We start from the raw sequence: 144,179 nt of genomic DNA on the forward strand, positions 1-144,179 counted from the left end.
CACTTGTGAACGGTTATTGACTGTGTTTATTCCTCAGAATCAGAATAAGAGCAAATAATTATAAAATTTCGTTTGGTGTGCTTTCATCTGAGCCTTTGAAAACGGCTTATTGTTCGTCTGCATCAAAGTATCTTCACCACTGGCCAACTAAGTATTTCTAATGCTACTCCTGTCTTACAACAAAATTGATTCAAATATACAGTTTAACTTTCAACACATTACTTTAAATAGTTGAATAAGTGTTTGGGTGGCACAAGCTTGCTTGCTCGTAAAATGTACTTGGTTGTGTTTATTGCTCAAAAGCTAAATAGGAGCAAATAGTTCTCAAGATTTTGTTTCGTGTGCTTTCATCTGAACCTTTGAAAACTTCTTGTTGTACGCATTCATATATCACATCATTCCAACTCAACAGCTAATGGTCACGATACTCATGTCTTGCAAACAAGAGTTGCTCAAGTTGTTGTTTTGAGCTTCCATGCATTACTTCAAAAGGTTGGCAAGAGTGTTTAGTGGCACAAGTTTTCCTCTTCGTGATACTTGGCTGGGCTATCACATAGAAGGTGTACATTAGCAAATATTTCTCCACGATTTGTTTTGTGCACTTTTGACTGAACCTTTCAAAGCGGCTTGTTGTATGCTTGCATGTATAGCATCATCCCCATTGGTCAGCTATTTGTAATAGTACTCTTGTCTTGCAAATAAAAGGGGCTCAATTTTTCATTTTGAGTTTCCACGTATTGTTTTAAATGGTTCATGAGAGTGTTTTTGTGGCACAAGAATGCTTGTCTGTGATACTTGGCTGTGTTTATCACTCAGAAGGTGGACAAGAGAAAATAATTCTTCACGCTTTGTTTTGTGCGCTTCTATCTGAACCTTTCAAGACGGCTTGTTGTATGCTTGCATATACAGCATCATGCCGATTGGACAGCTATTTGCAACGGTACTCGTGTCTTCCAAACAAAAGGGGCTCAATTTTTCATTTTGAGTTTTCATGTATTGCTTTAAATGGTTGATGAGAATGTTATTGTGGCACAAGAATTCTTGTCTGTGATACTTGGCAGTGTTTATCACTCAGAAGGTGGACAAGAGGAAATAATTCTCCACGCTTTGTTTTGTGCGCTTCTATCTGAACCTTTCAAAACGGCTTGTTGAATGCTTGCATGTACAGCATCATGCCGATTGGACAGCTATTTGCAACGGTACTCATGTCTTGCAAATAAAATGGGCTCAATTTTTCATTTTGAGTTTCCAGGTATTGCTTGAAATGGTTCATGAGAGTGTTTTTGTGGCACAAGAATGCTTGTCTGTGATAGTTGGCTGTGTTTATCACTCAGAAGGTGGACAAGAAGAAATAATTCTCCACGCTTTGTTTTGTGCGCTTCCATCTGAACCTTTCAAAACAATACGTGGAAATGGTTCATGAGAGTGTTTTTGTGGCACAAGAATGCTTGTCTGTGATACTTGGCTGTGTTTATCACTCAGAAGGTGGACAAGAGGAAATAATTCTCCACGCTTTGTTTTGTGCACTTCCATCTGAACCTTTCGAAACGTCTTGTTATATGCTCGCATGTACAGCATCATGCCCATTGGACAGCTATTCGCAATGGTACTCATGTCTTGCAAACAAAAGGGGCTCAATTTTTCATTTTGAGTTTCCACGTATTGTTTTAAATGGTTCATGAGAGTGTTTTTGTGGCACAAGAATGCTTGTCTGTGATACTTGGCTGTGTTTATCACTCAGAAGGTGGACAAGAGAAAATAATTCTTCACGCTTTGTTTTGTGCGCTTCCATCTGAACCTTTCGAAACGTCTTGTTATATGCTTGCATGTAAAGCATCATGCCCATCGGACAGCTATTCGCAATGGTACTCCTGTCTTGCAAACAAAAGGGGCTCAATTTTTCATTTTGAGTTTCCACGTATTGCTTTAAATGGTTCATGAGAATGTTATTGTGGCACAAGGATTCTTGTCTGTGATACTTGGCTGCGTCTATCACTGAGAAGGTGGACAAGAGGAAATAATTTTCCACACTTTGTTTTGTGTGCTTCTATCTGAACCCTTGAAAACAGCTTGTTGTACGGATTCATGTACCGCATCATCCCAACTGAACAGCTAATGGTCACGGTACTTATGTCTTGCAAAGAAGAGTGGCTCAAGTTGTTGTTTTGAGCTTCCACTCATTGCTTAAAATAGTTGACAAGAGTGTTTAGTGGCACAAACTTTCTTGTTCCTGACGCATGGCCGTGCTATCACATAGAAGGTGCACAATAGCAAATAATGCTCCACGCTTTGCTTTGTGCACAAGATGCTCATGTGCTGTGACATGAGTATTGTTACAAATAGCTGTCCAATGGGGATGATGCTGTACACGTAAGCTTGCAACAAGCCATTTTCAATGGTTCAGATGGAAGTGCACAAAACATAGCGTGGAGAATCATATGCTATTGTGCGCCTTCTCTGTGATAGCCCAGCCAAGTATCAGGAGGAAGAAAGCTTGTGCCACCAAGCACTCTCATAAACCATTCAAAGCAATGCATGGAAGCTCAAAACAGCGACTTGAGCCACTTTTGTTTGCAAGACATGAGTATTTTGACCATTAGCTCTTCAGTTCGAATGATGTGGTGCACGAATTTGCATTGTTTGAAATATGTTATCTGAGTAATTGTGTGACACAAACTTGCGCATTTTCTGCTTGCCTGTTTTGAGTTTTCTTTAAAGACCTAGAAAACATCATTTGAAGACATCTCTCTAATTTTATTGAGGGACGTAATCTTGCAGTGCCATGCAAGCATGGTTTAAAGAAAACGTTGGTGTAGTGTAACTGCAGAGAGAATTCATTCTTCAAAGAATTGAAGAGAAGTGTCTAGTGTTAGCCCTTTTTATTTACTTTAAGGAAGTATTACACTCATAAAACAAAACCAAGAAATACCTTGTGTCAAGCTTGAATTTCCGTAATATGATGGCAATTGAGTCTTATAACTTGTGAATTCTTATGCGTCACTTTGACATCAGCATGTTAATATTGATTAGCACTCATGAGAAACACTGGATCCTACGCCAGCTAGGAGTCACATAGAGAAGCATACTGGTTTGTTTCTTGTTTAACTTATTATTAACATGACTGTTAGTATATATTACTCATTTTGTTTTGCACACTTATGCATGGGTGTCAGTAAGGGGAAAAAATTGGGGTAGTTGTCCCCCTCAAGCCTCACTAGCACTTGCACCCACCCAAGCTATGGCTGTGCTTTCGCCCTACACCAGCCATTTTCACCCCTCAAGAGAGAATCCTGCCGATGACCATGCACTTATGGCACCGATAATACAGTTGTGTGAGAGAGCTGATCTCAAGGTGTGTGCTCCTCGGTCATGCGGCTTCGCTGTCTGCGTTGGAGGGGTAACCGATAGATCGAAGACGAGAGAGTAAGCGCGGAGTCTGTAGATATCAAGAGCGACTGCAGCCTCGTTTGCTTCCTCAGTCACACAGGCTGTCTCCCCACTCCTCGCTTTCGTTCCTTATGAATGAAGTTTGTGCGCATGCAGTGTGGCAGGCTTCGATTGTCCTAAAGTGGCTGTAGGCGTTCCGCTTAGTTCGCGGCTCCTTGAATGCACATAGTGGTGTGCGTGAAGCTTGAGCACTGGCAGTTTTAGTGGCAACATGTAGCGAATTAATGTTATGTTTCTACAACTGCGGAGTGCATGTGGCTGCAGTTAGCATTGCTTCAACAAGAAGCTGCGCGTTGAATGTGCGTTAAGTAATATCGTAATCTTCGTAGAATTTTTGGTTAGTAAAAATGGAGCGTGACTGGAAAAAGTACACTAGAAATTGTCGTGGCTAATACGAGAGGGATCACTTTTTGGCCACGGGGTGAAGCATGCGCTATGACAGGAATCAGTGACTTGCAGCTCTAGAAACATAAAAAATGTGCTAGCCATGTAAAATTCTAGGAGTTTGGTTAACATAAAAGTTGCTGAGGGATGTGCAGGCCAGTCTCGTGCGTTAAGCTGTCTCACGTTCTAATTGTTCTTCCTACTAGCAGCACTTTAAGGAAGCTCCACCTTATTCAAAACAGAGCTTTACGCATAATTTACAACTTAGCCAAAGATAATTCTCCACAGCTCAGCTGTTTTTACACTATTACTTATGCTGAATTCTGGCATATGCATATACAAGATAAAGAATATATTAATGCTTACAGATACAGTAAGGTCAGCTGAATACTCATCTATGTAACACTTACGGTTCGTGAAAAATTTCTAAACAACACCACACACTAATTACAGGGCCCAGACGAGAATATCTCTACCATTACTCTGTGTATTGAACAAAAAATAGTCAACATCTCGCAGATCTGCGCTTTATGCTTTCGTCGTTAATCTAGATTAACACGGACGAATTTTATTTTTTATGTGTTTTTTTTCTGTTGGTCTCCTCGAACTTGGGTGTACTGGTCGCGTTCTTTTGGCGATTATGTATGCTTATGTACGCCAGTTAACGTATGCCGTCACGGCATGCTGCTGAACAATAATCAGCTGGGAAGCTTAGTGAAGTTCAAAAAAGCTTTTTTTTTTCCACATGCTCTCCACTGTAGGTAGGTCCAGTTCGTTACTGCGTCGATGAGATTCAACGAGATCATCGCAGAATGCTTAACTGCCATTTGCATTTTTGCGCGACCGGATGTTTACGAGCCATAAGTCAACACCACCTGACAGCCGCACTACGGAAGCCAAAATACAAATTTTTGGTAGCGTGAAAAAAAAATCTATTGAGACCAATCAAACTTACTACATGCTTTTTTATGTGCGCAAAAAAAACGTGAGTTTATGAATTTGAAATTGTGTCAATGAGTTTTCTCTTTCTCGCCAGCTTCGAGTTTTTTTTTTTTTTTTTTCATTGTAACTGCGGGAGAGTTGGTTAACGACAAGCGGCCAAGACAAGCCCATTTCGGAGTCATTCGTCGTCAATATGGCGCTTGCAGGTTGTGCGAAGGGGTTTGTTGCTTGTCTTGTGCTACCGGATTTAAACGTTTCCTGTGTGCAGCCTCTATGCCTCTTCGAACTGTGCGGCAGGTGTGAAACAGATGTGGTTCAGTAAAACCGTGAGAAGTCATTTGAAATGCGGGGTGCACCAAAAGTCACGTTCGTCATTTGCGGAGACGGTTACCGCGCCGTTGTGGACAACCTCGAGAAGTGCTTCATATCGCTGAGCGTTGCCGATATGGCAAAAAAGGCCATTATCGGCAAAGTGAGCCGGGTAAGGACATCAAGAAGAGCTGCTATTACAGGGATGTCCACCTTCTTTGAGGTGAGTGTCATTTTATTTTCCATGACGTTTTCGCTGGCGTGCGTTTAGGCGAACAAAGGAGGGCACAACGAAAACATGTTTGAGCGCGTGTGTGTTTTATTTTTTTATGTGGCACATTTTATCCGTGTGTTGTGTATGTTGGCATGCTGCACCTGATACCGCGCGCTCGTGTCCAGGGGATCTTTCGATCGCAATCATGACCGATCTGGATCAAAATGTGGCAAGGTTCCATTTGGCGTTGCATAAGTGGTTGCCAGACTGGAAGGGTGGTTGTTGCCAGACTGCCCAAAATGTATTATGTGCGGCTGCACAGTGACCTAAGTTGTAGCTGGCACTGTTGATCGCGATCAAAAACCGCATTCGGGTCGGCCCTGATGGGGCTGGAAATGTCCGGTGTGACACTGGTAGAGTTAATAATATATGAACAAGTCGACGTCGCTATTCCTGATGGCAAACCTGCACTACATTGCATTTATTTATTGTTCGCATGTAATAGTCACACATTCTACGTTTTCATTTGTGTGGTTATTTATAGTAGCCTGCTCTCCAACTTTATGTGTTCTCTGATTAAACTATTTTTACTGACCTCGTGCAGATGGAGAAAAAAAACGACTCGCCGTGCAACACAATCTTTTCTACCAGAGTGACTGTGAAAAGAACGTCAGAACTTGGAAGGTAAATGTGGTTTAATAGTATAACTTATTTTAACAACATATACAAAATGCTAACTTCCAATGTCCTGGTTGCTTTCACAAGCCGCACGTCTATACAATAGTCGCTCATTCATGTACATTTGTGCTAATTGGCTAGGCAAGGGTCACTCATTGTATGTTGCAATTTTTTTTTTTTTCAAGTTCTGTTCGGTCGTGAAGTAGTAACCAGAGCGAAAATGAAGACTGCTTAATTTGAAACGTTTAGTACATATACCAGCTACATCTGTACATATTTGCCATTTTGATTCAGACATTTGACAGTGTGTAGCACCAACTCATTAATTTATTTATTCACAATACTGCAGCCTAGCATAGCCCAAGCTGTAGTGGAATTGCAAGAAAGGAGAATGGTACAGAAATAATTAGTAACAATACTGGCACCACACGTAAATACGTCAGTTTTGCCGGGACGATTCTTACAAAGAAAAAGAACAGCACTAATAAATAGCAACCACACTTTTGACTTAGTAATGTAAGAGTCTCAGTGATTTAGTATTCAGCACAACAAATGTTGATCAAGGGCTTCATCAGAACTGTCTGCCTTGCAACTTCCTTTACTCTCCGCCTAGAAGTTCAGTAAGCGAGTCTGCATCAAGCAGCAGAGCGAAGAACAGGACTGGGTGAAAGCACAGGCCTCCTAGCCAGCATTTCATGTTAGCAAAAATATGGCAATCAGAGATAGCTAAGTTGAGTCTGTATGGTGTTGGGCGACTGAACTTCCCGCTGCTTCCTCTGTGGCCCCTTGTTGTCATGAAAAAAAAAAAGACAGTGTCTTATGTCTCTCTTTGCTTATTCTTAATTGCGCTCTGTAGACATTTGAGAGTTAGACCTACAATACTGCAGTGAGGGTCATGCCATATCCCATGAATAAGTGAGGCATAAACTTGCAAAGGCTCATGGGATTCATGCCATCTGCACCAGCTACCATTTAAATGGTTCTCTGTGTGCTGCATCACTCCTTGAGTATTGGCGTTTATCCGTGTCACTCGCTTTCTTCATGGTAACCCGACGCATATGCTGCAAATTTCTAGCACACAATAGCATGGCCGCACCTACGACTGACCACAAAAGAGAAGCATGTGCTGTGATTGCCAAATAATATTTTCATTTGAAGTGGCAAACAACCGACTGTATGTGCTATCACAATTATGTGTTTTCTTTTAAGTGGCGTGGCCTTGGTTGTCACGTCTTTCAACTAATTTTACACTTGCATAATAATGCACATCACTGACTAATGTGCTTATTTTTGCGTGTTTGCCTCAGTGAGGGCGCTCAGCTGTTTTTGCATTTGCAATTGAAACACTCTGTCGCTGTCTCAGATTGTTGGATATATAGTATCTTGTATCAACGTTCACCATGTGCAATGAGTATCATATGTTACTAAAACTACGTGTTCAGCGGTGACGGCCTGGTAAAATGTTCAAATGTTCATGAATGACATCGACTTTTATTTAGTAAAGTCGAGCTTCTTAGGCGTTTCGACATTGCATCGTTTTTGTGAACAAGCTGGTATAGGCGATGCTCCCCTCACAGTCAGGCACCGTGTTTGTTAAGCCTTGTTACCTGTCCTGCTCGCATGTGCACCAGATCAGGTATGAATAAATTTACTACGTAATGAATGCTTGGAGGAACAGTTGAAATCACTAGCAACACATTGTATACCTGTTCTATATATAGAATAGTGGAGCGCCCTTTCTTGTCTACATAGCATTACTGACACATCATTTTTTCCAACTGGTACGAAGTCGTCGCCTTCTTAACCACTACTAATTGTGTATACATCACTGCAATTGGTGCCGTGGATTCCACGGTGTCACCCCTGGCATGATATCGTGCGGCTGTTGGCTGCTCTGTCTTGCTGTTTTCTGTATCAAGCTCAGAGCTGGCTGCACGTTGCATAGCGGCCGTGCATTTTAAAACAAATGCCGTATGCTTGTCGTAGCTGTGTAGATAGTGATTGTGGTTGTGCTGATGAAAACTACACATCCAAACGACTTTTGTACTTCAGTCTTGGCGCCCTAGATTCTCTTTCGACGTGCCAATATGTTGATGGCACGTAGTCAACCTGCCTTTGCTTGGAGCGCCTGTACGTAAATACCGAATGTGTCAAACGAAACCATCCATGCAGGATTGTCGATAAATATTACTCACCTTACGCTAGACATATACCACTCACCATGTCTCTCCACAAAATTTTCTTCAATTTTCTATCTTTGTTCCAAGGGAATCTGAACATTTTTTCCCGTTTGGCACTATTTTCGACAGCTGCACAGCCGACTATGATTGTGCAAATGACTAGATTTCAACACAATTGAAAGAAAAGCCCTGTCTACGTCTCCAAAAGCGTGGCCAGCGAAACAGCGGGTCACGAATATCTTTAACTAGGAGCCGATGCAGATGGCAAATCTCATGAGTCTTTGTGGGTTTAAGCCTCACCTATTTTATCAAGGAAACACCACCATTTATCTCCCCAAACACAGCAGCCATGCACTTTTCTTGGAGAAGGTTCACTTGAATTTCTTTGCGCTCATCGGAATGCTTCTGTTTGTATTGCACCTTCAGTTCTGGAGTACATCATGGTAGTGCCAGAGAAATGTCAAAATGGCACCCGTTTATCGTTTTGTTTTCATGACCAGTCAGCATTTTAGGAACTGACTGCACGCAGTTTGCAGCACTAGAGTCTCACTCTGTGTCCAACCATGGTATACCATCTGTGCTGTATTGAGCTGACTGTAATATTTTGGGAAATGAATTACTCAGCCCAAAAATTCTGACCCCATGATTTTACCGAATTATCTGATCCGTTCAGTCAACAAAATCATAGTTTTACACTTGCTTCATTCCGAGTCAGTTTGCATTGTAAATATTGTACATCATGCTTCTAATTTCCTACACTATTGCAGTGCCTTGCTGTCATGTATTGAAAGTGGTGCTGTACACATTGCTCAATATTCGATGAATTTCAGCTGCACTGCACTGCTCAGCACCCTGAAATTGAATTCTAGCACACATTTCACACTTATCCGAGGCATGCTTACATGGGTTTTGCGTCAAGAACTGAAAGCTGTGACCTCATAAGATAGACAGGCACACTAAAGAAATCGTACAACACATATGCGTTGCATCATGAAATTTTAATTGCTTTTTATTCGGAGGCCAGTTTGATTTTGAAAAATATAGGCATTGTATTTTATGAGCTGAAATGTAGCTCCGGAGTGTCAACATGCCAAAGCAAGCTTCTGAAGTTATACTCATGCTGACTGTATGTTTGTTACGTTCATGAAGCAGTTAATTTTGTAATGATTTGCATAAATTCATGTGGCTAAATCACTGCATAAACATCAGTCTGCAAATATGATGTGCAATTATTGCATAGTTATAAATTAAGGAGCACATGCAGCTGTTGCGGTCAGCAACACAGCAGACAGTATGATATTCAAGTGAATATTCATGGCTACCTATGAAGTAATATATGACTTAGTAAGGTAGTTACTGCAACTCTAGTCTTGAGGTACGTGTAACTGGAAAGTACAGACTTTGTAGTATGTTGTGTTTATCGAAAAATTCTCAGCAAGTGCTCCTGGAGAGTGAATGATAATTCGACAAGGTTTGAAGAGTAGGCTCTTGCTCAGTCATCGGTCAATATTTAACGTGGAAGTGGAAGAATCACTGAGAATAAAAAATGCACATCTGTGCGTCTACTTAAGCACTTTCTTGAATGCCCATGCATACAGGGCTTTATTTCGCATTCACTCGGCAAATGAAAACAGTGAAGATGGTGGTAGAGGAGAAGAGGCTACTTATTTAGCACCTCTATTTAGCAAGAAAGTAGGGAGGTGCTTGCTCTGTTAGGAGAGCTTACTCTGGATTTTATGGCATTTAGAGCGTCTCTACTGAGTGGTAATATTTTGGGTTTTATATACACTCCCAAGACCCCCCCACCCCACCCCTCCAAAAAAAAAAAGTCGCAGAAGGCAGCGATTCAAGAAAGAAAAAGAGCCCTGTAGGATGGCTCTGGCAATTAGAAGCTTGTTTGATTGAGCCTCATCCAGAAAGAGAAAATTTTTACAATGGAACGAGTGGATTGAGCAACAAATAGAGGCTTTGGGGGAAAGGAATGGCAGACTTCAGAACCCCTCTCAGTCATAGGTCGGCAAACTCCCTCACAAGCCGAGTCACTCAAACTCGGATTGGGCCATAAATGGGAATCTGAATGAGCCATATGTGCAAATACATTTTGCGATTGAGTGAGCTTCACTTTTTTTTTTTTGGTCGGCCTGTGCTTTCAACACACCTTCGACAATTTAAAGATAGAATTTTCGGTGAGCCTGTAGTTCGCGCTCACTTCTTTTTCATTCATCTATAGTTAACACTGGCCCATCTTCCCTATGTAGGTATGGCCGAAGCTAAAAGGAACATGTTACTTTACGCCTGTATGGTAATCAACAAAATTTTTGATGTGTTTACGAAACAAATGTGAGTCCAGCTTCTTGTCCCCTCTCGATGTTTTTCAGCATGACATTATATCTCGCCTATTACCTAGTCTATTGGTGGCCATAATGCATTTATGTTGTATCTGTTTATCACTCTCTTTAGCCCCTGAGCTATGTTGTGAATGTAGGTAGTACCCACGACACACCCTTTACATGCTACGCTTCTCGCTTATTATGTTCACAGAAGTCCAACATAAATCTCTACCAACAAGCTCAGCTGTCCATTACTCTAAGTTGCAAATTTCTATAATGTAGTGAACATTCTTTTTCATGATTTCTTAATGTCTATTATCTGTCACCCCTTAGGTTTCAGTGATATCCTCCAGGTCAGGCACCTTCGGCAGAAACACTGCAGCTGCTGCTACCACCACCACGACCTATACTTCACTTCAGCCATTGCTGCATCACAACCAGTATTACAACTTCTGAGCCGCTACCACAGTCCTTCCCAATGATGCCTCACCTTGACAGGGCTTCACATGCTTCAAGAAGAAGCTGTCAGGCAAGTGTGCACTGTTAAGAAATTTAGCTTTCAATAGCACTGATGTTTTCAATGGGCAGAATAATTGACAAGTCTGCCAACTTCATGCTTCTTGAACAGGGTTGAAACTACGTGTGTCTGTCAGTGTAGGGAACCAAGTTTATGTGAATTTCAAAGTAGCTTATTTTTATTTTATTTTACAATATTGCAGGCCCCTTCTCAGGCCAATGCAGGAATGGGTTGAACTTGAATACACAAAAATGTGAGGAAAATAAATCGAACTTATGTACAAAGCAAGTAAGAGCAAGAAATATGCACATTGTATAGTATACAGGTGTTCACATAAGTTCTGAATTCTGTTCATAAATTTGACAGAAGAGCAGTTCACTATATTAGCGGGCAGCATATTCCCTTGCTACAGAACTAAATAATATTTGTAAGGGTTATGTTATTAATTTTGTGTATGAAGGAAGCAGGGTAAGCAAACGTTAGAAGAAAGTACTTTTTCATTCTTTACTAGATATGAAAGCAGATTCTTTTTCTACAATTTTCGTGTACCGTGCAATCCTGAGCGAGTGCTCCCACTATGGTGAAGGTGACGAGAACTGGAGGGGGGGGGGGGGGGGGGGTTCTTGCTCGGTCTTGCATCAAAAAATCAAGATTATAGTGAAAAAGTCGCATGTGCTTCCAACGAAACTGATACACTTTAATAAGTATGCATGAATTCACTATGATTCTGCAACCTCGTTGCGCTTCTAAATAAAGGAAGTGAAGGAAACTACAGAAATGGCAAAAAGGCGGGGGGGGGGGGGGGGGGAGTGCTTGCTCAGTTGTTCGTACATGTTTTAAATATCTTGAAAGAGAGAGGATGGAACTTGCTTATGTGGGGGTGCTTGCTTGAGATATTACAGTATTGTTCTCATCCTGCGTATCTTTTTTTAATCAACTGAAAAAAGCGACCTGAAAGCAAATGGCCCTTTTATATATGGTATATTTGTAGCTTATTTTCTTTCTAAATTGACGAAAAGCATGAAGTTTAGCATTTTTTAGCAAAAAGAAAAGGCTGTCGAACTAGTGTTGTTTAAGCATTTACCGAAGTCAGACACAGTGAAATAGATCAGGTGGCACAGTAAACAAAATAAGTCAGCACAGAAAAAAAAATGTGCAATTTTTATTGCATAAGTAGAACTCCATCTTCTCGAAATGGCATTTTTTGTTATGTCAGTATGATAATTTTAAAATGGCAAAAGATGTCATGCTGATTGTTTGTGCACGTACTCAAGCAACACATGGTGGTGTACTGAACTGAACTTGATCCTTTAGAATAACTTTCATTTGATCTTAAAGAAAGTGTGCAAAATGTCCAAAATTATGTACAGGAGCAAAAAAATGCAATTTTTTAAATAAAGTAAACCATAATTTGGTTCGGTCAATAGAACGCAAGGCTCTGAACAAATTAGTATAAACTTCTGGTTGCTATCATTACATGCTCAAAAATGATTACAATAGGGTAAAAAATACGTGGAAGTCTGGGACTTGCCGGTCTTCTCTAATCAACACAGTGCTCAGAAGTAAGGCAGTGTTTACATACACCCGCAGAGCTGTCATATTCAATAATGGCAAAGTAGATACATAGAGCAGAAATGTTATTGTCGCTACCCCTTAATTGGAGGCAGTGACCGGGTAGACTCCAATGGCTGACTTAACATCCCCCAAAATGCACTGCTAAAGCTTGAACAGTTTAACATCAGGCCCTTTTAGCAGGGGTGCAGCAGCTGTGCCAATCGCGCCAATTTGATACAATTCCCGATTGTTGCACCGAGCTGGGCCAAACCCGTGAAATTGTTAAAATTGCACCACGCTGCGCCAAAATACCCAGCCAGCCTCAATTTTTTTTCAGGTGTACTAATTGCGGTGAGCAATGCAGACCATGTTGGCCACCTGCAGCTTTGCACCATCACTAAAAGCGTGCAAACCCGAAGTAAACTGCCTAGAATATACCTAAAATAATCTAGCCACCCACACTATGCTCGTGAGACGTGATCGACCTGATAAAGTAACAACACTGCATGTCTATCGGTCCGCTGACCACAACAGATACGTATCGGCGGGATGGCAGAACTTTAAAACAAAAATGTGTTGCACCAACCCTTCGCGGAAAATGTAAGTTCTCTTGCCAGAAACGCGGATATGGCTTAATAAGGCTTCGACGTGCTGTAAATGCCGGTGTTGATTACCTTAGCAGTGGCAAATAACAAATTTTGGCTGGAAGCTGCGTCCTTGCCACGGTCTTGGCGATAGATATCTAGTACCGTCGCCGGGGCAACGGGGGTGTGCCGTTGTTACTTTATCTGGTCAAACTCGTCTTGCAAGATAGCCGAAGCGGCACATAGCCCCATGCTGAAAAGGGTGGGTGGGAGGGGGGTGGTGAGCGGTAAGAAAATTTGTTGACTTTCGTTCTAAAGCTGCTTGAGTCACCTTTGCCGCACTAGACCGGTGCCTGCGAAAAAGCGTGTTGAGATTTACAAGGGGTTGTTCGCGATACTGGGACACTTCACATCTTGCTCAGTTACTCATGCGTTTGTACACCATTAAATTCTGAGTACCAGTATAATTACTGACGTATAAATAAGCTACTGTCAGTCATTTGAAGCAGTGTGTGACATTTATGCTTCTCTACAGAAATAAACTAAATTGTGCGCCAATTTTTTTTTTTTCACCACCTCTACTTCTCGTTTTTACGAATCTTCCAAATTTCAAGCTCACAATATCGGCAGATTGATATTGAAATTCTCAGAGTTTGTCAATTGATTTAAGAGGTGCAGTAAACGCTAATATGGACTTTATCATTGGTTCCTTAGCGAGGTGGTTCAAAATACTATCTTCATTGAAATAGTAGTAAATAGTATGCTCACACTACATAATTTAGGTTATGTTGAATTGTTTATACATGTTTTTTCTCTAAATGTAAGCCACCTTTTTTTATAGTGCTCCAAATTCGCTATGTCATGATAAAAATGCATGTGCTTTTTTTCCATAACCAGCTCCGAACTTGGAATTTAGTGCTCCAAAAGTAACATTTTGCTGCTCCAAAAATTGCTCCAAATGCTATTTCGGCTGTTGTACCCCTGTTTTAGCACGCCAGGAAATGCTGGTTGGTGTCCTAAGATAAAGTCTTAGCTCAGAGTTTTGTTACAAGCACGAAGCAATGAAGGAAATAGGAGCAAATGGGAATACTACACAAAGATTAGCACTTAACTCTTCAGATTCCATTTCACAAAACGAAACACTGGTTAAAGTCAATGTCAGTGCTGCTGAGAGTGAGTGGGTTTTTGTGCTGTCGGTAGTCTCAACGAATAGAAAGTGCTGAGAGCACACCACGTAAACAAGCCGTGTAGTGATATTTATCCAAATAGCACGCACCAGCACTCATAACTGCGCCCTTATGTTCAATGGTAGCAGCTGTTGAAAGTGTTCATATAATTGCCATTGCAATATTTTATTCTAAATGAATGGCTAGTTAAATCACTGGACAACTCAAGTGGGTTTAACAATGATGGTGAGACAATCATCAAGTATTACTCATCGCAAGCATGAAACTCAGGCACTCCAGAATATTCAATCCTTCAAGCAATGATTTCATCACCAGCCCGACTAGTCCCTCCATGTAGACTGCAGTATTGACCAGGAGCTCCCCTGCTGCAGTCGGTGAATACTTGTTACTCCTCAGTGTCGAGACTCTCTTTCAAAACACCTCCTCAGTAACTGCACAGCATCATCTATAAAATCTTCATCATAGACAGACTGACTGATGCCCTATTAAGGTGCTATTAGGAGCTGTTTTGTATGCAAAACATCACACTACATTGTTTCAAATTTTTTCTGGTCAGTGTTTTTCTTGGCAGCGATGTAAGATGATCGATGGTACTACTTAATAATGTAACACTTCTCTGGACAACCGAAGAACTCTTCTATATCATAACACATTGCCTTACCAGCTGAACCACTTCTGCATTTACCCCGTCTCTGCGTGCTTATATTGAGCAGCACCCTGCATAGGTTAAAAAGAAATCTGCGAATCATTCACACTCACTCATGAAATATATTTTTTCCTTAGGCCTTACTAGTGGACTCAGACTCGCTGCTCATTGCAAGTCTGACAAGTCTGGTGAGTAGACTTCCGAGTCCGTTAAAAATATGATGATCTTTTCCACACATGATTTCAATGCTCCTTAACAGCAATGTGTTGCATAATTGGTGCTCCAGTTGATGATCTTTTCCACACATGGTTTCAATGCTCCTTAACAGCAATGTGTTGCATAATTGGTGCTCCAGTTACAACCTTTCAATCTCAGACCTCTATATAGTGACTGCAACCCAGTAAGGTAATCTCTATTCAAAGAGATGGCACCTCAGATATTTTATGAGAATGTCCCGGGAAGAAATTCACAGGAGGGCATGTCAAGGAACCTCGACTCCCCCCCCCTCTTGTAGTTCTGGCGTCTCAGCTATAAATATTGAGTCGGTGCACAAATGCTTGTGCATTGAGATATGTGTGAGCTGTGAAAACTGAGAGCTCAAGGCGCGATTTCATGTGGAGGGAGGCCGCTACACTGCCACGAGACACTGCAAGGTGCCAGCTGGAGCACCTATTATGCAATATATTGCTTTTATGGAGCACTGAAACTATAGGTAAAAAAGATAATCATATTTTAACGGACTCGTAAGTTGACTTACCAGACTTGGTCATTGGTCACTAACAGCACAAAAACCCTTCACTCTTGGGAGCACTCACATTTGCTTTAACCAGCATTTTGTTTTGTAGAGTTAAGTGAGATTGAATCCAAAAGAGGTTACTGCTAATCTCGATTCTCAATTGCTATGATTCTTGAACAAGGGTGCCAATAGTTGCCATTCGCACCCTGGTTCGAGGAATATTGACATAACTCATCCATGCATAGCAAAACAAAGGCAAAGCCTTGAAATGAATAAGTTTCTTGCATGCTTTTTTCATAGCACTGTAGCAGCTTCTACATGACATTGTGTCCTGAGTTCTCATTTTTTTGGGGGGCTTTTGCACCAGCATTTGGTGTGAAGCATGCTGGCTATTGCGCGGTGCCTTCTTTCAGAGGAGGGGGCAGGAGCATGCATGCTTCAGAGAAACAGCTGTTGATAGCTCGTGTAGCTGCAAAGGGCTCATTAGGGGCTATGCTTGGGGGCTTCTTTTTTAATGCTGTTTAAGTGCTCATTTGTGTCAGCTGTGGTTGCATGCTTGTGTGGAAGCACCTTATTTTATGGCTGGCTTAACTATCCACTTTTTTTGCTTTTTGGGGGGCAGCACCCAGGGGGGGACTGCCGCTTACAGTTCTGGCCCTCATAAATAACAAAGTGGGCAGCTTTGCTTTTTTTTTTAATTTTTGTTTGCTGTTGATGCATTAATACTCATCTCTACCAGTTCCACGACATTCCTCATACAGCCTGAATATGCCATTTACACTCCTGCAGCTTGCACTTATCTTTTTTATATCCATGTACTGTATTTGCTCACATAATAATTGTATTTTCTTCATTTTTGGACAATTTACTGATATAAAGGTGTGGTTTGTACAGTGGGTAAAGTTTTGGAACAGGTCGACTAAATTTAAAACTGGAAGCTGGAATTGTAATGACTACGTTGTGCCATAACAAAACCATATCAGGTTGAAGAGTTCCTACCATCAAGTTACAGGCACATGTTCGCATTGCCTTGTAATGAAGAAGCCCTGAAAAGCCTTTCCAAGTAATCATCAAATGTCTTCATTAGAGAAACTTAATTCATCTCAAATCGACTGTTGCAAAAAATTTTGCAATCTGCGAAATACTAGTGGAGCTACAGGAATTCGTCACATACTTTACGTGCTTTCCTTCACCTTTCGTTCGAGTGAGCTCACTCAAAGCCACGCGGGAGGGTATGACTGGGGGACAAGAAGCTATGCCTATTTATCAACGTGCGTCCTGAAGTTGAGCTCTTTTATCCTCCCCCCAGTTTTTTTTCCTTCAAACATGGGGCTTCTTCTCAGTGTAATCACGAACATGTGCACGGGCATAAGGCAGCCTCCGGTTGCGGTTGTACACATTGCACTTGAAGCGCAGTCAGTTGAATTTGGAGCCTTATTTGTTTTGGGGAAACAGCGTTTTTCAGGTGACTGATAATAAATTATGAATTAAAGGCTGCGTGTTGCCCCATCATGTCTGTCTCACATGCTCTCAGGTGCCTCGACTACCCTCGGCAGCATTTTCTGACCATGCTCGAAAAGGGTTGCTGGGCCACTTAAACTGCTTCATGGAGAGTGTTGTGTATACTATACTGAATTTGTGAAAGAAATGCCCATTTTAGCATGCCTAATTCCTGTATATCTGCCATCTGCTACACTTTATAAGAACAATTTGAAAAAGATTTAAGTGATGACAGTAGATGATCGAGGCCCTTAAATTGCTGGACATTAAATGTTACCGTCAAGGCACTCAAAGAACAGGAGGAAAAGGTCGCTCTGGTGCAAGTGTGCCCTTAATTGGCTATGCTTTATATGGTTTTGCCTGCTTCAACATCATCAAAGTGCTTGAAGAACAAGAAGAATAATTCTCTGTGGCAGGAGTGTGCAATAAAATGCTCAACTATTTCTGGTTTTCCCACTTCTCTTGAACTTTATAGTATGTGTGCCAAAGTAAATTCTAATATTGAAGTGTGTGTGCAAATTGAATATTTTTCTGAAATTTCTCGAATACTTCTAGAATTTTTTCAAATACTTCATGTGAAATTCTAGAAAAAGTTGGAGAGGCTTCCAAAGTTTATTCTTATGAGATGAAAGTCTTCCTTTTCGCAAAATTGATAAGTGTTGGTAGGGTAGCGTTTCCTAGTTGCCTTTTAAAGAATAAGGCAATGCACAATTGAATTTATATATGCACAGATGTGTTCATATGCATGATTTCATGCAGCCAAAGAGTTGATCAAATTTCAGGTCAAAAAGCAGTATAAGTAAGCCCTTGTCTCTGCCACACCTATCTTCTCCTTGTTAGAATCAGCCTTTTCTAGAGTCAGTACATTTGCGACCGTAGCAGAGCCAGAAATTCAGCTTTCATGCAATACGAGTGTGATGAGGTGAAACATATTAAAAATTTGGAGGGTCCCTTTCAGTCAGACATTGACTCTATTTTTTGTCTCTGGTAAGTTATAATAGTTCAAATAGCAAAATTTGTCGTACGAATTGAATCAAATAGCAAATATTATTCAAAAGATATTCAAAAATATGAATATTTGCGTACCCCTACTTATTGTTTACTTCAAATTTTTACCCCATTTTTCGTTCTCAGTAGAAAAGACATGTGCCCTTCTAAATGCTGTGCTAAGGCCACAGATCACAACTCATGCACGTGCCTAGAGCTCCACGCATATTCTTCTGTGAGACCTTCTATTTAGCTGTTTGAATTCAAAATTGTGAAACCTCGTGGATCAATTTTCACTATTGAAACTTCATTTTTTGAAGTAGTTATGCTAGTAAGTTTTAAGTGTTAAAGCAACAATTTGAGGGTGAGTGTAACGATGTTAACTCCCACACACAAGAAAGAAGGATAACAGAGACATTTTTCCCCTGCAGGTTCATTTGAGAGGCAGAAGAAGGAGCAGTGGGCTTGGCTGCGGTCGTAATGCAAGGAGGCTACAAAGCTCCTGTGGAGTGTCCTTCAGCTTCAGAACAAGAGCCTCATAGTAGCCCCGCATTGGAGTATTTGTGCATCAAGAGGACAAACAAGTGCCCCTGAACGGGGCTCTGACAGCGAGAAATTTGGAGGTTGTGGCTAGTGATTATTGCTTAAAGAGGTACTGACGCAAATTTTTGTCTTGCAATATTAAGGGGAGATGCGGGTCGAAAAATCGCGTTTTTTGCGAAAATTTCCACTTTTGAGATATTGCTGCTAAAATCACTTTTGATCATTCAACTATCATTTCCCCAAAGGTCACAGCTGAATTCAAATGAGAAAGTGGTAAAAAATCGATCTGCGCTAGTGAAGGTAGCTGCCGAAGTCGCGAATTCACGCATCCGACGGCTATTTTTGAAAATCCGCCACTCGGCAACACGATGACGTCCGCCATCGGGGTTTGTTCGGTGGTGTAGATCAAGGCTCCTTCTAGTGTACAGGCGTCCCCCTAGTTTCGTATTTTAGTGAGGAATTTCACAAAACAGTCGTTTCCAAGTCGGTTTGCAGCCAAGCTGCAGCCGCTTCGCGCATCTCTACCGGTCACATGGTACGCTACCGAGGCCGCCATTGGCTACATCTGATCGGCCTCGCTCGCTGAGCGCTTGCGACGATCGGCACTTGCCGTGCGTTTCTATGTTTTTCCGAGTTCACCATGGATAACTCGAAGAAGCGAGACTTCCGAGCACGAAAGTTTGCAAGCAAGAACAAGTACCAAGGGCGTCGACGTAAACCGAAGCGCAAAGCAGCGGTAGAAGAATGCGAGCCGCGGGCCACTAGGCCTAATCAAGGCAGCGGGGATACGGCGGCTTGCGGGAACTTTGACGAAATCGACGCCGCGATCAAGTTCATCAGCGCATCAGAAAAAAAGATTGAACAGTTCGAAAGCGAAAGAACGAAGAGTGTTTGTGGCTCTGTGAGCGGAGTATTTTGTGACATCGGCGCACTGACATCGATGGTAAGCCGTGCTGTTTGTCCAACATGCCACACCGCTGGACTCGTCGTTCGCGACACCGCAAGTAAACGTAAGGGCCTCTCTTCGTTCCTCGAGCTGCACTGTGATAACAGTGAGTGTCCTGAGTCAGTGGTTTCTGCCGCGCATAGTTCGCGGCGTGTTCTGCCGGAAAGACAGCCCACCGATGCCGGTGATGACTGGAGCTACCGAAGCGGCAGCTCGCGCGACAGCTTCGCTGTCAATGTGAAGGTACTTGTGGCTGCGCGTGCAATAGGCATTGGGCATGAACAGCTGTCGCGTTTTTGCGCTATTCTTGGACTGCCAATACCTATGCATCATAAGACTTTTATTGCAATCGACAAAAAAGTTCATGCTGCAGCTACCAAAGCTGTGCAAGAAAACATGGCAAAAGCGCGGATGATAACTAAAGAGAAAGTGGATGGGGCTGATGTTGCTGTCATGTATGATGGCACATGGCAAAAAAGAGGGCACAAGAGCCACAATGGCATCGGCACTGCTGTGTCTGTGGACACTGGTTTGTGCCTAGATTTTGAAGTGCTATCGAATTACTGCCTTGCCTGTAGCCGGCACCAGGACTTGGGTGATGAGGAAGAAATATGGCAAGCATTCCACACACCTGTCTGCGAAAAAAATACAGAGTGCTCCTCTCATGCCATGGAGACTGAGGCAGCTTTGCGCATATGGGGCAGGACATCCTCATACACAACACCATTGCGCTTCACCAAGTTCCTCAGTGATGGGGACAGCAAAGCTTATACCGCTGTCGCTGAGGCCAAGGTATATGGTGAAGCTGTTGTGGACAAGGAGGAGTGCACAAACCATGTGGCCAAGCGTCTAGGCACTGCACTTCGGAAACTGCCAACAAGACTTCCACGAGGGGAAAAGCTGACAGATGGCACAATTCAGAAGCTGCAGAACTATTACCGTATTGCAATCACAAACAACAGAGGTGATATTCTGAAAATGCATCGTGCCATCTGGGCCTCATATTTCCATTCATCATCGAGCAACACAGCAGGCAGCCACCGATACTGTCCAGAAGGGGCGACTTCCTGGTGCAAGCATAGGCGAGCTGAAGCGCTTGGGGAGGCCCCACCCGACCACACACCAATCTTGACCAAGGCTCAAGGATTGGCTGTGCTTCCCATTTACAAGCGGCTCACAGATGAAAAGTTGCTGGTGCGTTGTATCCAAGGGAAGACCCAAAACGCTGCAGAATCTTTGAACAGCAAAATCTGGTTGTTGTGTCCGAAGACTAAGTTTGCCTCCCGGACAACAGTGGAAACTGCAGCTGCTATGGCCGTGTTGTGGTTCAATAAAGGACATTCAAGCTTTGAACACGTGCTAGAGGAGCTTGGTGTAGTCCCACCAGATCAACTGATCACCCTGGGCCGATCCCGCGACCAGAGGAGAATTGAAAGAATGTCTGCGTGTGAAACAGCCGAGGCAAGGGCCCATCGGCGGAACGTGGCAAAGAAAGCGCGCCTTGATGACTCCCTTCTCAAGCGGCGAGAAGGATCCACATATGGAGCAGGACAATTTTAGGTGCTCTAGCTGTGTCCCTTCTATGATATCACCAAGTTTTGTGCAAATCGCACTGTGTAATCATGAGTAAACATATTTACAACTTTCAAATGCATTTTTCTCGATTTCCATTTTGAGGTAATTCTCTCATCTTGTGCACAATCTTTTTTAGGCATAAAATAGTCCTATCTTGATGAAATTTTGCACAGAGCTTAATCAGCCACTCTAGAATACAAGTATCTACTTTAGGTTGCATTATACATCACAGATTTTTTGTTACACAACTTGATACACTGATAGAGAGATGTAAAATATGCATTTAGTACTTTTAATTTTTTTTTTTAATGTAGCAAATAAATTTTCTGTTTGAGGTACTTTTCTGTATTGTACTGCTCAAGTGCAGCAAAATGAGCCATTTTGCAATTCTGTGTGAAAATTTTTAGTAAGCTTTATTATGTGCACAAAAAACACTATATTTTGATATCAAAGTTGTAGTAACTCCGGAACTACTATAGCTATCAAACAAATAATTGCAGTTATGAAATCAGCACTGCAAGCTTTACTAACACCTAAAATTTCAAGGAGCTGGGTTATGAAATAAAAAAAAACCTTTTTCGAGTAGCATCTCCCCTTAACATTGTTGACAGCCTATTAGTCACAATGTGGTGGATTGCTTGCTGCAGCATGGGACAGATGGACAATTGCTGTCTGTTTATTACAGACTAGTTTTAGCTTGGCACAGCTCTGAGAACACGAGCCAGGGAATGCAACAAATTCCAACTAGTGTGCTAAATGGTACACATAAAACGGGGCTTCCAGGTGTAAGTAGCACTTGCACAGCAGACTATCAATATTGAAAGTGGACGGTGACAACCGACACAGTAATCAAGGCGCTGGGGCAAACAGCTCCCGCTCGGCGCTTCTGGCTTAAGAGATGGCCCACCATGGCGTATTGTTCTTCTTCCTTCTTACACACAGAACACTGACGCACTTCTGTGCTGCCTGCGTTATGTGCTCACATTGTTTTGCTGCTGCATATGCAGCACAATGTCGTTGTCGTCAAGTTGATCGTTCTCGTTCGGGTGCAAAGATTTTCTTGAGGCATCCTCACGTTCCACATGTTTACATTAGGCATGAACACAGCAGTCGCTGAATAGTAGCCTGCTAGCACAAGTGTGGCCAAAAGCAATAACGACTATGATGTCAATAATGTAGCTGTGCCAACTCTGAGCTCAGCAACAATGGTGGCACCTGGAAGTTGGGACTCAGCTTCAGGTCACTTTCAGTGATTCAATGATGCGAGATGTGGCATATGGCACTGGATCAGGCACGCAAACTTTAATATTCATATAATTGGCCGTCTGAGCTATAATTGTTCATCCAATTTGTAGATATATGTACGTTCAAGAGAATGTCGCAGGCTATATTAGCCACAAAATTTTGTGTCAGTACTCTTTATGGTATTTTGCTTTATGTTTTAACTTACAGTTAAACAAATAAGTAAAGAATTTAGTAAGTTATAGTAATCATATAAATAAATTCGAGGATGCAAAAATATTTGTCTTGTTTTTCTCAAATGTCCCGACACTACACTACATACAACACTTCCACCCGTTTAGTCTACTGTACTTTCGAAGCACCATTAAGTTGCCTATTGTGGCATATTCATATTTTTTACACTATAAACTGGTATAGCCTTATTACCATGCTTAGACAAACATTACTTATGACCCTTACTACTTGCCCAAAGTAACCGGGGTTGTTCTGCAGAAGGGCTTGTTTTTGAGCTAGTTTATGCTTGCTTAAAATTATGTGGTGTGTGGTTTTGTGTGACTGTTCTCTCTTTTTTGCACTATATTATGATTTTCAGCAGGACCAGAGAATTCCTCGGACCCTTATCACCTATATTACCCATGAACCCTTAACTCCTGTATGGCCCACATACCCCATATGCCCCATAAGCCCTGTATCCACCCATATGGCCCGTAATCTCTGTATCCCCCATTTGGCCCATAATCCCTGTATCACCTGTATCCAATAACATCGTATGATACGGGTCCTATCTGTACAGGATATATATACCTGGCCAAAAAAACCGACTTCGAAGGCGATCGTAGGTTTTGTGGTAACCAAGGTGACCAGCCGTCGGATGGTCATGAAGTGCTCTGAGGACTTCGGACCGAGGCGATCAGGGTAGAACGGGAACTCAGCGCTGACCGTCAGGATGGTCAATTTTGCGGTACAGCACCGAGTTGTCCAACTTGAACTGCGAGAGTTGGTGACGGAGCCTCGCATCAGGTGGACGGGAACTGCCAGTGAGGTAGCCTATAATACGTCGACAGTATGGGTCAGCCAGCTGCCGAGAAGAAAAATCGTGCGGGTCGTCCGAAGGCAGCTGGTCCATAGAGGCGAGAGAGGAAACCGCCGTAGACGTGGACTCCGAGGGTGTGTTGTGCAAAGTGATTGCAGAAACGCTGAGGGGAGCCGCTGGTAGTGGGCAGCGAGAAAGAGCATCGGCGTCGCTATGCTTTCTGCCACACTTGTATACGATGGCAAAATCATACTCTTGTAGGCGTAGAATCCAGCGGCCGAGGCGACCCGACAAGTTATTGAGTGTCGAAAGCTAACATAAAGCGTGGTGGTCGGTCACAATGGTGAAATGGCGGCCGTGAAGATAGGGACGAAATTTCTGCACTGGCCAAACGATGGCGAAGCACTCCTTCTCGGTGATCGTGTAGTTCCTCTCGGCTGCGGAGAGGACGCGGCTGGCGTACGCATTGACTCGCTCTCGCGAAGAGTTGTCGCGCTGGTGGAGGACGGCTCCTAAACCGTGGCCGCTAGCGTCTGTATGGAGGAAGGTCGGTGCACCATCGTGAAAATGAGAAAGTACAGGATCGGTCGTGAGGGCACTCTTCAACCTGTCGAAAGCCGATTCACATTCCTGAGACCACTGAAAGGGCGTACCAGAAGCAAGTAGCTTATGGAGTGGTGCGGCTATGGAGGCAAAGTTTTGTATGAATCGCCGAAAGTAAGAGGCGAGACCAAGGAAACTTCGCAAATCTTTCGGCTTGTCAGGGCGAGGGAAGCGAAGCACCGCAGCAGTTTTCTCAGCGTCTGGAAGAATTCCGTCCTTGCTCAAAACATGACCGAGGACCTTGATAGATCTGCGGGCGAAATGGCACTTCTTGGTGTTAATTTGAAGACCAGCGCCCGCAAGGCAAATCAGGACCTCGTCCAAGCGTTGCAGATGTTGAGGGAACGTCGATGAAAAAACAACAATGTCATCGAGGTAACATAGGCAAGTCTTCCATTTCAGGCCACGCAGCACAGTGTCAATCGAGCGCTCAAAAGTTGCGGGCGCATTGCATAGACCAAACGGCATAACATTGAATTCGTATAGGCCGTCCGGGGTTGCAAACGCAGTTTTTTCTTTGTCGTCTTCGTGCATGGGGATTTGCCAATAGCCGGAACGCAAGTCGAGGCTTGAAAAGAATTCAGCACCTTGTAAGGAATCGAGGGCGTCGTCGATACGTGGCATGGGGTATACGTCCTTCCTAGTGATCTTATTGAGTGCTCGGTAATTGACGCAAAATCGTACGGAACCATCTTTTTTACGCACCAGAACCACTGGAGACGACCAAGGACTGGCTGAGGGTCGGATTATCTCCCGTTGCAGCATATCGTCTACGTTTTCCTCAATGATTTTTCGTTCGGCTAGGGAGACGCGGTACGGACGACGATGCACGATGGATGTTCCGTCGGTCTGAATACGATATGCTGTAGCAGTTGTCTTACCCAGGCTGGATGAATGAACGTCAAAAGAGTTTGCATGCTTTTGCAACAAATCAAGCAGCTGCTGCTTCTGCGAGTCTGTCAAGTCCTTGTTGATGGCTGCTGTAACGGCCGAGGAAGCAGCATGATCTCCAGGATGGCCTTTAGGGGAGGCAGGGGTAAGAGGCACGACGTACACAGGCTCCAGATCGGCAACGCAGGTGACAGTAGTGCCCCGCGGGAGTAAAATTTTATCTGGTGCATTTTATCGTAGCAACGAGGACAGCTGATCCATTGTTGAAGCGAGCCACACCTGATGCGAGAGCTATGCTTTTATTAATGCAACGTGGCGATGGAGTGACCAAAATGTCACCAGAGTCAACGTCGTTGGACAAAACTGTGACTAACTGATGTTCATTTGGGGGTAACTCGATGTCTACAGCAGCGATGAGTCGAAGTGGCCTGTAGGTTTCGTCACTATGCAAGTGGTCTGTGTCAGTAAGATGGACGACACGTTGTGCACAACAAATAGCCGCGGAAGCAGATGAAAGAAAGTCCCAGCCTAAAATGAGTTCGTGGGAGCATGGGGATAGCACAGCGAATTGTATATGATGAAGAATGTCATCGATTAGCACACGGGCAGTACAGAGAGCGGAAGGGCAAATCATTATTCCCTGGGCTGTAATCAGTGTTGGTCCATCATAAGGCGTCGTGACTTTGCGAAGACGGCCGGGTACACAAATCAGCACGAATAATAGAAAACCCAGCCCCAGTGTCCACCAAAGAATCAACGTCCACTCCCTCAACTGAGACTGCAATCATATTGTAAGGGCGCGCTGGAGGAATCGGAGTACTGTGTTGGAATGCAGTTTGTCCTCCAAAAACTGCATCGCTTAGTTTTCCGGACGCCGATCAGAAGCGAGGGAAGCAGGCTGAAGAGGAGAAGAGGAGCGACGGTAGGGCGATGGTGAACGGCGTCTGGTTGATCCATGACTACTGCGCAGTTCACCGGATGCTGGCAGAGATGGAGACCGACGCGGCGGTGACGAATAACGACGGCCCTGGTACAAGGCTCCTGCGGTATAGTCTCGTTCGCGTATGTCGTACCCTCGGCGCTCATCTTGCTGGCGCTTGCGGCAAAAGCGTGAAATGTGACCACGATAGCCACAATAATAGCACGTAGGGCGAGTCGATCGATGGGGAGGGTAGTAGCTTGTGTTAGATGCACCGGGAGAGACAGCAGTGATAGGGACAGATGATGGCTCAGGCGGTGGTGATGGAAAGCTCGTGGGAAAGCTTCTGGGAGGTACGGCAGCAACCGACGCGTACGTTTGTGGCGGCGACGTCGAGCTGACGGTGCCTGATGGTACGGCGACGGCATGCGAGAACGATGGGAGTGTACGAGCGACAGTGGGCTGCAGGTGGGCCATGTGGGTCATGGACGCGAGCTCCTCCCTGATGACATCCCGCAATGACGTTGAAGAAGACTGAATGGGACACACTGAAGGTAGTGTGAATCCCATTAATTCTAATTCTTCGCGTATAATCACCCTTATTGTGTCTCGAAGGTTTGGATCCACCGTAATACGGGCCGCGTCACTGTCCGGTTGTAGGCGCATAGACTCGAGTTCTTCGAGGCGCTGACAGGTTGTCGCAACATCAGCAACGGTAGCCGGATTCTGGATTGCGAGGGCATTGAATGCGACGGGTGCAATCCCCTTAAGAAGCTGGCGTACCTTGTCTGACTCTGTCATTGGGGTTTCAACCCGGCGGCAAAGTGAAAGGACATCCTCGAGGTAGGATGTATACGACTCCCCGATGTGCTGTTTCCGAGCCGCATGAGCTTTCTTTGCGAGAGCCGAACGAACAGTCGGTGTGCCAAAGACATGGCGAAGCTGGTCTTTGAAGGCTGACCAATCGGGGATGTCGATGAAGTGGTTGAGGAACCACGTCTTCGCGACACCCGTGAGGTAGAATGACACGTAAGCGAGTTTGTAGGTGTTATCCCACCGGTTTGCAGCGCCGACTTGTTCGAAATCGTCCAGCCATTCCTCCACATCTTCCCCGCGCATACCAGCGAAGGGATGCGGCTCACGCTGGAGGCTGCTATTGACGTGAAAAGGCGCGGCACGCGGTGGTGGAGTGGGAACGGTTGCAGCACCGACCTCTTCTTGGTGCAACATATTTCCGGACACCTGGCCCAAGCGGCGACCTGAACGTAGCTCCAGGGGGTAGAGTGGTCGAGAGGATGACGAGGGATCTAACAGCCCGCTGCACCACGTATGAAGTCTTGGTTTGGAAGACCCTTATTAGGCCCGAGGAACCGGCAGCCGACAGCTGAGATACAGTGTCTAGAAATATACTGGCTATAGCTGAGATGAACTAACCTAGATGATGATGATACGTGACAACAATGAGGATGCATGAGCAACACTAGATAATGATGATAATGTAAGGATGAAGAGGATTGGTATACTAATTACCCACAATATATATATATATATATATATATATATTCTATTGGTTCTAATAACTTCCCCTGTACATTTCTTGGCATTACTGTCTCTAAGATCTCATTAATATTGTGTTAAAACACGGAAAAACGAGCCCTTAGGTATACACTTTTTTCCCTTATTTCGTTGAACGAGGGTCTCGTACTGGCAGACTTGGTGTGTTTAGGTTGTATAAGAGGGACAATTAATCAGCTGCCCGCTCATAATACGTTCACGTGCTACGTGACGCCAAACATGCGAATAAGAGTGTTTTCACACTCGTCGCTCGGCTTATAGATCCGCTGACTGTCACTCCTACTTCTAAATTCACATATAAACCCAAAAAAAAGTGGATGGAGGGAAGGCAGCTGTGATAGCTCAGTGGTTAGAGCATCGAACGCGTTATTCGAAGGTCGTAGGTTCGATTCCTGTTTGTGGCTGGTTATTTTTTCATCCACTTTTCTTTCTTCTTTCTTCTTATTTACATTCCATTGGTTCTAATAACTTCCCCTGTACATTCCTTGCCATTACTGTCTGTTAGATCTCATCAATATTGTGTTAAAACACGGAAAAACGAGCCCTTAGGTATACACTTCTTTCCCTTATTTTATATATATATATATATATATATATATATATATATATATATATATATATATATATATATATATATATATATATATATATATTGTCTGGTAATCTGCCGACACACCTAAGCACAAATATAAAAGAGGCGAGCAAATGTCACGTTCCCCTTGATCTTGAGTATTTGCAAGCGCATTTCTTGAAACCCCAATATATACTACAACCCTTTTGTATCCCAATAGCGTGCCAGCAAGCTCGATATGCATCCCTTGACAACAGATTGATCTGGAAGCATGTAGCTGACAATGGGTGCATGAAATAATTTGTTTAATAAACAAGAAGATGTATTTATTCGTTGGTGTAACCTAAAAGTGGTTTCCATCTTGTTTTTTTTTTTTTATCGAGGAACTGCATACCGATGCGCGCAACGCGCATATTCCATTGCTGTCTATGGTGGTTCGACCCTGTTTTTCCTCTAGCAGTATGGCCGCTGGCGGCTTCACTTGCTCTTGTTGGTGGCGGTATAATTCTTGTACACTATAGTGGCGGCCAGGATTGCCACTCCAGAGGTTCTCCTTGCCTGACACCCGAAAAGCAGCAGCCCATTGGCATCGATTGCGTTTCTTGTTCAAATCTTCCGCAGTTAGCTGCTGTACTTTTTGTCGATCGGCATTGCGAAGCTCCGTTTCAATTCAGCTTTGATATATCAATGCGAGCTTGTGAGTCAGACTTTAGGGGCCGCTACGACGAAGCGAACGTGTCTAGAAGCTGTGAACCACCTTCCTCCGTGCTGTGAACCATGTCAGCTGCTATGCTTCATCGACCTCCGGCTGCGCAGCCTCCAGCGTGAAAATTCAACGCCGGCAAATCGCGCGAAGACTGCCTACGAAGACGGAGTAATCTTGCACAATGTGGGCGTGTTCGCCGTTGAGTGAAAATGTGCTGCTTTGCATCTGAACATGGCCCTTTTTTTTTGTATGCGCTACAGTTTTTGTCATTTCATAAACTATGTCGACTTATACAGCTAATGAGATGCACACCTTGTGAATGTTTGAGATTGTTGTCACATTCGCTGAAAATGTCTTTACTGCTAAAATTTGTAGCACAGATCACAGCATAAGTTCTACTTGTTTCTGCTTAAAATGAGTCTGCTGCAATATATGCTCATAAATTCAATGCATAGTAGAGCCAAGTGAACCTTCAGTACATATCCGCATTTGTACATTTTTGGTAAATTTGCAGTGAAGCATACTACATTTGCATGAACTATATAGTCCATCCAGTCCGATAATTACCTAGCTTTGTCCTCTGAAGAACGTCACTAAAACGAATTCATCGTAATGCCATCCACAAGACAAATTCACAAAAACAGCAGGGCTATGTCCTTACTACCTTTCTTATATGCAGTGCTCCCGTATACATTCTTTTTAGTCATGCATCATAAATTCGTTCACGCTTCTACCAGAGTAATCAGAACGTTTTTTTTCTTACAACCCAACCGCAGCCTCCAAGGAACTGCTCATATCAGTGTACGCTTGGATACCTCACCACTCAGAACCTACCTCAAGTCAGCGGCGAATGTGTCATCACTGAAAGCAAGCTCATGAGCCGAAATCCTCGCAAGGTATGGTTGAAGACACCTTATTTATTGAACATAATTTGTTCAACCATTTATGTCTTACCCTGCTCATTTTTTTTTCTTCTCAGAAAACTAGACTAAAGAGAGACTATTGATTTTCAAGCTACCCACATCCAGTCGTAAGAAGCAATACAGTTGCCATAGTGACAACTCCATGCACCATCAATATGCCAGCTGGACAAACGGAAGCCTTTTACTGAAAAACAGTGAAAGAGTACGGTATGTTCAATCTGTACAATGTTGGGTGCACAGATTGTTGTTTCTTTATGAATTACTGAGTTTACAGGAAATGTGTAGGCTTCAAAACTCTTTAACAGTGCTTGTCATGGGCTGCACATACTGTACTTCACTCTACGTGTCAAATTTGCATAGAGTATCACATATAACTAGGTAACAAATGGGCTTGTAGTAGTGCATATTTAGAAGCACTTCTTTTTCACATTTTGTATAGATTGCTGTGAATGTAAAGACTGTTGCAAGACAGTGGTAGGTACAGCTAGAGTAGTGTTGAAACAGTTACTGATACCGCATGCATGTTGGGACTGACACTATCAAAGTTCTAAAAAAAAACCGTGCAAGAACTCAGGCCTTCATTAAGCAAGACATGTTTTGCAGAGGTAGCAGTCACAGAGCGTAACCATGAGAGTAAAATACCTAAAAGAATAAGGAAGAATGAGAATGGGTGGATTGCATTCGGCAAGCACTTTCAAATCATGAATGATAATCTGTCACTAACCCTCAAGAAGAAGGTATATAACAGCTGCGTCTTGCCGCACTTACCTACGGAGCAGGAACCTGGAGACTTACAAAAAGGGTTCAGCTTAAATTGAGGACGACGCAGCGAGCGATGGAAAGGAAATTGATACGTGTAACCTTACGACATTAGAAGAGAGCAGAGTGGGTCAGGGGACAAATCGGTGTTAAGGATATTGTAGTTGAATTCAAGTAGAAGAAATGGACATGGGCTGGGCACGTAGCATCCAGGCTAAATAACCTCTGGTCCTTAAGGGTAACGATTGAACTCACAGAGAAGGAAAATGCATGAAGTGAGTACGGAAGGTTAGGTGGGCCAGTCATATTAAAAAGTTTGTACGTGTAACGTGGCAGCAGAAAGCACAGGACCAAGTTGATTAACTGATCATGGGAGAGGCCTTTGTCCTACAGTGGGTGTAATCAGGCTGATGGTACGCCAAAAACAAGCACCGACATGCACTCAAGCAGTGAGCCTTAGTGTTTAAATGTATGTCAATATTTGTGCTTCGAAACATGTTTGTTTGCATGACAGAGTTAACGCAATCAAAATTAGATGTAATCAGTAATTTGCATTTGCTTGCATTTATTCCAGTGTGACTCCATGATCACCATTCCTAGCTTGTCCAAGGGCTCTAGTTCAGCGTCCTAAATCTCATCTGCTGAGAAATGCTGCTGTTCAGTTGTTTTCCTCCTCTAGTTAATTTAGTTTGGTTTGTTTTTGCAAAATTTTGTGATCACTCTGGACAGACATGTGCGAGCACAACGAAAACAAGGGGCTCCCAGTTTGAATTAGCTGTTGTGGATACCAATGTGTTCAAATTGTCGAGAGATTTCCCCGAATAAAAATACATAGGTCTGTGCGCTTTTACTTAACCGAGTTCAAGTAACGACCTTTTACTGTAATGTTATTTGGTCTATGTAAAATATCTGATGCACAATAAGGAATTTTTAAAAGTATGTTAATTTTTAACAGAACAATGACTGAGTGCACTCAGTAGGTATAGTCAAAGTTGGCCAGTGTTTGCATATATTGATAATTCGAGAGTCTACTAACAACTCTTTCCTTTATATTGGTGTGAAATATGTAGCCAAAAGGACTAGTTTTGTATGATACCCGTGTTAAGAGTGAGGAAGACGGTTAGAAAGTAGTGAAAAATAAAAATGTGAATTCCGCTTCTGCCGTTGTTCATCATTTGAGCAGTGTCTTTGATAACTATGCACCATTGGCACAAAAAAAACCTGATTTATTCATCTGTCAATGCAAAGCATAAAACATTTGAAGATCATTCAAAAAATAAGGGCCATTTGGTTCCAAGCAAGCAAATATTCATTAGCAGAAGTTTTTATTGGTGGGCTTAGTTTAGCAAAAACCTACTTCACTTTTCTACAGAATCACTGCTAACTTCTTAGTGCTTCTCGTACCGTTGCAGTAGTTTCTTTAGTCAAACCAAATAAAAGATCGCCGCTTGGTAATTGAACCTGTTGTGAACGGTGATCGTGAATTTCTCACTGTCTTCTAATCGTACCCCGAGCCACTGTTTCGAGTGAAAGAAGAAATAATCACACGGTGCTGGCACAGAACAGTAGGGCGAGCAATTAGTGTTCCCTGTGAAAATATTTGATCTTCCCATTGGTTCTGATTGTGGTGCAAGGATGCATGTTGTCATGTAGGAAGCCAATTCCTAATGAGAATTTATGACGTCATCAATATTTATCGTACTTATTACTGTGGTGAGTGTTTCACAGTATATGTCAGCTGTAAATGTAGCCCAGATTTAAATGAAATTCAACACTGAAAATTTCCTTTTTGACTTGGAAAATGGTAGCCATTTTCTAACTGGAGTAAGCTAATTGCTTGAATTTTTTTCGATTTTGTGAAAAGGAGTGGTGGCACCACTGTGTTGTTTCTGCAATTGCGTACACTTTGAAGCATCGTCACTTGTGCAAACAGTGTGCGAAAACAAGTCATCCCTGTTTTCTCGGTAGCAGTCCAGAAACGCTCATCCACTCAATGTCCTTTAGTGTTTGACTTGGTCGGTAAGCATTTTTGGAACCTAGCTTTGTGATATCTGGTCATATGGGCTACAATTGTACAAATTAAAGCGATGCCAACAAGGAGAACTTTGTTTTACAGACCAGTAACTGTTAGTCCTCAATATATTGCAATATTCTGTCCACTTGAACAGTTTGGTTGGTCTGGATGCTTGGCGTGGTGCTCCACTCTTATTTGTATGCATTTGTGCAGCTATTTCGGAAGTCTCAACGCCGTGTTCGGACACTTGTTTCACTCCTCACAGTTGATCCATGAACTGTGCACAACTCCTCGTAAATTGGAAAAGCTAGTGATTCTTTTTCATGAAAAATTGTAAATACAGTGTGCAACCCACAACAGGTGGGAGAAACAATATTCGCCAACATTGTTGTCTGCCTTCCCCGTCAAGCAGATGACTACTGAGCCAGAACAATCACTTCAGTACTTTCGCTGAGAAGTAGCAGATTGTGCTGTGCACATAACTCTTCTGTCTGACATGCAAATACTTAAAGACTAGGAAATGGCCCTTACTTTGTGAATAAACATCATAGAACATTTCATTATGCAGATTTGACTGCAATGATTATTCACTGCCTATTTTTTTAACATTGCTACCATGACCTCTAGCACTTCTCAGCTGTCTATAGTGTTATTGGTGTTCCTTATGTCCCCATTGTATGTGTATATGTCATGTGCAGTGTACTGCAAGTGCTATCCACTGGTGCATGATTTATTTTTTACGAATGAGTGCTTTTGGGAGCACCAACAGGCATCCTCTATCTCGTGTGTCAGCTGATCTACAGTAGGCGAGCGAGGGCAAGGGTAGCTAATTCCCTTAACTTGTAATCCGTGACAACTTTCACAGGAATGTTGACTTGCTGAAATGTTTGACTCGGGCTTTCACTATTCGCCAACTGTTACTCAATTAAAGTGCCTGTCACTGCAACCCTTTTACCTCTTTTGAAACGTAAACCAAGTTTCCGTTTCAACATGATCCTGTAAATGATGTTTTCCCAGGATGCACTTGCTTACCACAAGTGGAAGTTGATCTAGTTAGTCGTAAAAAGATTGGACGCACAGGTAAGAACATGGATTCTAAACACAATATTGAGAACAATGTTATATGCAGGCATACCTAGCACAACAGCGTGGGGTCATTTCTTTTTATTCAACACGATGTGCTTCTCACCAATTCGTTGTCAAATATCATAATGCGGCTGAGGCTAATCGTACTGACACCGCACTTTTTGAGAGCATGTGTGGTGAGAAAGGCAATGGACAGAACAGTACCAAGTACTGTGCAAGGGAGTACGGGCAATGGAATGGCATTGTTGGCACGCCTGTTCCAGGCACGTCTGTTCGAGTAAGTTGAAGGCACGCTAGTTCAAGGCGTGGCGCTTTGTGAAAAACGCATTAAATTCACCATTTTCTGCAAGTTTTTGTCGGAAATGAAGGTCGTGTCCACGAATTTTAGCACCCAATTTTTTTGTTTGCTGAAAACCTTGAAGGCAAATGTTTTGTTCAGCATACGTAATAAATTAACGCTCGTTTTAAGTGCAAACATTGTAAGACTCATGATATTTGTGCGCTTGCCAACAGAAACTAATTGATTCGCTCAGTGCTGTGTTTGTATGTACATGGACATAATATGTTGATGTTGAAGGCGGGTACAATAAATGTCATCGTATGTCCAAGATTTAACATGAACTTTTGTTATTTTCCACACAACCTCAACTTCGTGACCCCCCGCTGACGGGCCGTTTTTTTTTTCCGAGAAAGGTGGCAGCTCTACTCGGGGTACAACTTGAAGAGAGTGAGAAATTCAATATCACCGTTCGCAACAGGTTCAATTACCAGGTTGCGATTTCTTATGCAGATTGTCTAAAAAACTACTGCGACAATATAAAAAGTGTTAAAAAGTTAGCAGTGATTCTGTTGAAAAGTGAAGTAGGTTTTCGCTAAACTAAGCCCACCAATAAAAACGTTCGCTAATGAATATTTTCTTGTTTGGAACCAAATGGCCTTTACTTTTTGAATGACCTTCAAAGATTTTATGCTTTGCATTGACAGATAAATAGATGAGTTTTTTTTTTGTGCCAATGGCGCGTAGTCATCAAAGACACTGCTCAAACGAGGGATGGTGGCAGAAGCTGAATTTACATTTTGACTGGGAATTCATATTCCGATGACTGGACAGTCTGAACAACCTCAGATGATGAAGGGGAAGTAATCACAATAACTTATCAGTTCTAATATTATCATCTTTTCACCTATGCAGATGTGTTCTTTCTTAGCTGACGTGCTATTGCCACAAATGCAGCTCATTTCAACCCTGAAATGGTATTGATAATTTTTTGCAGAGTCACTGAGTCATTCTGATCAATAACAGATTAAGTGCTCTGCATAACTTGTGTAGATTGTGTAGACTGCATAACTTGTGTAGACTCAAGTTTGGAAAGTGAATTGCTATAGTTCACACGGCACTGCTATACAGAGTTTTCAACTGCCCTGGCTTTGTGATAATTATGTTTGTTTCTTCCTCCGTGGCATTGAGGTATCAATTGATCTGGTTGTCTACACACAGTGGCTAAATACATTGTTATGACCCACTGTAATAAACCATTGTATAATGAAGGAATGATGACAACAAAAGGGAACAACAAGCATCATCGCAAAGTAAGGCACCACAAGATCGGCGCTCGAGCTCCTCCATCTTCCTCGTCCTGTCGCTATCTCGAATCTTCCACCTGCCCGTTTGGTTCGCCCAATAAACCTCTTTACATTTGGTGGATCATGCTGGGTAATCACATCGCCTACAACCTGGAACTCCGATCCCGCACCCTGCCGTCGACCATGCAAGTTGACGCTGCCCAAGAAACAATACCTCTCGCGGCCGCTAATTGCCCCGGCCCGGTTCATCAGTGAGACCCCCCGACCTTTGCGGGCACCGAAGACCAGGACGTCGAGGACTGGCTGTCATCATATGAGAAAGTCAGTGGACCCAACAGGTGGGATGACGCTGCTAAGTTGGGCACTGTCAATTTTTACCTCACCGACGTGGCCAAGCTGTGGTATACGAACCACGAAACCGAGTGCGCGAATTGGTCCGCCTTCAAAGAGGCGATATGTGCCGTTTTTGGTCGTCCTGCCTTACAGAAGCTACGCGCCGAACAACGTCTGTGCACACGGGCACAGGAGTCAGGTGAAACTTTCACATCATATATAGAAATTGTGATCGATCTCTGCCGGCGCGTCGATGCTTCCATGAGCGAGAGTGCGAAGATACAGCACATTATGAAGGGCTTCGACGATGACGTTTTCCAGATGCTTCTCGCGAAGTCTCCTAGCACTGTGGCAGAAGTAGTGACTTTGTGCCAAAGCTATGATGAATTGCGGAGGCAACGAGCTCAGACGCGACGCTCATTCCAGACAATCCAACCAGTGACCGCACTGGACGTTATGACTGACTAGACAAACCTTCTCGCACAAATGAAAGACTTCGTGCGAGAGAAAGTGGCTCGGCAGCTTTCTCTGCTGCCTTTTGCTCAACGCCAGGAGCTCTCGCAGCAACAGCCACTGTGACATCAACCACCATTGGCTCCCATGCTCCGACATGTGGTCCAGGAGCAGATTTCCGAGGCTATGCCGGTGCCCTTGCAGCAGCCCCCCGTCACCGCGCCTCTTACTTACGCTGAGGCACTAAAGCGACGGCAGCCACACCACACCTTGTTGTTCCAGGGACTGCCGTATACCTCAGCCCCAACTCAGCCGTCCACTGCCTGGGTTCCTCCCATTGCCACCACAGCCTCAGCTCGCCCGTCTGCCGCATGGGCTGCTCCCCTCATCGCCAATACTTGGAGAACGCGCGATAACCGGCCCATCTGTTTTGCATGCGGCGGTCCTGGCCATATCGCCTGTTACTGCCGTCGTCGCGTGCCGGGATACACAGACGCCCGGACGCAGAACAGCTTCATGGACCTTCCTCCATCTCGTCAGGAAAATTGTGGCCCTCAGTCAAGCTCTTCTTCACGGGAATGTCCGCGTACTATGTCTGTTCGCTCACCTTCATCCCGTCGTCGCTCCCTGTCACCCATGCGTCGTCGGCCAGCTCCTGAACACGAGGGAAACTAACCGCCGCAGTTCAGGAGACAAGAACTGCGCTGTCGAAATGCTCAAGTCCTCAGACATTGCCGTCGAATATTGTTGAAGTTTTTGTAGAAGGTAATCCAGCATATGCTCAAGTGGATACCGGTGCTGCCGTTTCCGTGATAGACGCTAAGCTTTGCCGCAAGCTCTGAAAAGTGACGACGCCTCTTAATATGATGTCCTTGCAAACAGCGAATGGGGATCCGGTTCAGTCTGTAGCCGCCTGTACTGTCCGACTGATGATCGCGAAGGACCACTACACTGTCGAGTTTATTGTCCTTTCGTCATGCTCACGCGACATCATACTCGGATGGGATTTTTTGTCATGTAACCATGCCGTTATTGATTGTGCAAGATCGGAGCTTGAACTTTTCCCGTTTTACGACCAACCAACCAGCCGCATTCAGCCCGCCGTACACAAACTCGTCATCAAAAAAGGCACTGAAATTCCTCTGACAGCAGAAATTCTTCCTTATTCGAAGATCACTTCTTCTGCCTTATTCAACCCTCTCTATTTCTGAAGGAAACAGGGCTCTTTGCTTCATCAATCCCCTTCCGTATCCCGTCGAACTGTTTCAAGGTGAATCTCTTGGACACGTGCATGCCATTGATAAAAAACAAATTTTTACCATGCTGCCAGATTGTTCCGGTGACTACGACGCCATCAGTGCTCTCAACCCTTCCTATATACCACCTTGCGAGCTTTTCCATTAATCGATTGCCGACGGACTATCGCCATCTGAACGCTCTGAGCTCCTTCAGCTGCTCTACCAGTTTCGTGAATCCTTTGACGTTGCTCAACCTACCCTTGGCCGAACTCCCAGTTTTTTTCACTGCATCGACACAGGTTCCAACGCGCCTGTATGACAGCGACCATACCGTGTTTCCGCCATGGAACGTCAGGTCATCACAGAGCAGGTTGACGATATGCTCAAGCGCGATGTTATCCGACCTTCCCAAAGTCCATGGGCATCACCTGTCGTTCTCGTTAAGAAGAAGGATAGTACGATTCGCTTCTGTGTTGATTACAGGCGCTTAAATAAGATCACTCGCAAAGACGTGTACCCTTTGCCCAGGATTGATGACGCCCTTGATTGCTTGCAAGGTGCCGAGATTTTTCGTCGTTAGATTTGCGTTCGGGGTATTGGCAGGTGCCCTTAGCAGATGGTGATCGTAGCAGATGGTGACCTTAGCAGATGCCCTTCGGCCTCTGCAATGCGCTGGCCACATTCGAGCGCATGATGGACTCGGTTCTACGGGGTTCGAATTGGAACATATGCCTCTACTACCTCGACGATATTGTTGTCTTTGCACCCGATATCGCAACACATCTTGTACGCCTGAAACATGTCCTCACGTGTCTGAAGAATGTGCAGCTCGAACTGAATTTCAAAAAATGCCACTGCGCTGCTCGGGCGCTCACCATTCTCGGTCACGTCGTATCAAAGGATGGCGTTCTTCCCGACCCGGCTAAACTACGCGCTGTCGCTGAATTCCCCAAACCGACGACTGTAAAATAGTTACGCAGCTTTGTAGGATTGTGCTCCTACTTTCGTCTGTTTGTGCGCAACTTTGCCTCCATAATTGCCCCTTTGACTGAACTTTTAAGCAGTGCCAACGACATCTCATCATGGTCTTCCAAATGTGATCACGCATTTACCACTCTTCACCGTCTCCTAACATCACCGCCTATATTGCGCCACTATGATCCCACGGCTACAACTGAAATCCATACAGACGCCAGCGGTGTCAGTCTCGGTGCAGTTCTCGCTCAACGCAAGCCTGGATCCCCTGAGTATGTCGTCGCCTACGCCAGCAGAACGCTCAACAAGGCTGAGGTAAACTACAGTGTTACCGAAAAAAAGTGCTTAGCCATACTTTGGGCGATTGTGAAATTTCGCCCATACTTCTATGGCCGCATCTTTGTTGTAGTTACAGACCATCATGCCTTATGTTGGTTGTCGTCGCTGAAGGATCCATCAGGTCCTCTTGCTCGTTGGGCTCCGCGACTTCAAGAGTATGACATTCGCGTCCTGTACCGTTCCGGCCGCCAACATGCCGATGCTGATGCGCTCTCACGATCACCACTGTCTGCTGAGGTTGCCTCCATATCTTCTATAGAACACGCGCTGTCCGCTCTTGACATCGACACAATGACTTCTGCACAGCGCGACGATCCATGGATAACTTCGCTTCTGGACGTCTTATTTGGGGTACAGACACTTCCCACCACTCGAGCAATGCGACGCCAGGCTTCGCACTTCACCATTCGAGGTGGCCTCTTGTACCGGCGCAATTACTCACCAGATGGCAGGAAGTGGCTGCTCGTTATTCCCCGAAAGCTGCGCTCTACAATCTGTGCATCATTTCACTCCGACCGGCAATGCGCTCACGCCGGTGTCTTCAAGACCTACGAACGTTTAAGGAAGTGGTACTACTGGCGTGGGATGTTTACTTTTGTTCGACAGTTTATTCGCGGCTGCCACGAGTGTCAGCGACGAAAACACCCACCGAATGCAGAAGCAGCTCCACTACAGCCGCTTGCCTGCCCTGACTGCCCATTCGATCGCGTCGGAATCGACCTTTATGGACCACTGCCATTGACCACAGCAGGTAACCGGTGGGCTATCGTTGCTGTAGATCACCTAACACGTTACGCCGAAACCGCTGCTCTTCCTACGGCGACCGCTCAGGACGTCGCATCTTTCATCCTCCATCGGTTTGTGTTGCGTCACAGCCCTCCTCGCAAGCTCCTCAGTGACCGGGGCCGTGTATTTCTATCCAACGTAATCCAAGCACTTCTCCGTCAGTGCCATATTGTACACCGGATGAGTACTGCTTACCACCCTAAGACGAATGGCCTGACTGAGTGGTTTGATCGGACCCTGGGTGACATGCTCGCGACGCATGGGGCATCTGACCAAACGAACTGGTACCTGGTTCTTCCGTTTGCGACCTACGCGTACAACACTACTAACCAAGTCACCACCAGCTTTTCCCCATTCTACCTTCTATACGGACGTCAACCATCGCACACAATTGACACTTTGCTTCCATACGCACCAGATGTATCTGAGTGCACGACCGTGTCTGAAGCCGCCCGTCACGCCGAAGAATGCTGCAGACTAGCGAAGCAGTTTACTACGGCTGACCAGCAACGCCAGAAAAAGGCCCGCGATAACGACCACCCTCCTGCCGCAGAGTTCTCCCCTGGAACCCTTCTATGGCTGTATGTACCACCCTGTGCACCTGGTTTATCTACCAAGCTACTTTCAAATTACCGCGTGGTAGGGCGCACATCGCCCGTCAATTACCCCATTGAACCGCTTACGCCACTCGGTGACCATCGTCGGCGTGGACACGATATTGTTCATGTGGACCGCTTGAAGCCGTACTTCGACCCGCTCGTTCCGACCTGTTAGATCGCCGGGATGGCTTCATCTTTCTCGACGGGGGCAATTATAATAAAGGAACGATGAGAACAAAAGGGAACAACAAGCATCATCGCAAAGTAAGGCACCACGAGATCGGCGCTCGAGCTCCTCTATCTTCCTTGTCCTGTCGCTCTCTCGAATCTTCCACCTGCCCGTTTGGTTCGCCCAATAAACATTTTTACAAATGTGACAATATAGTGTCATACAGCGATCAAGAGAATAATAAAGCATGCTTTCTATACTCTGTGGCATGTTGCCTGAGGATTGCTGAAGATGCAGGTTAGCTGTGACCGCTCTATAATGAAGTTAAAAGAAAAAGCACTGCATTGGAAGATCCTATGTTGTAATTAACAATTGCTACCTTGACACCAAGGTGCTTTCCTTAACTTACTGTTAGACTAATTCACACAAATTATGTGGTATTATTTAATAATGTAATTGCGTGCTTTTAAACATTTTTCTTCTCACATACAACTAGGATAAAGAATACAGGCCACGAGGACAGCTGGCCTATATACTGAGATAGAGATGTTATTTAACTGTTTTCAAGGTTTACTTTATGGCTTTCCTACAAGAACAGTATGCAAAGGGCACGTGAAACAGAGGTCAAGCACTAATAAATGCTGTACAATGTTGTACTTTGTTGTGCCAGTCACATTGCTCAAAGTTGCATAGCATTTCAGCTGTTGACACTCCTTTGTGTACAATACACTAACGTCAAGAAAATGGGGGCCACACATCTATCTTCGCCACCCTGGTTTAAACAAGCTCTGCCAGGATGTAAGCTCTGCATGTTTATAAAAGGGAACAACGGAGCATGTGGCCTGGAATTCGCGGCAACTGCCGACAGCACCATCAACTGACAGCCGGACAAACCACATCCACTTTTTGTGTCTTGAGTGAGAAAGCAAAATAATTAGTTGTGCTTCTTGCACAGGCATTGCTACATTACAATTGCACTTCAGTCTCGCAGTGAGCAAAATCAACAAAAGCAGGCGTGTTTCCTCTTACTGGCAGTTTGTGGAACTGTAGGCAGCTACAGTAGAACAGAGGCCGTGTGCTCTCGTGTTCCCTATCGTAAAAAATGACAAAGTGCAATTATTCTGTGAAGACCTGCTTCAGTGTGATAGCGCACCTAAAGTTTCATCGAGGTGATGCGCCATAGCACTGTCCATCTGCCTTTCACACTGTACTATAGGTCTGAAGGAAGAAACCGAAACTGCTCAATGAAGGGTGAAGACAAAAAAGAGGAGCGCTCACACTGTCGGCAAAAAAGCGCGTGCCGATGTTCGAGGCTGAGCAACATTTGAGACAGTTCACGGCTAGGTGTCTGGTCTGGAGAACTCGTTGACGTCCTTGGGGTGCTGTTCTATTCCTGGAATCCGGCTGGGTGACTTGCACCAAAGACTGGCTGACGTGCTGTCGTTCCAGCTGCTGCTCCTGACTGCTGGGCAATCAACAACTAGGCCTGCAGGCCCGCTGGGTCACTGGCTCAGGGATCACTCAGAGTGCCACGATCCCCGCCGCCATCAAAAGTGGCTGCAAATCCTCATTTGCTGTGAGCTGCTTTTCCTTCTACTGTTCCAAGTGGCTGGCATGACCGTGGTGTACTGTATGAGCGACCAAGCTACTACTACAGTACTCAGTACTGCCGCGGGTGCGGAAAACAGCCGTGTCATGGCGTGGGCTGGCTTACGCTGACGACATTAGAGGCGCATCGTTCCAAGTGATTGGCATCCAGCAAGCCACAAACTAAACATGGCGAGAAACTTCCAACTACGTGCATTTAGCACAGCACTGCACACGACAGACTGATTTTGTCACAGTTACTTAATATATATTTACACTTTTGCCGGTAAATATGTTTTTGTGTGTGTATGTGCATTCGTGCGCGTGCATGTGTGTGTGTGTACACTTGTTCGATTGAGTTCCTTGGCTAGTGGTCTTAGGTCAAAAACTTGCTATTACATCACAATCCAAGTAACCGCTACCAATTCCTTTCACTTGCCATGATTGGCCCTGCAATAGCTTCCCAACTACTTATGGAATTCAAAGTTTATTGCTTGAGTAATATTGAAAGTTTGGTGAGTTGGTGATAGTTCATGATTACTTGTGAAGCAGCGCACGTAGACAAGGCACAGAAGGTGTCCTATTCGTTTCTTTTGTGTCTTGTCTACGTGTACTGCTTCACAAGTAGACATGATTTATTGCTTCAAATCAACTGCCAGAAATATGTTTCGTATGTGTTAGGTTCGAGTGGGTTGCAGCAAGTTGCTCCGTGTATTCACTGCTTTCTCTCTTCTTTTATTTCGTCAAGCACTCTAAGGGCTACACGGATAGTGACAACAAAAGGTTTTTCGAAAAGTTTTATCAGCATGCATAATGATCTTAAGCACTTTCCTTCCTTTTTTTCTCTTTAAGTCCGTTAACTCTCTTTCAGGGTATTCACAGACTGAATTCTAGTGTTATTTTACTACCGTAAAGCGTGGCGGGAGTATGTAGTGGCTGCTTTAATTGCGCACCACACTAATTCATGACAAAGTCGAGCCAATGTATTGTGGAATTTGCCTAGAGCCGAGTGAGTGATGTGTAGCTAAGGTGTCTTTGAAATATAATTGGAAATTCTTCGGCATGTGCATTGCTGTAACATTTGGCTTACATGTTCTCATAAGCACTGACTACTGGTTAATAGTGTTCTCTCACCATGTTCGCAAAGTGTTGCAGGGTACCTATAATGACATATGTCAAATGAAATCCCAAGCTGAACCTGCAAAAATGTGTTTCTGATATGTGTTCTAGTTTGGCATCTTACACATAGGGGCTGTGGTGCACTATATAGATAAGTAGGTATGGAAGGTTTAAAAATAGGGAAAGTCTATGTGTGTTGGGCCAGTTGAACTCTTCTAAAGGTGAGAGATGATTGGGAGGAACACTGGTAACTGCACTGTCTTCATCGTTCTTGTGCAGGTCTTCCAATTATTGTGTTGTATTAAATTCCAAATTTGCAATGCAAGCTTGCCTGAGCTCTCTCACTTGAGTATCTTGACAGCTTCAACAGCTTCAGTTGACAAGCAATGAGGGGGAAGGGACAAAACTTATTACAGTCTGTCACCTGATTGAGCAACAACACATCTGTGGTTGCAATTCTTTGGTGCAACGAAAGGAAATAATAGCAATAATATCATTTATATTCTAAAGTAGTACACGTGGCTAGGCCTGCCAAAGCCATTTGGTGAGTGGTGTGGCAGAGCCTGGCAGACAGCAAAACAAATATCATCCTTTTTTTGCCATGAATCTACAATCATGTAACATATTCTAAGACAAAAAAAAAGAATGTGCACATTCGATTAGAAACAGCTTGGCATCTAAGCGATAGTTATTATCATTATACTGTAGTTCAAAAAATTGAAAGTTAGTAAAACATTGAAATACAGCTATATTTCTTAAGCTCAATTTTTAAGCAAAAATGTGCTGCTCTACAAGGTTTTTGGAATATTGGAAACAGTGCACATTAACTTGATATTAGTCCTCAGTGTCCCTCCTGTTGTGGCACTCCATAGTTAAGCAGCACTGGGGCCAGGGCTTGCTCCATTACCAACTTTTGTCTAACGCCTCGTCTGAGAGAAAAGGGGTGTAACTAAGTGTCATGTTGTCTGTGCTGTCCTGTATGTTTCCAGCATGTACATCATACAGCGGCTGGATAAAAGTTTCTCTTCAGAAAAAGTAGGAGGTACCCCAGGTAACACAAGCAGTTTTGAATGACTGGAAAATTGTTTTTATTGAATTCGTATGTCCATATATTAGTCAGTGGAGCAGTGTGCCTCTAGCCGGAATATGTTTATTTGTACACTGTTCTATCCACTAACAAAAATGAGTGAATATACAATTTCTTCAAAATAAAAGTGACTCCAGATGCACATTGCTGTTTCAAGTGATTTAAGCAGTACCAAAATAGAACTGATTGTGTTTCTGTTGATTCACGCCCAAAGTAATTTGATGTCCCAGTGAATGAAATGGCCCACGTAGTGCATATAATTGCATGGATTAGAACCCTTCAAGTGCAAATACTCTTCAAGAATTTGTTTTGCTTCATTATGATAACATCGGAGAAGGCAATATAGACTTGCACCATACACCTGCACAAATAAATTTGGCAGATGCCATTCACCTTAGGAATCGATGTTATGCAAAGCATGCAGAGGGAGGGTCACTGTGTGGCAATTTTTTATTGAGAAATAAGTTACAAAATGACGCTAAAAATATGTACAGATGTTTTACACACAGATACATGTTAAACATTCGCATGTTTACTGTTACGTAACAATGCCAACAGCAACATGGGTATCAGCTACACCAGAAGTGATAACCTGATAAGTATCTTTTGTGCCAACGAGGTAGGTGGCCCTGGACACTGCTTGATAAATGAGCTTCAGCGGATAGCGCTTCAGTGCAACGGTTCGTCTGTTTGCCTTTGTAGGCATTCTTAGTGTGCCCATGATTCGGCGGCACAGTTGGACCAGCTCGTTAAGTGCAGAAAGTACGACATATTCTGCATGCTTGCTTCGTTATCAGTTTTAATGGGCTATGAAAATAGTTGTTCATGTACAGAGGGGATCACTGGTAAAGGGAACACTTTCATGTGCATAGTCCGCATTTCGCTTTCTGGCAAAAGCATAGTGGCTCTGATTTGCATCAGACTACTTCTGGTTGACTGTTCTGACTTCTTTTGATAGACCAGTCCTTGCACGAATAATTTTTCTACGTCTACCAGCAGTTATGGGACGTCAGTATGACAGGTGCTCATTACAGTGTTCCCTTTGACACTTTGACAATAGACGGTACTGTACCTTGTTTGTGTTTACAATGCATGTTACTAGTGTCCTGGATCGGAATGTTATTGAAAACTCTTTATTTTGGGCGGTGGGATTACTCTTAGTGCAACCAATGTAACATACACACGGCCCTACATGGTGCTTTTGCTCATCATTTAGCATGGTGAGTTTCTGTTTAACTAAACATTCTTTTTACTAGGTTCACACTGTCTGTCATAATCATTGCTTTTGAACTACTATTTCACTGTTGTTTTGGTAAAGGATAATTACTTTGGTTGTGATAAACATGTAATGGGTGACTTGTAACGATGATGCCTTACTTTTTTAAGCACTAGCCCTCTTTTTGGCCTTGCCCAACATGTTGGTCTATTGGTTACAGGGCCTGAGCGCTGACCCAAAGGCTGCAAGATCAAATCCTGGCCGCATGGCCACAGTGTCTATGAAGGCGAGAATGCTTGAGTAATACGTACTTGGATTCAGCTGCACGTTAAAGCACCCAGGCGATTGAAATTTCTGGAGCCCTCCACTGCAGCATCCTTCATAATTATGTACGGTTTTGGGATGCTAAGTACATACTAACAATTGTTATTCCTTTTGTCCTCGTGCGTGCTGAGTGAAACAACTGGGTGTCTGGCCATTATTGTGCTTACCTCAGGGTTTCCTAAATGGTTCAATGTAGTCGATGTAGAAGTATTTGTATATTTGAAGCTTCTTAACTTTGGATAGTTTTTCGTCTTATGAAAGAAAGAGAACTCGTGATGCCTTATTATGTCGTATACGGTTAAGTCCTCAGCTGCAGCGCCATTTAAGATAGCATTTATCCTTATTGATTCCACTGGCATGTAAGCAAAGTGTACAATTGCATTTTTTTTAATATTACACTGTTCAGTAAAGGTGTGATCATCCTAGGGTGCAGTACTGTCCCCTAGGACGAGAATGAGCAAACAGATGCTTGTGCTGTAGTAGCCACAATAGGATCTGAGAAAGCTCTATTCCAGTTTTCATTGCAGGTGGGAGACAATATGGGACATTCAAATCAAGATGAAGCTCCACAATTGCTTGTATTTTGATGGTACAGTCAAACCGGATTATATAATGACCTCTGGTAGATTAAATGATCCTTTGCTTCGAACTACTTATGTGGATTGCTGGCTGTGTAGTGATGACTCGCCAGCCCGCCGTGCAGTGTCACTGTTGAATTGTCTGGTCGTTTGTTAATACGATAGATGGGAAAGAGGGACAGCAATACGTAAGAAATTGTAGTGCATATAATTGTCTTTACGCACTGGTTGAAGTATCAAAGGTGTGTTCTCTTCATAATGCACCACTTCATTATTGATGGAAACTAAAAAAAAAAAAAATCTATGAATCATCTTGAAAAACATGTACCCGGCGCACCCTTTCAGTTTCATGGCATCTATGGTTCACGTGCCCAGTATTATTTAGTCACTGCTGCTTCTTTTATTATAGTTCACCCAAATATGGTGTGCTAAATGGGATAATGAATACTTGGCACACTGGTTTGGTTCACTGGGCATTCATATCCTTTATGCTTCTGCATCGCACTGCCTCAAGTGTTTTTAAATTCAATATTTCTTTCACAATTTCAAGTGCTGAGAGTTGAGCTGGCCTATACGTAGAACTTTTTTTTTTTCAGATCTATAAATCGTTTCACCTTACGAATTACTGAAAGAATATTTGTGCAGGTGTGGTAGTAATGGTAATTAAAATATTTCCAACGACCAGGCCCAGTTCATGCCATTAGTGAAAGTATATTTGAGCATACTGTGTTCTTCGTAGTGACTTTAACAGTGTTCTTTGTGCTTTTGCGGATGTGTTCATCCCCTCTGTAAAGAAGCAAAGAAGTTACATGCTTTGAATTTTGACAGCAATGCATTGCACCTGCACCTTGGAAATCATTTGCCATTTAGCACATTTGCTGGAGCTTAATGCATTACGAAATGAGAATGTGACAGTGATGTGGCCATGTCTGTGGACTGCTACTAAGGACCGTTTGCATTGAAATAAGTGAAAATGACTATTCAGTTTGTGCTCTGTAATTCAATTGAAATTTGGAAGCCTGTAATAATTTCATTGTGGTGTGCACATGTGTGTACAGTGTGGTGTGCACATGTGTGCACAGTGTAAAGAAGTTGTGCCTGTCTGACAAAGCACAAGTCCAGGTGTTTACTAACACACAACTTTACCTACCTATATGCGCTATTGGTAACAGTTTCGTGAATAAGTAACTGCAATTCCTAATACTTGCTGTTGGCACCTTGATATTTCACTGCAATATGTAAATAATAGTAATATAGTAGCAGTCTGGTGTTGCTTCATTATGCCTTTCCTCTGTAAAAACTTTGTGTATGTCTCTGTATAGGTCTCAACAAAGTATTGAAATAATACTGACAAACTTGATTTACTCCTTTCACAGTGCCACACGCTGAGTAATAACCACTTATGTTGGCTTTAATGTTTCTCTTGTGGCGAAGCCTTCGAACAGTGGGTCGTCCTCTTCAGCGCCTTCTAGTAGGTTGCCCTTTTTATCAAAAAAAGAAGAGCAGCTCGTGCAGAGAGTCGGTACCCGCATTGACTGTCGCTTTCAAGCATCGTCGACAAGTGTCCGCCAATAAACGTCTCAACAATTTGGTGGAGAGTGCTGTGCCCTTCTAACACCTTCGGTTAGCATTTGATGCCCCTGGAGCTTCGATCCCGCACCGTGCCTTCTACCATGCACCAAGACGCCGCACAGCAAACGCTTCCTCCTGCGCCGACGCCATGTTCCGGTGTCCCCCGCATCCGCGACCCTCCTGTTTTCACCGGCGCGGATGGCACCGACGTCGAGGACTGGCTTGCTATGTACGAACGCGTCAGCGTCCCCAATCAATGGGGCGAGGCAGGTAAACTTGGCAACCTGGTTTTCTACCTCGCGGGTGTGGCCGGCATGTGGTAAAACAACCACGCATCCGATTTCCCCACTTGGCCCGCTTTTAAAACCGCCGTCGTCGACGTGTTCGGCTGTCCTGCCGTTCGTAAGCTCCAAGCCGAACACCGGTTACGTGAACGAGCACAGCAGACCGGTGAGTCCTTCACAAGCTACATAGAGGACGACCCACTCTTCGAAGGCTTCGCCACACTCTATTCTCTTTTGCCTCCAAATGTCGCGCCATTTTCATTAGATTGTTTGCTGATGACATCGTTCTGTATTGTGCCATCAGAAGTGATCAAGAGGACTAGCAATACCTATAATTTGACCTTGAATCCATCAATTCACGGTGTTCATCATGGCCTATGAGGCCAAATCGCTGCAAGGCCAAACTCGTCTCCTTCACTCGAAATTCTTGCCACTTCCCTACCACATATACATCTAATTACACTCGTACAATGTCAGCCACGTTATAAAGGTATCTGGACCTTCACCTCCAATCTGACTTTTCCTGGAACTGCCACATTGATTACATTTTTGCAGCTGCTAAACCCTGCCTTACAGTGCCTGCACATGCGTAAAAACTTTCGTGTGTTATCTCAACGTGCCCCAAAATTGAGTAGGTGTCTGCCATAAGGACCCAGAACCAGCATACACTCGAACCTCGTTATTTCATAGTTGCATCTTACATGAAACTAAGTTTTTTATATTAAAGATTTTATTATAAAAGTTCATTTCTAACACTACCTACTGCAAGACTGTTTTTATTTACTTCGTTATAACCAATTTTTTATTAAATCTGGGTTCAGTATATCGAGGTTTGAGTGTGTATAATCGATAACATAATATCTTTGCAGATACCTGCTGCTCACTTCATTTTCTCTGACTACTCTCGTATCACTGTGTCACTGCCTTAAAAGCTCGTGTTGGTGTTGATAACCTTTCTCATCCCTGTAAACTTGCTCACTTATCTCTTTTGCATACATACTATCATCATCCATTGCTTCATGATGACTTCTTTCAGTAACGCTTAGCCATGTTTCTATGCGGTGATTGTCCTCTCACTATTGCAAACTCATTTCCTGCCGTACTTTCACCCTTCGCTGATTCGTTCATTCCAAAAACCATCATTGAATGGAACCAGCTGCCTTGGAGTCTTCCAATAGAAATCAATGTTTTAAAATTCAATGATAAAAAATAACCAAGTTCAGTGTTCTGGTGTCTTCTGAATAACCCATTGCATTTTTATTTTGTGCTCTATTATTATGTTGTTCTATTGTATTGCATTACATTTTTAAATATTCTTTTAATACTTCCAAAGTGTTCTGTTATTGTGTTGCCTTTTTGATTATGCTTGAGTAAGTGTTTTTTGTTTGCAAATATTTATGGTTGCTTTGCATCTATTACATTGTATATATTTTTTATCACACCCTTATGTTATACCCTTTCATTGAAGACCATTAGAAACTCCTCGAAATAAGTCAATTCTCGCTTTGATAATTCATTTCTTTACCTTTTGTCGCAGGTGATGCCAAAAGCACGTTTAGTGTGTCGATTTCAGTGCAATTTTTCGTCATATATCCTTGGCAGTTGATCATTTTGGCATTAAAAGGTGGCCTTCTAAGCATGAATCGATGTATGGTTATTGTTAAAATGAAGTGGGATTTGTTAACAATTATGATAAAGTGGGATATATTGTGAGAATTGCGTGTGGTCATGTAAGTGTGTGAAATAATATACAGCGAATAGCTCACTTTGTATTTTGTGGTAAATTAAGCTTTCACTTGAGCAGGATGGAGACCTTAATGGAAAGTGTACGAACAGTACTAGTACACATGGAGAACCAATTTTTTATGAAAATCACATAAATATGTCATCAGTTAAAAATTGTTATGTTATTCGGTTCCTTGCTAACAATTTTTCTCCTATCATAGTTTCCATATTCTTTTATACTTACCTCTTTCACTCATAACTTGTTTCTTATGCTTCATGTGTTGAAATAGGGTACCGATTTTGTTGCTATACAGCTATGTGCCAAAACAAGTGCAATAAATGCCTAATGTTATGGACACAATTAAGACATTTGGTGGTTTAGGCATAGTATTGGAATCCCATCTTAATCAGGTCCATGTGCATTTGCAGGTTTTTGCATGTAATATATTAGGTCGAGCATTCGCTTACAGATAGGTGGGAAATATTGTAAAAGGTGTTGTCATTCCACAGCTACTTCTACACTAAAATATGGTTTAAATAGGCAAAGGTAATCATGTACTGTATTTACAAGTGCAGCAACATTCTTTTATTACCTGGTGTTGTAGTCCACTTGCAGACAATGTAGGTAACATGGTTTTCAATGCCCTTTCTGTTCTTTTTGCATGATCTCTTGTGCAGCTTCCCATGAGCAGGACCATTCACTCATGTCCGTAGAAGGTGGACTGTACTCCTGCCGACAGTGCACCTATGTTACCAAGAAGAGTGGACACATGCGAAGACACCTTCGCAAACACACCGGCGAGCGGCCCTTCCAGTGCCACTTGTGTCCAGCTGCATTCCTTGAACGCAGTCATCTTAACGACCACATTCGTACACACACAGGAGAGCGTCCTTTTTCCTGTGATCACTGCAGTGCATCGTTCTCTCAGAAAGCGACCCTTGTGAACCATGTGCGCACCCACACAGGGGAGCGACCTTTTTCCTGTGATCACTGCGGTGCGTCTTTTTCACACAGAACGAACCTCAAGTGTCACGTGCGCACCCACACAAGGGAGGGTCCCTTTTCCTGTGACCTTTGCAATGCATCCTTTTCACATAAACGGCACCTCGTGGGCCACATGTCCTGTCGTCATAAAAACAGAAAGCTGTGAAAAGTGAGTGGTTTACTGCCTTCTGTAAGGGGGAGGCACATCAGCCTGAAGAGAGCTCGTTGATTAGAAGGCACAGAGAAAGAGTAGTTTGAGTTTGGGGTTTGTAAGTTATCTTAGTTTGGCAAGCGATAACGGCATGCATACATGGGATGAAAAACGAGAGGTAGAAGAAAGTGCAAAGAAGAGGCCACCTCCTTGAGAAGCAAGTATCCACACTATCGTGCACTTTTTCTAGGTAACAATTCCCTCATGAGAAAAACTGGTGAGCGGCCACATGCACTTGGTTTTGAACTTTGTGCCTCGTGGAAGGTGCGAGGAAAAAGGATTAGAGACCTTAATTTTTTTCATTGCGTGTCTGATAATCTGCATATTAAGCTATGGTGGTGGTGCTATTGCTTTTGTCCCCCTTGATTTGTTTCTCTTTGTGTCAGAATACTGCATAATAATTAGAAACTACATGTAACGAATTATAAGGCACTTTATTTGTGAGCCTTCTCCCAAATTCGTTTTGGGAATCATTTGACTGTCTCGTAGCTTGAACCAGTCCGAATACAAGAATGTTTAGGTATCTTTATGTTTTTAATTATTTTAGACATACTGCAAGCTAATTCTAGGTTTTGTACGGAAGAAGCTACAATAAATGCAATTAAGCAAATAACAAAGAACCCATGCAAATACTAGTACAGATTTTTTTAGTCGGGGATCTGGGAGTAAAGATTTACATTTATATATTTGAAACAATGATTCATACGTGGGAACACTTAAATATATATCACTCATACGGTGATATCATACTGAAAAGTATTAGTATCGAGGGCAGCCGCTGCAGAGGCTAGTACTGCTGTCGCTGCGACATAGTAAACGACATCACGTGAGTGCAGCACACTCGCTTTCAACCCCGAGACAGCTCATTTTTAGGGGCGAAGCTCCTTAAAGCGGCACCCGTTTGTCCCTCGTAGCAGTAGTAGTAGTTGTAGTGTGTAACCAGTCTTAAATTTTGACCTCAAAGGTTGTGCCGGTGGGAGATTTCTGCTGTGCGTTGTTGAACAATAAAAAAATTGCAGCGTGCGTGCTAACTAAAAGCCGAATTCTCCTGTCTCTCATTCCCCATTAACAGCCATTGGCATGTACATCGAGCACTATCTGACAAGAAAGGGTTGCTACGTTATACTCCGTGGGTGTAACCTCCTTGGTTTTAGAAAGGTTTAGTGAGCGTCAAGCCGCAGTGCCATGAATACCGTGCACTAGTATATACCATGAACTCGAGGTGGTTAAAGGTGGGAAGTAGACACGAAGCGCAAGCTGTAAGAAAGTGTGTGTGTGCCTCCTCTCGTTCAGTCCTTGGAAAGTCCGCTGGATGACGGTGCTTCTATATGAGGAATATATGATGAAAAGATGTGAGATGGTAATACTTGGAGTGTAAATAGGTGGACCAACGGACACACAGGCAGATGCATAGATGGACGCACGGATGTCTGCACGGACGAATGGACGCAAGAGCGTATGCATGGACGAACGCAGGGACGGACGCACAGATGGACGTGTGGATGCACTAACAGACGCACGCACGGATGGGCAGATGGACGCACGGGCGGCCACGCAGATGCACGCATGGACGGACGGAAGCAAGAACGAATGGACGGACGGATGCTTAGCCCCACTCTCCATCATTCACTCCGTGGATATGCTGCCATTTTTTTTAACCTACATGTTTGTTGACCACTCAATACCGCTGTGACGGATGCATTCGAGTGAGCCTAACATGATTTAGCCCTTGCAAAATGTCGCGGCAGTGATACACTTGATAGATAAAACTGAAATTGGTGAAATGAATCGGCGTTCATCCTCAAGTGTGTAGCTCACTGAGCGACCACTTCTCTTTTCTTTCTTTTTTCGTCGTCCGCAAAGATTTTGTGTTCGAAATTGGAGTTTAGAAATGTTCGGTTTGTACGACAGTGTACTTCACGAATCTGTAACGCATAGGAGTTTATTACCTTTATTCGCACTAAACAGGAATGAATGATTACCGAAACGTGAGATTGCAGCAACCATTCTGTTCGGCCCTTGTGTAGTTACACAAACTCATGGTGCAGTCTCTACTTCTTACCCTAGTGTGAGTTTCCCTGCATCCCCAAAATATTGAAGCAGCGAGACGCGTGTTTCATAAAACCGAGAATGGCATAGCGATCCTGCATTCATTATGAAGTGTGCTGCGCGCACTTTTGCGAAAAAGATTTTGTGTGCTTTGTTGAGGCTAAAATCTTCTGTAATTACGACGTTGGAATTTCCGGGATTGTACACTTAGTAATTTGTTTTTCTGATTCACACCAGGCCGATAAGCTTTTTCCAGCTGTCTGTAGCAAGGGGCCGCAAGAATGATTTTGTCCTATTGCAGGTATTTTGCATTGCGTATTAGGGCTTCTCTCCTTCCGTTAGCAGCCTAGATGTGGTGAGCTACTGGTACACGAATTGGTTGATACCAGGGGCCAGCAAAGTCACTGAAAATAAGATACGGTAATTGTAAATAATTGTCAAGCAAGTTAAACGTGCAGTTATCGCAACGTTCTTGCATCATATCACATTAGTAAATACATGCCGCACAGAGAAGCTTGGTAGTGAAAGCGAGTATTAAGGAGACAAAAATATATACGGGTGAAGTTCCGTTTACTGAAATATAATTGTTAAGTATAATCGTCCGGCAATAAATCTGGTGAAAGTAGCAGGCTGCGCAAACCGCGGTTGTTGTGAACAGTAATGTTATTGCAACAAAAGATCTCATGGAGCAGCTTATAAATTGTAATGTGAGCTTGATAAAACCAGTGTCAAAGCATCGTTCACTTTTGACCACTCGATGCCGTTCTGAAAATAAGGGCGAGGTGTCGCCGTGAATCGTGCCGCGCAGTCCAAACAAAATGAAACGTTACCTGCCGGTCGTGCTCTTTCGGGGCAAAAGCAAGAGAGAAGTGCATGCTATCGCGCTCGCCTCAGTAAACGTAAACGTCCACAAAATGTGGGAGTGCTTCAATTTACACATTACTCGATTAATTTCAAAACTCACCTTTTACCAAAGTGCCTCTTAACGTTGGCCATCCATGCCGCCATGCGCATGCGTTCCGTCGAAAATGCATGACGTGGCGATGACGACACGTTAAAAATATTTGTTGGCAAATACTCCAAATTTTTTGCAGCTAATACAGTGCAAACAACCCTTGCAAAGCGAAAAACGCCACGGCTGAACAGCCTGAATTCTTGGAGTTGTCGAACACTTTGCACAGTCGGTACCGCTGCATAATGTCGTTTTATACATCTCAGGAAGATTCCGGCAAATGGTGCCGCAGTATGTCTTTGCCTTTATTAAACATGTTATCATACTCATACATGTAAAGGCATTTCAAAAAAAAAAAAAGAAAAATGTTGCACATCTTAATAGTATTTTGTGAAACCTATGTAGATATTTTTCTTTTTGTACATGGCAACAAACTCTAATGGCCTTCCTGGCCACATTGCACTGGTAAAAAAAAACATACCCAATATGAGACAGCCTTTGCAAATTGCTATTCAATTTGCTAATTTGGAAAGATAGTTTTCATTGCAAAGCCATTTTGTAATTTTGTTGAAGAAAGACACTCATGTTTTAATATACGCAAAAACACAGTCCAAACTCGGATATCCAATATCGTAGATCAAAAGTCAAATTGGAGATATATTTAATTTATCGATGCACCATCCTACCCCGCAATACATTGTATTTAATAACATAATATATGCTATTTCTCTCAGTAATGTAAAATAGCTGTACACTATAAGGTATGTAACCACTTTTTTTTGAAATCTTATTAGATTTTGTTCCTTAGTTGTTTTGTTTGGCATAAGAAAGGCTATTTAAAAAATGCATTTCTAGTATGTAAGACTAGAAAAGTACAACTTTTTACGATTAAATTATGAAAATTACCCAAAATATGTCAATGCAACCCTGTAAACCCTGTAACGTTAACCCTGCAATGCCCAATGTATCATATTTGGTACACTGAATTTAATATCTCAATACAGCTTCTATAGGTGTCATAAGCAGCTATTGCAGATATTTGACATATTATGAAAGTGTAAGCTACACTGGCTTACATAATGTATGATGGAATGGAATGGAAAAACTTTATTTGCAGTCCTGCAGGACGCGCGTAGCGGGTGTATCCTATGTAGAGACCGACAGGGAGTACCTGGCGGCCTCTTCGTAAGCCTGCTGGATGGCCCATTGCTGGTCTGCGAGAAGTGAGCTCCTGAGGGACCTCACCCACTTGCTTGAGGTAGAGTCGGGAGGTATTGTTCCACACTCCCAGAGCATGTGTGCGAGTGTCGCCGTGTGTCCTCACGAGTGGCATGTGTCGCTGAGGTATGCATCAGGATAATAAACGTGAAGCTTGGCAAGGTTTGGGTGTGTGTCTGTAATAGACGTAGGGTTAGCACCTGTGGTCTGTCAAGTTTTGGATGTGGGAGTAGAAAAATGCGGTGTTCAAGACAAAACCACATTGTTATGTCGTTGTACTTATTGGGTGCATCCTGATTGCTCTCTAACTCAGCGAAATGGGGTTGCCCTGTGGCGGCACGGTCAGTAAGTGCGTGCGCTGAATCATGGGCGATCTTGTTGAGGTTGAATGGGGCACCTGGGTGAGATGGCGGGGAACCAAATGACAGTGTGGTGCTACAGGGCACTTGGGTCCACTCTGCGCAGGAGACGCAACGCCTGGTCGGGGATGACTCCACGTTCAAAGGCTTTGATGGCCGGTCTGGAGTCGGTGTAGATGAGTTTCCGTTTGCTGTCGAGCATACCTATAGCTATAGCTACTTGCTCCGCTACTTCGGGGTTTCGGGTGAGGATTACGGCAGAGTTAAGAATCTGCAGCGTGGATGATACTGCAACCACTGTCAAGGCTCGATTGATCCACGAACGAGACATTGCCCGCTTCCATGTCTATGCGCTTGAGGAGTGATTGTCATAAAGTCAGCGATTTCACGGGGAATTAGAGTCAACTCTGAGAGATCCCTGGCCGTCAAGGAGAAGAAGCCGAGCTCGCGCAGAATATGGTGGCCCTCTTCGGTGGTGGTCAGTCAAGTCAATTGCACGCGTTGCTGAGCTTCGACGATCACTTCTAGCATGTTATGTATGCTCAGCCCGAGGAGTTTATGCGTTGGAGTGATGATAGAAAGGCCAAGGGCTCGTCTGACCACCTTGCGAATAAACACATTGAGTTGATCACGCTCAGCACGTAGCCATTTGTGTATAGCAGCAACGTAGGTAAAATGACACAAAACAAACGCATGTACAAGACGCAGCAGGTTGTCTACTTTGAGGCCATGGTGTTGGTTGGCTACTCTGCATACGAGTCGTATAGCAGGCATTCTTAGTCTTAGTTCTGAGCTTGTGTACTGTTTGGGTGGTGGTTCTGCGGGACTCAATGATCATGCTGAGGACTTTGATGGTGTCTACCTTGGGAAATGTATGACCATCTCTGGTGTGGAGGGTGTTATTACTTTCCGCCGGAGGTTTCCACCCTTTGTGCTTGGCACCCCGGCGTTTGGGCAAATATATCAACAGCTTCGACTTCGCGGATTAGTACCTGAGACCGGTGTGGTCGAGGTAGGATTCAGAAATGTCGATGGCCTCTTGCAAGGAGGACTCAATAAATAAGCCATCTGACCTTGTGGAGCTCCATATGGTTACATCGTTTGCATAGATGGTGTGGTTTAGCCCGTCAACTTTCGAAAGTTGTGCGGAAAGCCGGATTATCGCAAGGTTCAAGAGGGTCGGCGAGAGGAGGGATCCCTGAGGAGTGCCTCGCTGTCCGAGCTCCACTTCTTTCAACAATAGATCTCCCACGCGGAGGACTGCTCTGCGTAGAGTAAGAAAGGAGCGGATAAAGTCGAATCGATGCCTCAGGCCAAGGGCTGCGATCGCTTTCAAGATTGACGAATGCATTATGGTATTGAATGCCTTCTATAAATTGAGACCGAGTATTGCACGAGTGTCTCGATTGTTTCCGCCATCTAGAATTTGGTGCTTTAAGAGTAACATGGCATCCTGATTGGATAATTCTGATCGGAAGCCATTTATGTGGTGCGGAAGGCAGTCGTTATCTTCGAGGTATCGACCAACCCTGTTGAGGGCGACGTGCTCAGCCACCTTGCCCACGCACGATGCGAGATGGGGCGTAGGTGATCTGGGCTCGGCGCCTTTCCAGGTTTGGGGAGGAGGACCGTGTAAGCTAGTTTTTAGGCATCAAGTATCTCACCCTTTTTCCATATTTCGTTGATAGTGTCGGTGTGGTAAGTGACAGAAGGATTGTCCAGGTTGCGTGGGAGCTTGTTGATGATGTCATCGGGGCCAGGGGCTGAGCGGCCATTTAGCTCATTGAGAGCTTGGCGCACATCTTCGGTAGAAAAATCGGCATCTAAGTTGGTGTTGTTGCTACCAGAGTAATCGGGTGAGGGGTCACAAGGCCCGTGAAAAGCAGAGATATTTTTCCACGATCTTCTTGACAACATCCTCCGGTGATACTGTCCGTTTAGCTTGATGAAGTAGCATCACGATCGAATGATGCTGATTCGTGCGGGTGTTCATTTCATTGAGGAGTGAGTAAGTTTCACGTTTTCCCACTACGAACCTGACCATCAATCAAGTTACAAACTTCGTCCCACTGCTGTTCTGAAAAGATACGGCCGTGATCCATCATGGTCTTGCTCAATTGAGATATGCGTTTGGTAACCTCGATTGAAATACAATCTCCACTGGCCCGCTGGAAGGACCAGTCTCGAGTAGGTAGGCAAGACGACTGTCCATTTGTTCTGCTAGAAGGTCCGTACTGATAGTTTAGGTTGCCTTGTTGATGTCAGCTTTAAACTAGGCCGTCCAGGTCTCGAGGCTTGGTGTGGTATCGGGAGGAGGTCGTTCTGCGTGTGTGTTATGAAGGAGGTCCCAGTCGACCCACGTGTACGACTTGGTCTTCCTGCTGACTGTGGGGAGGTGTACGTCCACTATGAAGTGGTCACTACCGAGATCTATCGCGAGGTTGGATCAGCGGGCGTTCGTGATATTCTTGACGAAGCAGATATCCGGCGTAGTGTCTCTTTGTGTTGACATACCGGTGCGAGTGGGGAACTCCTTGTCCGTAATGAGAATAAGGTCCACGTCATTTGCACTTTTCCAAAGCTCGTTACCTTTGGATGTGTCGTACGTGTAGCCCAGGCACTATACGTGGCGTTAAAATCACCCGCAATCACTAACGGGTTTGGACCCACGAGACGGACAACTTTCTGGAACAAGCGTGTGAACCTTAGTTTTTAATGGCTGGGACTACTTTATACATTGAGGATGCACACACTTTGTTGTGATATGCTTCCAGGGGGAATTTCGATCATAACGTGTTCAATTTCGGGCACAATGAGGCTGTGCACTGTACAGGTAATCTTGTTAGCGACCAGCGTGGCGGTACCACGTCCTCTCGAGGGACGGGGCAACCACTGGTATTTGGAAAACCTGGCGGTTAGTATTACAGTCTTTTGTAACAGCATGATGTGAGGTTTCGCTTCGTGGCTACGGAGGTATTGCTACAGGAAGGCTTTCTTGTGGGTGAAGCTTCTGCAGTTCCATTGCCAGATTCGCAACCCGTCATTTAGCCTGGCCATCTTAAAGCATGTAGGTGTCGGCCTGAGCACCCGGTGGGTGCATAAGGGCCACGTGAAGTGGTGGACTGAACACGGCTGTACGTTGCGACAACTTACCCGCAGCAATGGCAGGTGCGACGAAGTGATTGAGGTATTGCTCCACTTGGCCCAACGATTATCATGGGCCGCAAGGGTAGACTGCACGAGAGCCATGCTTTTGCCAAGAAAGCCAAGGCTTTCCTTTATCGCCGATAGCGTGCTTTTAATGTCATCTAACTCTGCCTTTAAAGCTGGCTGATCAAGGCTGACTGCGCGTTTCTTGTGTGCGCTTTTTCACTGTTGTCATTATCGGCGCTTACGGGTTGTGACTGCGACAGGGTGATTACATTGTCATAGTTGTCGGTGGTGGGCATAGCAGCGCAGGCGTTTCTTTCATTTTTCAGTTCGGCAATTGCGACCGTGAGTTTGCGTATTGTTACTTTCATCGGCGCGTTTTCGTGTTTTAAAATAGCTATCTCAGATATGGTGTGTGTATCATGCTCTGGGAGTGAACCTGACTCTACCTGTGATGTAGTGTTTCCTTTTCCCCGCTCGAGTGACAGTTCCCCGCTTATTTTTGTTGGTGTTGCCTGGCGATGGTGGTGCTGATGGGCTCGGCAATCGTTGACGGGAGACCCCGGTGTGACTGGGGTGAGGCCTAGAACCGGCGTGAGGCCCGGAACCGGAGTGGGATCCGGAGCAGGACCCGGGCCGGGAACCTGGATGGGAACTGGAACGGGACCTGGAGTAGCCCCGCGGTATAGATCTGGTTGGGGTCCCCATTCGTGCGCTGTGGGAATGGGTCCGAGGGTGGCTCCGGGACCTCGATGCACGCATGGAGTGGTTCTTGGGACGAGTACAGTATAAGGACGGGAATTGGCTGCTGTCGGATCTGCCATCTGTAGAAAGCTTCGAGGCTTAGTCGTCGTCAGCGGTTGCATTGAACTCGTTCGTTGCTTCATGACGGTTGTTGTGTCGCGTCGAGTGTGCTCGCTCCCCTCATCGTCGTCATACCATGTATGGAATGTGATAGCGTTCTTTACATTCTTTGTCGGCAAAGCGGTGGGCTGATCCGCAAAGCTTGCATGTTGGTGTTCGGCGTTGTTTCTTTTCGGGGTTCGGCACACTGCAGCCTCGGCAGATTAGCTCGATGGCCGAGCAGACCTCAGACGTAGCAAATATCTATCTGTCTACAGTATAGTGTACATTGAAGTAGCACCGATCCGTATCGCAAAAACTTGGGCACGCGATGTCCATCGAAGGCCACGATCACTGCGGTGGTAATTCCGATGCGCTTGGCAGCCAGGGCTAGTGAATTGAGGTCGTTGACAATCTTCACACCAATATCCGCCGAACCGTCTTGCACGGGAATCTCTCGAATGATGCCTTTGCATGTAGAATGTGGTGTTGCTTCATAGGCACTAACTTCATAGGTCTTGTTAGCGATGCGGATTTCTTTAACGTGCACGTAGTGATTAACATTTTCTCTCTTCGAAGTGCTTGCCACTAAGATATTCTGTTTAATATTGGGGCAGAGCGTGTCTGCTGGCTGTTCCAATGGGCTGATACCTGCCGAAGTCGAAATGGCTTCAGCGATTGTCGTTTGGCCAACCCTAGCAATGTTAAGACCCCCTCTGGGTCTAATGATGATGCGGATGATGTCCTTTGGTAGTTAAGGCATTTGGCTTGCTCGAATAATTTTGTTCTTCACATTTTCTCTGTTGCAGGGTTTGTGCTCATTGTGTTTCAATGTGCTATATGACGGCGCACGTTCGGAGCCTTCATTTTGGGCTAACGCTCGGCGACACGAGGCAGTCTGCCAGGCTCGGTCTGGTGCGATTTCTTTCGGGTCAATGTCTTCGCCTGTCACTTGGTACTACATTGCTCAGCGAGGCAGTGCAGCTACAGGACGCGCTAGCAAGCGCGGGCCACATTAGAGCGAAAAAGGCACTCGCTAGCTGTCGGCGGGCGTGCGACAATGGAGGAGGCGCAATAAAATGCAAGAAACAAGCACTCACTGTGCCCAAATCGTGTCGGCAGAGTCCTTGTGTCTCCTGGAAGTCGTTGCCCTAATATAACGTTGAAATCGCAAAGTAGCGTTGCGAAAACGTTGAATAAGGCAGGAGCCATATTGGAAGCTTTCGCACACTTCGGCTTCTTCTTCTTCTCTGTAATGTAATATACTAATATAATCATTAACAATTATTACAAATTAACTTACGCCTCAAACAAAACTTCATTCATATTTTTCTCAAAGTCAACTGTACAAGGAAAGTAAAATCAGTCAGCGTTTTCTCGCAATTTTTCTGAAGACGTAACTGTTCGTGGACATTACAGGGTCAAGACTGTGCAGTGAACTAGAATCTTTGCGCTGTCGTCGATATTAAACATAATGTGGCCGAAAAACAATTTTTTTTATTTTTATACGACTGTCTTTCAATTGAAACCTTATAACATCAAAAGTTAATTGGTGATTTTTAATTATCCTTGTTCATTACATAGATTGAGATTGATTGATATGTGGGGTTGAACGTCTCAAAAACACCATATGAATATGAGAGACGCTGTAGTGGAGGGCTCCGAAATTTCGACCACCTGGGTTTTTTTAATGGGAGCGCAAATCTGAGCACTCGGGCCTACAGCATTTTCGCCTCCATCGAAAATGCATTTACCGCAGCCAGGATTCGATCCTGGGACCTGTGCGATTACATATATTACTGTTCGAGAAAGAAGCATTTGGAGTTCTGTTTAAAATTATTGAATCACTTGAAAGTCATGATTGTTTTACAGAATGAAAAACTACTAAAAATGAAGTTTTGGGAGAAACAATTTATTTTCCAAACCTGCTTTATGCACCATTGGAAGGTTGCGGGATGCTAAAAGCAGCCAGACTCATAACTAGGTCCTTCCTTAGCTTTTGCGAGTTGACTGTTCCTAGTTTTTTTCCAAGCTCCTAGTTTTTTTTTTTATCTTGTTTTTTGCCAGCCATTGACTGGCAGCTGTCCTTCTTCAAGTGAGTTTAGTTCATGCTGACATAAGCTACTGTGCTGCAGTAGCCAGGATATTGACAGCTCACAGCCTGCCTCAAGATATCCATCATGCCACTATTTCCACTGCTAAACTGACATATACGTTCCTACAGACAAAAAACATTCCCCAGATAGCATGCACATATTTATAATCAGACTGCCAAAGCATACCATCGAAACACTCATTTGCATTTTGGGTTTTCCCGCTGACATGTTTCCTCATATTATGCTGTCTAAACAGAGCTCTGTATATGCAGCCTTCTCTTTGTTTGGTATGTCTTGCTAAAGCCCCCCCCCCCCGTGAATTGTATTGCGCTCTGTCCAGAGCTTTGGCTTTTTTGCAGGCACACCAATTTTCACACTTTGTGTTTTGGCCTTTGTTTCACTCGAAACTGCTGGCATACACTACTGGTATACTAATAAACACCACAATCTCATTAATTTTTTGAAAAGAAATTGGGAAAAATTGTACCATCTAGAAATCATGCAACGTAAATTGACTAAAATATTGTGTAATTTCACTTGATCACGATATTGTGACTATCGGCTCTTGAGGAAAGCATAACAAACTAGAATGGATCGTTTAGGTGTTGCTATACTCACCCTTGATGATTCTCCTGATTTCTTTTCTATATATATTATAGTTTCTTTCGTACTGCGTTCTTTTGACTCATTTTGTATCATATACTTCATGGGTTCAAATATCAAGTAATTCTTTTGCGGTACTGTTTTGTATTGATACTGTAAACACGTTATAATTAGCTCAGGATATCATTTGTAAAAGGCTATGCTATCATGATGCTAATCAAGGTGCTGTTGCGGTATTAAACAAGATGCTGCGCAAAGCTCACTTCTTCGTTCGCTTTCGTGTCCGTGTTTACTTTGTACAGCACCTTGTTTAATAGTTATTTCACCTAAGTTGTCATTTTGTTTTCCTCATGCCTTAGCTACCACTTGTGATACCCATACATCTCCTAACCTATTGATCATTTCTTCACATCACCTATGTTGCACTACCTCTAAGGTTGTCCGACCTGACTCAGTGAATATCTTAATAAAGAGTGTATTAATTACAGAATTCATCTACAGATAAATGGAAACTTGCGTGAGACTAGTACTGGGTCATTGAATTGTAAACACTACTGTATGGCATTTCAGTTTACTCAAAGGTTATTGTGCACTTCACAAAAAGTCAAGAATCGGTGTGCATTGCCTGATGCTGAAGTACAATTCCACGTAGTGACAGTTTTAATTTGTTCTTGTTCTACTTGTTACTTTGCAGGTGCCTTGTCTACAAAAAAACAATGTTGAGATGGACGAAAAAAATAAAATATTTTAAAATGTCTTACAATTTATGAATAATGTTCTCGAGTATTTTACTGGAGTTTAGTGTTAGACATTGTTGTACGTACCCCATCGCAGCCTTTGTGTACTGCTGCAATTTTTGCCATTTTTCAAGCATGTAGAACTTTTTTTTTTGCAGTGATGCACAATAGAGAACTAAATATACACAAAAGCGGACCCGCATTTTTTACCATCACAATTTGTGATGCTCATGGAAGCCTTGGAAATGTTTTTCTTTCTTCTGTCTTCCAGTTTTCTTTTCAATTCAACTTCTTTCAATCACATTTTCTTTCATAACTTCATCTATTCAAGTGTCACACGATGCTTGCTATGTGCATCACCGATTGGGAACTTATGTGCAGCGAAAGTGTGATAATTAGCCTATTAGTCAGGTGCCTAATTCGTTGTCACTAATGAAGATAATTGTGGGTAATTATGTACTTTCTGTCTGAATTGCATCTTAGCCAGGCCTTTGTGTACTGGCAGCAGGCTTTTGCATGTAAGCATAGCATTGATGTAGAGAGCAATGGGAATTCGTTAAAGACGTTTTATCGATGCTCTGCTCACTGCACACTGCTCTGCGCCGCTGCACTAACATGAGGATACACAGAGTTTAGTTTTTACTTAAGTTAACTTTGCAGCAGTTCCTGATTGCTTGGTTTTTGTGGAATCTGATTTTGTGCATAGAGCACAAGTGGTTTACATGCCTCTCTATTTCTGTGTCTTTGTTGGTTCCCCATTCTTGGCATCATTAGACCAGCATCGGTCAATCATGTTCATACAAGGGGGGCTGCATTTCTTCCATCAGTGCACATATGTTAGCAAGTACAAGACATGTGAAATCCCAGCTTTATTTCTTACCAGGCGTGCGTCCCTTTGAGTGCCACCTGTGTCCTGAGGCAATCAATCGGCCGTGTGGTCTTATAAATCACACTTGCACCCTCACAGGGGAGGATCTCTTTTTTTGTGTCCACTGCAGTACATCTTTTTTTGTGCAAACCTTACTAATTTTCAGGAGATCGCTGGGCTGGGCTCCCACCTAGGAGTTAACGGAGAGACCGTGCCTCCCGGCAGCTTCCTTGGCCTGCTGGATCGCCCAGAGTTGATTGTCTTGGCCCGTACTGAGCATCGCAGTCCGCCAACGCGCCCGAAGGTCTTCATTGGAGGTCGCGACCTCAGAACTTCTGATTAATGCTCGACATTGCCATAGGATATGGTCAAGAGTGGCTCTGTTGGTACTGTGCTAAGGGATCCTGGAAACACATTTGAGCCTGCACAAGAAAGTAACGCTTTTCTATGATATTCATACATTGTGCGCCAAGCAAGTCTTCATAGACAATGTGTGCTTGGAAAGATAAACACTCAAGTAAAAATGAGGGTGGGAATAAAATTTTTGATGGCTAGTCTTTTCTGTTTTTTTTTTTCACGGCACTTTAATAAAGACCAATAGGTAATGCCCACAATGGGAAGATTGCAATAAAATGTTGAAAAAGGCAAGTTTCTTTTGTTTTGTTTATCATGATACCACCTCATTCAGTTTGAAAAGATAATGTTTTCGAAATGATTTCGAGACACTTGCAACATGGTGAACATGTTTCTGTGATTTTTTATCATGATTATTATTTCTACTGTTGCTGGAGATGTCTGTAACTTGTACGTAAAGCAGGCTTCTCCATTATGTGATGAAGTGTGAGGAGAAGCCGAATTTAACTATACAAATATGCGTGCTGGGATTATTGATCAGCTGCCAGCTCATAAAAAGGTCTGATATGTCCTTAAGCTAGCACACAAAAAAAGCATTTCACATGTCATAACTACTAACACCGCTGACCAACACTCTTAGTTTTAAAATCCACATAGATACTCTATAATGTGGATGGCAGAATCGGCGCCGGAGTAACTCTGGTGTTGGAGGTACGAGCGTTTCATTGGAAGGCTGCAGGATCAGTTGCTGCCAGTGGTGAGCTATTGTTTCATTCACTTCAGTCTCTTCACATTTATATAATTAGTGCTTTCTTGTTGTAATTAATGTCGAGCCTAACAAAGAAAGACGAGCCTTTCCCTTTCTTTTGTTCATTGTGTATCTCAGCAGCCAGCAAGGTGAACATTCAGGAGGTTTTTTCTGCGAAGAAAAAACTTTAGAAGCTTTCTAAAGCAATTGAGCTACAAATTTCTCGTCTTTTATGCACAGTTTGTTACGCCAGTGGTTTGTTGACCTCGCATGTTCACATGCTTTCGATTGGTGGACATACAAGAAATTTCGGCCATGAATTCATTTTCTTGCCATGTAGATGCACGCCTGTCTGGCCATGTCGCATGACTATTGGGTGCGATCATACGGTTTCATTTGATTTGTTTCTTTTGGCGGGGCGAACGGACATGACATCATGTCTAGTTGACATGCACAAAAACAGATCCGCTTAACCCTCCGGGCTGACCTTGTCCACTTTCTTTAAGAAATAATTGGCGAGGGTGAAATAGCACCTGAGGAATGTAAGTAAAGGAAAGGGAAACCCCCCTCTCATCTTGGAATGCTGAGTAACTTAGCAGTCTGGAAGTCAAAATATGTGGCAGACATTGCGCACCCCTCCCCTCATCTCCACGAACCTTTGAGCGCACACCTTTGGTAGAAGATGTATAAAGATTGAGAACTGTCTTTAGAAAAGTTGGTGCACCATTTCAGATATTGCGTAGGAATAAATATTTAATTATGTATGCATGTATTTATTTAGTTAAATATGATAATACTACAACAGCTCTGTGTGTCTTTGAAATTTTCGTTTGGAAATGTGTTACAGGGAACTGCTCCAAAAGGCTGATTTGCTGCACCAAAAGGCTTTAGCTTCTCCATAAGCAGAATCAAAGTGATCTTGGTGAACCACATCTCTGACTTCATATATGTGTGTGTGTGTGTGTGCGTGTGCGCGCGCGCGCGCGCGCGTGTGTGTGTGTGTGTGTGTGTGTGTGTGTGTGTGTTTTCCGCCCCCTATATGTGAAAATAACTAAAAGGAAAAAGGGGGGTTGCCCGTACCACCAGGAGGTATAACGGGCACAAGCCAATCTAACATAAATGAAGAGGGGAAACTTCCCAATTTTTATTTTTTATTTTTAAAGCCAATTAGTTAAAAAAAATAACATGGTTAAATTCTAGTGAGTGCGGCATAAAACTGTAATAAATAAACTAGTTAGCTTCTCAGGAATGAGCAGGTCGATATGCAGCAGCAGTGTATTTCCCCCACTTGAGTTTTTGGAGTTCACGTGTGTGTGTGTGTGTGTGTGTGTGTGTGTGTGTGTGTGTTTGTGTGTGCGTGTGTGTGTGTGTGGGTGTTTATTTTAAATGCATTGTCGTTAAATGCAGAAAGTCCGAAAACAAACAACGAAGTGGGATGCGAGTTAGTGGTCTTGAGGATTGGTAAACGTTGACGAGGATGGTAGCAGTGGCCTCTGTGATGTCGAAGCCCATTTCTTCACCAGGAGTCATGTAGCCAGGCACGTCGGGCTGTCGTTCCAACCAGCGATGCAGCAGGGAACCTTGGGCAGCCTGTTTGCCGCTGCGAACTTAGACAAGGCGCCGTTCGCAATAGTAACAAGCTTTAAAAAAAAGAAAGAAAAAAAAGAAGAAAAAGGGGGAGAGCAGGATTAGGTACTTGCGCAAGCGTTGCGGATGCTATGGTTCGAGTACCTAGGCAAAATTGAGCAGTGATGCTATCGTTATCAGTCGCCGAGGTTTTCCCCCTCCTTGGTTGGCATAACTGCGACTGTAATCGAGAGCATTCACGCAAAAGTTGTGATAGGGAGGTGATTCGGAGTATGAAGCGACGTCCTGATAAAGTGTTGGTAGCTAATGCGTGTCATGTGGATGTCATAGAAACAGAGTTGCACATGGCGGTCACTAACTGAAGTAGATACGCGCGAGATTTATCTATTGGTCAATAGCCCTTAATAATGCGCAGGTAGTGTTGTATCCCTTTTGGGCACACAAAAAAGGGTCACAATGTGTTGTGTGTTTGGGCATTCATTAAAGTAGTGTTGTTCGCTCAAGCAAGCTGCACCACACATATACCTGTCCGATGCACTTATATTGAATCGATGAAGATAATACTGAAAGTGTCCGTGACAAGATAATAAGTGTGTTAGGTATTTAGGAGGGGGGAACCATTGAGGAATTTTGTACGGACTTGTGATCCAATGAAATAGCGTTGTCTCAGGTTCTCAGTCTGCCAATGGCTGTGTCAATATTGCCGCATTCAACCTGCAGAGGAGAGCTCGCACAGCCAGAGAGGAAGACGAAGCTCTTGCCCGGTCCTCTTTCCGAGCGCCTTTGATTTTTAATTAAAGTGAGCTCTTCTATATCGAACTCCTGCTGTGTCTGCGTCGTGACACTGGTGGAGGAGCTGGGTACATGTCCAGGACACCTTCCAACAGCCCGGGATCTACTCCACAAAGACTTCCGCTCGTCGAAACACCCGTTCACCGCGCCAGCCGCCGCCTGTTAGGCCTGAGCCCAGAGTTCGGTCCTTGGACGGAAGACATGACCGCGCCGGGAAGCAGTTGCCCCACCATGACGAGCCCAAGCACGACACAGGTGACTGTTTTCACCCCTAAAACTCCTGTGGACTTTCATGGCAACACATATGAGGACGCAGATGACTGGCTTGAGGAGTTCGAGCGCACAGCCAACGTTAACGGGTGGAACGCCGCACAGAAGTTGGGGTACGTGTATTTCCCTCTTCAAGACGGGGCTCGCACGTGGTTCACGAATCGCGTGTGGTCAACGTGGGACGAGTTCCGGCGGAAGTTCCTGGATACCTTCGCAAACACCGAAAGGCGGGAGCAGGCACAACGACTCCTTGAATCACGGATACAAAAGCCCAACGAGTCTGTTGCAATGTTTGTTGAGGACATGGCTCGTCTCTTTCATCGAGCCGATCCCGATATGTCCGAGAACAGAAAGATCAGCCACCTCATGCGTGGTGTTAAAGAGCAGCTGTTTGCTGGTCTCGTACGGAACCCACCTTCAAGCGTCGACGAATTTTTGAAGGAGGCGACCGCCATAGAACGCGCACTACAGCTACGGTACCGCCAGTACGACCGTCCAAACAACAGCGGACAAATCAGCGCAACCGCCGTGACCACCGTGACACCTGACGAGCGTTCTTTGCGTGACCTGATACGCGAAATCGTACAAGAAGAGGTGAAGAAGCTCGCTGCCACACCGAATGACTGCGCGATTGCGTCGGTCACAGAAGTTGTTCGCCAAGAAATAAGGCAAGCGCTTTCACTTCCCGAGCCGAACACTGAAATAATTAGGCCAACGTATGCAGATATTCTCCGTCGACAGCCTAGATCTAACGTGCCGCCACCTCAACAGTACCACCAGCAACAGCCGCCGACAGTGCCTTGGTACTACAGGGAAACGTCAACGCCGATGCGACCCCCACTCCGCAAAACCGACATATGGCGTACCCCTGACTACAGGCCCCTGTGCTTCCATTGTGGGGAAGCAGGCCACATCGTGCGGTATTGTCCTCATTGCGTTGCCGGGTATCAAGGATTTCCGTCCACTACACTCTAAGCCAATAATGGCCAAAATGGGAGCAACGGCTGTTTTTACTCCTTCAAACCGACTGTTACTCTCCGAAAAGACCAAGCGGAACAAGATGGCCGACTTGTTCCAGAATGGGGGAGCAACTGTATTCATCTTAAGTTTGTAAGGGAGCAACGGAAGGAGGAACCGCTGTAAATGCTCTCGTCACGCAACGGTTACTCCCCGGCAGGACACCGCACACAAATATGCATGCCGCCCACATTGATATTCATGGACCAGATTATTGTTTTTTCTGTGTGCCAAACTTCACCAAACCAAAACAGTGATTTATTTTAGCATCCGTAGATAATAAGATAGCAGCGCTGGCTGAACACAGAAGGCCTGAGAATACAGTACGGCAAATACCTAACACACGCAGGAGCAGAATGGAGAGTTGGCACGTCAAAGCGGACCGAACGCCGAAACACGTGCAAAACAACGATAAAAAAAGCCTAGACACGCCGTTCGTCCGCGAAGTAAGGGCGTCAAAGTCGATCAAGCACCGAAACACGTGCATAAGGAGCCCCCCCCCCCCCCCCCCCCGCCCAAATATATCGGAGAAGAAAAAAAAAAGCGGACCCAGACGCGCTTCTCATCAGCTATACACTTAGTAGCACGCTTCACCGTGTAGTTTGAGGGCAGAATGACAAATCTGCGCCATCTGCGCCCGCACGACAAGTGTGGCGCTAGCGTAGCAAACGATGTAAGTTACAAAGTAATTTTTATTCAGTGTTTATGTTGACTAGCACTAAATAAAAATTACACTCAACTTTTTATATTTATTTATGAGTTTTAGGGTACCTCAGTTTTTTTTATAATTGTAATAGGAGAACACACTGAAATTATTGCGCTGACGCCTGTGCTGCCACTGCTCAACGTTTTTTTTTTTTTCGGCGCAACTAGGTTCGCGTTCGCACTACTTACTCATTTTCATATGGTCTGTGGTTGGCGAGCACATGGACGTGTGAGCTTGTGAGCTATGTTTTGATCGTGTGTGTGTGTCGCAAATTTGCGTTTCTACTTATTCGTGATGAAGGTTAGTGTATATTTATCTTTATGGAGCGCGAAGTAGTTGTGGATTTTGCTGCTGGGTGAAACAAACACATCGTAAACACGTCTTCAGCTATCTGCAAGCCTGTTCGCTCGTCGGACAAAGGACTGTGCATGCATCAGCGTGCAGGTGAGTGGCATTTCCAGCAACATTTAATGCTCTTACAATACATTGTTGGGTGGTTGCGCTATTGAAAGAGAAATGATTTGCTCTTATTCACCGTATCCAGTGCTAGCCGTATCGGACTAAATTACCTCTATTACCGCCTGCATACCCTCTTGCTTCCCCTGTCACCACTGCAGTGCCAGTGTACTTTTGCAGTTAAAAGTTCATTTCCGCAACACTACCTCGCTTGAAAAAACATTGGGGTGGGGTTGTAGCTGCATTCATACTGGCACTTTTCTACCATTGGCTTTATGTAATGTTAACGGCTGAGTGTTGGGGCCTTGGGCCGCATTTTTTAGAGATGTAAAGTGTATGTAGATCAGTTAGTGAACAAATCATTGTCGCATCACTTCACTGGCATAGCCCAGTTGCGCACAGAATTTTTTTAGGCCGGGCGTAGGGAGCCCAAATTGACGACCATATTCGCTTGCCCGGCCTATTCAGATAAGCGGACCCCCCCCCCCCCCCCTCCCCGCACGCCTAAAAAAAAAATCTGCCCACATCACTGCGTCACTTGCTTCACCTCTGCGCTGAACGTACTATTTTATAAGCGCACCATCAAGCGAGCAGCTTACATATTGACAGAACAATTGGAGGAGGAATGACCCAAATCTTTCAGATTTCTTTAGTGATGCAAAACCTTAGCAAAACTGAATATTGTAAAAGACAATCATAAATGCTGTATGTTCTCGTTAGCGCTGTCATTATTCTGCATCATGAAATCTTTATGCGCTGTGAAAACTTGGCATGCCGTTGAAGTCACATATCGACGTTAATACCAATCGACGAAAATTTCGACAACCTCAATAACGCCGTTTGGGATTGGCCGCATGCACATAATTAGGCTGATTCCCACTTGGCTGTTCTTAACCTGACTTCACTGCTACCAAATGAAACAATATTTGATGCATGTCTTTTACTTTTTTTTCAGGGATAAGACACAAATTTGGTTATACTGCAGATAAAGATGCTCCCAACGATGCTAAAGTACAGAAAGCAAGTGAATTTTGGTAAGTGCAGACTTTTTGTACTACGTATATGAAAGCATCGCTTTTTAGGGGCCAATTGTGCATGTGTTGGCCAGAGAATAGTTCATTATGCCACATGGTTACACTGGCACTGACAATTCGACATGGCTCCGCTGGCCCGTGTGTGTGCTCACACTGTTACCGTTAAGATAAAATGTTTATGTTTTCATTGCAGGGATTGCTGTTTGTACTAAAAAGCCAACTGCCAAGATTTGTTTACGCTGGTACTCCTAAAAGTATGCTTTCCCTATTTATATAGATTTTGGCTTGCACAAAGCATAACACTTGGGCCTAGATTCACAAAGCTGTCCATGCGCAGGCCTTCATAACAGCGTTTCTTGACTTGCCCTTACCCTGTTTTCTGCAGATGTTTCGTGGGTTTAAAAGTGCCACAGCATGTTGACCTCCCCCACTCTGAAATATTCGCGTTCAAAGTTCCGCAAGAGTGGGCTTAACTTTCTTGTGCACCTCTTTGCTAGTCCAAGATACTGAAGTGTTATGCTCTTACTAGAGGTGGCAGTGTTTCTAATGTTTGTATTTCCATCACATTGACCAAGTATGCGATCTTGGCTTGACTGGTAGCACATCCTCAACAAATGTCTTTGTGGCACATGTAGAAGGCAGTACAAAATAAATAGGCAGACATTCACACCGGGAGCTAACTTCTAATAATGCTTTTTTTTTTGGAAACCATGGTGTGCTTATTCTAATTTGTCTAACAAGCAGTAACCTGTTTGGCTGTGAACCAACAAGATGTTGAGCTAATAAAAGCTTCACATCTTGTTGCTCTCAAATATATATGTATTGGCAAGCTATCTGTGACACTGTCAAACAAAGAATCAGAATATCTGTGCATGCCTTAAGATATATTGCTTCGTTTACATATCTCGTGGCTGTGACTCGTCAACCGAGTGAACAAATGCACCCTAGTTTTCTAAATTTAAAAAAATTTTTTAAGGTAGCACGGTCTACATTTATTTGTCTATAGTTTTGTCCAGCCGTTTGTGTCAGGTACAAAGAAATATACTGAAAATTATCATGTAGCCTCTGCAAATGGTTGCTTTCAAGCAGGCTTTGCATGCTTGGCTTGTGCCTACAGGTATTGCACAATTCAAGACGCAGCAGCATATGATAGAACAGTAGAATCGAGAGCAACTATGTGCACGAACTAAATAAGTATTTTAACATGAGCGGACAGTACGTGTTATTTGCCACACACATGACCTCATTTAGAATGCCCATTGGTGAATGGGCTCATAGAAATGTCACTCAGTTGTGTATAGGAAACACGTTAACTGAACCTAAAGGTATCTTTAACTGCTACAAATATGCCTTGTTGAGGTGCTGCACATTTTCTTCCAGAATATTGCTGTCTGAGACATCATGTGAAGAGCATCTACCACATCAGCATTTGTATGGCTTGCCAAGTAACGTTTGGCCGAACCTTCCTTTTTTTCACATTTCGTTTTGCAGTAGACATCCTAGAATGTAAGCGCTGCTGCAGTGTGTGTGACTCATTGTTATGAATTGATTCTGGCATGTTTGACCTCACACTTCTATTTTTTTTCTTGCAGCAATGAGATGCTTCACATATGCCTGCGGTGACGTTCTGCTGCGCTAGCCTGATGGAAACACCAGCTGCGAAACTTGAGTTCTTCAGAATTGGAGAAGTTGTCCTTCTCTCACCAATGATGACACAGACTGCCCTATGCTAGAAATTCAAGATTGTTTTTCCGCGGATGACGCAGAAAACCTTTGATGTATTATGGTGTTTGTTTAGTGCTGGCTGTGGTGTGGCGCAGTCTACTTTTACGCACGTCGCCTCATAAAAAAAAACAATAAAACATTTATTTTCCTTTCAATATTGTCCACTTTTTGTGTTAGAAGCACCCAAGCAGTGCTCTTCCAAGGAGCTCTCGCCATGTGTTAAGCGTGTGACAAGCATACTCGAGATAAATACTCATTTCCCCAAGGAGTAACTGGAAGCATGTGCAGTTGGTTTTCAGAGAGTAACTGCGAACACGTGGGAGGAACGGTAAAGAGTAACTGTTGCTCTTTGAAGAGCAACTGGTGGGAGTAATGGTTGGTCGGCAGGGAGCAACTGGTGGGAGTAACTGTTGGTCTGCAGGGAGGAACTGGAGGGAGTAACTGTTCATCCCCCGAAGGAGGAACTGAAAGGAGAGCAACGGTTCCTCCCTGTGCAGTTACTCCTTTTAGGAGAGTAATGGGAGTGGCAATGCAATTGCTCCCTGAAAGGAGCAACCCCTATACCCCTGTTGCTCCGTTTTGGCTTAGAGTGTACCCCTCGCCGCTATTTCGACGGAAGACGCAACGTTGAAACGAGCGCGACGATCCCGCGAGACGTTTCTCCTGGGTTCTGGTCACGCTCGCCCTCCCCAGGTCATTTTCCCCGATCTAATAGGGGTAGCACCACGGACATGGCGAGAGGAAGGTCTCCCAGTCCACGCCGGGGAAACTAAAAGCAGCGACCTTAGGGGGGAAGGTTGCGAATTGCCGAAGATTTGAAAATCCCCCATTACCGCCGCATGAAGTGCCGCGCATTTCGAAGGAACCGACGAAAGACGAGATTGTCACCGCCGACATTACACTGTCAATTGACGGTCACGACGTGACCGCACTGGTCGACACTGGTGCGGACTTTTCAATAATGAGTGCGAATCTGGCCGACCAACTCAAGAAGGTAAAAATGGAATGGACGGGGCCGCAAATTAGAGGAGCCGGAGGCCAGCTGCTGACACCTACCGGAAAGTGCACCGCACGAATCAAGATTGGAGATTCATCATTCGTGGCAACCTTCGTTATTCTTGCTGAGTGTTGTAAACAGGCCATCTTGGGTATGGATTTCCTGCGGGAGTACGGTGCCATTATAAATATACTCGACGGTGTACTGACCTTCTCAGCGGACCATAGCGCAGTGCTGCAGCGCAAGCCCATGCGCGTGATTGACGACGTGACCATGCCACAGTTGTCGTGCCGCCTCGTCTCTGTCACGTGTAACACGCAGCATAGTGGAGAAGGTGTCGTGGAACAAATATCGACGCTTTTACTCTCTCGAGGAATCGCTATTGCCAGAAGTCTCGTCAGTGTAGTGTCTGGGCAAGCAGAGGTCCTGTTGACAAACTTCAGCAACGAGCGTCGACACATTGCAGAGGGTACCACAGTTGCATACTTCGAAGAAATTGTAGAATTCCGCGAGTGCTTCGCAGTACAACAGGCAGAGACACCGGCCGCTTCAACACCACTGCCTGTCGACGTGAGCACAGATTTATCGCCAGCGCAGAGGCAGAGTCTTCTAGATATTCTCGGCCAGTTTGAAGATTGTTTTTCGTCGACCTCGAGGGTAAATCAAACGCCACTGACAAAGCACCGAATTATAACGGAAGAGACGGCAAGACCAATTCGACAAAACCCATACCGCGTGGCGCCGAAAGAACGCGAAGCAATCCAAGAACTAGTCCATAAAATGCTCAATGATGACATCATTCAGCCGTCAAAAAGCCCCTGGGCATCACCGGTAGTGCTAGTTAAGAAGAAAGACGGCAGCTTACGCTTCTGTGTGGACTACCGCAAGCTGAACCGCGTGACAAAGAAAGACGTATATCCACTACCGCGTATTGACGATTCACTTGACAGGCTGAGGCATGCACGCTTCTTCTCGTCGATGAACCTGAAAAGCGGTTATTGGCAAATCGAGGTCGATGAGCGGGACAGAGAAAAGACTGCTTTTGTTACGCCTGACGGGCTTTACGAGTTTAAAGTCTTGCCCTTTGGATTGTGCTCAGCCCCAGCAACATTTCAGAGACTGATGGATACCGTCCTATCAGGCCTTAAGTGGCAGACGTGTCTGGTATACCTCGACGACGTCATTGTTTTCTCACCAACATTCGAGGAACATCTAAGACGGCTGCTATTAGTATTTCGAGCAATACGGTCCGCTGGTTTATCACTGAAACCTGAGAAATGTCATTTCGGTTTCAAGGAACTCCGATTCTTAGGACATGTGGTGAGCCATGAAGGTGTTCGTCCGGACCCCGACAAGATCGACGCCGTCCGAAAATTTCTGGTGCCAACAGAAAAGAAGGCCGTAAGACGTTTTCTTGGCCTTTGCGCCTACTACCGCAGATTTATCGCCAATTTCTCGCACATAGCGTCGCCCTTAACACGCATAACGAGAGACGATGTTCCATTTTTATGGGGCGAAGAGGAACAAGCAGCATTTGACGGTCTACGACAGCGCCTGCAGACACCCCCTGTGCTTGCTCACTTTGACGAGGACGCTCCAACCATGATCCACACTGATGCCAGCAACGTAGGTTTAGGCGCTGTACTCGTCCAGTGGCAAGACTCAGCCGAGAGAGTGATTGCATATGCAAGTAGGACGCTTTCCCGTGCCGAGTCCCATTATTCCACAACGGAAAAGGAATGTCTTGCTGTAGTATGGGCAGTTCTGAAGTTTCGCCCATACCTCTACGGCCGTCCCTTCCACGTAGTCAGCGACCACCACTCTCTTTGCTGGCTGACCAACTTGAAGGACCCATCCGGTCGGCTAGCGCGCTGGAGCTTACGCCTACAAGAATTCGATATGACGGTCGTCTATAAGTCGGGACGACAGCACTCTGATGCTGATTGCTTATCCAGGTCGCCTATAAAGCAAGATGATGTCTCAGAAGATGATGACATGGCATTTTTAGGAGTGGTCGACACGGTCACCATTTCGTCTAAGCAGAGAGAAGACAGTGAGTTGCTCCCTCTTATTAATTTTCTTAACGGCCAGTCTACAAGCGTTCCCAAGATATTTGCAAGGAGCCTGCCATCATTCTGCTTGCGCAGTGGTGTCCTATACAAGAAGAACTTTGCCCCCAGCGGAAATGCCCACTTACTTGTCGTCCCGACATCCATTCGCGATGAGATCCTGAGCGCTTGCCACGATGAGCCAACCTCCGGCCACCTCGGATACACGCGCACATTGGCCAGAATCCAACAAAAGTACTACTGGCCGAAGCTTCCAGGCACTGTAAAGCATTACGTCCGCACGTGCCTCGATTGTCAACGACGAAAATCGCCACCTTTAAAACCAGCCGGATTGTTGCAACCAGTTCAAGTGCCCACCATGCCTTTTGCACAAATCGGAATGGATCTCCTTGGACCATTTCCGACTTCGCATACTGGAAATAAGTGGGTAATTGTCGCTACGGACTATCTCACTCGCTACGCAGAAACAAAGGCTTTATCAAGCGGAACTGCAGTAGAAGCGGCACGATTTTTCGTTGAAAATATCGTTCTGAGGCATGGCGCTCCTAGAATTATAATAACAGACAGAGGTACCGCTTTCACGGCTATGCTCCTCAAGTCGGTGCTTGAGTTGAGTGGAACAGCGCATCGAAAAACTACCTCCTACCACCCACAAACCAACGGCTTAACAGAACGCCTCAACAAGACAATTGCTGATATGCTTAGTATGTACATCGACGTGGATCATAAAAATTGGGACGACGTTCTACCATACGTGACGTTTGCCTATAATACGGCGCAGCAGGAAACTACACGGAGCACGCCATTTAGTCTTCTTTATGGCCGTGAAGTGACGACAATGCTTGATGCCATGCTGCTGCACGACTGCGAGGATACAGACACGGATGTTCAAGCCTTTACCCAACGAGCTGAAGAGGCATGGCAGCTAGCACGCGTGCGAATCGCCCGACAGCAGAGTTACGACGCACGACGTTATAACCTGCGACACCGATACGTCACTTATCAACCAGGCGAGAAAGTGGGGGTCTGGAGCCCTATTCGCCGACGCGGCCTTTGTGAAAAGTTACTGAAGAAGTACTTTGGTCCCTACAATGTTATACGGCGCCTAAGTGACGTGAATTATGAGGTCATCCCTGACAGTTCCTCGCGAGCTCAAAAATCTGAAATCGTACACGTTGTGCGGATGAAGCCATATTGCAGTGAGCCAGTTGCGTAATACGTCAACTATAGATACACCGCGTATTCTGTAGCCGAGCATCGGGTCGATGCTCTTCCTGGAGGGAGGCAAATGCCGCATTCAACCTGCAGAGGAGAGCTCGCACAGCCAGAGAGGAAGACGAAGCTCTTGCCCGGTCCTCTTTCCGAGCGCCTTTGATTTTTAATTAAAGTGAGCTCTTCTATATCAAACTCCTGCTGTGTCTGCGTCGTGACAATATGAATTCAAGATTTTATGAAACTGAGTTTGTACTGACCGAATTGATATTTTGGCGTAACGCACGAAGCCTGATTTCCCTCCTAATGCAGCTGCAGCGTCAGCTAACTCATTTCCCGAAATTCCCAAAGGGCCAGGTACATGATACAATTTTATAATTTTGCCTGACGAGATTATATGGTTAAGAAGCAGCTTAATGTTCCGAATTCTTTCATCGTTATCAGTGAGACATGAAAGTTTCATTAGAATCGATAGACAGTATGCGTAAATGTGGGCTGGCGTGTTCAAGTTGTTTGTAAAAACGAAACGAAGAGCATCTTGGAATGCTATTGATTCCGTGTCGTATGCACTTAAAGCGTTGCGGATCTGAAATTTTCTAACAGTTATGATTTTTCCATCCTTCTTCAAAGCAATATATGCCGCACCCGCCGCGTAGGACGTGTATGAGCCGTCAGTGTATACGTGAATGGCTTTTGTTTTGAAAATAATAGCTTCTAGTGATGGTGAGAGTTTAGTGAAACTAAATTTATGAGCCCACGGACTGCATGGATATAGTATGTCAGCCGGTTTGAATGTTTTCACACCATAATAAGTTACGTTCTGGAGTATGAATAAGGAAAGTTCTGCAGATTGTCTGTCCAACTCTAGTGGTAACGGAGGCGTGTTAGCGAGAATCTGTAGGGATGACGTACGTGTGGTGTAAAATGCACCTGTTAAGGAAATTAAGACGGTTCGCTGAACTGATAAAACTCGCGCCCTAATGAATTTTGATGGGAACATAGGCCACCATACCGGAGATGCATACGTGAGAGAGGGCAATATCACTTGACGGTATAGTCGTCTAATGAGTGTACTTTTTAATGAACGGTGCGATTTAACAAATGCGAGGAGCCGGGACGTGGACTGTTCAGCCTTTCCTTTAATGTAGTCAATGTGGGCATGAAAATTTAAAGAGGGGTCAAATAATACGCCTAGAATCTTAATTTCTTTCTTGTGTTTGAGAAAAATGCCATCCATGCGGATAGATGGGCAGCTTTTTGATGTACCCATGTGTCCGTTATTAAAGAACACGAAGAACGACTTCTCGGCGCTTACGGTAACTTTTTGTTCTCGTGCCCAACCAGATACCAAAGCCAAGACATGCTCAGCCTTTGCTTGTAATCGGAGTCTTGACTTATCTGTGATAACAATGATGGTATCGTCCGTGTACGCCTGTATGTGTACGTCGGGTGGCACGGGAAGATTGAGTAAGCTATGTATTACTATTTTCCACAGTAGCGGACTGATAGGGGATCTTGCGGGCTGCCAATTGTTGTACGAACTGTCTCTTCTGCGACGTTGGTCCGTCCCCAACCTGCAGCCGGTGCGGAGACCCAGAGACCCTCGAACACCTCCTCTGTGCCTGCCCTGGCTTAGCACAGGAACGCTTGAGGGCCTACGCGGCCTACAGGAGACAGGGTCTGCCCATCTCCACCCTGGAACACCTGCTGTTCCCGTCTCGTCCACATCCAGCAGCACTCCGCAGCCTGGCGGAGTTCGTGGAGGAGTAAAGAATTGCTGCCTACCGCTGATCCCAAGAGCCATGCTGCCCTTGCCCTTGCCAACGGCCTGCTGCTCGCGCTGAAGCGGACCGGACATCCCCCCTTACACACCACACACTATTCCTCCTATCCTCTTTCATCCCTCTCCACCCCACCCCGAAGGCACTGCGCCGTGTCGCCTGTAGGCAGACAGAAATTAGGTGCCTTCTTCCTTTTCCTCATGAACCACTACCACCACCTATGCGCACACCGGCACTGCGCCGTGTCGACTGTAGGCAGACAGAAATTAGGTGCCTTCTTCCTTTTCCTTACGAACCATCAACCAGTCACCCATGAAGAAGCAACCAAGTCTGTTCCGAAACGTCGGGTTTATGAAAAACTTTTGGTTGAAGTCTATATCATCTCCCTGTTTCATACCGAACCAGACAGACTTCTGTCAAATGTTTTCATCCAAGTCGGCTTGGAAGCAGGGCGCAGCGCCTCGGCACTAATTTGATGCCACATTTTCTTGCTCCGCGCGGTCGAGCAAAAGTTCATGCAGCATCTCAACTAGCTGGTATCTAAAGATGGTGATAATAGTGACGTCAATGCAAGTTATTTTGATTAAAATACTGACTCTTTACTCTAATTTACGGCTTGTAGTCAATGGCGAGAACAGGAACCCCAGAGTGACAAATATTGAAGCGCCAGCGATGAACCTGACTGGGTCACCCTCGTTTTGCATATTAACAGCCACTTATGCAAAGATCGTGGTAGACACCACAAACGTCTAACTGATGGGGTGCGTTCCGCGTACAGGATTTGATTTAAAATATGTTCTAGAATATAATAACCACTGATGTTTATTACATCACGCATAAAAACGTTGTGAAACTCAAATATTAGCACTACAAATAAGACATTTTGCGCATAGAGTGTATGCACAACAAAGAACAAATAACATTGTTTAAAACTTGTAAAGCACAGAAAATTATTTTTGAGAAATGTCTAAATATGCAATATTTCAAGATAGTTAATACGTTGAAGTTTATACAAATTTGATAAGACTTATCAGCTTTGTTTCCAGAACAAGTTTCTCAGATTTGGGTGCACGTTAAAGAACCCCAGGTGGTCAAAATTTCCGGAGCCCTCCACTACGGCGTCTCTCATAATCATATGGTGGTTTTGGGACGTTAAACCCCACATATCAATCAATCAATCAGGTTTATTTTTTGTCTTTCTGATGGCATTTATACGTTGTTGGTTATAAGACCCCTGAGCACAGGCTGAAGCTTGAACACCTTCACATGAACGCTCATACCCTTTAGTGGTGACTAGACAGGTTGAAATAAAAAAAAATACGCATATATTTTTTGTGCGTATGTCATTAAAGCGTTTCTTTAATTCCACAAAATTTGTGCATATATTTTGGTAGTACAAGCACCCCGCCAGTAAATAAAGGATGGCGCCAATGCAGGCCTTCGTACTGTACAGGTGCCTGTACTGGCACCTGGTGCACTATATCAGTGCGATGTCCAGTAGATGTGCTGTTATGAACAGGAAAAAAACAGTTACACTAAATTTCTTGAGTTTTATGATGCCTTCTTTCGGATAGCTCATGAAGAATGCTAAGTTTCGGTACATTTGTACAAGTAATTTTCATTAAATGAGCATTTCGCGTATATTCCGCGTTTAGTTTAGAAGTTTTTTGTGAGACATATATTTGAGATTTTAAAATTTGTTATTTGAGATCCTGCACCAAAGACACATTTTAAAACTTACAACCGCGGAATAACGGCCGAGGTAACAGTCCATTATTTTTTTTTTTGGTAACTGTAACGGTAATGCGCTACCTTTTTTTTGCAAGTAACGCAGGGTGGTAACGCTTTGCATTTCTGTTTGAGTAACGAGTATAACGTATTTTGCTTTTCATCCCCTAACTCATACTCAGCTGGTCTAATGTGAAGCAGCCTGGAAGCAGTAAGCTATGTATACGTAACATGCATGTCATAATTACATGTGTAGACATGTAATTTCGTTCGTCTTAGCGTCATATTACGCAATAACAATTTCGTTGTACAAGCTAGCGACATGGTCGTTTGCGCACCGTGAGAAGGGCACGCAAATCATGTTGTACATGCCATGGATTTTATGGTTGTCATCTTAGCTCCTAAATTATTCATTGCACAATCACGTGACAGAATTACAAACTGAGAACATGTAAAGCTAGCCAAACGGCCACACACGCACCATGCGTATGGTATAATGTCATGCTGCATGACATGCATGTCGCGATTTTCGCATTACTATCTGTCATTTATGCTAGTCATACGCAATTGTGTCATCGTATCGATTTTGGTATATATCAAGTTAATGAAACGGCCACTATTGCACTATGACCATGGCATATAAACAATGCTGTTCATGAGAAACAAGACATGATTTTAATATGACCTGTCATTCATGATCGTCCTACAGTCGTGTTATGCCCCACCAGTTTTGATATAAACCTCATGAACGACATGGTCAGGAGAGCGCGGCATATAAACAATGTTGTTCATGAGAAACAAGACATGATTCTATAATGACCTGTCATTTATGATTGCCATACATTTGTGTTATGCCCCACCAGTTTTGATATAAACCCCATGAACGATATGGTCCGATGAGCACACAAAGTCGTAAGCGGCTAGATAGAAAGACAGATACGCCCAAAGTTACCTAAGTTCATTAATGAATGTTTCACATTTAAGGTACTCTTGCGCGATATGGTTATTCCGAATGATATTACTCACAACGTGTTCTATTTTCGCTGCAGCAATCCATAGTCCTCTATCTGGTGCACAAATCGCAGTTCGAACCTCGTGATTTTTTTTATACGAGTGATGCGTGAAAAATGAAATGCAAGACGAAGTACATGCATTGAAAAATATTGTGAGCGCCCCGAGCAGTTCTGAAACACACCGATGCAAATGCGGGCCTTGAAAACTACGATTAAGCACATTTTATACTCCGCAAGTTCGCTTCCCTGCACTGCATATTCGTCCAACTAACGGCAGTACCTGCCATTCAATGGCAGGTACTTCCGTTAGTGGAAATGAGGCCCTAGTTGCACATGGACGCGTTTTCCTCATCAAACTGTAACCAAACAGCGCAACACGCTATTTACTAATTGTTAACTGGCTTCTCCGTTATACCGAGGTTTATTGCAAGAAAGCCAGCTTTAAATTTATGAAAAGGGTTTAGAAGGTTTACAAAAAACGATCCAGGAAGCTACATGGCTTAAGCTACGAAATAACGCATTATATTAATCGAAAGATCGTTTATCGACCAATCTAAAACCGGGAGTTGTTTTTGAAATCTATTTTCTAAACTTTGCAATCGATGTTTAAAGAGGCCAAAGTGTGTCAAAATTGGGTCCTCTTCCCTAGGCTGTGTGGAAAAATATTCAGATTGTTTGGGAAGAACGGCTCTTAGTCGCACGACATTGAAATTAGGCGTCAAATGTTATGGTCGTTGCGTATTATTATAAACCGTAAGTCGTTTTTGATATCCAGTCTGGTTCGTGAGATATGAATTTTTTTCGTGCGCTTCCCTTTCAGTTACGCTGAGGTGATCCGGCTGCCGCCGAGAGATGGCGCGACATGTTATGTCTAGAATTCCTGGGGAAAGGAACAGCAGACTCACAGTGTACGGGGTTGACAAGTCATTCATGGATCTCAAGTAGACTAAAATATAATAACGGTAACTTCTTGCGCCGGCTAGTAGTAGGTATCTTGAACGCCATGCAGGATTTACTTACCTGGCTTTTTGTTTTGCTAGAGTTTTACAGAGATCACGAATACACGGGAGAAACAGTTGACTAGGGCTTGGAACGCCGTGTCTTGTGACAATATTTTTCATCTGTCACAATGAGTTTGCTATACTCAAATACCATCCCTGATAAAAGAAAATCACTGTTTTCATTCATTGTTTTTAGGCATCAACCAACGCGTGGAAGAGTGGCCCCTCGAAGACTCGCCTTCGCAACCACGAAGTCAAGCTGAAGGACATCCCGGCTGCAAAAAAAAAAAAAAAAAAAAAACGACACGTCGGTGTTTCCATTAATCGGTATGTGGCAGCGTTTCACGAGGCGAATAATCATCGCAAGATAATATGCATGCCCATTGCAAGCTGAAATTGTTGACACACTATTCCAGCGTTCTCAGAGCTTCTAAGAACTTCGCTTCTCTTGCTGCGTGATCAGTGCAAGGTCGGCACCTTAATACGAGGGACGGAGGCACCGCTGAACTTGACACCATGATCATTGACGTGATGGAGCTCTTCCATAGAGGACTGCGACAAGATGACGTCGAGCGTAAAGAAGATTGCTTTAAGAAACACAACACAACTTGCCTGAGATCCGGGGAGAACCTTTATTATGAAACGATTTCAGAAAACGATGCCACCGTCCTCCGGCAAATGCTGAAAACAGGACCATCGGTGGGGATGCTTTCAATTAGCGATATATCTCTGAACGCTTTCAGGATTGCTTTCGACGAGCTTCGCCCGCGTTCTGAGTTGCAGATCGTGCACCTCGAGGTAAACTGTCAAGGCGAGGACTTGAGCATAGATCTCTCGGCTGCGTTTGCAAAACTGGACTCGTTGGAGCTTCGTTGCCACAAAATCGGGAGCGGATTCGCAAAGGAAGTTGCAAGGTACATCGAATGGAGCGACTCGCTCCAAGAAATAGTCATCTGGGAAAGATGTGGAGGTGACGAAGGTGCCGCCCGCATCATCAAAGCCATCGGAAGAAATCACACCCTCAAAAAGTTCGCCTTGGCCGAGATGGAGTTGTCCCCCAAGATGTTAATCACATTCGCGGAGATGCTCGCGACTAGCTCCACCCTCGAGCTGCTGGACATAAGTAGCGCGTGTGCCACGGAAAAAGATAAAGTGTCATGGCTGTTGTCACGGCGCCGCTATATCAATGTCTTCAAAACACTCGAAATGAAGTGGTCCGACTGGCTTCTCTCAGAGCTAGGCACACTCATCCGCAATGAAGCATGCCGCTCCAAGGTGTCCGTCAGCTTGGGATCAATTGCCGACGAGAGTGCTCTTCAGAATTTTTGGGATGCCGTCGCCAGTGACAAAAAACTTCGCGAACTTTTCATCCACGCAAACAAGTATGGAAATGTAGACGTCGAAAGTGTAGGTACTGAGGACGAAAATGAAGACGCAGACGAAGAACGTGAGGACACAGTCGACGCACGTGAGGACGCCGCAGGCAAGCTGGCTCGCCGCGTCGATCCAGTGAAGCGTAAGAGGACTCTCCGAAAAAGACTCGGCAACAAGCGCATGAAGAATGACAACGAACGTCCTCTTGCCAGAATCATCGATGCCATGAAAGAGAACTGTTCCATCAGAAAGTTCTTCATGGGGACCGATTCGGTGACGTCCGAGATGGCGACGTCCCTCTCGGAGTTGTTTGCGGTAAACCGGACGCTCACTCACGTCCGCGTGGGCAGTTTCCGGGAAATATCGCCCAGTGACGTAGACACTGTCCTGCGCGGTTTGCAGAAGACCTACAACCTGGATCCTCTCGGCGTTCACTTGAAAACAAATCAGTTGAGAACACACCGCGAAACATACGCGCTTTTAGACAGGAACTCTGCACTTGTAAACAAGTCCTCCCGATTTGTCATTTCCGGCGTTGGAATCAGCGATCAGCAAGGCATTAATGGTCCGAAAAATGTGCGCTCAAATGGTCGGCTCGTCAGGAAAGTCTACGAGCTGGTTAAACGACCGAGGAGTCTACTAGAAGCAAATTCAACTTGAGCATGCTTAGCCATTGCATCACTACTCCCGCAAAAAGGCAGACACAGGATCTGTTCGTAAAGTGATAAGACTGGGTCTGTTAAAAATGACTTTTTATTCTGTTGGAGGATGCTATATTTAAAACCTTCAAAAGGTTTTCGCGAGGTATTTATACACAGATCACAATGCATTACCTCGATGCAAAGGCAAGACCTCCCTCAAAGACCCTGTAGCGACGACCTTCCTGGTTTCTCCTGAGCGTTACAGGGGGAAAGTCTGCCGGCTCACACCAGGGTTAACATCCTCATACAGCGCTGAAGTGAACATTGCATACTTCATATTCTCAACGCTCATGAGAAGCCAGAGATCGAGCCTACTGTATTCACACTGTATCTACCATTGAACGGGCTATTACAGAATCAATGATTGAGGTCACAGCAGCTGGTTTTCAGTGAGTCTTTGCGCGTCGTAATTGATGTATCACCACCCAAAACAAACGTTTGAAGAATTGAAGTGATATTTACTGACACGATCTAAGAAATATTTTTTTACAGATGCAGTCGTATGACATTATGGACAGACCTTGCATAGTTCAATACAGTCAGCAAGTCATTGAATCACCATTACGCTACATCTAGTTCAACAACATTGTCGAAATGCCATATCATTGAGCTCAACACGAACGCGACGGAAGTTTACGGACCTGGAAGAAGTGATCAGCAAGGACGTGAAGGCTCGCACGAAGCACACAGCCAGCGTGTGTGCGTGTTAAGATTCCATCTTCAGGAAAGTGTATTCGCCGTGACTGCAAGGAACCCAAGTGCAGTGCTGCTCATGACTCGCAGTTTAAGTAGGCTACACATATGAGTATACATTATGCATTCTGTAGTAGGTACCATTCATTGCCTTTGTTTGTTCGCGCCTTCAGTGTTGTGTGCAATAATAAAGAGCCGACTAATCCTGGCTTCTTTCACTTGCATATTGTGCTTTCCGGCTGATACTAAGATTAGGCAAAGCATCTTTTCGAAACACGCGGTTATAGGGAGTTTTAGTGCTGAGTACACATTCTCTTGAGGCGTTATGGGCTTGGGAGCGCGCGGCGCTGCGTGCCCAACTCATAACCAACCGGAATGCCTTTTAGTTGGCGTCACGGTGGCACGCACGCAAACGCAAGCCGCACGAAGTTCACACGCGCTCGCACAGACATAGCGTATTGTTGCGTAAGTAATATTTAAGTCTTTTTATGATTTATATTGTTAAATTAAACATACATAGTGATCAGGATACTTTTTTATTGTGTACAGTAATCTGGTATACGCAAAAAAATGAAAAATACAAGGTTATTGTAACGACAGTGTCGACATCTTGTTACTTTTCGTGCAACCGCAGTCATGAACATGTTAGCTTACGCGTAATGTTTTTGAGGTGAAAATGAATAAAAAGGTTACTCATTTGTAATATTGTCGCTGCGCAGTTTTTGCAGCAGATGTACAATGCCCAATGTTTCTGCAATATCAAAGTTGTGGTCTGTTTCACTATGGCCGCGCTAGATGGCGCCACCTAATCAGCTGGTCGGGGGCTGGCATATGTTTTTTAGTTTCTATGTTCCAGGCCATTCTAGCTTTGGAAATGTGGCTGAAACCGTGTAATCGCTATAAGTGCTCGCACTTTGGCTTATTTTAACTCGACGGCTAGAGTATCCGCAGTGCGGATACCATGACTTCTTGCGAAGGTGGACTGCGCAGACGCATGGCCCCATCGCCCCAGCGATCATGCGGCGCGTGACGCATCTGTTTGGGGTTTCGCGCATGCGCAATACCGCCGCCCCAACGTCCTGCGTACGCAAGCCGCTTGGGTACCCAGCACTAAAACTCCTTTATGTCTCGCGTTGGGTTTTCCAGATGACCACGACAATTTTTCAATAGCAGCTTTGACTGCATCTTCCTTGTTTGGAACAACTTTAAATGGACACTAAAAAGTAAAACAACCAATTGATTGAGATTTATGAAGTGTTCTATGAGAACTTTAAAAGCTTACTATCATTAGTAAGTTATTATAGGAGGAAATCATGGTCAGAGCACGTTTTTTTTTATTTCTCGCTGATATATGTGCGCATTGCGTCATGAATAATTCAAAGTGTATACTTATATAGAGTTTTTTACCGACAGTGACTTGATGAAATTTCCCGAAACTTGGTATTTCATGTCCCTCGCCCTACCAGCAAACATTGTGCTTTATTTTGACCTATTAGGAGCTACGTAGGCCTTCTTGGAATTGTGGAGATTTTGGAATTGTGAAGGGGTAATAAACTATTACCAGAAAACCCTTTTTTTTTTCTTTGGTGGCCCTTCAGACTACGTGGTATATGCCACTGTGTTCTCTTACAGGCGCAATGGTGACAGACAGGGGTACTAGATTGGAACATTTCTGTGTCGTGCTCAATGGGCATTTCAGGGTTGCGCTCAATCGTGGTGATTGGGTGAAGCCCGGGGTATCGTATCGGTGAGTAACCGTACGTTGCCCGAGCGTTGCCTCATATAAAGTAAACTGCGTGACTCTACATGTATATAAATATGTAAATTTGTGTCGCCTAATGAGGCAACTCAAGGAGGATATAGCTGTTTGCTGGAGTGAAAGGTATGTCTGGAAAGGGAATCTATAAACCCACCATCTTACCGATAAAAAGATACCATTTTAATAAGGGTAATTCTTTGGGACATAAGTGCTGCACTTGTGCTTTTGTGTTGTAAGTTTCCTTCAGAAGCTTCAACATCTAGAGGCAAATTTTAGTAGACGTCTACTTACCTGCACTCTTCTTGATAGGTTATTTCTCGGTAGGTTATTAGAGAGAGAAAGAGGGGAAAAAATGAGAATATAAGGTGGCTCCCCCGCGCGCCCCCTTTCACCCTTTTTTCTCCCTCTCCCTTTTATTCTTTAGGATGTCTGCGGTCTGTGTATCCTTCTTTTCACTAACGCATTGTTCCCGACCAGACGCCGCCACATGGCTCTGGCGGTTTGGTGTGGGGAAAAAGAGCTTTTTGAAGAAGTTTAAGCCTTTAACTACTCAGCGCCTCGTCGACATCTCGTCGTTGAACGAGGGGCGCCGCGTATTGCCGCAGAGGCTGGCAAGCGGGTGCAATGCCAATTCTTGCCCGCTTCTGGATTGCGCGTGCAGTAGGGGTACAGTTACCCTAGTACAGTGCACTAGAGGGGGGCAATGGAATGAACGAGGCGGCCGCGCCGCATCTCGGTTGATCCTCCGGCGGGTGACAGTAGCGGCGGCGCTGTTGTCCTATGGTACTGGAGATCTCAGGAGCGTCTGCATTGGTAGAGCGTGCGCCATAGCCTACGAAAGCGTGCAATTGCCCGTTTTTAGCGCGTCTAATGCGTTTCTGAGCCTTTACCAGTGGACGCACCTGCTACGCGCCATGGTGGACGAATGAATATGCAAAACCCCACAAATCCAGTGAATATGCAGGCACACCGAAATTGCGTCGTTACATTTGCTGTTCCGAGAACCTGTGCCGACCCCCAAAAAAAATGTCAATCGGAATTCGCACGGATCCACCTAGCTTCTCAATCAAGCAGCACTTTGAGCTGCGTTACATCATAAGTGGCTACTGGCGAACTACAAAGAGAGAAGTTTCAAAATTGCGATTAAATCATACGCTCGTTTTGTCGGCAGTCTCTACGATATCCAGAGCACAGTGTTCTTCATATAAGTCTACATGAGGTCGATTGTTTCACGAGAAACCGGAGTATAAGTAACGTTGTCACAACATTTATATCGGTGATGACTCAGTTTTATCATGCCAGTTTGACTGAAGATAATAATTATTGCTTTCTTAAAGGCTTATTACAATGTAAACATAGTAAAAACAACACACAAGCATATTAAAAAGTGCCATTTGTATATGTAGCCTGACAGTTAATCTGCCTAAATTCATTGCAAACAGTTCTCATTTTGTATCGACAGCTTAAATTAGGCTGCTTTACAAATATTCTATTTGCATAACGTCATTGCAAGCCAGCAAATTTATGACGATGTTTTGTATTATAAGCGTAGTGCTATTACTAGGTTTCAAAAGTGTAGGCAGGCACTGCTGCATCTTGTTCTGAGAAATTTAAGCTTTATATGTACACAGTAAACACACACACACACACACACACACACACACACACACACACACACACACACACACACACATGCACGCATAAATATCTACAAGTACACGCATTTCAGTCAGAAGTCACCGCCCCAATACAATATCCATACAATGCCCCTTAGCACAGATTCGATTTTTAGGCGGTGCATTTCTAGTCAGACTACGATAGACTAAAACTGCTTTTAAGACGTCATATGCTCGAAAGGGTGAAATTTACAGTGCGCATTCGTACAGAGACACGGTATTTTCATCTTCGCCAACTGGAAACGTTCGGCGCAAGGCTAGCCAGATTTTTTGTTGTTGTTGTTGTTTTGATGGGGGGAGGGGGGAGCAGCATAACGACTAACTTTGGCAATCGGTGGTCGCTGTGAATGCGTGTAAATATTTTAGTATACCCTCAAAAGTTAAACTGCAGAATATAAGGACAAAGACGCTTTTGTGATTGTGGTGGTGGACAGGCGGGGGCGCTTGGTCGCCTCTGGATCGGTCAGAACCCGCTCCTCGGAAACTGCAGAGGAAGCGGCAATAGCGCTAGCTATAACTAATTCGCAGTCAGATTTGATTTTCAGTGATTCAAAGACAGCCATCCGAAATCTGACGAGGGGCAAAGTATCGGCGACCGCCGCACGATTTCTGCATGGGGCCACGGGACGAGAAATTAGAGAAATATAAATTGTCTGGGTACCAGCACACTCTGGGAACCCTGGGAACGAGGCGGCTCACCTGAATGCTCGAGGTTTCGTCAGCCGGGTAGGTGAGCCGCCAGTTCCGGGGAGGTCCGCGAGAGATGGGCTGGTGTCCTTTCATGACGTAACGAATCATTGTAAACTAGAGCGGAGGTTTTATCCGCCCCCGCACAAGCGGTTGACTAAGGCGCAGGAATGCGTCTGGAGAAAACTGCAGACGCGATCTTTTCCCAACCCTTACGTGTTGAACAAAATGTACCCGGAGGAGATTAAGCCGCAATGCAAATGGTGTCAGGCTGTGGCAAAATATGATTACATACTTTGGGAATGTAGCATAATGCCGCCGCCGGTGGATATTATGCGTGATCCCTCTCTTGAGCACTGGGAGGCCGTGTTGACCAGCTCAGACCCAGTCGTCCAGTTAAGGGTCGTGGAGTGGGCCACACAGGTCGCCGCCAACCTTGGGTTGATGGCCATCTAACACGGAATCGTCCTCAGTTGCTTTCTGACGAAATAAAGTTTTTCCATCCAACATTCTCGGACAGACACGGAGGGCTTGCTAATACAAGGCATCTGTTTGCGTGCCATCTGCGCGTCCTCGACAATGACTTGGGTGTGCTCATCTTTGTGCTTGTGCAGCGTCACTGTGTCTTTGAAAAGGGGCGCACAGTTGCACTCAGTGCAATGCTGAGCGAGAAAACCATCTTTCCCGTTTCTAACGTTGTTAGCGTGTTCTCTCAGTTGATCGTTCAGACACGATGATAGTTATAGCGCGAGAACAAAACGACGACCCAGAGACAAGGACACAAAGGACACGAGCGCTCGTGTCCTTCGTGTCCTTCTTGTCTTGAGATCTGTGTCATCGTTTTGTTCTCGCGCTATAACTATCCTCATGCCATACCAACTAGCCCAAGCTGCCACACTTCTAATGTTCAGACACCTTCCGGTCATTCCGACATAACAAGCACCGCATGAAAGAGGGGTCCTATAGACAACTTCCCGGGAGCATGCAGCATACCTGTTTCTATGCTGGACTCTGCATTCCGTTGATGACAGCGTTTTCAGGGGGTTCGTTGATTTAGTGAGGCTGATTAATTCGAACAGTGCAGAGAACAGGACACGAACTTCAACTCGTTTTCCAATTTTCTTGAGCATGTATGATATCTGGCGTTTGCATGGAATCACGGTTATTCTTTCACGCTCTGTATCTGTGTTGCTCGGATTCTGTCGCTGCCTCTGCTTTGCCTTATTAGTCCGCAGGATAGCCTCAGCAACGAAAGCGATAAACGCCTCGGAGAAACCCGAAGCCTTAAGCCGGGAAACTTGAGCCTTGAAGCTCGCAGAGATGTTGTGGGCGCACGACCTATTTAAGTTAAGGCTTTCTCAAGACAGGTTCATGCTATGCCTCGCTTAACCAACTTGTTGTGAGCGGAAGAAAAAGGAAGTAAAGGATTCTGCGCACGTGGATCATAACACCAACAGATGTGCTGCGAGCTAAAAAACAGTCTTAAATCCAAAAAAGCGTAACTTGTCATTCTCGGGCATTTCATGTGTCAGCACAAGAAGCTTTAAATAATCTTCAAACACACCTATCGTTTGAGTCGCAATTGAATAGAACATAGGAAGGTTACAATTTAGAAAAACCAAGAAATCATCCGCGTATCTGAAGACATTGACGACATGCGAGCCTTCGAACTTTTTATGCAGTTTTTTCCCATTTTCGCCAATGTATAGACGATCACTGAGTAGAGGTGCTATGCATGAGCCGATTGAAACATCCTTTTTCTGCAGATAAATGCAATCATTCTGTTGAACGAAAGTAGAGGTAAGGTACAGCAAAACCAGGTCAAGAAAACCTCGCGCACGGATGCCAGTTTTTAATTGGAAGTTCAATTCCCCGAAGACTTCTGTGTTATCCCTTATACATTGTAATACCTCACCGTGAGGCAGGGAGTAGTATAGGTCCTTTATGTCAATTGAAAAACCGAAAACATTAGATTGATTTGACTGTTTGAAAAATTCTATCAGTGCCTGCGAGTTTTTGATCAGAAATGAGTCATCAATCTTTAGACACTTTAGAAGGGTCTGAATAAACAAGCCGAGTTGCTTTTTGCCGCGTACCACTTTCTGTCACAATGACCCGGAAGGGCATGTCGACTTAATGTGTTTTAGTAGAAAAAACAAACAAACATGCTGAGCCCATTTTTGTTACTTTTGCTAAAATGTTGTGCTAACTGTTTCAACTCTAGCTTACGACACATTTCATTAGCTTGCGTTTTTACTCTATCTAGACGATGTCGGTACAACATTTGAAAACAGAGCCAATAGTTGTGACCGCCTTTTCTAGGTACAAACAATTAGGAAGAACGGCGAAACCACCCTCCTTATCTGACGGCACGACACGAAGTTCATTGTCTCTCAGAAACTTGGTCGTCTTCCGCAACGAAAGGCTGGTGCTGGTAGGCTTACCCCGTAGGAGCACGTTGACGCCTTCTGAGATGCATCTGTCCGAATCCTCTGGTGAGGCACAGCCAGCAACATAGCGCACCATTGAAAGAAGCTCGGGTGCGGACCTCTCTCGGTCGACGGCGAACTTCGGACCAAGGGCGAGGGTGTTGTGGGCGTAGTCTGGGAGGACGAAATCACTGCTGGAGTGGACCTCACCTGATTAGCGGGGCTTGGTTGGGCACTGCGCACGAATGCTAGTGAGCTCACGTGACCACAAGCTGTTCGCAGTGTGTTCGGTTCGGTCACAGTACTCTCGCCATCTTCTTTTCTTCGCTCCCGGTGTAAGATCTGTTTGTTAAAGCTGGAAATGCAAGGCGTCACGGTACATACGCTATTGTCGGTGCCATTCAGACCAAAGAATTTTTCATACCCGTATGCCATGGCTGAAAGAGGGGTGGTAACCTCCACACAAGACTTTAACGTCCAGAGGCAGCTGCTTGGTGCGAATGCAGAAGGTAAAGGTGCGCGCACGGCAAACGAAGACTGCGATGAGGGTTATGAGGACTAAATGATGAAGCGAAACAAACGAAAAAGAGCCCGAAAAACTAGAAATTTATTTTGGAAGTGCGGCAGCTTGGGGTATAGTTGGTATGGCATGACGATAGTTTTAGCGCGAGAACAAAACGACGACACAGAGACCTTCGTGTCCTTCTTGTCTGCTGGTGGTCCCGTCCACAGACCCTTTAATATTGGATCTTTGATGACTCTCGCAGGATTGACTATATTTATTATGATAAAGTGTTTCGCGAATTAGTGCTCTTAATCGGTGTGACGCAAAAACACACGAAAAACGCAAATGCCGCTGGTTTCTTCGGCACAGGTGTCAGGAATGTTGATTTCCACGGTTTATCAAAGTTATGACGACAGAAAGGTGCACTGAAACGTAGTCTCGGGCAACTTTTTTTATGTCGCTCAGTGTACCATCACCTGACGAGGTAACCGGCAGGCCGCTTCTTTTAAAAACACTGACGTGCCACCAGAATGTTCTAGGCGATTAGCACTTGATAAACGATGCCCTCGGGCAAGTGCCGACGGCGTTAGCCCATCTAACTACAAAACAGCTTGTCTTCCTTGCTGAATAACATGCACGGCCTATGACAGCACGGGAGCATTTACGTAGCATCGGATGAGAACGGCCGTACGTGTTCGCACTTGACAAAACAGCCGGCAATGCAGTAGCTCTGGCCTTCAGAGATCACAGGCTTCGTAAGAACATTACAATAAAGTTGTTTCCATTCATTGTATGAACACTTCGCCGACGCACTGGGGTTTCATGCATGTGCGTCCGGTCAGTCACACGTGAACTGTGCGAAAGCATTTATTTCATCGTCGAGCTTGCCCTTCGCGACAAGCAAAACTCGACAGCAAGAAAACTTTCACCTTTGACAGCCCCACGCTTGGCATTGCAATCTAGAAAATGCAGTACGTCCAACAACAATAATCCGCACTTCATACTAAGAAACTTTATTGCGCACACACTCAGATGAAGCTGCGGCGCGGTGGACGGCAGCCAGCAGCAAGTCAGGCTGATGAGGAGGCGGAAATGTTAAAACAATGCATGCATGAACAAAAAAAAAATGAAGAAAGTAACGATGACTGCAATGGGACTTGAACCACCGACATCACCAGTTCTTGATGTGAAGCTTTAACGAACTACGACACAACCGCCTTTTATTGTTTCTTTATTGTACTACGCCACAACTGCCAATTGGTGTCGGATGGCAAACAAGCCAGTTTTGTATTGTTTTCACGCTGGACCCAACTAACATTTTTTGTTTACTTTTACGTTTGGACGTAACTTTAACGGCTTTTATCGTTACGTCTAGACGTACCGCTAGACACTCCCGACTATTCAAAAAAAGCGCCTAACCGGAAAATGTAAGACGTCACTTCTGTGCGGTGCAGCAGCCGTTGCTGTGTGGAAGAGGAGGTGCTGGGGTGGCTCGGGCCAACACCCTCCAGTTGGTGTTGCTCGGGCGCGGCGCAGCAGTCTCTGCCACACTAAAACTTGTTTCATCTAGGGACCTTATGCCACACAGAACACTGCAAACCGACGCGCGCAACGCGCGTATTCTTAGAAGTGTGGCAGCTTGGGCTAGTTGGTATGGCATGACTGTCTTCCGTGTTCTTCTTGTCTCTGTGTCGTCGTTTTGTTCTAGCGCGTATTCTATTGCGATCTATGGCGGTTCCACTATGTTTTTCCTCTAGCAATATGGCCGCCGGCGACTTGCTTCCGCGGCCGGGATTGCCACTCCAGAGGTTCTATAGAACCGCCTTGCCTGACACTAGAAAAGCAGCAGCCCATTGGCATCGATTGAGTTTCTTGTTCAAATTGTCTACAGTTAGCTGCTGCACTTTTGGTCGATCGGCATTGCGAAGCTCCGTTTTATTTCAGCTTTGATATATCAAAGCGAGCTTGCGAGTCGGACTTTACGGGCCGCTACGACGAAGCGAACGTGTCTAGAGGCTGTGAACCTTGTCAGCTGCTGTGATTCATCGACCTCTGGCTGCGGAGCCTTCAGCGTGAAAATTCAACGCCGGCAAATCGCGCGGAGATTGCCTACAAAGACGCAATAATCTTGCACAATGGGGGCGTGTAGGCCGTTGAGTGAAAATGCGCTGCTTTGCACCTGAACATGGCCCTTTTCTTTTGTATGCGCTACAGTTTTTGTCATTTCATAAACTATTTCGACTTATACAGCTAATGAGATGCACACCTTGTGCATGTTGGAGATTGTTGTCACATTCGCTGAAAATATGTTTACTGCTAAAATTTGTAGCACAGATCACAGCATAAGTTCTACTTGTTTCTGCTCGAAATGAGTCTGCTGCAATATATGCTCATAAATTCAATACATAGTAGAGTCAAGTGAACCTTCAGTACATATACGCATTTGTACATTTTTCGTAAGTTTGCAGTGAAGCATGCTACATTTGCATGAACTATATGGTCCATCCAGTTCGGGAATTACCTAGCTTTGTTCTCTGAAGAACGTCACTAAAACGAATTCATCGTAATGCCATCCACAAGACAAATTCACAAAAACAGCAGTGTTATGTCCCCATTACCTTTCTTATATGTGGTGTTCCCGTATACATTCTTTTAGTCATGCATCACGAATCCGTTGATGCTTCTACCAGAGTAATCAGAACTTTTTTTTTCTTACAACCCAACCACAGCCTCCAAGGAACTGCTCATATCAGTGTACGCTTGGATACCTCACCACTCAGAACCTACCTCAAGTCAGCGGACAATGTGTCATCACTGAAAGCAAGCTCATGAGCCAAAATCCTCGCAAGGTATGGTTGAAGACACCTTATTTATTGAACATAATTTTGCAACCATTTATGACTTACCCTGCTCATAAGTCTGTTTTTTTTTTCTTTTCTTCTCAGAAAACTGGTCTAAACAGAGACAATTGATTTTCAAGCTACCCACATCCAGTCGTAAGAAGCTCTACAGTTGCCATACTGACAATCTCATGCACCATCAATATGCCAGCCGGACAAATGGAAGCCTTGTACTGAAAAACAGTGAAAGCGTATGGTATGTTCAATCTGTACGAAGTTGGGTGCACAGATTGTTGTTTCTTTCTTTATGAATTACTGAGTTTACAGGAAATATGTAGGCTTCAAAATTCTTTGACAGTGCTTGTCATGGGGTGCACATACTGTACTTCACTCTACGTGTCAAGTTTGCATAGAGTATCACAAATAACTAGGTAACAAATGGGCCTGTAGTAGTGCATATTTAGCGGCACTTCTTTTTCACATTGTGTAGAGATTGCTGTGAATGTAAATACTGTTGCAAGGCAGTGGTAGGTACAGCATTAGTAGTGTTGAAACAGTTACTGATACCGTGTGCAGGTTAGTACCGACATTATCAAAGTTCTAAAATAAAAACCGTGCAAGAACTCAAGCCTTCATTAAGCAAGACATGTTTTGCAGAGGCAGCGATCGCAGAGCCGAACCATGAGAGTAAAATACCTAAAAGAATAAGAAAGAACGAGAATGGGTGGATCGCATTCGGCAAGCACTTTCAAATCATGAATGATAATCTGTCACTAACCCTCAAGAAGAAGGTATATAACAGCTGCGTCTTGCCTGTACTTACCTATGAAGCAGAAACCTGGAGGCTTACAAAGAGGGTTCAGCTTAAATTGAGGACAACGCAGCGAGCGATGGAAAGGAAAATGATACGTGTAACCTTGCGACACCAGAACATAGCAGAGTGGGTCAGGGAACAAATCAGTGTTGGAATCGTAGTTTAAATACGAAGTTGAAATATCGTAGTAAAAATCGCGAAGAAGAATTGGGCATGGGCTGGGCACGTAGTACGCAGGCTGAATAACCGCTGGTGCTTAAGGGTAACTGATTTGACTTGATTGGACGCACAGAGAAGGAAAATGCATGAAGTGAGTATGGAAGGTTAGGTGGGCCAGTGATATTAAAAAGTGTGTACGTATAACGTGGCAGCAGAAAGCACAGGACCAAGTTGATTAACCGATCATGGGAGAGGCCTTTGTCCTGTAGTGGGTGTAATGAGGCTCATGATGCGCCAAAAACAAGCACTGACATGCACGCAAGCAGTGAGCCTTAGTGTTTAAATCTATGTCAATATTTGTGCTTTGAAACATGCTTGTTTACATGACAGAGTTAACGCAATCAAAATGAGATGTAATCAGTAATTTGCATTTGCTTGCATTTATTCCACTGTGACTCCATGACCACCATTCCTAGCTTGTCCAAGGTCTCCAGTTAAGCGTCCGAAATCTCATTTGCTGAGAAATGCTGCTGTTCAGTTGTTTTCCTCCATCAGTAAATTTAGTTTGGTTTGCTTTTGCAAAATGTTGTGATCAGTCTGGGCAGACACGTTCAAACAGCAACGAAAACAAGGGGCTCCCAGTTTGAATTAGCTGTTGTGGATACCAGTGTGTTCAAATTGTCGAGAGATTTATCGAATAGAAATGCACAGGTCTGTGCGCTTTTACTTAACCGAGTTCAAATATCGACCTTTTACTGTAATATTATTTGTTCTATGTAAAATACCTGATGCATAATAAGGCATCATTAAAGGTATGTTAACTTTTAACAGAACAATGACTGAGTGCGCTCAGTAGGTATAATCAAAGTTGGCCAGTGTTTGTATATGTTGATAATTCGAAAGTCTACTAACAACTATTTCCTTGATATTGGTGTGAAATATGTAGCCAAAAGGACTAGTTTTGTATGATACCCATGTTAAGAGTGAGGTAGACAGTTAGGAAGTAGTGAAGAATAAAAATATGAATTCATCTTCTGCCGTTGTTCATCGTTTGAGCAGTGTCTTTGATGACTATGCACCATTGGCACAAGCATAAAAACTTTGAAGGTCATTCAAAAAATAAGGGCCATTTGGTTCCAAGCAAGTAAATATTCATTAGCAAAAGTTTTCATTGGTGGGCTTAGCTTAGCAAAAACCTACTTCACTTTTCTACAGAATCACTGCTAACTTCTTAGTACTTCTCGTACCGTTGCAGTAGTTTCTTTAGTCAAACTGAATAAAAGATCGCCGCTTGATAATTGAAAATGTTGTGAACTGTGATCGTGAATTTCTCACTGTCTTCTAATCGTACCCAGAGCCACTGTTTCGAGTGAAAGAAGAAATAATCACACGGTGCTGGCACAGAACAGTAGGGCAAGCAATTAGTGTTGCCTACCAAAATATTTGATCTTGCCATTGGTTCTGATTGTGGTGCAAGGATGCATGTTGTCACGTAGGAAGCTGATTCCTGATGAGAATTTATGACGTCATCAATGTTTATCGTACTTATTACTGTGGTGAGTTTTTCACAGTATATGTCAGCTGTAAATGTGGCCCACATTTATTAAACACTAAAGATTCCCTTTTTGACTTGGAAAATGGTAGCCATCAATCTTTAACTGGAGTAAGCTAATTGCTTGAATTTTTTTCAGCTTTTGTGAAAAGGAGTGGTGGCACCACTGTGTTGTTTCTGCAATTGCGTACACTTTGAAGCATCGTCACTTGTGCAAACAGTGTGCGAAAACAAGTCATCCCTGTTTTCTCGGTAGCAGTCCAGAAACGCTCATCCACTCAATGTCCTTTAGTGTTTGACTTGGTCGGTAAGCATTTTTGGAACCTAGCTTTGTGATATCTTGTCATATGGGCTACAATTGTACAAATTAAAGCGATGCCAACAAGGAGAACTTTGTTTTACAGACCAGTAACTGTTAGTCCTCAATATATTGCAATATTCTGTCCACTTGAACAGTTTGGTTGGTCTGGATGCTTGGCGTGGTGCTCCACTCTTATTTGTATGCATTTGTGCAGCTATTTCGGAAGTCTCAACGCCGTGTTCGGACACTTGTTTCACTCCTCACAGTTGATCCATGAACTGTGCACAACTCCTCGTAAATTGGAAAAGCTAGTGATTCTTTTTCATGAAAAATTGTAAATACAGTGTGCAACCCACAACAGGTGGGAGAAACAATATTCGCCAACATTGTTGTCTGCCTTCCCCGTCAAGCAGATGACTACTGAGCCAGAACAATCACTTCAGTACTTTCGCTGAGAAGTAGCAGATTGTGCTGTGCACATAACTCTTCTGTCTGACATGCAAATACTTAAAGACTAGGAAATGGCCCTTACTTTGTGAATAAACATCATAGAACATTTCATTATGCAGATTTGACTGCAATGATTATTCACTGCCTATTTTTTTAACATTGCTACTATGACTTCCAGCACTTCTCAGCTGTCTATAGTGTTATTGGTGTTCCATATGTCCCTATTGTATGTGTATATGTCATGTGTAGTGTATTGCAAGTGCTATTCACTGGTGCATGATTTCTTTTTTACGAATGAGTGCTTTTGGGAGCACCAACAGGCATCCTCTATCTCGTGTGTCAGCTGATCTACAGTAGGCGAGCAAGAGCAAGGGTAGCTAATTCCCTTAACTTGTAATCCGTGACAACTTTCACAAGATTGTTGACTTGCTGAAATGTTTGACTCGGGCTTTCACTATTCGCCAACTGTTACTCAATTAAAGTGCCTGTCGCCCCGCCGCGGCGGTCTAGTGGCTAAGGTACTCGGCTACTGACCCGCAGGGCGCGGGTTCGAATCCCGGCTGCGGCAGCTGCATTTCCGATGGAGGCGGAAATGTTGTAGGCCCGTGTGCTCAGATTTGGGTGCACGTTAAAGAACCCCAGGTGGTCTAAATTTCCGGAGCCCTCCACTACGGCGTCTCTCATAATCATAGAGTGGTTTTGGGACGTTAAACCCCACATATCAATCAATCAATCAATCAATCAATCAAAGTGCCTGTCACTGAAACCCATTTATCTCTTTTGGAACGTAAACAAAGTTTCTTTTTCAACATGATCCTGTAAATGGTGTTTTCCCAGGATGCACTTGCTTACCACAACTGGAAGTTGATCTAGTTAGTCGCAAAAAGATCGGACGCACAGGTTAGAACATGGATGCTAAACACAACATCGAGAACAATGTTATATGCAGGGATACCGAGCACAACAGCGTGGGGTCATTTCTTTTTATTCAACAGGATGTGCTTCTCACCAATTTGTTGTCAAATATCATAATGCGGCTGAGGCTAATCGTACTGGCACTGCACTTTTTGAGAGCATGTGTGGTGAGAAAGACAATGGGTAGCACAGTAACAAGTACTGTGCCAGGGGGTACGGGCGACGGAATGGCATTGTTGGCACGCCTGTTCCAGGCACGGCCGTCCGAGTAAGTTGAAAGCACGCTAGTTCAAGGCGTGGCGCTTTGTGAAAAACGCATTAGGTTCACCATTTTCTGCAAGTTTCTGTCGGAAATGAAGGTTGTGTCTACGAATTTTAGCACCCAATTTTTTAGTTTGCTGAAAACCTTGAAGGCAAATATTTTGTTTAGCATACGTAATAAATTAATGCTTGTTCGGAGTGCAAACATCGTAAGACTCATGATATGTGTGCGCTTGCCAACAGAAACTAATTATTTCGCTCAGTGCTGTGTTTATATGTACATGGACATATTATGTTGATGTTGAATGGGGGTAGAATAAATGTCATCGCATGTCCAAGATTTATGTTTATTTTCCACACAACCTGAACTTCGTGACCCCCCGCTGACGGGCCGTTTTTTGTTTTTTTTTCCCGGAAAGGTGGCAGCTCTACTCGGGGTACGATTTGAAAAGAGTGAGAAATTCAAGATCACCGTTTGCAACAGGTTCAATTACCAGGTGGTGACTTTTTATGCAGATTGACTAAAAAAACTACTGCGACAATATAAAAAGTGTTAAAAAGTTAGCAGTGATTCTGTTGAAAAGTGAAGTAGGTTTTCGCTAAACTAAGCGCACCAATAAAAACGTTCGCTAATGAATAGTTTCTTGTTTGGAACCAAATGGCCTTTACTTTTTGAATGACCTTCAAAGATTTTATGCTTTGCATTGACAGATGCATAAATGAGTTTTTTTTTTGTGCCAATGGCGCATAGTCATCAAAGACACTGCTCAAACGAAGGACGGTGGCAGAAGCTGAATTCAGATTTTGACTGGGAATTCATATTTCAATGACTGGGCAGTCTGAACAATCTCAGATGACGAAGGGGAAGTAATTACAATAACTTATCAGTTCTAATATTATCATCTTTTCACCTATGCAGATGTGTTCTTTCTTAGCTGACGTGCTATCGCCACAAATGCAGCTCATTTCAACCCTGAAATGGTATTGATAATTTTTTGCAGACACACTGAGTCATTCTGATCAATAACAGATTAAGTGCTCTGCATAACTTGTGTAGATTGTGTAGACTGCATAACTTGTTTAGACTCGAACTTGGAAAGCGAATTGCTATAGTTCACACTGCGCTGCTATACAGAGTTTTCAACTGCCCTGGCTTTGTGATAATTGTGTTTGTTTCTTCCTCCGTGGCATTGAGGTATCAATTGATCTGGTTGTCTACATACAGTGGCTAAATACATTGTTATGACCCACTGTAATAAATCATTGTAACAATATAGTGTCATACAGCGATCAAGAGAATAATAAAGCATGCTTTCTATACTCTGTAACATGTTGCCTGAGGATCGCTGAAGATGCAGGTTAGCTGTGACCGCTCTATAATGAAGTTAAAAGAGAAAGCACTGCTTTGGAGGATCCTATGTTGTAATTAACAATTGCTACCTTGACACCAAGGTGCTTTCCTTAACTTACTGTTAGACTAATTCACACAAATTTTGTGGTATTATTTAATAATGTAATTGCGTGCTTTTAAAAATTTTTCTTCTCACATACCAACTAGGACTAAGAATACAGGCCACGAGGACAGCTGGCCTATATACTGTGATAGAGATGTTATTTCACTGTTTTCAAGGTTCACTTTATGGCTTTCCTACAAGAACAGTATGCAAAGGGCACATGAAACAGAGGTCAAGCACTAATATACGTTGTACATTGTTGTACTTTGTAGTGCCAGTCACATTGCTCAAAGTTGCATAGCATTTCAGCAGTTGACACTCCTTTGTGTACAATACACTGAACGTCAAGAAAATGGAGGCCACACATCTATCTTCGCCACCCTGGTTTAAACAAGCTCTGCCAGGATGTAAGCTCTGCATGTTTATAAAAGGGAAGAACTGAGCATGTGGCCTGGAGTTCGCGGCAACTGCTGACAGCACCATCAACTGACAGCCGGGCAAACCACATCCGCTTTTTGTGTCTTGAGTGAGAAAGCAAAATAATTATTTGTGCTTCTTGCACAGGCATTGCTACATTACAATCGCACTTCAGTCTCGCAGTGAGCAAAAATCAACAAAAGCAGGCGTGCTTCCTCTTACTGAAAGTTTGTGGTACTGTAGGCGGCAACAGCAGAACAGAGGCCGTGTGCTCTCGTGTTCCCTATCGTAAAAAATGACAAAGTGCAATTATTCTGTGAAGGCCTGCTTCAGTGTGATAGCGCACTTAAAGTTTCATCGAGGTGATGCGTCATAGCATTGTTCATATGCCTTTCACATTGTACTATAGGGCTGAAAGAAGAAACCGAAACTGCTCAATGAAGGGTGAAGACAAAAAAGAGGAGCGCTCACACTGTCGACAAAAAAGCGCGTGCCGATGTTCGAGGCTGCGCAACATTTGAGACAGTTCACGGCTGGGTGTCTGGTCTGGAGAACTCGTTGACGTCCTTGGGGTGCTGTTCCATTTCTGGAATCCCACTGGGTGACTTGCACCAAAAACTGGCTGACGTGCCGTCGTTCCAGCTGCTGCCCCTGACTGCTGGGCAATCAACTACTAGGCCTGCAGGCCCGCTGGGTCACTGGCTCAGGGATGAATCAGAGTGCCACGGTTCCCGCCGCCATCAAAAGTGGCTGCAAATCCTGATTTGCTGTGAGCTGCTTTTCCTTCTACTGTTCCAAGTGGCTGGCATGACCGTGGTGTACTGTCTGAGCTACCAAGCTACTACTACAGTACTCAGTACTGCCGCGGGTGCGGAAAACAGCCGTGTCATGGCGTGGGCTGGCTTACGCTGACGACATCAGAGGCACGTCGTTCCAAGTGATTGGCGTCCAGCAAGCCACTAACTAAACATGGCGAGAAACTTCCAATTCATACGTGCATTTAGCACAGCACTGCACATGACAGACTGATTTAGTCACAGTTACTTAATATTTACACTTTTGCCGGTGAATATGTTTTTTTTTGTGTGTGTGTGTGTGTGTGTACACTTGTTCGATTGAGTTCCTTGGCTAGTGGTCCTAGGTCAAAGACTGGGTATTACATCACAATCCAAGTAACCGCTACTAATTCCTTTCACTGCAAATCCTGATTTGCTGTGAGCTGCTTTTCCTTCTACTGTTCCAAGTGGCTGGCATGACCGTGGTGTACTGTCTGAGCTACCAAGCTACTACTACAGTACTCAGAACTGCCGCGGGTGTGGAAAACAGCCGCGTCATGGCGCGGGCTGGCTTACGCTGACGACATCAGAGGGGCATCGATCCAAGTGATTGGCGTCCAGCAAGCCACTAACTAAACATGGCGAGAAACTTCCAATTCATACGTGCATTTAGCACAGCACTGCACATGACAGACTTATTATTCACCTAATATTTACACAGTTACTCAATATTTACACTTTTGCCGGTGAATATGTTTTTTTTTTTTTTTTTGTGTGTGTGTGTGTGTGTGTGTGTGTGTGTGTGTGTGTGTGTGTGTGTGTGTGTGTGTGTGTGTGTGTGTGTGTGTGTGTACACTTGTTCGATTGAGTTCCTTGGCTAGTGGTCCTAGGTCAAAGATTGGGTATTACATCACAATCCAAGTAACCGCTACCAATTCCTTTCACTTGGCATGATTGGCCCTGCAATAGCTTCCCAACTACTTAAGGAATTCAAAATTTATTGCTTGAGTAATATTGAAAGTTTGGTGAGTTGGTGATAGTTCATGATTACTTGTGAAGCAGCGCATGTAGACAAGGCACAGAAGGTGTCCTATTCGTTTCTTTTGTGTCTTGTCTACGTGTACTGCTTCACAAGTATACATTATTTATTGCTTCAAATCAACTGCCAGAAATATGTTTCGTATGTGTACGGTACGAGTGGGTTGCAGCAAGTTGTTCCATGTATTGACTGCTTTCTCTCTTCTTTCATTCCATCAAGCACTCTAAAGGCTACATGGATAGTGACAACAAAAGGTTTTTTGAAAAGTTTTATCAGCATACATAATGATCTTAAGCACTTTCCGTCCTTTTTTTCTCTTTAAGTTCGTTAACTCTCTTTCAGGGTGATCACAGGCTGAATTCTAGTGTTATTTTACTACCGTAAAGCGTGGCGGGAGTATGTAGTGGCTGCTTTAATTGCGCACCAAACTAATTCATGACAAAGTCGAGCCAATGTATTGTGGAATTTGCCTAGAGCCGAGTGAGTGATCTGTAGCTAAGGTGTCTTTGAAATATAATTGAAACTTCTTCGGCACGTGCATTGCTGTAAAATTTGGCTTACATGTTCTCATAAGCACTGACTACTGGTTAATAGCGTTCTCTCACCATGTTCGCAAAGTGTTGCAGGGTACCTATAATGACATATGTCAAATGAAATCCCAAGCTGAACCTCCAAAAATGTGTTTCTGATATGTGTTCTAGTTTGGCATCTTACACATAGGGGCTGTGGTGCACTATATAGATAAGTAGGTATGGAAGGTTTAAAAATAGGGAAAGTCCATGTGTGTTTGACCAGTTAAACTCTTCTAAAGGTGAGAGATGATTGGGAGGAACACTGGTAACTGCACTGTCTTCATCGTTCTTGTGCAAGTCTCCCAGTTATTGTGTTGTATTAAATTACAAATTTGCAATGCAAGCTTACCTGAGCTCTTTCACTGGAGTTGCTTGACAGCTGCAACAGCTTCAGTTGACAAGCAATGAGGGGGAAGGGACAAAACCTATTACAGTCTGTCACCTGACTGAGCAACAAAACATCTGTAGTTGCAATTCTTTGGTGCAACGAAAGGAAATAATAGCAATAATATCATTTATATTCTAAAGTACTACACGTGGCTAGGCCTGCCAAAGCCATTTGGTGAGTGGTGTGGCAGAGCCTGGCAGACAGCAAAACAAATAGAATATGTTACATGATTGTAGATTTATGGCAAAAAAAGGATGATAAGACAAAAAAAAAAAGAATGTGCACATTCGATTAAAAACAGCACGGCATCCAAGCGATAGTTATTACCATTATACTGTAGTTCAAAAAATTGAAAGTTAGTAAAACATTGAAATAGAGCTATATTTCATAAGCGCAATTTTTAAGCAAAAATGTGCTGCTCTACAAGGTTTTTGGAATATTGGAAACAGTGCACATTAACTTGATATTAGTCCTCAGTGTCCCTCCTGTTGTGGCACTCCATAGTTAAGCAGCACTGGGGCCAGGGCTTGCTCCATTACCAACTTTTGTCTAACGCCTCGTCTGAGAGAAAAGGGGTGTAACTAAGTGTCATGTTGTCTGTGCTGTCCTGTATGTTTCCAGCATGTACATCATACGGCGGCTGGATAAAAGTTTCTCTTCGGAAAAAGTAGGAGGAACCCCAGGTAACACGAGCGGTTTTGAATGACTGGAGAATTGTTTTTATTGAATTCGTATGTCCATATATTAGTCAGTGGAGCAGTGTGCCTCTAGCCGGAATATGTTTATTTGTACACTGTTCTATCCACTAACAAAAATGAGTGAATATACAATTTCTTCAAAATAAAAGTGACTCCAGATGCACATTGCTGTTTCAAGTGATTTAAGCAGTACCAAAATAGAACTGATTGTGTTTGTGTTGATTCATGCCCAAAGTAATTTGATGTCCCAGTGAATGAAATGGCCCACGTAGTGCATATAATTGCATGGATTAGAACCCTTCAAGTGCAAATACACTTCAAGAATTTGTTTTGCCTCATTATGATAACATCGGAGAAGGCAATATAGACTTGCACCATACACCTGCAAAAATAAATTTGGCAGATGCCATTCACCTTAGGAATCGATGTTATGCAAAGCATGCGGAGAGAGGGTCACTGTGTGGCAATTTTTTATTCAGAAATAAGTTACAAAATGACGCTAAAGATATGTACAGATGTTTTACACACAGATACATGTTAAACAGTCGCATGTTTACTGTTACGTAATAATCTCAACAGCAACATGGGTATCAGCTACACCAGAAGTGATAACCTGATAAGTATCTTTTGTGCCAACGAGGTAGGTGGCCCTGGACACTGCTTGATAAATGAGCTTCAGCGGATAGCACTTCAGTGCAACAGTTCGTCTGTTTGTCTTTGTAGGCATTCTTAGTGTGCCCATGATTCGGCGGCACAGTTGGACCAGCTCGTTAAGTGCAGAAAGTACGCCATATTCTGCATGCTTGCTTCGTTATCAGTTTTAATGGGCTATGAAAATAGTTGTTCATGTACAGAGGGGATCACTGTTAAAAAGAACACTTTCGTGTGCATAGTCCGCATTTCGCTTTCTGGCAAAAGCATAGTGGCTTAGATTTGCATCAGAAGACTTCTGGTTGACTGTTCTGACTTCTTTTGATAGACCAGTCCTTGCACGAATAATTTTTCTACGTCTACCAGCAGTTATGGGACGTCAGTATGACAGGTGCTCATTACAGTGTTCCCTTTGACACTTTGATAATAGACGGTACTGTACCTTGTTTGTGTTTCCAATGCATGTTACTAGTGTCCTGGATCGGAATGTTATTGAAAACTCTTTATTTTGGGCGGTGGGATTACTCTTAGTGCAACCAATGTAACATACACACGGCCCTACATGGTGCTTTTGCTCATCATTTAGCATGGCGAGTTTCTGTTTAACTAAACATTCTTTTTACTAGGTTCACACTGTCTGTCATAATCATTGCTTTTGAACTACAATTTCACTGTTGTTTTGGTAAAGGATAATTACTTTGGTTGTGATAAACATGTAATGGGTGACTTGTAACGATGATGCCTTACTTTTTTAAGCACTAGCCCTCTTTTTGGCCTTGCCCAACATGTTGGTCTATTGGTTACAGGGCCTGAGCGCTGACCCAAAGGCTGCAAGATCAAATCCTGGCCGCATGGCCACAGTGTCTATGAAGGCGAGAATGCTTGAGTAATACGTACTTGGATTCAGCTGCACGTTAAAGCACCCAGGCGATTGAAATTTCTGGAGCCCTCCACTGCAGCATCCTTCATAATTATGTACGGTTTTGGGATGCTAAGTACATACTAACAATTGTTATTCCTTTTGTCCTCGTGCGTGCTGAGTGAAACAACTGGGTGTCTGGCCATTATTGTGCTTACCTCAGGGTTTCCTAAATGGTTCAATGTAGTCGATGTAGAAGTATTTGTATATTTGAAGCTTCTTAACTTTGGATAGTTTTTCGTCTTATGAAAGAAAGAGAACTCGTGATGCCTTATTATGTCGTATACGGTTAAGTCCTCAGCTGCAGCGCCATTTAAGATAGCATTTATCCTTACTGATTCCACTGGCATGTAAGCAAAGTGTACAATTGCATTTTTTTTAATATTACACTGTTCAGTAAAGGTGTGATCATCCTAGGGTGCAGTACTGTCCCCTAGGACGAGAATTAGCAAACAGATGCTTGTGCTGTAGTAGCCACACTAGGATCTGAGAAAGCTCTATTCCAGTTTTCATTGCAGGTGGGAGACAATATGGGACATTCAAATCAAGATGAAGCTCCACAATTGCTTGTATTTTGAGGGTACAGTCAAACCGGATTATATAATGACCTCTGGTAGATTAAATGATCCTTTGCTTCGAACTACTTATGTGGATTCCTGGCTGTGTAGTGATGACTCGCCAGCCCGCCGTGCAGTGTCACTGTTGAATTGTCTGGTCGTTTGTTAATACGATAGATGGGAAAGAGGGACAGCAATACGTAAGAAATTGTAGTGCACATAATTGTCTTTACGCACTGGTTGAAGTATCAAAGGTGTGTGCTCTTCATAATGCACCACTTCATTATTGATGGAAACTAAAAAAAAAAAAATCTATGAATCATCTTGAAAAACATGTACCCGGCGCACCCTTTCAGTTTCATGGCATCTATGGTTCACGTGCCCAGTATTATTTAGCCACTGCTGCTTCTTTTATTATAGTTCACCCAAATATGGTGTGCTAAATGGGATAATGAATACTTGGCACACTGGTTTGGTTCACTGGGCATTCATATCCTTTATGCTTCTGCATCGCACTGCCTCAAGTGTTTTTAAATTCAATATTTCTTTCACAATTTCAAGTGCTGAGAGTTGAGCTGGCCTATACGTAGAACTTTTTTTTTTCAGATCTATAAATTGTTTCACCTTACGAATTACTGAAAGAATATTTGTGCAGGTGTGGTAGTAATGTTAATTAAAATATTTCCAACGACCAGGCCCCGTTCATGCCATTAGTGAAAGTATATTTGAGCATACTGTGTTCTTCGTAGTGACTTTAACAGTGTTCTTTGTGCTTTTGCAGATGTGTTCATCCCCTCTGTAAAGAAGCAAGGAAGTTACATGCTTTGAATTTTGACAGCAATGCATTGCACCTGCACCTTGGAAATCATTTGCCATTTAGCACATTTGCTGGAGCTTAATGCATTACGAAATGAGAATGTGACAGTGATGTGGCCATGTCTGTGGACTGCTACTAAGGACCGTTTGCATTGAAATAAGTGAAAATGACTATTCAGTTTCTGCTCTGTAATTCAATTGAAATTTGGAAGCCTGTAATAATTTCATTGTGGTGTGCACATGTGTGTACAGTGTGGTGTGCACATGTGTGCACATGTGTGCACAGTGTAAAAAAGTTGTGCCTGTCTGACAAAGCACAAGTCCAGGTGTTTACTAACACACAACTTTACCTACCTATATGCGCTATTGGTAACAGTTTCGTGAATAAGTAACTGCAATTCCTAATACTTGCTGTTGGCACCTTGATATTTCACTGCAATATGTAAATAATAGTAATATAGTAGCAGTCTGGTGTTGCTTCATTATGCCTTTCCTCTGTAAAAACTTTGTGTATGTCTCTGTATAGGTCTCAACAAAGTATTGAAATAATACTGACAAACTTGATTTACTCCTTTCACAGTGCCACACGCTGAGTAATAACCACTTATGTTGGCTTTAATGTTTCTCTTGTGGCGAAGCCTTCGAACAGTGGGTCGTCCTCTTCAGCGCCTTCTAGTGGGTTGCCCTTTTTATCAAAAAAAGAAGAGCAGCTCGTGCAGAGAGTCGGTACCCGCATTGACTGTCACTTTCAAGCATCGTCGACAAGTGTCCGCCAATAAACGTCTCAACAATTTGGTGGAGAGTGCTGTGCCCTTCTAACACCTTCGGTTAGCATTTGATGCCCCTGGAGCTTCGATCCCGCACCGTGCCTTCTACCATGCACCAAGACGCCGCACAGCAAACGCTTCCTCCTGCGCCGACGCCATGTTCCGGTGTCCCCCGCATCCGCGACCCTCCTGTTTTCACCGGCGCGGATGGCACCGACGTCGAGGACTGGCTTGCTATGTACGAACGCGTCAGCGTCCCCAATCAATGGGGCGAGGCAGGTAAACTTGGCAACCTGGTTTTCTACCTCGCGGGTGTGGCCGGCATGTGGTAAAACAACCACGCATCCGATTTCCCCACTTGGCCCGCTTTTAAAACCGCCGTCGTCGACGTGTTCGGCTGTCCTGCCGTTCGTAAGCTGCAAGCCGAACACCGGTTACGTGAACGAGCACAGCAGACCGGTGAGTCCTTCACAAGCTACATAGAGGACGACCCACTGTTCGAAGGCTTCGCCAAACTCTATTCTCTTTTGCCACCAAATGTCGCGCCATTTTCATTAGATTGTTTGCTGATGACATCGTTCTGTATTGTGCCATCAGAAGTGATCAAGAGGACTAGCAATACCTATAATTTGACCTTGAATCCATCAATTCACGGTGTTCATCATGGCCTATGAGGCCAAATCGCTGCAAGGCCAAACTCGTCTCCTTCACTCGAAATTCTTGCCACTTCCCTACCACATATACATCTAATTACACTCGTACAATGTCAGCCACGTTATAAAGGTATCTGGACCTTCACCTCCAATCTGACTTTTCCTGGAACTGCCACATTGATTACATTTTTGCAGCTGCTAAACCCTGCCTTACAGTGCCTGCACATGCGTAAAAACTTTCGTGTGTTATCTCAACGTGCCCCAAAAATTGAGTAGGTGTCTGCCATAAGGACCCAGAACCAGCATACACTCGAACCTCGTTATTTCATAGTTGCATCTTACATGAAACTAAGTTTTTTATATTAAAGATTTTATTATAAAAGTTCATTTCTAACACTACCTACTGCAAGACTGTTTTTATTTACTTCGTTATAACCAATTTTTTATTAAATCTGGGTTCAGTATATCGAGGTTTGAGTGTGTATAATCGATAACATAATATCTTTGCAGATACCTGCTGCTCACTTCATTTTCTCTGACTACTCTCGTATCACTGTGTCACTGCCTTAAAAGCTCGTGTTGGTGTTGATAACCTTTCTCATCCCTGTAAACTTGCTCACTTATCTCTTTTGCATACATACTATCATACCATTGCTTCATGATGACTTCTTTCAGTAACGCTTAGCCATGTTTCTATGCGGTGATTGTCCTCTCACTATTGCAAACTCATTTCCTGCCGTACTTTCACCCTTCGCTGATTCGTTCATTCCAAAAACCATCATTGAATGGAACCAGCTGCCTTGGAGTCTTCCAATAGAAAGCAATGTTTTAAAATTCAATGATAAAAAATAACCAAGTTCAGTGTTCTGGAGTCTTCTGAATAACCCATTGCATTTTTATTTTGTGCTCTATTATTATGTTGTTCTATTGTATTGCATTACATTTTTAAATATTCTTTTAATACTTCCAAAGTGTTCTGTTATTGTGTTGCCTTTTTGATTATGCTTGAGTAAGTGTTTTTTGTTTGCAAATATTTATGGTTGCTTTGCATCTATTACAATGTATATATTTTTTATCACACCCTTATGTTATACCCTTTCATTGAAGACCATTAGAAACTCCTCGAAATAAGTCAATTCTCGCTTTGATAATTCATTTCTTTACCTTTTGTCGCAGGTGATGCCAAAAGCACGTTTAGTGTGTCGATTTCAGTGCAATTTTTCGTCATATATCCTTGGCAGTTGATCATTTTGGCATTAAAAGGTGGCCTTCTAAGCATGAATCGATGTATGGTTATTGTTAAAATGAAGTGGGATTTGTTAACAATTATGATAAAGTGGGATATATTGTGAGAATTGCGTGTGGTCATGTAAGTGTGTGAAATAATATACAGCGAATAGCTCATTTTGTATTTTGTGGTAAATTAAGCTTTCACTTGAGCAGGATGGAGACCTTAATGGAAAGTGTACGAACAGTACTCGTACACATGGAGAACCAATTTTTTATGCAAATCACATAAATATGTCATCAGTTAAAAATTGTTATGTCATTCGGTTCCTTGCTAACAATTTTTCTCCTATCATAGTTTCCATATTCTTTTATACTTACCTCTTTCACTCATAACTTGTTTCTTATGGTTCATGTGTTGAAATAGGGTACCGATTTTGTTGCTATACAGCTATGTGCCAAAACAAGTGCAATATATGCCTAATGTTATGGACACAATTAAGACATTTGGTGGTTTAGGCATAGTATTGGAATCCCATCTTAATCAGGTCCATGTGCATTTGCAGGTTTTTGCATGTAATATATTAGGTCGAGCATTCGCTTACAGATAGGTGGGAAATATTGTAAAAGGTGTTGTCATTCCACAGCTACTTCTACACTAACATATGGTTTAAATAGGCGAAGGTAATCATGTACTGTATTTACAAGTACAGCAACATTCTTTTATTACCTGGTGTTGTAGTCCACTTGCAGACAATGTAGGTAACATGGTTTTCAATGCCCTTTCTGTTCTTTTTGCATGATCTCTTGTGCAGCATCCCATGAGCAGGACCATTCACTCATGTCCGTAGAAGGTGGACTCTACTCCTGTCGACAGTGCAGCTATGTTACCAAGAAGAGTGGACACATGCGAAGACACCTTTGCAAACACACCGGCGAGCGGCCCTTCCAGTGCCACTTGTGTCCAGCTGCATTCGTTCAAGGCAGTAATCTTAATAACCACATTCGTACACACACAGGAGAGCGTCCCTTTTCCTGTGACCAATGCAGTGCATCCTTCTCTCAGAAAGCGCACCTTGTGGACCATGTGCGCATCCACACAAGGGAGGGTCCCTTCTCCTGTGACCTCTGCAATGCATCCTTTTCACACAGACGGCACCTTGTGGGCCACATGTCCCGTCGTCATAAAAATAGGAAGCTGTGAAAAGTGAGTGGTTCATTGCCTTCTGTAAGGGGGGAGGCACATCCGGCTGAAGAGAGCTTGTTGATTAGAAGGCACAGAGAAAGAGTAGTTTGAGTTTGGGGTTTGTAAGTTATCTTAGTTTGGCAAGTGATAACGGCATGCATACATGGGATGAAAAACGAGAGGTAGAAGAAAGTGCAAAGAAGAGGCCACCTCCTTGAGAAGCAAGTATCCACACTATCGTGCACTTTTTCTAGGTAACAATTTTCTCATGAGAAAAACTGGTGAGCAGCCACATGCACTTGGTTTTGAACTTTGTGCCTCGTGGAAGGTGCGAGGAAAAAGGATTAGAGACCTTAATTTTTTTCATTGCGTGTCTGATAATCTGCATATTAAGCTATGGTGGTGGTGCTATTGCTTTTGTCCCCCTTGATTTGTTTCTCTTTGTGTCAGAATACTGCATAATAATTAGAAACTACATGTAACGAATTATAAGGCACTTTATTTGTGAGCCTTCTCCGAAATTCGTTTTGGGAATCATTTGACTGTCTCGTAGCTTGAACCAGTCCGAATACAAGAATGTTTAGGTATCTTTATGTTTTTAATTATTTTAGACATACTGCAAGCTAATTCTAGGTTTTGTACGGAAGAAGCTACAATAAATGCAATTAAGCAAATAACAAAGAACCCATGCAAATACTAGTACAGATTTTTTTAGTCGGGGATCTGGGAGTAAAGATTTACATTTATATATTTGAAACAATGATTCATACGTGGGAACACTTAAATATATATCACTCATACGCTGGTATCATACTGAAAAGTATTAGTATCGAGGGCAGCCGCTGCAGAGGCTCGTACTGCTGTCGCTGCGACATAGTAAACGACATCACGTGAGTGCAGCACACTCGCTTTCAACCCCGAGACAGCTCATTTTTAGGGGCGAAGCTCCTTAAAGCGGCACCCGTTTGTCCCTCGTAGCAGTAGTAGTAGTCGTAGTGTGTAACCAGTCTTAAATTTTGACCTCAAAGGTGGTGCCGGTGGGAGATTTCTGCTGTGCGTTGTTGAACAATAAAAAAATTGCAGCGTGCGTGTTAACTAAAAGCCGAATTCTCCTGTCTCTCATTCCCCATTAACAGCCATTGGCATGTACATCGAGCACTATCTGACAAGAAAGGGTTGCTACGTTATACTCCGTGGGTGTAACATCCTTGGTTTTAGAAAGGTTTAGTGAGCGTCAAGCCGCAGTGCCATGAATACCATGCACTAGTATATACCGTGAACTCGAGGTGGTTAAAGGTGGGAAGTAGACACGAAGCGCAAGCTGTAAGAAAGTGTGTGTGTGCCTCCTCTCGTTCAGTCCTTGGAAGGTCCGCTGGATGACGGTGCTTCTATATGAGGAATATATGATGAAAAGATGTGAGATGGTAATACTTGGAGTGTAAATAGGTGGACCAACGGACACACAGGCAGATGCATAGATGGACGCACGGATGTCTGCACGGACGAATGGACGCAAGAGCGTATGCATGGACGAACGCAGGGACGGACGCACAGATGGACGTGTGGATGCACTAACAGACGCACGCACGGATGGGCAGATGGACGCACGGGCGGCCACACAGATGCACGCATGGACGGACGGAAGCAAGAACGAATGGACGGACGGATGCTTAGCCCCACTCTCCATTATTCACTCCGTGGATATGCTGCCATTTTTTTTAACCTACATGTTTGTTGACCACTCAATACCGCTGTGTTGTACGCATTCGAGTGAGCCTAACATGATTTAGCCCTTCAAGATGTCGCGGCAGTGATATGCTTGATTGATAAAACTGAAATTGGTGGAATGAATCGGCGTTCATCCTGAAGTGTGTAGCTCACTGAGGGACCACTTCTCTTTTCTTTTTTCGTTGTCCGCAAAGATTTTGTGTTCGAAATTGGAGTTTAGAAATGTTCGGTTTGTACCACAGTATACTTCATGAGTCTGTACTGCATAGGAGTTCATTACCTTTATTCGCACTAGGCAGGAAAGAATGATTCTCGAAGCGTGAGATTGCAGCAACCATTCTGTTCGGCCCTTGTGTAGTTACACAAACTCATGGTGCAGTCTCTACTTCTTACCCTGGTGTGAGTTTCCCTGCATCCCCAAAACATAGAAGCAGGGAGACGCATATTCCATAAAACCGAGAATGGCAAAGCAATCCTGCATTCATTATTGCGTGTGCAGCACGCACTTTTGCGAAAAAGATTTTGTGTGCTTTGTTGAGGCTAAAATCTTCTGTAAGTACGGCGTTGGAATTTCCGGGAATGTACACTTAGTAAATTGTTTTTCTGATTCACACCAGGTCGATAAGCTTTTTCCAGCTGTCTGTAGCAAAGGACCGCAAGAATGATTTTGTCCTAGTGCAGTTCCTTTGCATTGCGTGTTAGGGCTTCTCTCCTTCCGTCAGCAGCCTAGATGCGGTGAGCTACTGGTACACGAATTGGTTGATACCAGGGGCCAGCAAAGTCACTGAAAATAAGACACGGTAATTGTAAATAATTGTCAAGCAAGTTAAGCGTGCAGTTATCGCAATGTTCTTGCATCATATCACATTAGTATATACACGCCGCACAGAGAAGCTTGGTAGTGAAAGGGAGTATTAAGGAGACAAAAATATATACGGGTGAAGTTCCGTTTACTGAAATATAATGGTTAAGTATAATCGTCCGGCAATAAATCTGGTGAAAGTAGCAGGCTGCGCTAACCGCGGTTGTTGTGAACAGTAATGTTATTGCAACAAAAGATCTCATGGAGCAGCTTAGAAAATGTAACGTGAGCTTGATAAAACCAGTGTCAAAGTATCGTTCACTTTTGACCACTCGATGCCGTTCTGAAAATAATGGCGAGGTGTCGCCGTGACTCGTGCCGAGCAGTCCACACAAATTGAAACGTTACCTGCCAGCCGTGCACTTTCGGCGCAAAAGCAAGAGAGAAGCGCACGCTATCGCGCTCGCCTCAGTAAACGTAAACGTGCACAAAATGTGGGGGTGCTTCAATTTACACATTACTAGAATAATTTCAAAACTCACCTTTTACCAAAGTGCCTCTTAACGTTGGCCATCCATGCCGCCATGCGCATGCGTTCCGTCGAAAATGCATGACGTGGCGATGACGACACGTTAAAAATATTTGTTGGCAAATACTCCAAATTTTTTGCAGCTAATACAGTGCAAACAACCCTTGCAAAGTGAAAAACGCCACGGCTGAACAGCCTGAATTCTTGGAATTGTCGAACACTTTGCACAGTCTGTACCGCTGCATAATGTCGTTTTATACATCTCAGGAAGATTCCGGCAAATGGTGCCACAGTATGTCTTTGCCTTTATTAAACATGTTATCATACTCATACATGTAAAGGCATTTCAAAAAAAAAAGAAAAATGTTGCACATCTTAATAGTATTTTGTGAAACCTATGTAGATATTTTTCTTTTTGTACATGGCAACAAACTCTAATGGCCTTCCTGGCCACATTGCACTGGTAAAAAAAAACATACCCAATATGAGACAGCCTTTGCAAATTGCTATTCAATTTGCTAATTTGGAAAGATAGTTTTCATTGCAAAGCCATTTTGTAATTTTGTTGAAGAAAGACACTCATGTGTTAATATACGGAAAAACACAGTCCAAACACGGATATCCAATATCGTAGATCAAAAGTCAAATTGGAGATATATTTAATTTATCTATGCACCATCCTACCCCGTAATACAATCTATTTAATAACATAATATATGCTATTTCTCTCAGTAATGTAAAATAGCTGTACACTATAAGGTATGTAACCACTTTCTTTTGAAATCTTATTAGATTTTGTTCCTTAGTTGTTTTGTTTGGCATAAGAAAGGCTATTTAAAAAATGCATTTCTAGTATGTAAGACTAGAAAAGTACAACTTTTTACAATTAAATTATGAAAATTACCCAAAATATGTCAATGTAACCATACAATAACCCTGCAATGCCCAATGTATCATATTTGGTACACTGAATTTAATATCTCAATAAAGCTTCTATAGGTGTCAAAAAGCAGCTATTGCAGATATTTGACATATTATGAAAAAGCTACACTGGCTTACATAATGTATGATGGAATGGAATGGAAAAACTTTATTTGCAGTCCTGCAGGACGCGCGTAGCGGGTGTATCCTATGTAGAGACCGGCAGGGAGTACCTGGCGGCCTTTTCGTAAGCCTGCTGGATGGCCCATTGCTGGTCGGCGAGAAGTGAGCTCCTGAGGGACCTCACCCACTTGCTTGAGGTAGAGTCGGGAGGTATTGTTCCACACTTCCAGAGCATGTGTGCGAGTGTCGCCGTGTGTCCTCACGAGTGGCATGTGTTGCTGAGGTATGCATCAGGATAATAAACGTGAAGCTTGGCAAGGTTTGGGTGTGTGTCTGTAATAGACGTAGGGTTAGCACCTGTGGTCTGTCAAGTTTTGGATGTGGGAGTAGAAAAATGCGGTGTTCAAGACAAAACCACATTGTTATGTCGTTGTACTTATTGGGTGCATCCTGATTGCTCTCTAACTCAGCGAAAGGGGGTTGCCCTGTGGCGGCGCGGTCAGTAAGTGCGTGCGCTGAATCATGGGCGATCTTGTTGAGGTTGAATGGGGCACCTGGGTGAGATGGCGGGGAACCAGATGACAGTGTGGTGCTACAGGGCACTTGGGTCCACTCTGCGCAGGAGACGCAACGCCTGGTCGGGGATGACTCCACGTTCAAAGGCTTTGATGGCCGGTCTGGAGTCGGTGTAGATGAGTTTCCGTTTGCTGTCGAGCATACCTATAGCTATAGCTACTTGCTCCGCTACTTCGGGGTTTCGGGTGAGGATTACGGCAGAGTTAAGAATCTGCAGCGTGAATGATACCGCAACCACTGTCAAGGCTCGATTGATCCACGAACGAGACATTGCCCGCTTCCATGTCTATGCGCTTGAGGAGTGATTGTCATAAAGTCAGCGATTTCACGGGGAATTAGAGTCAACTCTGAGAGATCCCTGGCCGTCAAGGAGAAGAAGCCGAGCTCGCGCAGAATATGGTGGCCCTCTTCGGTGGTGGTCAGTCAAGTCAGTTGCACGCGTTGCTGAGCTTCGACGATCACTTCTAGCATGTTATGTATGTTTAGCCCGAGGGGTTTATGCGTTGGAGTGATGATAGAAAGGCCAAGGGCTCGTCTGACCACCTTGCGAATAAGCGCATTGAGTTGATCACGCTCCGCACGTAGCCATTTGTGTATAGCAGCAACGTAGGTAAAATGGCACAAAACAAACGCATGTACAAGACGCAGCAGGCTGTCTACTTTGAGGCCATGGTGTTGGTTGGCTACTCTGCGTACGAGTCGTATGGCAGGCATTCTTAGTCTTAGTTCTGAGCTTGTGTACTGTTTGGGTGGTGGTTCTGCGGGACTCAATGATCATGCTGAGGACTTTGATGGTGTCTACCTTGGGAAATGTATGACCATCTCTGGTGTGGAGGGTGTTATTACTTTCCGCCGGAGGTTTCCACCCTTTGTGCTTGGCACCCCGGCGTTTGGGCAAATATATCAACAGCTTCGACTTCGCGGATTAGTACCTGAGACCGGTGTGGTCGAGGTAGGATTCAGAAATGTCGATGGCCTCTTGAAAGGCGGACTCAATAAATAAGCCATCTGACCTTGTGGAGCTCCATATGGTTACATCGTTTGCATAGATGGTGTGGTTTAGCCCGTCAACTTTCGAAAGTTGTGCGGAAAGCCGGATTATCACAAGGTTCAAGAGGGTCGGCGAGAGGAGGGATCCCTGAGGAGTGCCTCGCTGTCCGAGCTCCACTTCTTTCAACAATAGATCTCCCACGCGGAGGACTGCTCTGCGTAGAGTAAGAAAGAAGCGGATAAAGTCGAATCGATGCCTCAGGCCAAGGGCTGCGAGTGCTTTCAAGATTGACGAATGCATTATGGTATTGAATGCCTTCTATAAATTGAGACCGAGTATTGCACGAGTGTCTCGATTGTTTCCGCCATCTAGAATTTGGTGCTTTAAGAGTAACATGGCATCCTGATTGGATAACTCTGATCGGAAGCCAATCATGTGATGCGGAAGGCAGTCGTTATCTTCGAGGTATCGACCAACCCTGTTGAGGGCGACGTGCTCAGCCACCTTGCCCACGCAAGATGTGAGATGGGGCGTAGGTGATCTGGGCTCGGCGCCTTTCCAGGTTTGGGGAGGAGGACCATGTAAGCTAGTTTTTAGGCATCAAGTATCTCACCCTTTTTCCATATTTCGTTGATAGTGTCGGTGTGGTACGTGACAGAAGGATTGTCCAGGTTGCGTGGGAGCTTGTTGATGATGTCATCGGGGCCAGGGGCTGAGCGGCCATTTAGCTCATTGAGAGCTTGGCGCACATCTTCGGTAGAAAAATCGGCATCTAAGTTGGTGCTGTTGCTACCAGAGTAATCGGGTGAGGGGTCACAAGGCCCGTGAAAAGCAGAGATATTTTTCCACGATGTTCTTGACAACATCCTCCGGTGATACTGTCCGTTTAGCTTGATGAAGTAGCATCACGATCGAATGACGCTGATTCGTGCGGGTGTTCATTTCATTGAGGAGTGAGTAAGTTTCACGTTTTCCCACTACGAACCTGACCATCAATCAAGTTACAAACTTCGTCCCACTGCTGTTCTGAAAAGATACGGCAGTGATCCATCATGGTCTTGCTCAATTGAGATATGCGTTTGGTAACCTCGATTGAAATACAATCTCCACTGGCCCGCTGGAAGGACCAGTCTCGAGTAGGTAGGCAAGACGACTGTCCATTTGTTCTGCTAGAAGGTCCGTACTGATAGTTTAGGTTGCCTTGTTGATGTCAGCTTTGAACTAGGCCGTCCAGATCTCGAGGCTTGGTGTGGTATCGGGAGGAGGTCGTTCTGCGTGTGTGTTATGAAGGAGGTCCCAGTCGACCCACGTGTACGACTTGGTCTTCCTGCTGACTGTGGGGAGGTGTACGGCCACTATGAAGTGGTCACTACCGAGATCTACCGCGAGGTTGGATCAGCGGGCGTCCGTGATATTCTTGACGAAGCAGATATCCAGCGTAGTGTCTCTTTGTGTTGACATACCGGTGCGAGTGGGGAAGTCCTTGTCCGTAATGAGAATAAGGTCCACGTCATTTGCACTTTTCCAAAGCTCGTTACCTTTGGATGTGTCGTACGTGTAGCCCAGGCACTATACGTGGCGTTAAAATCACCCGCAATCACTAGCGGGTTTGGACCCACGAGACGAACAACTTTCTTGAACAAGCGTGTGAACCTTAGTTTTTAATGGCTGGGACTACTTCATACATTGAGGATGCACACACTTTGTTGTGATATGCTTCCAGGGAGAATTTCGATCATAACGTGTTCAATTTCGGGCACAATGAGGCTGTGCACTGTGCAGGTAATCTTGTTAGCGACCAGCGTGGCGGTACCACGTCCTCTCGAGGGACGGGGCAACCACTGGTATCCGGAAAACCTGGCGGTTAGTACTACAGTCTTTTGTAACAGCATGATGTGAGGTTTCGCTTCGTGGCTACGGAGGTATTGCTACAGGAAGGCTTTCTTGTGGGTGAAGCTTCTGCAGTTCCATTGCCAGATTCGCAACCCGTCATTTAGCCTGGCCATCTTAAAGCATGTAGGAGTCGGCCTGAGCACCCGGTGGGTGCATAAGGGCCGCGTGAAGTGGTGGACTGAACACGGCTGTACGTTGCGACAACAACTTACCCGCAGCAACGGCAGGTGCGACGAAGTGATTGAGGTATTGCTCCACTTGGCCCAACAATTATCATGGGCCGCAAGGGTAGACTGCACGAGAGCCATGCTTTTGCCAAGAAAGCCAAGGCTTTCCTTTATAGCCGATAGCGTGCTCCTTATGTCATCTAACTCTGCCTTTAAAGCTGGCTGATCAAGGCTGACTGCGCGTTTCTTGTGTGCGCTTTCACTGTTGTCATTATCACCGCTTACGGGTTGTGACTGCGACAGGGTGATTACATTGTCATAGTTGTCGGTGGTGGGCGTAGCAGCGCAGGCGTTTCTTTCATTTTTCAGTTCGGCAATTGCGACCGTGAGTTTGCGTATTGTTTCTTTCATCGGCGCGTTTTCGTGTTTTAAAATAGCTATCTCAGATATGGTGTATTATGCTATGAGAGTGAACCTGACCCTACCTGTGATGTAGTGTTTCCTTTTCCCCGCTTGTGTGAGAGTTCCCCGCTTATTCTTGTTGGTGTTGCCTGGCGATGGTGGTGCTGATGGGCTCGGCAATCGTTGACGGGAGACCCCGGTGTGACTGGGGTGAGGCCTAGAACCGGCGTGAGGCCCGGAACCGGAGTGGGATCCGGAGCAGGACCCGGGCCGGGAACCTGGATGGGAACTGGAACGGGACCTGGAGTAGCCCCGCGGTATAGATCTAGTTGGGGTCCCAATTCGCGCGCAATGGGAATGGGTCCAATGGTGGCTCCGGGACCTCGATGCACGCATGGAGTGGTTCTTGGGACGAGTACAGTATAAAGACCGGGATTGGCTGCTGTCGGATCTGCCATCTGTAGAAAGCTTCGGGGCTTAGTCGTCGTCAGCGGTTGCATTGAACTCGTTCGTTGCTTCATGACGGTTGTTGTGTCGCGTCGAGTGTGCTCGCTCCCCTCATCGTCGTCATACCACGTATGGAATGTGGTAGCATTCTTTACATTCCTTGTCGGCAGTGAGGTGGGCTAACCTGCAAAGCTTGCATGTTGGTGTTCAGCGGTGTTCCTTTTCGGGGTTCGGCACACTGCAGCCTCGGCAGATTACGTCTTCAGGGTTCGAGACGCTCGAACCCTGGAGCTCGATGGCCGAGCGGACTGCAGACGTAGCAAATATCTATCTTTCTACAGTATAGTGTACATTGAAGTAGCACCGATCCGTATCGCACGAAATTCGGCACGCGATGTCCATCTAAGGCCACGATCACTGCGGTGGTAGTTCAGATGCGCTTGGCAGCCAGGGTTAGTGAATTGAGGTCGTTGACAATCTTCACACCAATATCCGCCGAACCGTCTTGCACGGGAATCTCTCGAATGATGCCTTTGCATGTAGAATGTGGTGTTGCTTCATAGGCACTAACTTCATAGGTCTTGTTAGCGATGCGGATTTCTTTAACGTGCACGTAGTGATTAGCATTTTCTCTCTTCGAAGTGCTTGCCACTAAGATATTCTGTTTAATATTGGGCCAGAGCGTGTCTGCTTGCTGTTCCAATGGGCTGATACCTGCCGAAGTCGAAATGGCTTCAGCGATTGTCGTTTGGTCAATCCTCGCAATGTTAAGACCCCCTCTGGATTTAATGATGATGGGGATGATGTCCTTTGGTAGTTGAGGCATTCAGCTTGCTCGAATAATTTTGTTCTTCTCATTTTCTTTGTTGCAGGGTTTGTGCTCATTGCGTTTCGAAGCACTATATGACGGCGCACGTTTGGAGCCTTCAATTTGGGCTAGCGCTCGACGACACGAGGCAGTCTGCCAGCCTTGGTCTGGTGTGATTTCCTTCGGGTCAATGTCTTCGCCTGTCGCTTGGTACTCCATTGCTCAGCGAGACAGTGCAGCTACAGGACGCGCCAGCGAGCGCGGGCCACATTAGAGCGAAAAAGGCACTCGCTAGCTGTCGGCGGGCGTGCGACAATGGAGGAGGTGCAATAAAATGCAAGAAACAAGCACTCACTGTGCCCAAATCGTGTCGGCAGAGTCCTTGTGTCTGCTAGAAGTCGTTGCACTAATATAACGTTGAAATCGCAAAGTAGCGTCGCAAAAACGTTGAATAAGGCAGGAGCCATAGTGAAAGCTTTCGCACACTTCGGCTTCTTCTTCTTCTCTGTAATGTATGATAGTAATATAATTATTAACAATTATTACTAATTAACTTACGCCTCAAACAAAACTTCATTCATATTTTTCTTAAAATAAACTGTACAAGGAAAGTAAAATCTGTCAGCGTTTTCTCGCAATTTTTCTGAAGACGTAACTGTTCGTGGACATTACAGGGTTAAGACTGTGTAGTGAACTAGAATCTTTGTGCGTTCCCTCTCGTTACTTTTCACGAGATAACATCTCATTACAGAGGAGAGCGACAGACTTTTCCCTTTCCCCATCCTAAGCTCCACAGATCACAAGCAAGCACGCTCCGCATGCTCCAGACGGGGTCTTACCCCTCTAGGGGCTTTCTGAGCATGCTTCATCCGGATATTGATCCACTTTGCCCAGATTGTGGTGAATTTTGCTCTTTGAGTCACATGCTCTGGCAGTGCCCTGCGTTACAGGATTTTAAAACAGAAGAAGACTGGACGACGGCAATCACAGACCCCAGACAAGACGTCCAGCTTCAGGCTGTCCAGAGGGCCCATGAACGAGCGGAGAGGCATGGCCTCTCTGTTCCGACATGGGACTAGCCAACGGCTGGGTGGGGACCTACATAGTTGGCCCGCTGCCTTGCCTCTCAGGACCAAATAAAGTTGTTTGTCATGTGTTTGTGCGTTCGTCGATATTAAACATAACGTGGCCAAAAAACAATTTTTTTTATTTTCATACGACTGTCTTTCAATTGAAACCTTATAACATATAATGTTAATTGGTGATTTTTAATTATCCTTGTTTATTACATAGATTGAGATTGATTAATATGTGGGGTTTAACGTCCCAAAAACACCATACGATTATGAGAGACACTGTAGTGGAGGGCTCCGGAAATTTTGACCACCTGGGTTTTTTTAACATGAGCCCAAATCTGAGCACACGGGCCTACAGCATTTTCGCCTCCATCGAAAATGCACCCGCCGCAGCCAGGAATCGATCCTGGGACCTGTGCGATTACATATATTACTGTTCGAGAAAGAAGCATTTGGAGTTCTGTTTAAAATTATTGAATCACTTGAAAGTCATGATTGTTTTACAGAATTAAAAACTGCTAAAAATGAAGTTTTGGGAGAAACAAGAATGTATTTTCCAAACCTGCTTTATGCACCATTGGAAGGCTGCTGGATGCTAAAAGCGGCCAGACTCGTAACTGGGTCCTTCCTTAGCTTTTGTGAGTTGACTGTTCCTAGTTTTTTCCTAAGCTCCTAGTTTTTTTTATCTTGTTTTTTTTTCAGCCATTGACTGGCAGCTGTCCTTCTTCAAGTGAGTTTAGTTCATGCTGACATAAGCTACTGTGCTGCAGTAGCCAGGATATTGACAGCTCACAGCCTGCCTCAAGATATCCATCATGCCACTATTTCCACTGCTAAACTGACATATACGATCCTACAGACAAAAAACATTCCCCGGATTGCATGCACATATTTATAATCACGCTGCCAAAGCATATCATCGAAACACTCATTTGCATTTTGGGTTTTCCCGCTGACATGTTTGCTCAGATTATGCTGTCTAAACAGAGCTCTGCATATGCAGCCTTCTCTTTGTTTGGTATGTCTTGCTAAACCCCCCCCCCCCCCCCCGTGAATTGTATTGCGCTGTGTCCAGAGCTTTGGCTTTTTTGCAGGCACACCAATTTTCACACTTTGTGTTTTGGCCTTTGTTTCACTCGAAACTGCTGGCATACACTACTGGTATGCTAATAAACACCACAATCTCATTAATTCTTTGAAAAGAAATTGAGAAAAAATGCACCATCTAGAAATCATGCAATGTAAATTGACTGAAAGATTGTGTAGTTTCACTTGATCACGATATTGTGAATATTGACTCTGGAGGAAAGCACAACAAACTAGGATGGATCGTTTAGGTGTTGCTATACTCGCCCTTGATGATTCTCCTGAATTCTTTTCTATATATAATATAGCTTCTTTCGTACTGTGTTCTTTTGACTCATTTTGTATCATATACTTCATGGGTTCAAATATGAAGTAATTCTTTTGCGGTACTGTTTTGTATTGATACTGTAAACACTTTAGAATTGGCTCAGGATAGCATTTGTGGAAGGCTATGCTATCATGATGCTAATCAAGGTGCTGTTGCGGTATTAAACAAGATGCGGCGCAAAGCTCACTTCTTCGTTCGCTTTCGTGTCCGTGTTTACATTGTACAGCACCTTGTTTAATAATTATTTCACCTCAGTTGTCATTTTGTTTTCCTCATGCCTTAGCTACCACTTGTGATACCCATACATCTCCTAACCTATTGATCATTTCTTCACATCACCTATGTTGCACTACTTCTAAGGTTGTCCCACCTGACTCAGTGAATATCTTATTAAGGAGTGTATTAATTACAGAATTCATCTACAGATAGATGGAAACTTGCGTGAGACTCGTACTGGGTCATTGAATTGTAAAGACTTCTGTATGGCATTTCAGTTTACTCAAAGGTGATTGTGCACTTCACAAAAATGCAAGAATCGGTGTGCATTGCCTGATGCTGAAGTACAATTCCATGTAGTGACAGTTTTCATTTGTTCTTGTTCTACTTGTTACTTTGCAGGTGCCTTGTCTACAAAAAAACAATGTTGAGATGGACGAAAAAATAAAATATTTGAAAATGTCTTACAATTTATGAATAATGTTCTGGAGTATATTACTGGAGTCTAGTGTTAAAGACATTGTTGTACGTACCCCATCGCAGCCTTTGTGTACTGGTGCAATATTTGCCATTTTTCAAGCATAGAGAACTTTTTTTTTGCAGTGATGCACAATAGAGAACTAAATATACACAAAAGCGGACCCGCATTTTTTACCATCACAATTTGTGATGCTCATGGAAGCCTTGGAAATGTTTTTCTTTCTTCTGTCTTCCAGTTTTCTTTTCAATTCAACTTCTTTCAATCACATTTTCTTTCATAACTCTATGTATTCAAGTGTCACACGATGCTTGCTATGTGCATCACCGATTGGGAACTTATATGCAGCAAAAGTGTGATAATTAGCCTAATAGTCAGGTGCCTAATTTGTTGTCAGTAATGAAGATAATTGTAGTTAATTATGTATTGTCTGTCTGAATCGCATCTGAGTCAGGCCTTTGTGTACTGGCAGCAGGCTTTTGCATGTAAGCATAGCATTGATGTAGAGAGCAATGGGAATTCGTGTAAGACGTTTTATCGATGCTCAGCTCACTGCACACTGCTCTGCGCCGCTGCACTAACATGAGGATACACAGAGATTAGTTTTTACTTAAGTTAACTTTGCAGCAGTTCCTGATTGCTTGGTTTTTGTGGAGTCTGATTTTGTGCATAGAGCACAAGTGGTTTACATGCCTCTCTATTTCTTCGTCTTTGTTGGTTCCCCATTCTTGGCATCATTAGAGCAGCATCGGCCAATCATGCTCATAAAAGGGGGGCTGCATTTCTTCCATCAGTGCACATACGTTAGCAAGTACAAGACATGTGAAATCCCAGCTTTATTTCCTACCAGGCGTGCGTCCCTTTGAGTGCCACCTGTGTCCCGATGCAATCAATCGGCCGTGTGGTCTTATAAACCACTCTTGCACCCTCACAGGGGAGCATCTCTTTTTTTGTGTCCACTGCAGTACATCTTTTTTTGTGCAAACCTTACTAATTTGCAGGAGATCGCTGGGCTGGGCTTCCACCTAGGAGTTAACGGAGAGACCGTGCCTCCCGGCAGCTTTCTTGGCCTGCTGGATCGCCTAGAGTTGATTGTCTAGGCCCGTACTGAGCATCACAGTCCGCCAACGCGCCTGAAGGTCTTCATTGGAGGTCGCGACCTCAGAACTTCTGATTAATGCTCGACATTGCCATAAGATATGGTCAAGAGTGGCTCTGTTGGTACTGTGCTAAGGGATCCTGGAAACACATTTGAGCCTGCACAAGAAAGTAACGCTTTTCTATGATATTCATACATTGTACGCCAAGTGAGTCTCCATAGACAATGTGTGCTTGGAAAGATAAACACTCAAGTAAAAATGAGGGTGTGAATAAAATTTTTGCTGGCTAATCTTTTGTTTTTTTTTTCATGGCACTTTAATGAAGACCAGTAGATAATGCCCACAATGGCAATACAAGATTGCAATAAAATGTTGAAAAAGGCAAGTTTCTTTTGTTTTGTTTATTATAATACCACCTCATTCAGTTTGAAAAGATAATGTCTTCGAAATGATTTAGACACTTGTAACATGGTGAACATGTTTCTGTGATTTTTTATCATGATTATTATTTTTACTGTTGCTGGAGATGTCTAACTTGTATGTAAAGCAGGCTTCTCCATGATGTGATGAAGTGTGAGGAGAAGTCGAATTTAACTATACAAATATGCGTGCTGGGATTATTGATCAGCTGCCAGCTCATAAAAAGGTCTGATATGTCGTTAAGCTAGCACACAAAAAAAAGCATTTCACATGTCATAACTACTAACACCGCTGACCAACACTCTTAGTTTTAAAATCCACATATATACTCGATAATGTGGATGGCAGAATCGCCACCGGAGTAAAACTGGTGTTGGAGGTACGGGCGTATCATTGGAAGGCTGCAGGCTCAGTTGCTGCCAGTGGTGAGCTATCGTTTCATTCGCTTCGGTCTCTTCACATTTATATAATTAGTGCTTTCTTGTAATTAATGTCGAGCCTAACAATGAAAGACGAGTCTTTCCCTTTCTTTCGTTCACTGTGTATCTCAGCAGCCAGCAAGTTGAACATTCAGGAGGTTTTTTCTGCGCAGAAAAAAACTTTAGAAGCTTTGTAAAGCAATTGAGCTACAAATTTCCCGTCTTTTATGCACAGTTTGTTACGCCAGGGGTTTGTTGACCTCGCATGTTCACATGCTTTCGATTGGTGGACATACAAGAAATTTCGGCCATGAATTGATTTTCTTGCCATGTATATGCACGCCTGTCTGGCCATGTCTCGCATGACTATTGGGTGCGATCATCCGGTTTCATTAGATTTGTTTCTTTTGGTGGGGCAAGCGGATATGACCATGTCTAGTTGACATGCACAAAAACAGATCCGCTTAACCCTCCGTGCTGACCTTGTCCACATGCTTTAAGAAATAATTGGCGAGGGTGAAATAGCACCTGAGGAATGGAAGTAAAGGAAAGGGAAACCCCCTCTCATTTTGGAATGCTGAGTAACTTAGCAGTCTTCAAGTCAAAATATGTGGCAGACATTGCGCACCCCTCCCCCCATCTTCACGAACCTTTGAGCGCACACCTTTGGTAGAAGATGTATAAAAATTTAGAACTGCTTCCAAGAAAGTTGGTGCACCATTTCAGATATTGCGTAGAAATAAATATTTAATTATGTATGCATGTATTCATTTAGTTAAATAGGATAATACTGCAACAGCTCTGTGTGTCTTTGAAATTTTGGTTTGGAAATGTGTTACAGGCAACTGCTACAAAAGGCTGATTTGCTGCACCGAAAGGCTTTAGCTTCTCCATAAGCAGAATCAAAGTGGTCTTGGTGAACCGCATCGCTGACTTTATACCTGTGTGTGTGTGTGTGTGTGTGTGTGTGTGTGTGTGTGTGTGTGTGTGTGTGTGTGTGTGTGTGTGTGTGTATGTGTGTGTGTGTGTGTGCGTGCGCGTGTGTGTTTGTGTGTGTGTGTACCACCAGGAGGTATAATTGGCTCAAGCCAATCTAACATAAATGAAGAGGGAAAACCTCCGAAATTTTTTTCTTTAAAGCCAATTATTTAAAAAAAATAACATGGGTAAAACCTAGTGAGTATGGCATGAAACTGTAATAAGTAAACTAGTTAGCTTTTCAGGAATGAACAGGTTGATATGCAGCAGCAGTGTATTTCCCCCACTTGAGTTTTTGGAGCTCGTGTGTTTGTGTGTGTGTGTGTGTGTGTGTGCATGTGTGTGTGTGTGTGTGTTTATTTTAAATGCATTGTCATTGAATGCAGAAAGTCCAAAAACAAACAACGAAGTGGGATGCGAGCCAGTGGTCTTGAGGATGGGTAAACGTTGACGAGGATGGTAGCAGTGGCCTCTGTGATGTCGAAACCCATTTCTTCACCAGGAGTCATGTAGCCAGGCACGTCGGGCTGTCGTTCCAACCAGCGATGCAGCAGGGAACCTTGGGCAGCCTGTTTGCCGCTGCGAACTTAGACAAGGCACCGTTCGCAATAGTAACAAGCTTTAAAAAAAAGAAGAAAAAGGGGGGGCAGGATTAGGTACTTGCGCAAGCGTTTCGGATGCTATGGTTCGAGTACTTAGGGGAAATGAAGCAGTGATGCTATCGTTATCAGTCGCCGAGGTTTTCCCCCACCTTTGTTGGCATAACTGCGACTGTAATCGAGATCATTCACGCAAAAATTGTGATATGGAGGTGATTCGGAGTATGAAGCGACGTCCTGATAAAGTGTTGGTAGCTGTTTTCACTTTATTCATTAACCTTCCTTCAGCGTCATGCTTCTACCACAGAAATCTCATAGCAGAAGTTAAAGCATGGGTGTTCAGATTCATAAAAGTCAGCTTGCCATGGAAACAGGACGTAAACTTGGAAAGCAACAAGGAAAATGCGATAAAAAGACTACAGACTGACTAAAAGACTGCAAAAAAAAAAATCAAGACATGCTGTATCGTTACGACAAAGCTATATCAAAGTATATGGCATTAGGAGTCGCAGAGGAGGTCCAAGAGCCATCAGAACAGCCAAATGCACTTTGCTACTACATGGCACATCATGCGATCATTAGAGAGGACCGAGCCACAACAAAGGTTCGAGTAGTGTTTGACGCCTCATCACATTCTCGAAAAGGCATGTCTTTAAACGAGAACCGAGAGGCAGGACCCAATTTGAATGAGGACATGCTATCGCTGCTCATTAATTTCCGAAAAGAAAAGGTGGCGTTAGTTGGAGAGGTTGAAAAGGCATTTCTACAAATCTCTATGCATGAAGAAGATAGAGATGCAATGGGATTTCTGTGGTGGAAGCATGACACTGAAGGAAGGTTAATGAAGGTTGTGCAAACATGGCGCATGACAAGAGTAACGTTCGGAACAACACCAAGCACGTTTATACTGGCAGCTACAATTAAACACCATTTGAAACAAGTAGAATACCAGTTTCCTGATACGACAAGGACACTGCAGAAAGCGTTCTACGTGAATGATGTCATTTTGGGAGCAGCAACGCTTGATGAAGCAGTTAAAATGTACTAAGAGGCAAAGCAATTAAGTGTTGAGAGAGGCAGCGATGAATTTGAGAAAATAAACATCCAATGAAGAGCGATTAAACAAAATAATTGATGAAAACGAAAGAGACGATTCTCACATAGATATTCGATCTAGAGGATTTACAATGCTTCTGTGCTTGATATGGAAACACTCAAAGGACATGATTCGCTTCTCTATGGAAAAGTGGAATTTATTAACAGATACAACGCACTTGACAAAAAGGGCTGTGTTACAAACCACAGCGAAGATATTTGACCCACTCGGTTTGTTGTCGCCATTCACAGTACGTGCGAAAATAGGACTACAGAGACTGTGGAAAATGAACGTTACGTGGGACGACCAGCTCCCTAAAGATGAATGCGACAAATGGAAGAACCTTATGCCTGAAGTGGAGGAGTTTCAAGTTATAGAAATCCCACGATGCTACGCAAGCAAGAATACACCAGTACAAGCATACAAGCTGCATGTATTTGCCGACGCGAGCCCATTAGCATACGGAGCGGCAGCATACTTGATAGCAGTATACCACGATGGAAGCAAAGAATCAAGGCTAGTAAGAGCAAAAAGCCCCGTAGTTCGAATGAAAGAGCTGACATTTGCGCGACTTGAACTGATGGCAGCGGTGGTAGCATCAAGATTATGCGACTACATCAAAGGTCACTTCAACGAAAGTTTTCAGGAAATACACTATACTGGACGGACTCGTTGATTGTGCTGCACTGGATCAAAGGAACAAGCAAAAGAGATCCGTTTGTTGCCAACAGAATCGCAGAAATTAGAGAAAAAACCCTTCAAGCAAGCTGGTCATTCGTTCAAAGTGACGACAACCCTGCTGACCTACTTACACGAGGAATAAGCGCAAAGGCATTGATGACGTCAAAGTTATGGTGGAACGGTCCCGAATGGATAACATCACTGGAAAAGAACTTAGTAAGCATAATTGGCACAAATACAGACGTGGAAGACCAGCATAAAACACAATGTCACCAATGCATGAGAAGAGCCGAAATTGCGCCAATCTTGGAAATCGAAAGGTATTCATCATACAAACGGCTTATAAGAGTGACAGCATGGGTGTTCAGATTCATAAACAACACAAGAAAGGAAAATCACAAAGGGCCGTTAACAGGAAAACAGGTAACAAATGCAGAGAAATACTGGATAAGACAGACCCAAATATCACTGTGACAAACAAAGGGTGAGGCCTATTCAAACAATCGTTCATTTGAAATTAATGGACACGAAGTCTACCTTGATGACGATGGAATCATCAGACAGAAAGGACGATTGCAGTGCAGCCAAGAATTCAACAAGCACGTAATAGTAATTCCAAAGGATGAACATTTCACGGAACTGCTAATACGTCACGTGCATAAAATGGTATCACACGGAGGAGTTCAAGTGACGCTAGCGCAACTTCGAACTAAGTTCTGGATATTGCAGGGTAGACAAGCAGTGAAAAGAGTACTAAACAAATGTTTCGTCTGCAAGAGGCATAACTCCAGACCGGCGACTTAAGACATACCTCTACTTCCGGCAGACAGAGTCACTGAAGCAGAGCCATTTAAGGTTACGGGAGTTGACTTCACAGGACCTCTTTACGCAAAGGACAAGTACCAGATTGTGAAGCAATATGTACTAATATTCACCTGCGCGGTAACAAGAGGAGTACACTTGGAAGTTACCAACGATTTGTCATCGTCAAGTTTTCTACAAGCATCCCGACGATTTACAGCTCGACAGGGAATACCAGCAGTAATATACTCGGACAACGCCAAAACATTTATAAAAGCTGGAAAGGAAATCAACAGAATGCTCAAATCAATTAAAAACGAGGTCTTAAAGAATATCTGCAGTGGCCAACAAATTCAATTGAAAGCGATAGACGAGTGCGCGCCATGGTGGGGAGGATTTTACGAGCGCCTCGTAAGAAGCTTGAAGACGTCGATGCGAAAAATAATATCGAAAAGCACAGCTTCGTTAGAGGAGCTACGCACTATTGTAGCAGAAGTTGAAGGAACACTCAACAATCGACCATTGACTTACGTATATGCAGAACCTGACGAGCCAATGCCACTAACGCCGGCAGACATCATAGGTGGACGGTGACAGCTTCAAGACGGACAAACAAGACTGTACAACGGTGACATTGAAGACGCATGGTGACGCAGATGCAAACTCGTGCGCGCTTGGTGGAAAAGATGGCATCAAGAATATATCAAGGAAATAGGAGCTACGGTCAAAGCCAAGACACGGCAAGCAAAACCACTCTCACAGGATGACATCATGTTGGTTGAGGACAAGGCTCCAAGAACATTTTGGAAAATGTGCCAGATTGAAAAACTCTACCCTGGGCGAGACGGAGTAACAAGAGCTTGTCTCCTTCGCACAGGCAAAAAAGAGCTTCTAAGAAGATCGGTGAACCACATATACCCAATGGAAGGTTGTTTCAAATAGCCCGCGAGAGCTTATCACATTTCAACTTGGGCGGGGGGGGGGAGCCTATAAAATATCATCATCAAACGCCAGAAGAAGAAGAAAGAAGACTGCTGTCTGGAGTGAGCGCGCGCTACTTCGCTTCTTCTAATAAACCGTATTCGTTCGAAGCAGTCCCTGGTCTCGATCAAATTAATAGTAGCTAATGCGTGTCATGTGGACGTCAAAGAAACAGAGTTGCGCATGACAATCACTAACTGAAGTAGATACGCGCGAGAGTTTCTATTGGTCAACAGCCCATAATAATGTGCAGGTAGTGTTGTATCACTTTTGGGCACACGTAAATGGGTCACAATGTGTTGCGTGTTTGGGCATTCATTAAAGTAGTGTTGTTCGCTCAAGCAAAGTGCACCACACATACACCTGTCCGATGCAGTTCTATTGAATCGATGAAGATAATACTGAAAGTGTCCGTGACCAGATAATAAGTGTGTTAGGTTTTTAGGAGGGGGGAATCATTGAGGAATTTTGTACGGACTTGTGATCCAATGAAATAATGTCTCAGGTCCCCCAGTCTGCCAATGGGTGTTCCAATATGAATTCAAGATTTTATGGAACTGAGTTTGTACTGACTGAATTGATATTTCGGCGTAACGCACGAAGCCTGATTTCTCTCCTAATGCAGCTGCAGCCTCAGCTAACTCATTTCTTAAAATTCCCATATGGCCAGGTACATGATACAATTTTATAATTTTGCCTGACGAGATTATATGGTTAAGAAGTAGCTTAATGTTCCGAATTCTTTCATCGTTATCAGTGAGACTTGAAAGTTTCATTAGAAGCGATAGACAGTCTGTGTGAATGTAGGCTGGCGTGTTAAAGTTGTTTGTAGAAACAAAATGAAGGGCTTCTCGGAATGCTATTAATTCCGTGTCGTATGCGCTTGAAGCGTTGCGGATATGAAATTTTCTAACAGTTATGATTTTTCCAACCATTGTCAAAGCAATATATGCCGCACCCGCCGCGTAGGACGTGTATGAGCCGTCAGTGTATACAAGTTATATAACAAGTATATAACAAGTTACGTTCCGGAGTATATATAAATAAGGAAAATTCTGCAGATTGTCTGTCCAACTCTAGTGGTAACGGAGGCGCGTTAGCAAGAATCTGTAGGGATGACGTACGTGTGGTGTAAAATGCACCTGTTAAGGAAATTAAGGCGGTTCGCTGAACTGATAAAACTCGCGCCCTAATGAATTTTGATGGGAACATAGGTCACCATACCGGAGATGCATACGTGAGAGAGGGCAATATCACTTGACGGTAGAGTCGTCTAATGAGTGTACTTTTTAATGAACTGTGCGATTTAATAAATGCGAGGAGCCGGGACGTGGACACTTCAGCCTTTCCTTTAATGTAGTCAATGTGGGCATGAAAATTTAAAGAGGGATCAAATAATACGCCTAGAATCATAATTTCTTGTGTTTGAGAAAAATGCCATCCATGCGGATAGATGGGCAGCGTTTTGATGTACCCATGTGTCTGTTATTAAAGAACACGAAGAACGACTTCTCGGCGCTTACGGTAACTTTTTGTTCTCGTGCCCAACCAGATACCAAAGCCAGGACATGCTAAGCCTTTGCTTGTAATCGGAGTCTTGACTTATCTGTGATAACAATGATGGTATCGTCCGCGTACGCCTGTATGTGTACGTCGGGTGGCACGGGAAGATTGAGTAAGCTGTGTATTACTATTTTCCACAGTAGCGAACTGATAGGGGATCCTTGCGGGCTGCCAATTGTTGTACGAACTGTCTCTTCTGCTGCGTTGGTTGAAAAAGTTACAGTGCGGTTCGATAAAAAGGATTTGAGTAGAAAGTACAAGTTTTGTGGACACCTGTGCTTGCGTAAAAAGTTCAAGACTGCAGGATACCAAACACTATCGAATGCTCCTACAAAATCAAGAGATATGAGTATGGTAGGAAGTTTGGCTGCCTTGTATGCAGCCAATTTGCTTCGCATTGTGTATAGTGCTAAAGTATCACTTTTAATATGCGTAAAACCCTATTGATTATTGTGAAGAAGATTATTATTATTATGCAGGAAATATTACAGACGAGAATTTAAGAGTCTTTGTAATACTTTACTGAATACAGAGTTCTCACTATTGGTCTACATGCATTAGGCGAATTGAGCGGACGTCCTGGCTTTGGTATGAATATTACTTTCCCTCTTCTCCAAGCCTGTGGGAAGTGTCCGATTCTTAAGGCGGTATTGAAGATAAAATAGAAAAATTGAGGATGGTATTCAAATAATCCTTTAATGAACGAGTAGGTTAATCCGTCGTGTCCAGGAGCAGAGTGTGAATTACCCTGTTTCATCGCGCACTCTATCTCAGATATTGTAAAAGGAGAGTCAGAAGTGTGCCACGGATAAGGACTAGCCGCAATGTTACGCATGATAGTGTGGTATATGTTGTCTTCAGAACAGCTGTCCACTACTACCAATGTATCGAGTAGTAGCCGGGCGAACTCAATTACAGAAGCTGTGCGAGTGCCGTTAGGTAAATCTAGAGGAGGAAGAAAAGTTACTTGGTGGTGTTTTTGAAATGCGGTTTTGAAAACATCACCATATAAACATTTCCTAGTGAGAAAGTCACAAATGTCTTTATCAAACGATGATTTTGCTTTCTTGATTTTGTCCTTGTAGGTTGAGAATGCATCAACGTACAATTTGCGATACATGTCTCGAAGGAGGGGGTCAGCTGTTCGCTGGTATCGTCGTCGCATAGCCCGAACACGCTTACGTTCAATAGTAAATTCTGGTGTCCACCAACCATTACCTAACTTACAACGCGATGTTATGCGTCGTGAGTAACGTTGGCTTAAAGCGGAGCATATGGCATAAAACTTGTCTATAACCATGTTTAGGGCTTCAGGTGACCCAATGTTGCAGCCGAGTATCTTTGTGAACCAAGTGTCGTCCTTTAATTTGTTCAGAATTTTCGCTCTTCCTAGATTAGTTAATCGTTTAGCAGTGCTGGTATGTGCTTGCGAGAACGAGAATTTATTGTAGTTGTGGTCCGAGAGGGTAGGAATTTGGAGAACCTTCCAATGGTAAGCATCGCATGTGAGGTCATGCGAAACCATGGTTAAATCTATCCATGAATCTGCATACGGAGTTGTGAAAGTTGGAGGGGAGTTGGGGTTGTTCAATATGACTAAGTCATTCGCCATCACGAATTTGACTACTTGAGAGCCTCGAACATCCCCTATAGCTGGCCCCCACATTCTATGCTTAGAATTGAAATCTCCGGCTATGATGACAGTACAATCTGTAATCAATGAAAGTACACATTGCAACTCATCCAGAACTGGGTCAATAGGTCTTTGCGGCAGTGCATACACAGCTATCAGTATTAATGTTTGGTCAAGCCTTTCACACTTTACTGCAACAACCAAATCTCTTAGATGTAATGGGAAGGAGTCAAAATTAGTGTTGTGTACTAGAAGCATGACGCGAGGATTGTTTGGTGCGTGGAACTTTGTTATTGTGTGTGGTATGCCTCGAACAGAGCCTGCGCGGATGTGCGGGTCACACACGAAGGCGAAATTGAAGTGTTGTTGCGTCATGTGTTCTATCAATAATTTTGTGGCATCATGTGTATGGTCTAGATTAGCCTGTAAAAATTTTAAATTATTGCTGTGAGTCATGATAGTTCTGATCAATTTTAAATAACAAGTGCAACGCCTTTCCTAAAACAAAAATGCAAAAAGCTGTAAGGAGCCTTTTTTCATGTATTGCAGTGTGACCCGCGCAACCAGCAAATATCTTGAGGAAATAAATATCGTGTAATTTTGTGGGATGTGTAGTTATTTGTAATTGTGTGTCATATGGTGTAATTTCGTGTATAAATATGCCATAATTTGAAGGATAGCGGCAAAAGCAGCGACCTCCATGTGGTCCATATAAATGAGTCGAAAAGGATGCGGGCACTAATGCAGGAAACCGTAAATAACACTGCACGTGTTATTAACACTGCACGTGTCTAAGAATGTATTAACACTGTATTAACACTGCAGTGTATTACCACTGCACGTGTAATAACACGTGTCTGCACGTGTTAATAACACTACACGTGTCTCGCCTGGTGGTGTGCGTTGTGTGTTGGTCAGCGATTTCAGACCAGTGCGATGGCAGTACAGGGTGTGAACAAGTCTCAGGCCAAACGGGCGGGACCGCGGAAGGAAGCGCCGTGCTCCGCGCGGCTGCCGCCGCATAAGTCACGGCCGTTTATAGACAGGCCGAGGAGCCGAGAGTGCCGCACCGAGAGAAGCCGAATGTCTCGACAGGGCCAACTGGTGACGAAGTTCGTCCATTCGCCCATCCTGGTTTTCTGCAATTGCTCGGATATCAGCACACTCCTGTACAATTTGCCGGAGCAAACCAGTGACCTGGGACCTATGGGTATTAGGTACCTTACATGAGGCATCGAATAAAATATCGTGGATCTGTTTCTGATGTGCGATCACTAGGTGAAAAGAAGCTTGCGTCATTTGACCACTTTCGGCCGGCAGCCTTGCATTTTGCGCCACACCCGCTGCAGCAGGCAACTGGATGTTGGGAACGTCGGGGATTGCGGGAACGGAAGTAACTGGCGCATTCTGCAAATATACATCGAGCAGCGCCCTGTCCCCGTCCGGTGAAAATGTCGAACCATTCGATCGAGGCGAATCCCGCGGACCAGGGTGACTGCCTGCCATTGGATGCTGTACAGAAACGGCCTGTGGCTCAGACATACCCGAGCGGGTATGATCCAGCCATGTTGGAACCGACAGCCGGCGGCCTATAGTACGACTGGTAATTGCGGCCGAATGGCCACTGAGAGAGCCTCGAGTCCGTGTCGAACGGAAGTCCAAGGTGTTCGAAAGCAACCCCTGAATAAATTGAGAGAGCCGGAAGGCAGAATAGCTGACGTTTTACAACAAAACAGCGGAGCCTGTGTGCGTCAAGCCTCTTCTCTTTCTTCGTCGTCGTGTGTGGTCCGTCCGTCCGTCCACAAGGCATCCCAGTTATTAAGTAGCAGGATTCAAAAAGGAGGAACGGCATTACAAGAAACAAATCTAGTGCATATCGTTCCCTGTACACTGAAGTAGCTGCTACAATTTTTTTTTAATTATTCATAACTACTTAGTCTATTTACATTTGTTACTGAAGAAGTTACTTTCCTATATATCAAAATGTCAATGAGGCAAATGTGCACATGTTGAAATGACATCTGACTTTGCTATTTCCAACAACATATGAATTGCATGCTAATTTTTTTCTGTGATTAAATATTGTGCGCGAAGTATAAAAAAATAACACTTAACTGCGCTCACACCCGCAAAAGAAAGGAGCGGCCTCAAATAATCTGCTGGAAGCAACCGCTTTCCCTCTTTTCCATTGCCAGAGACAGCGTTATGCACATTGGCGAGGGTACACTTCGGGTACCAACATGCATGTGTGCTAATATTTCAGGGTTTCCTTTCACTTCATTGCACGTCGCTATCGCCATTCACATCTCACCGTAAACTGTTCGCAGCTGGATCACAGCTCTGATTAGAGCGATTACAGCCTGACTGTGTAAGATCAAGGCGGTGCGTTTCTTCGGACAGGAAGTAGCACATAGCGCAACACGTATTTTTTTTCCCTCCATTTCCTTTGTTGCTACTGGCTATCTCAAAGTGAGCTCATTTGAGGGCACTTCTTAAAGTAGGTTGGAAGACAATCTGTTCTCACTGACGCAGAGCATCGAAATAGCAGAAAAGAAACACAGGCCCCTGTGGCTAGCATTTTTGGATAGCGTGGTTCAATAGGTCTTGTGGGGAATACTGGACACGCTAGGTGTGCAAGATGGAGTCACTAATCTTTTAAAGGATATCTATAAAAGTAACAAGGTAGTTATAAAGTGGGGAAAACAGGTATCCAAGCCCACAGAGGTAAAACGGGGGCTTAGGCAGGGGTGCCCTCTGTCTCCCTTGTTATTCATGATGCACCTACAAGGAATAGAAGACAAATTAGAGGGAAGTGGACTGGGCTTCAACCTCTCTATCGTCAAACAAAGAAAACTCGTTGGACAGGCACTACCAGCAATGATGTACGCAGATGATATAGTGCTAATGGTCGACAACAAGAAACATTTGCAGAGATTGATGGACATCTGCGGTAATGAGGGAGATATGTTAGATTTCAGATTCAGTAAGGAAAAATCAGCAGTCATGATTTTCAATGACAACGAAGGTAGTGAGCTTAGAATACAGTAAGTCACGCTAAAGATAACAGATAAATACAAATATCTGGGCGTATGGATAAGCAATGGGACCGAGTACCTGAAAGAACATGAAATATACGTTACGACTAAAGGCAACATGAATGCAGCGGTGATGAAAAATAGGGCACGGTGGAATTACAATAGGTATGATGTTGTGGGAGGAATATGGAAAGGGGTCATGGTTCCTGAGCTGACGATCGGCAATGTGGTCTTGTGCATGAGATCAGAAGTTCAAGCAAGATTAGAAATTAAGCAACGTGAAATGGGTAGGCTTTCCTTAGGAGCTCACGGGAATACACCAAATCAGGGAGTACAAGGTGATATGGTATACACATCATTTGAGGGCAGGGAAGCTAGCAGCAAGATAAAATTTGAGAAGCGGTCGAGAGAAATGGGGGAGGAGCGTTGGGATAGGAAGGTATTGAGCTACTTGTAGATGAAGAATGTAGATTCAAAATGGGGGAAGCGAACCAGAAAGTTGACTGGTAAATACTTAGAAAACAGCAGGGAACCAAACCAAAAAGAATTATTGGTCAATAAAAAGGCGAAGGAAGCCGAGACCGATATGTGAAGAATCGGCATGATTAAGAAGTCCGCACTAGATATCTATCGAACTTTATAGCAGGAAATTGCCAAGAAGAGGATGTATTATAATACTCGGGGTAGTTCGAACAGACGAATGGACAGACAGAGAGATGGACGGACAGACAGAGATAGATAGATAGATAGATAGATAGATAGATAGATAGATAGATAGATAGATAGATAGATAGATAGATAGATAGATAGATAGATAGATAGATAGATAGATAGATAGATAGATAGACAGACAGACAGACAGACAGACAGACAGACAGACAGACAGACAGACAGACAGATAGATAGATAGATAGATAGATAGATAGATAGATAGATAGATAGATAGATAGATAGATAGATAGATAGATAGATAGATAGATAGATAGATAGATAGATAGATAGATAGATAGATAGATAGATAGATAGATAGATAGATAGATAGATAGATAGATAGATAGATAGATAGATAGATAGATAGATAGATAGATAGATAGATAGATATCAAAGTGGTTGCAATACGCTAAGAAATTAATTTTAAAAACCATTGACAGTATAACCACAGGAGTTATTTTTTTAAATGTGATTTTTTTAGAGCAAGTATTATCAGAGAAGACTCAAAGCACTTTACCTCTTAGCCTGCATTCCATTACGATTCAAGTGAAAACAAAGAATAATAACATGCCAATGAACAATCTGACACTCGCCGCATATGATACTCATAACGTTGTTCGCAAGAGAGTCCGACGTTGAAATGGGAGAAAAACTGTGTGAATGAAATTCGAAGGGGTATTTTCAATTTTTCAGATAAATACTGATATTTGAAATTATGACTAAACAGCACTTTCGTTCCCGACGCCGTTCACCCTAATCCGGAAAGATAGTTCGATGGAGTCACTCTCAGAATGCTTTTCTCACACGACAGCCTTCGGATTCAGCCTTCTGTCTGCCCTCTTAATCCTACTTTTTCATTCAGGAAACAGTGCTGGATCCGTTAATGCGGAAACAAGACATATTTTCCTTGTCCGACCGATAACTTCTTTGACACAGCGGCACAATACACGTCCTTTCTTTGCATCGCCACTTAGCTTTTAACATCTCAGGGTGTTGCAGTGTACATATGGCACCGTCGAACTTCACAGTAAATCAGATGGCAGCTGTCACACACTCATTTTAAACGTGGCGAGGCACCAGCAGCAACATGACGAGAAGAATTTCGCGCGTTCGTGCATGAATAAATGGATAGATATGGCTGTACCCTTTATATCGGGCGGTGGCTTGCGCCACAAAGCCGTAATACTTAATGATCCAAAAATTAGATTAATTTTTTTTCCTTTAAAAAGTGAGGTTGAGGATTCGCACTTTGCAGTGAAGCGTTTAATTTTCACTCGTGCCTTGACTTTAGCTGCCAGTCAGATAACCTCCTTCTAGTTAATTCTACCCGCCTAAAGTCTGCTTTGCCCTCCCTGTCCCTAAACCCCAGTGATTTGAAAAACTCTGCGCCATCATCCTGAACTATAGGGTGAAGCCTTTTACAGAACGTTATCAAGTGTTCGGCACTTTCCTCTTTCTCTCCACACGCACTGCATACCGTGTCTACCCCTTCGTGTTTGGCCCGATATGTCTTGGTTCGCAATACTCCCGTCCTGGCCTCAAACAGTAGAGAACTACTCCGAGTATTATCATAGATCCTATCCTTTGCAATTTCCTGTTTAAAAGTTCGATAGATCTCTAGTGCGGACTTCTTAATCGTGCCAATTCTCTACATATCGGTGTCAGCTTCCTTCACCGTCTTCTTAACCGAAAATTCTTTTTTCTTTGGCCACCTGCTGTTTTCTAAGTAGTACCAGTCAATTTTCTGGTTCGCTTCCTCCATTTTGTATCGAGATTCTTCATGTAGAAGTAGCTGAATAACTTCCTAGCCCAACGCTCGATCCTCCCCCATTTCTCTCAATCGCTTCTCAAATTTTATCTTGCTGCTAGTTTTCCCTTCCTTAAATGATGTCCATCCCATATCACCTTGTACTCCCTGATTTGGTGTGTTCCCGTGAGCTCCTACACTCTAAAAAAAGAGCGAGTAAAAAGGGTGTCTTTTTGTCCCACAACAATAATCGTCATCTATATTGCGTTCATTCCTTGCGCTATCGCCCCGCGCCCGGTACATTCCGGTCATAATCGACATGCCCATTATAAGGGTCACATTGCATTCTCAATAGGAAAGTGACCAGCGCCGAGTTGTCTAGAAAGGAAGCGCACGCAAGCCTAATGACGATTATTGTTGTGGGACAAAAAGACACCCTTTTTACTCGATATTGTTTTAGAGTGTAAGGGAAGCCTATCTTTTCCACGTTGCTTAATTTCTTATCTTCCTTGAACTTCTGATCTCATGCACAAGAACGCATTGCCGAACGTCCGACCAGGAACCATGACCACTTTCCGTATTCCTCTCACATCATACCTATTGTAATTCCACAGTGTTCTGTTTTTCATCACCGCTGCATTCATGTTGCCTTTAGTTACCTCTCGACACGCAGCGCCGCTCGTGGCATCTGAGTGCAGTCATCACATCCGGGGCCACCCTCTCTCGAACGGAATGCGTGCGCTCAGAACACTAGCCAGTATATTTCTAGAAACTGTAGTACAGCCATATCAACCCATCCATTCATCGACGTGGCCGCGTTTGTACAGCAGTGAATGATATGCATGCATCGTGCAAACAGGGCACGTAGATGCCCGGAGCACATCCAGCGCTTGCCGATATATCCATCACACTCCATGAAACCTTCACTGAAGTAAGGTATGCCTTTAACGTTCCTGCATTTCTGTAGCTCTAGATGTTGTAACTCCTTGTTGATAGTATTCGGCAAACTTTCTGTGAATAATATTGCCACGTTCCATTTCCCAAGTTTTTGTTATCGTCCCAAAACACCACACGATTCTCAGCGCAAACCGCGCCTGCAGTTTTCTAGAGGGTTCCGGACTGTAGTAGATCATTTCGATAAGATCACGCCCACTGTGCGAATGGTACAGATTGTTCTGGAACGCACGCCACCGCCAGCGATAGCGCTAGAACATTCGACGGCGGGAGTATAAATGCCGACGCGCTTCGCCGCTTGTCAGTTGTTGATCGAAGGCCGACGCTCCGTTCGCCGCTATCAGTTTTAGACTGCTATCTGTGCGAGACTGCTGCTGTAATTGGACTTTCTGTTTACCGGGCACAGGTTCGCCCAAATAAACAGTTAAATTCCAACAAGAAGTCTCCTGTCTTCGGCCACGTCACGACCCCGTGACATTTGGTGGAGGTGCTGCTTCGTTCATGTACCGGACGCCCCCGTCAAGCCGTGAACCCAGCCCACGTCGCGGAGAAGACACCGACGCCAACCAGGAGCAGCGAACAAGCCGCCGACAGCAAGGGCTACCACCGGAGTACGGGCTTCTACACGACAAGCCGCGGAAGACCAAAGCCATGACCGCGACTGCAGCGACAATGACAACCGCAGCGTCCCAGCCCACGATGGTCATGCATCAACCCAGGGAACCACCAATTTTCCATGGGTCATCGTTCGAAGACCCGGAAACCTGGCTAGAAACATACGACCGTGTGGCCGCCCTCAACCACTGGGACAATGAAGAAAAGCTCCGTCGTGTGTACTTCTACCTGGAAGACACCGCAAGGACCTGGCTAGAGAATCGGGAGTCCACGCTCCGAACGTGGGATGTCTTCTGCGGCGCATTTCTTCAAACGTTCGCAAGCGTCGCTCGCAAAGAGAGGGCCGCTGCTCTACTCGAGACCCGGGTTCAGCTACCAAACGAAAAGGTTGGAATTTTCACAGAGGAGATGACCCGCCTATTCCGTCACGCTGACCCAGACATGCCTGAGGAAAAGAAAGTTCGTTTCCTCATGCGAGGGGTCAAACAGGAGCTCTTCGCGGGGCTGATGAGAAACCCACCGAAAACAGTCCAAGAATTCGTAGCCGAAGCGACCACTATTGAAAAGACCCTGGACATGCGCACCAGACAGTATAATCGTCGCCTGACTGCAGACTGCGCTGCTGCTCAAGTCAGTAACTACGGAGACCTGCGTGAAACGATCCGAGCGATCGTGCGGGAAGAGCTGCGCAAGCTGTTGCCTTCGGCGCAGCCTCAAGTGGATTCGATCGCCGACATTGTGCGAGAAGAAGTTCGGCAATCGCTTCAAATTCCCCACGCACCGCTGCCCGAGCCGGAAGCTATGAGCTACGCCGCTGCACTGCGCCACAACGCTCCTCCCCGTCCACGCCAAAAGGCTACCCCATCGCACTTCCGTCGACAGACGCCACCGCCGCCACCACCCCCACCGACGTCATACCGTTCGCCAGCGGCCCAGCGCAGTGCACCGAGGAAGACTGACGTCTGGCGCACCCCTGACCATCGCCCGCTCTGCTACCACTGCGGCGAGGCCGGACACACATACCGCCGTTGCCAGTACCGACAGATGGGACTGCGTGGCTTCGCCGTCAACGCACCGCGTCCACAGCCAGGAGAACGACCACGTGACATCGCCGACTACCTGACAGGAACTCGGTGGACACCACGAAGCCCTTCGCGTTCGCCGTCGCCCAGCCGCCGCACGTCACCGCACCACCGACAGTACTCTGGCCCAACGCGGGGCCGGTCTCCTAGCCCGTATCCGGGAAACTAAGGGCAGCAACCGGTGGAGGTGCGGTTGCTGTGCGACGAACTACCGAAGATCCTCCGACGACGACGACGCCGCGACGGAGCTTTCCGAACACAACGCCAAACAGGCAAAGCCCTGACGGCGAAAGCTCACTTACCGAAGGTGGCCTGACGACGCAACAGGGAAGCAGCAGAACAAGCCGACGCAGCCGTGACCCGACGCCACGCCCTAACTGTAATGCGAGACGGCGAATTAGCGACCTCGACGTTCTTATCGACGGCCACAGTGTGACCGCTCTCGTCGATACTGGAGCCGACTATTCTGTCATCAGTGGGTCGTTCGCCGCGAAGTTAAAGAAAGTTAGGACAGCTTGGAAAGGCCCTGAAATCCGCACAGCCGGAGGTCATCTCGTAACGCCTGCAGGAATCTGCACAGCGAGAGTCACCATTAACGGCCGTATTTATCCTACAGACTTCGTAGTCCTACAGCGTTGCTCTAGAGATGTCATCCTTGGCATGGACTTCTTATGCCTCCATGGTGCTGTCATCAACCTAAAAACAAAGTCGATAACGTTATCCACAGAAGAAGCACTACCGCCGCGCACGCCGTCTGGACAACATGCCTTGAATGTGCTGGAAGAACAAGTCACCATTCCGCCTCGCTCAAGCGTCATTATTTCAGTCGGCGCTCCTGAATCACCTGACTTCGAAGGCGTCGTTGAAGGCAGTCAGCATCTGTTGGTCACCCGAAATATTTGCGTCGCAAGAGGAATTGCAGAGTTGCGGGGAGGCAAAGCAACGGTTATGCTCACAAATTTCAGCAATGAGTACAAACATGTGAACAAAGGAACAACGGTCGCATACATCGAAGAAATTGTCGAAGCCACCAGCGCTTTCACCCTCGCCGATTCTGCGGAACCTGCTCATAGGAACCAAGCCCCTCCCATAGCTTTCGACGTCAATCCCAGACTTCCGAACGATAAGCAAGAACAGCTCAAGGCCCTGCTCCTGCAATACGAAGATTGCTTTTCGTCGTCATCGAAAATTCGGCAGACCCCAATCACGAAACATCGCATCATAACCGAAGAAAATGCCAGACCACTCCGTCAGAGTCCGTACAGGGTTTCGACGCGAGAACGTGAGGCCATCAAGAGACAAGTTGATGAAATGCTGCGGGATGATATTATCCAGCCGTCCAAGAGCCCATGGGCATCCCCCGTGGTGTTAGTGAAGAAAAAGGATGGGACCCTACGTTTCTGCGTCGATTATCGCCGCCTGAACAAAATCACAAGAAAGGACGTGTATCCTCTCCCACGAATAGACGACGCACTTGATCAGCTCCATAACGCCAAGTACTTTTCGTCAATGGACCTCAAGACTGGCTATTGGCAAATCGAAGTCGACGAAAGAGACCGAGAGAAGACGGCGTTTATAACACCGGACGGCCTCTTCGAGTTTAAGGTGATGCCCTTCGGCCTTTGCTCAGCGCCTGCAACTTTTCAACGCGTTATGGATACAGTACTGGCAGGATTGAAGTGGCAGACTTGCCTTGTGTACTTGGACGACGTCGTCGTGTTTTCCTCGAGTTTCGACGAGCATCTTCGGCGCCTTGAAGCTGTACTTCAAGCCATCAAGACTTCCGGACTCACACTGAAGCCAGAAAAGTGCAGATTCGCGTATGAGGAGCTCTTGTTTCTGGGGCA

General features: G+C 44.3%; 1 protein-coding gene and 2 long non-coding RNA genes across 17 annotated transcripts; all 3 read left to right on the forward strand.

The window, feature by feature from the left end:
• The first annotated feature begins 4,919 nt into the window (after positions 1-4,919).
• LOC119163789 (uncharacterized) lies at positions 4,920-64,268 on the forward strand. Of its 12 annotated transcripts, XR_012886077.1 has the most exons (10): positions 4,920-5,305; positions 5,901-5,980; positions 10,818-11,013; positions 18,627-18,847; positions 29,576-29,695; positions 29,779-29,929; positions 41,274-41,633; positions 45,287-45,455; positions 50,228-55,004; positions 63,787-64,268. XR_012886077.1 is itself a non-coding variant. In XM_075873526.1 (9 exons), the coding sequence occupies exons 8-9, from the start codon at positions 50,498-50,500 to the stop codon at positions 63,961-63,963; spliced, it is 225 nt and encodes a 74-aa protein (XP_075729641.1). In that variant the 5' UTR covers positions 4,920-5,305; positions 5,901-5,980; positions 10,818-11,013; positions 18,627-18,847; positions 29,576-29,695; positions 29,779-29,929; positions 41,274-45,455; positions 50,228-50,497; the 3' UTR covers positions 63,964-64,268. The 12 variants fall into 12 exon arrangements, 6 of the variants coding, with proteins under 6 accessions (XP_075729641.1, XP_075729637.1, XP_075729638.1 ...); XR_012886076.1 differs by having other exon boundaries at positions 41,274-45,455; positions 50,228-50,703; XR_012886078.1 differs by lacking the exon at positions 45,287-45,455.
• Positions 64,269-69,257: 4,989 nt separating this feature from the next.
• On the forward strand, positions 69,258-72,464 carry LOC142771700 (uncharacterized). The gene is made up of 2 exons (XR_012886075.1): positions 69,258-69,538; positions 70,506-72,464. It is a non-coding gene; the product is annotated as an uncharacterized LOC142771700 (long non-coding RNA).
• Positions 72,465-93,423: 20,959 nt separating this feature from the next.
• Positions 93,424-125,402, forward strand: LOC142771703 (uncharacterized). Of its 4 annotated transcripts, XR_012886083.1 has the most exons (6): positions 93,424-93,585; positions 94,664-94,783; positions 94,880-95,030; positions 101,507-106,196; positions 107,479-111,367; positions 124,919-125,402. It is a non-coding gene; the product is annotated as an uncharacterized LOC142771703 (long non-coding RNA). The 4 variants fall into 4 exon arrangements; XR_012886082.1 differs by having other exon boundaries at positions 101,507-111,367; XR_012886085.1 differs by having other exon boundaries at positions 106,028-111,367.
• The last annotated feature ends 18,777 nt before the right edge of the window (positions 125,403-144,179 follow it).

Source organism: Rhipicephalus microplus, chromosome 9, assembly GCF_043290135.1.
Source record: "Rhipicephalus microplus isolate Deutch F79 chromosome 9, USDA_Rmic, whole genome shotgun sequence".
Lineage (NCBI taxonomy): Eukaryota > Metazoa > Arthropoda > Arachnida > Ixodida > Ixodidae > Rhipicephalus > Rhipicephalus microplus.

Bases quoted from the DNA above. Each gene is read 5' to 3' on its own strand.
- LOC119163789 (XM_075873523.1), top strand. From the start codon at position 19,379: ATGGATAACTCGAAGAAGCGAGACTTCCGAGCACGAAAGTTTGCAAGC.